General features: G+C 26.9%; 12 protein-coding genes, 1 long non-coding RNA gene and 1 other non-coding gene across 23 annotated transcripts; 7 read left to right on the top strand and 7 right to left on the bottom strand.

The window, feature by feature from the left end:
* The first annotated feature begins 1,915 nt into the window (after positions 1-1,915).
* LOC123270350 (chymotrypsin inhibitor-like) lies at positions 1,916-3,087 on the top strand. 2 transcript variants are annotated; one of them, XM_044736348.1, is made up of 3 exons: positions 1,916-2,199; positions 2,675-2,796; positions 2,864-3,087. In XM_044736348.1, the coding sequence occupies exons 1-3, from the start codon at positions 2,145-2,147 to the stop codon at positions 3,011-3,013; spliced, it is 327 nt and encodes a 108-aa protein (XP_044592283.1). In that variant the 5' UTR covers positions 1,916-2,144; the 3' UTR covers positions 3,014-3,087. The 2 variants fall into 2 exon arrangements, with proteins under 2 accessions (XP_044592283.1, XP_044592284.1); XM_044736349.1 differs by having other exon boundaries at positions 1,918-2,199; positions 2,678-2,796.
* Positions 3,088-7,001: 3,914 nt separating this feature from the next.
* Positions 7,002-9,572, bottom strand: LOC123270339. Its single transcript, XM_044736340.1, has 3 exons — positions 9,520-9,572; positions 7,570-8,328; positions 7,002-7,191 (listed from the first exon to the last, which is right to left on the bottom strand). The coding sequence occupies exons 2-3, from the start codon at positions 8,300-8,302 to the stop codon at positions 7,148-7,150; spliced, it is 777 nt and encodes a 258-aa protein (XP_044592275.1). The 5' UTR covers positions 8,303-8,328; positions 9,520-9,572; the 3' UTR covers positions 7,002-7,147.
* Positions 9,573-10,130: 558 nt separating this feature from the next.
* On the top strand, positions 10,131-59,213 carry LOC123270925 (ankyrin-3-like). 7 transcript variants are annotated; one of them, XM_044737108.1, is made up of 25 exons: positions 10,131-10,285; positions 14,713-14,814; positions 15,526-15,658; positions 15,895-16,058; positions 18,085-18,240; positions 18,315-18,443; positions 19,898-20,095; positions 20,166-20,462; positions 21,496-21,693; positions 25,862-26,008; positions 28,467-28,616; positions 30,098-30,691; positions 32,543-32,726; positions 32,801-33,008; positions 33,091-33,108; positions 33,196-33,420; positions 36,838-37,192; positions 38,375-38,579; positions 38,976-39,165; positions 40,116-40,254; positions 43,018-43,300; positions 43,409-43,552; positions 48,458-49,758; positions 50,398-56,948; positions 58,736-59,213. In XM_044737108.1, exons 1-24 carry the CDS (start codon positions 10,244-10,246, stop codon positions 56,932-56,934), a joined length of 12,099 nt encoding a protein of 4,032 aa, XP_044593043.1. In that variant the 5' UTR covers positions 10,131-10,243; the 3' UTR covers positions 56,935-56,948; positions 58,736-59,213. The 7 variants fall into 7 exon arrangements, with proteins under 7 accessions (XP_044593043.1, XP_044593038.1, XP_044593042.1 ...); XM_044737103.1 differs by having other exon boundaries at positions 48,458-56,948; XM_044737106.1 differs by lacking the exon at positions 10,131-10,285 and adding an exon at positions 12,984-13,427 and having other exon boundaries at positions 48,458-56,948.
* Positions 23,217-23,408, top strand: LOC123271100. The gene has a single exon (XR_006510781.1). It is a non-coding gene; the product is annotated as a U2 spliceosomal RNA (small nuclear RNA).
* On the top strand, positions 45,471-46,500 carry LOC123270926. Its single transcript, XM_044737111.1, has one exon. The coding sequence runs from the start codon at positions 45,527-45,529 to the stop codon at positions 46,457-46,459; it is 933 nt and encodes a 310-aa protein (XP_044593046.1). The 5' UTR covers positions 45,471-45,526; the 3' UTR covers positions 46,460-46,500.
* Positions 59,214-63,060: 3,847 nt separating the features above from the next.
* Positions 63,061-66,693, bottom strand: LOC123270927. The gene is made up of 3 exons (XR_006510727.1): positions 66,587-66,693; positions 63,384-63,506; positions 63,061-63,246 (listed from the first exon to the last, which is right to left on the bottom strand). It is a non-coding gene; the product is annotated as an uncharacterized LOC123270927 (long non-coding RNA).
* Positions 66,694-66,913: 220 nt separating this feature from the next.
* On the top strand, positions 66,914-71,039 carry LOC123270837 (UDP-N-acetylglucosamine transferase subunit ALG14 homolog). Its single transcript, XM_044736983.1, has 2 exons — positions 66,914-66,968; positions 70,415-71,039. The coding sequence occupies exons 1-2, from the start codon at positions 66,914-66,916 to the stop codon at positions 71,005-71,007; spliced, it is 648 nt and encodes a 215-aa protein (XP_044592918.1). The 3' UTR covers positions 71,008-71,039.
* On the top strand, positions 70,131-76,551 carry LOC123270540 (bifunctional peptidase and arginyl-hydroxylase JMJD5). The gene is made up of 8 exons (XM_044736645.1): positions 70,131-70,293; positions 71,273-71,435; positions 73,437-73,575; positions 73,634-73,787; positions 73,855-74,016; positions 74,229-74,446; positions 76,010-76,165; positions 76,259-76,551. The coding sequence occupies exons 2-8, from the start codon at positions 71,299-71,301 to the stop codon at positions 76,514-76,516; spliced, it is 1,224 nt and encodes a 407-aa protein (XP_044592580.1). The 5' UTR covers positions 70,131-70,293; positions 71,273-71,298; the 3' UTR covers positions 76,517-76,551.
* Positions 76,552-76,554: 3 nt separating this feature from the next.
* Positions 76,555-86,760, bottom strand: LOC123270839. The gene is made up of 6 exons (XM_044736984.1): positions 86,681-86,760; positions 83,343-84,467; positions 80,830-81,462; positions 79,080-80,352; positions 76,905-77,086; positions 76,555-76,786 (listed from the first exon to the last, which is right to left on the bottom strand). Exons 2-6 carry the CDS (start codon positions 84,459-84,461, stop codon positions 76,697-76,699), a joined length of 3,297 nt encoding a protein of 1,098 aa, XP_044592919.1. The 5' UTR covers positions 84,462-84,467; positions 86,681-86,760; the 3' UTR covers positions 76,555-76,696.
* A 2,354-nt stretch (positions 86,761-89,114) lies between these two features.
* On the bottom strand, positions 89,115-96,614 carry LOC123270719 (alkylglycerol monooxygenase-like). Its single transcript, XM_044736874.1, has 8 exons — positions 96,113-96,614; positions 93,700-93,827; positions 93,414-93,565; positions 91,939-92,042; positions 91,547-91,861; positions 89,623-89,757; positions 89,414-89,527; positions 89,115-89,334 (listed from the first exon to the last, which is right to left on the bottom strand). The coding sequence occupies exons 1-8, from the start codon at positions 96,236-96,238 to the stop codon at positions 89,122-89,124; spliced, it is 1,287 nt and encodes a 428-aa protein (XP_044592809.1). The 5' UTR covers positions 96,239-96,614; the 3' UTR covers positions 89,115-89,121.
* A 3,214-nt stretch (positions 96,615-99,828) lies between these two features.
* On the bottom strand, positions 99,829-103,534 carry LOC123270336 (mitochondrial 2-oxoglutarate/malate carrier protein-like). 3 transcript variants are annotated; one of them, XM_044736338.1, is made up of 6 exons: positions 103,379-103,534; positions 103,098-103,181; positions 102,258-102,473; positions 100,627-100,757; positions 100,370-100,540; positions 99,829-100,203 (listed from the first exon to the last, which is right to left on the bottom strand). In XM_044736338.1, the coding sequence occupies exons 2-6, from the start codon at positions 103,163-103,165 to the stop codon at positions 99,899-99,901; spliced, it is 891 nt and encodes a 296-aa protein (XP_044592273.1). In that variant the 5' UTR covers positions 103,166-103,181; positions 103,379-103,534; the 3' UTR covers positions 99,829-99,898. The 3 variants fall into 3 exon arrangements, with proteins under 3 accessions (XP_044592273.1, XP_044592271.1, XP_044592272.1); XM_044736336.1 differs by having other exon boundaries at positions 103,360-103,533; XM_044736337.1 differs by lacking the exon at positions 103,379-103,534 and adding an exon at positions 103,256-103,353.
* An 8,523-nt stretch (positions 103,535-112,057) lies between these two features.
* Positions 112,058-114,067, top strand: LOC123270338 (6-pyruvoyl tetrahydrobiopterin synthase). The gene is made up of 4 exons (XM_044736339.1): positions 112,058-112,266; positions 112,340-112,559; positions 113,183-113,262; positions 113,502-114,067. Exons 2-4 carry the CDS (start codon positions 112,495-112,497, stop codon positions 113,783-113,785), a joined length of 429 nt encoding a protein of 142 aa, XP_044592274.1. The 5' UTR covers positions 112,058-112,266; positions 112,340-112,494; the 3' UTR covers positions 113,786-114,067.
* Positions 114,068-119,161: 5,094 nt separating this feature from the next.
* Positions 119,162-120,223, bottom strand: LOC123270840. The gene is made up of 3 exons (XM_044736985.1): positions 120,045-120,223; positions 119,735-119,902; positions 119,162-119,281 (listed from the first exon to the last, which is right to left on the bottom strand). Exons 1-3 carry the CDS (start codon positions 120,198-120,200, stop codon positions 119,162-119,164), a joined length of 444 nt encoding a protein of 147 aa, XP_044592920.1. The 5' UTR covers positions 120,201-120,223.
* Positions 120,224-120,457: 234 nt separating this feature from the next.
* Positions 120,458-124,956, bottom strand: LOC123270841 (TNFAIP3-interacting protein 1-like). The gene is made up of 5 exons (XM_044736986.1): positions 124,924-124,956; positions 123,224-123,592; positions 122,949-123,133; positions 120,788-120,908; positions 120,458-120,670 (listed from the first exon to the last, which is right to left on the bottom strand). The coding sequence occupies exons 1-5, from the start codon at positions 124,954-124,956 to the stop codon at positions 120,458-120,460; spliced, it is 921 nt and encodes a 306-aa protein (XP_044592921.1).
* Between the last annotated feature and the right edge of the window lie 19,223 nt (positions 124,957-144,179).

The following is a 144,179-nucleotide window of genomic DNA, read 5'->3' on the forward strand; positions in this document are numbered from 1 at the left end:
TATATATATATATGAAAAATTGATGTGGGTACTCAAATGAAAGGTTTCGATGAGTGTAACATCAGGATGAGCGTATATCTTTAAAAATGTCAATAGTTCACCAGATACAAGGTAATTTCTTAATTATTGACATTTTTCAAGATATAAGCTCATCCTGATGTTACACTCATTAAGAGCTTACATTTGAATACCCACATGCATTTTGATATATTTTTCATATATACATATATATTTTATATATAAATATATGAAAAATTGATGTGGGTACTCAAATGAAAGATCTCGATGAGCGTAACATCAGGAAGAGCTTATATCTTTAAAAATGTCAATAGTCCACAAAATAAAAGGTAATTTCTTAATTATGTATCTGGAGGTAGAGCATTTTTTAATGCCGCCTAAATACTTATCATCATAAATTGACTATATGTGAAAATGATATGAAACCTTGAAAAGGCACAACTCCGGGTCAAGACTTTTCCAACGATACCAAATTTAAAGTCGATATAGAATAGATTTTTTTACGTCAAGTTAAGTAGAGGCAATGTCGAACTTTCAACATATTTCATATTATTGTTTATTACTAAGAGTAAAATTTCGGATTGAATTAAAGCCAGGGAAGTCTTCTCGAGGTAAAAGGAAAAGATAATTCGATTAAGCGGTCACATTGAGGGTGAAGATGTGCTAGGACGGATTGAATAATTAAATTAGTGTTTAGAAGGAAAACGGACGTGAAAACTTCTCTAAAAGTACGGTTTTAATTTTATATTTATGTTATTTATAAAGAAAATAATCAAATTAGTAGTTTTTATTAATATTCAATATTACAAATATTTTTAACTTGGTTTTAAATCATTATTTGGGTTATTTTAATCGATTGTTTATAAATTTTGCTAGTAGAAAAGTTAGTACTTGGTTTCACCGCTAGGCGGCTACCGCCTCTCACTTTTAGAAAAGTCTACCCAGAGTATATTACTTCCTATAATAATATTGAGATGAAATATATGTGGCATCAATTTATTCGTGATGTGATTGTTCAAATATATCATAAGCATGAGAATATATGCAAACTCTATAGTTAGACACGCGGATATTATGTTTTTTTTTATGAAAATAATCTTCTAGATATAAAAGATCGATATAATCTATCAAATTTATCTTAAACTTAATTTAATTACCTTCAATTTAAACTATTATTTGTCTAGTTTTGATGATTTTTTTTATTAATTCCGTGAATTTAAAAATTTTCAAAAATTTTTCAATTAACGTATTTCAGCCCTTTTTCTTTAACTATTAAATAATTTTTAAGCCGTAAAAGATAGCTTTAATTTAACAAATTTTATATTAAAATTAATATAATTTTCTTCAATTTGAGCTATTATTCGTCACCTTTTGATACTTTTTTCAATTTATTTCGGAGTTTGGAAAGTTAAAAAAAAAATCAAAAATAAATTAATTTTTAGCTTTTATCATCAAATGACTTTTATCTGTTACAAATCCTATTTTTTAGGTAGATGTCTTTGAATATCTATTTGCTGTAGCCGGTCTCATATTACTATTTGCAAAAATATATTAAAAAATAAAATTTAGGACATTATTGCCTTTTAATAATGTGTTTTTTTCAATATTCAAATAAGAAATCTACCTCTCCATGTCGGGCATGGCCGAACGGCGTTTTTTTTAAATCAAATAAAAGAAAAAAATTATTTTATTATTTCTTTTGCATAATTATGCGTTTAAATAAAAATTTCCTTATATAAATAATAAATTCAGTAATCTTTTTTATGTATAGCTTGTCATTAATTTTTCCTTATTGCAATTAACTGCAATAAATGTAAATAAACACCAAGTTTACCTTGAAAAAAAAAAAATAAATAAATTATCAACTATGGTAAATAAAAGAATGTACAAATATTTTAGATAGAATACATTTGCGAACTTACTATGTTGTAAAATTGAAATAAGAAAAACATTTTCTCATAAATTTACAAATATATATTGTTATATATTTGTAGAATATTGAAGCAATACATCATTAGCCGAGCTTGTCGCTATTATAAGTGAGCTAAAAGATAAGATACTGGATATAAAACGGTAAGCATTTTTTTCTGTACCGATTTATCAACCTGCAATTGTGCGAGTTAACTATGACTCGTTATTTACTGGCTTTCACTCTGATATTCATCGTCGCCAACGTCCACGGTAATTTATTTTTGCAATAACAATATTTCATAAATTGAAATTTTTTGTAAATATTTTTAGAGAAGAAATTTATTTTTTTTTAAATTAGCAAAGTTGTGACAAGAAATAAAATTTTATTTCTTAACTGAAAAAATGTAAATTTTTTTTTTCAATTTTGTAAAAAAAAAAAAATAATTTTATATTAAAAATTACATGCAAATTTTCATCAAAAAATTTTTTTTTCACAAATTTATAAAACTTTTTTATCAACAAGAAAATTATTGTCAGAAAAATTTTTATTTTTTTTCAGTTAAGAAATAAAATTTGAAGCTAAAATAATTATAAAATTTCTTTTTTAATTTTTTTAGAAAAAAAATTTCTACATTAAAAAATAAAAATGAATAATTTAAAGAATACTTAAATTCTTACAAATTAATTTACACTTTATAAATAAAAATTTTTTTTTTTTGTGAAATAAGTACTTGATTATTTATAGCAGTTTTGGCGGAAGATGCTAAAGATAAATGTGGTGCTAATGCAGAAATAGATTTATGCGGAGGAATGTGCGAGCCAACTTGTGGTTGTCGCAAACACAACCCCATGTTTTGTCCAAGAATCGTAAGAATTTATATTAGTCTTCTTATTTCACCTTGATAAGAAAATTTTTAATAATATTTATTCTTAGCAATGTGGCGGCATAACATCTGGCTGCCGATGTAAGGAAGGATTCGTTCGTAATGATTCTAAGGAGTGCGTTTCACCAGAAGACTGCCCGAAAAAAGACGACTCAGGACCTAAATTGACGGGATTGAAATTTTGTTTGGATGAAGATTAAATATGAATATAAAGTAGCAACCTTGCAGCCACTATGTGACTGTCGTGACTTGTTAACTATAAATAAATAAAATTTTGCTTTATAAAATAATGAATTTTGCAAAATTCCACTGTACTTTCTTAAATATTGACATTCTTAAAAATATAAGCTCATCCTGAGGTTACACATGTCAAGAGCTTTCATTTGAGTACCCACATGCATTTTCATATATTTTTCATATTTACATATATATGATATATATAAATATATGAAAAATTGATGTGGGTACTTAAATGAAAGGTCTTGATGAGTGTAATGTCAGGGTGAGTTTATATCTTAAAAAATGTCAATAATAAAGAAATGACGAAGTATTTTGGACACTAACGATATTCTTAACGATATAAGCTCATTCTGAGGTTACACATGTCAAGAGCTTTCATTTGAGTACCCACATGCATTTTCATATATTTTTCATATTTACATATATATGATATATATAAATATATGAAAAATTGATGTGGGTACTTAAATGAAAGGTCTTGATGAGTGTAATGTCAGGGTGAGTTTATATCTTAAAAAATGTCAATAATAAAGAAATGACGAAGTATTTTGGACACTAACGATATTCTTAACGATATAAGCTCATTCTGATGTTACGCTCATCGAGGCCTTTCATTTGAGTACCCACATCAATTTTTCATATATTAATATATATATATATATATATATATATATATATATATATATATATATATATATATATATATATATATATATATTAGGGTAGGTCAAAAAAATCGATTATTTTTTTTTTAACTTCTAATATTGAAAATTTGGTTCTCAGGCACCTCTAGAAAATGCTCACCAAATTTGAGCTCTTAATATTGATAGGAAGCTTATCCTCATCACAGTTTTATATGTTTTGTTAGTCTCTTATAAAAAAGATCATATCTCACTATTGATCAATTTTTTAATCAAATTTTTGTACATATTTTTGTAGAAAATTGAATGATCTACAAAAAAGATCTGATATGTGTAAGCGATTACATTAACCATTTCAAAGATATCCGAGATCAAAGTTTAAAAAATTTATCAAAAAAAATAAAAATTTTTTTGAAGTGAAACTTCTTTATCGACATATGAGAGAAATTTTATAGCAATGTAAAAAAAAATCGTCACGATTTTCGGTTACGCGCCATGTTATTTTTTTTTTTTATCAAAGTTCAGTATAGCGCCGTAAAGAAAAAATCTAAAAACAAAAAAAAAAAAGAAATTAATTGATAATTTAAAAATAAAAAAAAATACAATTATTAGTAAATAAAAATATGTATACGTACATCTTTTTTATATATTTTTTTCTAATGATTTATCTATTCATTTTTAATTCTATAAAATCATTGCATGTCTACAAGATTAATTGTCATTATATAATTGTATTACTTTGAATAGATAATTTCAATTATTTACTCATAACTTGTGTAATTGAGTTAGTTATTAAATATCTGTTTTGAATTATTTTTACTAAGTTATAGAAGAAAATATGAATATTAAAGTTCTTTACATAATTTTTGTAAACCGATTAAATAATGGCAGAGTTTAAAAAATGACAATAATTATAATGATTATAATAAAAGCAATGATAAAATGAATTACTCATATTATTGGTATGCATGTCTATAATACAAAAATAGCTTTAATTTAATCTTGAAAAATTATTTTTCGCGTGCCTCATCTAGCCAATTTCTGGGAAGTTGTAAATAGTAAAAAAATTATAAGTCAAAAAGAAGTTTCACTTCTTACTTGTGTACTCTGGTACACACACATATTTTTTTTTTTTAATTTCCTACCACATTACATTTTTTAAACTTTGATCTCGAATATCTTTGAAATGGTTAATGTAATCGCTTACACATATCAAATCTTTTTTGTAGATCATTCAATTTTCTACAAAAATATGTATAAAAATTTAATGATAAAATTGATCAATAGTAAGATATGATCTTTTTTATAAGAGACTAACAAAACATATAAAACTGTGATGAGGATAAGCTTCCTATCAATATTAAGAGCTCAAATTTGGTGAGCATTTTCTAGAGGTGCCTGAGAATCAACTTTTCAATATTAGAAGTTAAAAAAAAAATAATCGATTTTTTTTACCTACCCTAATAAATATATATTAGGGTGATTCAAAAAAACTTTTTAATTTTTTTTTTTAACTCTTACCCTCTCAAATGTTTCTATTTGATATAAAAAAAATCCTCACCATACACGAGCCCTATAGCTCAACTCTAAGGGGTCGCTTTTTTTATTTTAGTTTCCCATTTAATTAACATGGGAAAAATTCTTTTTTGTTTTAAATTGAATTTACACATAATTTACACAATTTTTTACAAAAAATGATCTTATATTCTTAAAGTAGAGTCTTTGAACTTTACAAAACTCTGAGACAAAGTATGATTATCTCTAAAAAAAGACTAGTCTTAGCTATTTAAAAATGACTAAATTTCGAAATTTAAAAAAATAGTTGGCAATTGGGTCATTCCATGTCAGATCGACAAATAGTTGGAATCGATCTCTTTCGATTTGGACAAATTTTTATCAGAAGTTTTCGTTTATCATAAAACGAAGTTCTGCCAAAGGAAAAACAATAAAAGAATATTTTTCAAAAGATATGCAGATTCAAAATTTCGCTATTTTTTCAGTTTTTCAATTTTGTTTTTGTAATATCTCGAACGCTATTGTAGATATAGGAATGACCTTTTGTTTGTTTAAAAGGGGACACTTAGGGTTATTGAAAAAAAAAATATTTTGGAAAAAAATTTTCAAAAATGCCAAATTTCTCAAATTTTGAATTATTGAAAATTATTAAAAATGACGATCGAAGTTAAAATTTTAGCTCAATTTTTTTTGTATGATACATGAATTAGGGGGGGGGGGGAGGGAATATTGTAGCCGACATTGAGCCAAGCACTCAGTCCTATTGGACCATTGTACTCAGCCCTTCTAGGTTGGTTACGTTATATAGCTTGGAGATTGGCCAGGCCTGTCTGCTTCAAGAAGTGAAGCAACTGTCCCACGCCAATCTCCTGTATATCAATAGACTCTCCATCGCAGAATCCTAGTATGTCCTTTCGGGCTGTTGCCAGTTTTCTGCAATGGAGGATTAGATGTAGAGGAGTTTCCTCCTCCGATAGGCATCTGGGGCACATCGAGTGATCTGAGATGCCTAGGCGTCTCAGATGCCTGCCGGTTAGCCAGTGTCCTGTGATATACCCGACAGTTAGCCTTAGCAGCTTCTTGTCGAGCCCTATCAAGGACAAGCCTAATGTCTTGGAGGGTCCTTTAAAAAGTGCCCTCGTATGCATCATGCCTTTTGCCTCTGCCCACACTTCCTGAAACTTGTCATTAGTCCATAGGGAAGCGTGTTGCTTTATGAGACTAAAAGGCACTTGTATGATACATAGTAATCATCTTAAAAAATTCTGAAATTTTTAGGAGGGTGTGCAAAATTTGACAAATATATATAATATATATAAATATATGAAAAATTGATGTGGGTACTCAAATGAAAGGTCTCGATGAGTGTAATGTCGGAATGAGCTTACATCTTTAAAAATATCAATAATTAAAAAATGACCTTGTATTTTGTCAACAACTTACATTTTTAAAGATATAAGCTCACCCCGACATTACACTCATCGAGACCTTTCATTTGAGTACCCACATCAATTTTTCATATATTTTATATATTATATATATGTATATATGAAAAATATATAAAAAATCCAACTGGGTACTCAAATGAAAGCTCTTGATGAGTGTAACGTCAGGATGAGCTTATATCTTTAAAAACTTCAATAGTTAAAAAAATACAGCTCAATTTAACAAAAATCATTATTTAATGAAGCAAAATTCAATTCATTTATAGTCCACGAATCACGGTAGTCACATAGTGACTGCAAGTTTGCTTATAAAGATTATTGTAATTTCTTTTTGAAAAAAAAATATATATATATATTTCTTGGTCCACTTTATTTGTTATTAAAAATTATTTCTCTGCATCAAAATAATCACTTAATATCAAAATAGAGATCCAGTTAATTAAAATTAGCTTCTTAATTTATTTTTTAGTAGTACAAAAAATAAATATTTCATCTATTTCTTCTTCAGTCTTTCAAACTGCTCTTCGTCGATTGAATCTAAATAAACAAAAAAAAATCATCAATTGTTTTTAAATTTATAAATACAAAATTAGACAAAGCTTAACATTTTTTTTTTAAATTAAATTACAAGTAAAAAAATACTTATAAAAAATTGTACTTATAATTTATGACACAATTTAGAATTTTATAGCAATTAAATTATTGTAAAAAAAATTTAATTAAAAAGTTCCACATATAAAAATGTTAAAAAAATTTTTTTAATTGCCAGCTGACGACTAATTTCAGTATTATAATTTTTTTAATTATTTACATGTAAATTTTTTTTTTTTTCATAATTTTTTTAATAAAAGATTAAAATTTCTAGATGGCTAATTTAATTTAATTGCTTTTAATATCATTAATAAAAAAACATACCATTAAACCAATCGATTTTTTTCTCCAATCCAATTCCAGAATCATCAAGCCCAGAATTATTCCCAGAATTTTTACCACGCTCAGCAAAAAGTACATCATAATAATCAAACTTCCTCTTACTGACGTTCTCAATTTTACTTTTATCTCCTCGCCAATTATAATTATAATTATAATCATCATCAAAATTTCCAGCACATTTTATTCCTTCCAACTCCAGTAAAGATTGTTCCAGCTCCTGCTGCTGTTTGGACAAAGGCAACCTGGCGTACTGCTTAATTTTAATCTGATGGCTCACACTCCCACCTAGCTTATCAAAAGCATCCTGAAGCAGCACAGCAAGATCATCTTCTGGAAAATCAATCCTAGACACAACATCACCCAACTGACAGTTATCTTCACTGACAGTAGCTAGTGATTTTACATACTCCTCATCCAGCTCCTCGGACAATTTTTCCAACCTCTCTAACATTGCCAACCACTCGTTGAGATTAACCGGCAATAATATTCCTTCGCAGGATAAAATACTCTGGAGTTTATTAACTATTTTAAATTTATTCTTCAACAAAATAACATTGTTGGCTATGATTGTTTTTTTTTTCAGGTAATCTGAGTAAAGATTATGTTTTAAAATTAAATTTTGCATACTTATTAAATCTTCTTTTTTTTTCTCTATTTCTTCTCTAGTTTTATTTATTTGTTCTGATAACTTCTTACGTGAACGTTTCTTCACCATTATTAATTTTTTTAATTTGTAAATATCTGAAAAATAAAAATAAATTACATTAAAATTATCGGCTGTTGAAAATTTTTTTTATATTTTATTTAATAAAAAAATTTGTTCCAAAAAATTATTTTTAAAAATTGCAATTTTTATTTTTTTTAATTTCTTGTCAATTTTTTTTTCATTTTTTTTGCCATAATTTATTTGTTAAAAAAATTATTAAATATCTGGCAAGTTCATTTTTATAAATTAAAATTATTAGCAGTTACTTGAAAATTTTTTTTATATTTTATTTAATAAAAAAATTTGTTCCAAAAAATTATTTTTAAAAATTGCAATTTTTATTTTTTTTAATTTCTTGTCAATTTTTTTTGCCATAATTTATTTGTTAAAAAAATTATTAAATATCTGGCAAGTTCATTTTTATAAATTAAAATTATTAGCAGTTACTTGAAAATTTTTTTTATATTTTATTTAATAAAAAAATTTGTTCCAAAAAATTATTTTTAAAAATTGCAATTTTTATTTTTTTTAATTTCTTGTCAATTTTTTTTTCATTTTTTTTGCCATAATTTATTTGTTAAAAAAATTATTAAATATCTGGCAAGTTCATTTTTATACATTAAAATTATTAGCAGTTACTTGAAAATTTTTTCAAATTTTATTTAATAAAAAAATTTATTCTAAGTAATTAAAAAAAAAAAAAATAAAATTTTTAATTTCTAAATGTCAATTTAATTTTTATGAAAATAAAGTTAGCTACTCAGAAATTATTATAATTTTTTTTGTTAAAAAATTTGATGCTAAAATCAGCTGACATTTGACAATTTTTTTTTATTTTTTGTTCAAAAAAATGAATGAAAAATTGCATTTTTTATTTTTTAAAATTTTTGCCATAATTTATTTAAAAAGAACAATTATTAAATATCTTCTAAATTTATTTTCTTTATTTTCTAGATGTGAAATTTTTCAAATTAAAATTTTTTTTATAGAAATTCAGTGGTTATAAAAATCCAAAAAATTGATAGACGTCAATTAACTTAATGATACTAAAAATTTACAAAAAAATTCCAGTTGCAAAAAATTTGAAAAATTATAATTGCAGTTTTTTTTATTTTTAATTTAATTAATAAAAAAAAAATTTTTTAATTTTTTAAATGTCAGCTGATTTTATATCATGACAATTTTATTGAAAATAATTGTCATTTTTAATTAAAAAGTCAATTCACCTTTTTTAAATTATTTCTTCTTTAATTTAATTTTTAATTATTTCTTTGCTGTAATAGTTTTCAATTACACTTTAATGTTTTTATGTTTACATGTCCATCTATTAATTTTATATATATATGACAAATTATGAAAACATAATATAAGCAAGTAACGCCATCTTGTATTTCTGGCGGTAAATTATCAGCTGTTAATTTTTGGCGGGAAATTTGAATTTAAAAAAATTAAATAAAATAGAAAAAAAATAAAAAATGATTAGAAAAATAAAAAAAAATAAAATGAAAAATATTAAAAAATTAAATAATATTTAAAGATTAAGTTTTATTTTAAGTATTTTAAATGAGTAAATTATAATAATAACAAACATTAAATTATCAGCTGGTAAATTATCAGCTGGAAACTTTTGGCGGGAAATTTGAATTTAAAAAATTATAAAAAAATTGAAGAAAAATAAAAATTGATTATTAAAAAAATTCAAATCAAAAAAAGAAGAAATAAAATGAAGACTTTTAAAAAATAAAATAAAATTTTGATAATAAAGTTTGATTTTAAATAAGTAAATTATAATAATAATAAACAGTAGGAGAAATCTCAGTCTATAAATAAATATAACTTACGTCTTTAGTCTAGAGCATACGTATGTCTGATCTGTATTTAACCGTCCATAAAATTAAGTAATTTTTGTTTTTTTATATAAAATTGTAGTTTAAAAAAATAATAAAAATAATGATAATGACAACGGAGTACCCACCGATAATAACGCTCGAGGTAAAAAATATAAATGAGTCACTTGTTTGAAATGTCTGAATCATCAATCGATTTGGCAGGTTTAATTTTTAAGTCACAAGCCCGTAAGAGATATTTTTTATTTACATGAGCTTCTATAGAGGTATTAATAAAATAATCGATTATTTGAAGTAATAGCGATGCATATATGAACGATTATTGAAAGTAAAGGTCCAACTTTTTATTATTATTGGCATTTTTCCCTCAGTGCTATTTTAAGCGAGCTAATTTGTTACACTCTAATGATAATCTTACTTTCAAATAATCTATTTATTGTCATATTTACTAATTATATAATAAATTTTCATGATAGACTGGAGTTAGCTGACTGCTGACATTTTTTTTTATTTATAACAATGAATAAAATATTTAAGAAATTTCTACTAATTATTTTTTAAATTTTATTTTGTGGAATTTTATTTAAATTTTTTCTTAATAGTTTAAATGGTAAAAATTCTTTAAAAAATTTCCACTAGTAAATTTTTATTAAAATTTATATTATTAAGAGAATAAAAAAAATTTTGATAGTTGATTTATGATGATACGTATTTATGTTGCATTCGAATATTTTCTATTTCTAAATACATAATTCATAAATGACCTTGTATCTTGAGAACTATTGACATTTTTAAAGATATAAGCTCATCCTGATGATACACTCATCGAAAGCTTTCATTTGAGTACCCACATCAATTTTTTATATATTTTATATATTTATATAAATGTATATATCAAAAATATATCAAAATGCATGTGGGTACTCAAATGAAAGCTCTTGATGAGCGTAACATTAGAGCTTATATCTTTAAAAAAATCAATAATTAAGAAAATACCTTGTATTTTGTTAACTATTGACATTTTTAAAGATATAAGCACATCCCGATGTTACACTCATCAAGACCTTTCATTTGAGTACTCACATCAATTTTTTATATATTTATATATATATATATATATATATATATATATATATATATATATATATATATATATATATATATATATATGAAAAATTATCAAAATGCATGTGGGTACTCAAATGAAAGGTATCGATGAGCTTAACATCAGGATGAGCTTATATCTTAAAAAATGTCAATAATCAATAAATGACCTTATATCTTTAGAAATATTGACAATTTTAAAGATATAAGCTCATTCCGACAATACACTTTTCGAGACCTTTCATTTGAGTACCCACATCAATTTTTCATATATTTATATATGTTATATATATGTATATATCAAAAATATATGAAAAATTGATGTGGGTACTCAAATGAAAGCTCTTGATGAGTGTAACATTGGAATGAGCTTATATCTTAAAAAATATCAATAATTAAGAAATGACCTTGTATCTTGAGAACTATTGACATTTGTAAAGATATAAGCTCATCCCATTACACTCATCGAGACCTTTAATTTGAGTAGCCACATCAATTTTTCACATATTTTATATATTTTTATATATTATATTTATAAATATATGAAAAATATATCAAAAATGCATGTGGGTACTCAAATGAAAGGTATCGATGAGCTTAAAATCAGGATGAGCTTACATATTTAAAAATATCAATAATTAAGAAATGACCTTGTATTTTATGCACGATTGACATTTTCAAAGATATAAGCTCACCCCGACTTTACACTTATCGAGACCTTTTATTTTAGTACCCACATCAATTTTTCATATATTTATATATGTTATATATATGTATATATCAAAAATATATCAAAAATTGATGTGGGTACTTAAATGAAAGCTCTTGATGAGTGTAACATTGGAATGAGCTTATATCTTAAAAAATATCAATAATTAAGAAATGACCTTGTATCTTGTGCACGATTAACATTTTTAAATATATAAACTCATTCCAATGTTACACTCATCAAGACCTTTCATTTGAGTACCCACATCAATTTTTCATATATTTTATATATTTTTATGTATTGTATTTATGAATATATGAAAAATTTATCAAAAATGCATGTGGGTACTCAAATGAAAGCTCTTGATGAGTATAACATCGGGATTAGCTTTTATCTTTAAAAATCTCAATAGTTAAGAAAGTACAGTGCAATTTAACAATAGTCATTATTTAATAAAGCAAAGATTTATTTACTGATAGTTCACAAATTACGGCAGTCACATAGTGACTGCAAGGTCGCTAGTTTTTTCTTAATAGTTTAATTGGTAAAAAATTCTCTAAAAAATGTCCACTGATCATTTTTTTACAACTTTTACATGTGGAATTTTTTTATTAAAATTTTCTTGTCAATACTTTAATTGCCATAAAATTATAAAAAAATTTCCACTATTAATTTTTTTTTATTTTTTCTTAATAATTTAATTGTTATAAAATTATAAAAAAATTTTAAATGTCAGTTAACTTCAGTGTCATAAAATTTTCTTCAAGGTTTCTAATGAAATAATTCAATAGTACCTTATAAATAATTAATTTTCAATAATATTAATTACAAAAATTATTTTTTCTTTGAAAAATTTTTCAAGCGCAAAATTTATGTGAAAAAAAAAAAAAAAATTACTAATTAAAGTACATTGAATATCTTAGACGTCGTGACGACGACGAGGACGTCGTCGTCGTCGCGGTAGCTTTAATAAACAGGCTGTTTTATTGATCGCTGAGTACAGTGTTGAAAAGTTGGTGGTCGCGTCGCCCTTCGCTTCAATCCACGTCCCAATAAACCGCAAGATTTATTTTTATTTAATAACTAATAATATTTCTTCAATTAATTTTATAATTGTTATTATTAAAGTTAATTATTTAAATTCTAAACAATTTTTATTTGTTGACTTTAAGTTTATAAAAAAAAAAATAAATAAAATTCCCTAAGCTTGCGCACTTGGTATCCAACGCAAACACGCAGGATTAAACTTTATCCCTGTCATCATAATTTATAATAAAAAGTCGGGAAAAAGCCGAGCACGGGGCGGCTCCTTGCTATGCCGGTACATAAATTTTACAAATAACTCAGTTATTTTTTTTTAATACTATTATTAAATTACATGCTATTAAAAGTTAACAATTTTAAAGTGAGTGATAACTCTGGATTTAATTAAATATTAAATCTTGTCACAATGGTGACAGATAATACTAACCAGGTATTTATAAATTAAATAAAATAAAAACTCACTTATTTCTTCTTTAGTCTTCTTTGTAATTTTAATAAAAATTTTTTTTAATTTATCAAAAAAAAATTTTTTTTGAAATTAACAAGCACAAGGGCGTGATTTTTATTTCAATGTACTTCATTCATTTTGGACAATGAACTTGAAGGGTATAGGGCGGATACTTTTGTAGACCTAAAAGAATAGAAATTATTCAAAGAATATACAGATTTAATGAATACTCGTGTACTTGCTTCGGGCGGTAGCTATTTTTAATTCCACCATGGTGACAAAAAAAAAAAAATTCTGTCAAATTTTGTAAACATTTCTTAATTTTTCATATATTTAATGATATTTAATAATTTAATTTAATTTATACAAATAAATTATTACAAAAAAATTTTTTTTAATTCCTCACAAAATTATTTATGCAATTTTTTTCTTTATAAATTCATTGCTATAAAATCATAAAAAAATTTCCTCTTATAATTTTTTTTATTAAAATTTTTTTTAATTATTTATTTGCTATAAAATTATACAAATATTTGCACTAATAATTTTTTTTTAATTATTACATCTGGAATTTTTTTATTAAAATTTTTTGTCAGTAAATTAATTACTGTAAAATTATTAAAAAATTTCCACTAATAATTTTTTTTATTAAAATTTTTTTGAATTATTTATTTGCTATAAAATTATGAAAATATTTGCACTAATAATTATTTTTTAATTTTTACATCTGGAATTTTTTTATTAAAATCTTTTGTTAATAAATATTAATTGCTGTAAAATTATTAAAAAATTTCCAATAATAATTTTTTTTATTAAAATTTTTTTAAACTGTTTATTTGTTAAAAAAATTCTTTAAAAATTTCGTGTACTTGCCTCGGGCGGTAGCTATTTTTAATTCCACTATGACATAAAAAAAATCTGTCAAATTTTGTAAACATTTCTTAATTTTTCATGCATTTAATAGTTTAATAGTTAATTTAATAAATAATAAATATAAATAAATAATAAATTAATTTGATAATTTTTTGAGTTTTTACAAATAAATTAATACAAAAAAAATTTTTTTTAATTCTTCAGAAATTATGTATGCAATTGAAAAATTTTTTTTTTTTTAATATTAAAAATTATTAAATATCTGAATTTAGAAGAATTTTAATTGAAGTAATTAGCATAGTATTGATTGATGCAGTAACAGCTTAAAAAATCGTCCAAGTGACTTGAATCAATTTTTATTTCAATGTGCGTAATATTTATTTTTATTTTGTAGACGGACGATACGACAGCATTTCTTCGAGCTGCGAGGTCGGGAAATTTGGAAAAAGTTATTGAGTATCTCGATTTGAACCTCGATATCAATACATCAAACTCGGTGAGTATAACTTAAAAAAAATTGGTAAATATTTACAAGTGCGGTCAACCATTTTAATTTTCATTTTTTTACATAAAAAATGAAAAATACATAAAAAAAGTTGATTATCATAATTTTAACAAATTTTCAAAAAAATTTATAAATTTTTTAGAAAATTGAGATATTCAACTTTTTTTTTTTTTTTTTAATTGTTCGTTTTTTTATGCACTTTTCAAAAAAAAAAAAAAATATATCAAAAAAAGATAAAATAGAAATTTTATTCAAAAACATGAGAGCCAAAATTTTTTCCAACTTTTGAAGGTAAAAAAGCTATCGAAATCTTTATTTTTTTCTTTCACGACATTTTTTATCATAAATGCGCTATAAAAACAAGCAGAATAAAAAAATGTTAATTTTTTACCTAGTTATGGCCCAAAATAGAGTTGCCCCACTTGTAAATAATTACCAAAAAATCATGATACTGAAGTTAGCTGACAGCTGTCAATTTTTTAAATTTTTATAACAAATCAATTACAATACTAAAAGTTCTTCTAAAAATTTTCATTGATAATTTTCTTTAATTTTTACAAGTGGAATTTTTTTATTAAATTTTTTTCACAACAATTTCATTGTTAAAAAATTCTAAAAAAATTTCTAATGTCTGTCAACTTCAGTATTATAAAAAATCAATAGTATAAATTTATTTTGTTTGTTTTTATTTTTGTTTTTTAGAATGGGTTGAATGCGTTACATTTGGCGTCGAAGGATGGACACGTTGAAATAGTGACAGAATTATTAAAAAGAGGAGCTAAGGTTGATTCTGCTACAAAAAAAGGCAACACTGCTTTACACATTGCTTCATTAGGTATACTGTTTATGTTTTTATTAATTTTTAAAATTAGTTTATTAATAATGGTACTGAATTTAGCAGACATTTAAAAATTTTTTAGATTTTTAAAACAATTATTGTAAAAATAAAAAAAAAATTTTGATTGGAAATTTAAAGAATTGTTAAATGTCTGCTAATTTCAGCACTATGATTATTAATGATTTATGATAATTGATAATTGATTATAATATGACAAAACTTACCAAATTTAGCTGGACAAGTTGAGGTTGTAAATATTTTATTACAATATGGAGCGGCGGTTAATACACAATCTCAAAATGGATTCACTCCTCTGTACATGGCAGCTCAAGAAAATCACGACCAAGTTGTTAAATTATTACTTACGAATGGTGCAAATCAAAGCTTAGCAACTGAAGTAATTATAGAATTTATATTTGTCTATTTTATCTAAAAATTAAATGATACTGAAGTATTAACTGACATCTGATAAATTTTTATTTTACTTCTGAAAATGAATTTAGCGGATATTTATTAAATTTTAATATTTTTTTATCAAATAAATTATGGCAAAAAAATAAAAAACAAAAAAATTGACATGTAGAAATTTTAAAAAATTAAAAATGCAATTTTTTTTTAATTATTTTTCGGAACAAATTTCATTATTAAAAAAAAAAATAAAAAATTATCAAGTAACTGATAACTTTAATGTTATATTTTATTTAAAAAATAAATTAATAATTATACTAAAATTAACACACTGTAAAAAGAGCGGTGTTAAAAATGGACTTATTTTAACACCGCGCGGTGTTAAAATAAAATAACACCGGCGTAACTTTTCCGGTGTTAAAATACCGGTGTTTAATCGGTGTAAAACGGAGTAATACCAGTGTAAGAGAGGAGTAACCATTCTATTTAAAATATCAAGATTATAAAATCTATAAAACATAATAAAATTTAGTTTTTAAATTAAAAAAATAAATAGAAAATATATTAAAGTAGTTTTCATTACACTGGCCCACAAAAAAAAAGCTAAATCCGAATCTGAAGTCAGTTTTGCCTGTACACCCTCAAAATTATGAGTAAAATGCAAAAAAAAAAACCCAAAAAATTGCGAAAAACTGCAGTCACAGCGATGAATAAATTTTTGTGAACCCAGATCAAGTATGATTTTCATGTACGTCAATTCACTGAATTTAAATCTAAACGTTAAGTAGCCCCTTGATCCGTCAAAATTTGAAAAAATTGCAGAAAACCGAAAAAAAGGCAAGAAATCATGAAAATTCGAAATTATCGAGATGAAAACAATTTTTTGGATTCAGATTGAGTATGATTTTTATGTACTTTGTTCCACTGAATTTGAATCTGAAGTTTCCTTGTCCTATTGACGTTTTAAAATTAAAAAAAAATCTCAAAAAATAAAAAAAATCGAGAAAATTGCCGTTTTAAATATGAGAAAAAATCTATTAATCACGATTGTTAATGACTCAGGTGCATTTCAATGGATGAAATATGATCTTAGAATTGAAATATTCACAAAATTTTAAAATCTATAAAAAATGAAGTATAAGTAGAATGAAGAGAACGATGGTTGCAGTTTTTCGCAATTTTTTGCCTTTTTTTGGGGGTTTTTTGCATTTTACTCATAATTTTGAGGGTGTGCGGGCAAAACTGACTTCAGATTCGGATTCAGTACGTCAAAATACATAAAGATAGGTAAGTCCGGTCAAAAGTACAGACCACTTTTTTTTTATGGGCCGGTGTAATTTTTATGATTTTTACTGAAATAAACAAAATTGTGCCTATAAAAGTTAAGAAAAAAATGTATGACATAAAAAAATATAAAAAGTCTATGAGTATCATCCAGAACAAATTTTAATTTCGGTTTGTAGTTATTTAAATTGTTACCTATGTAATACAGACTTTGTTTAAAAATTATACAATTTTACACTTACCATTTCAATAATTAATATTTTTATGAATTAATGAATATATTGCCCAATAGTAGTAATTTAGTGAATAAAAATATTCACAGAGTAAAATATCTTCAACATCAAAAAATATTTTAACACCGGAAAAAAATATTTACACCGGCAGCGGTGTTATTTTAACACCGCTTTCGGTGTTGGAATTTAACACCGCAAATTTTAACACCTACACCGCTTTGGACTTACCCCGGTTTTTTTTTACAGTGCAGACATTCAAAAATTTGTGAATTTTCTAATTAATGAAAATTATGTGAAAAAATATTTTTCAAAAATTGAATTCATATTTTTATATATAAAATTTCTATACTTGCTTACATTTTGAATTTTTTTTTTTGGAAATAAATTGTTTGGTAAAATTCTAAAAACTGATAGATGTCAGCTGTTATTTCAGTATCATTAACAATCAATCAATTAAAGAACAGAATACTTGAAAAAAGTTTTAATTAATTAATTTAGGATGGATTTACACCGCTTGCTGTCGCAATGCAGCAGGGACACGATAAAGTAGTAAGTGTCTTACTAGAAAACGATTCGAAAGGTAAAGTTAGATTACCGGCGTTGCATATTGCCGCTAAAAAAGACGACTGTAAAGCTGCCGATTTACTTCTTCAGGTAAAGTTATATTTAAGTATTCACTTATTAATTTATTTATTAGTGTAATTATTTAATGATAAAATAATTTTTAGAATGATCATAAACCTGATGTGACTTCTAAGAGTGGTTTCACACCACTTCACATTGCGGCTCACTATGGTAACGAAGAAATAGGACGTTTATTAATAAAACGAGGAGCTGATGTCAATTATTTAGCCAAGGTTAGTAGAAACAATAATAATAATAGCAATAAAAATAATAATAATAAATGACATTAAAGTTAGCAGACACTTGTTCATTTAAAAAAATTTTTTTAACAAAAAAATTTCTTCGGAAAAATTATTTTTAAAAAATTGCATTTTTAATTTTTAAAAATGATAAGTATTTAGGCAGCATTCGAAAATGCTCTATTCCTAGGTACATAATTAAGAAAAGACCTTGTATTTCGTGAAGTATTAACATTTTTAATGATATAAGCTCATCCTGATGTTATACTCATCAAGACCTTTCATTTGAGTACCCACATCAATTTTTCATATATTTTTATATATTATAAATATGAATATATGAAAAATATATCAAAAATGCATGTGGGTACTCAAATGAAAGCTCTTGATGAGTGTAACATCAGAGTAAGCTTATATCTTTAAAAATATCAATAATTAAGAAATGACCTTGTATCTTGTCAACTATTGACATTTTTAAAGATATAAACTCGTCCTGATGTTACACTCATCGAGACTTTTCATTTGAGTACCCACATCAATTTTTCATATATTTATATATATTATATATATGTATATATGAAAAATATATCAAACTGCATGTGGGTACTCAAATGAAAGCTCTTGATGAGTGTAACGTAAGGATGAGTTTATATCTTTAAAAATATCAATAATTAATAAATAACATTGTATCTCGTGAACTATTGACTTTTTTGAAGGTATAAGCTCATCCCAATGTTACACTCATCGAGACTTTTCATTAGAGTACCCACATCAATTTTTCATATTATTATATGTTATATATATGTGTGTATATATATGAAAAATATATAAAAATGCATGTGGGTACTCAAATGAAAGCTTTTTATGAGTGTAACATCGGGATGAGCTTATATCTTTAAAAATATCAATAATTAAGAAATGACCTTGTATCTTGTCAACTACTGACATTTTTAAAGATATAAGCTCATCCCGACATTACATCCATCAAGACCTTTCATTTGAGTACTCACATCAATTTTTCATATATTTTATATAGTTATATGTATTATATATATATATATATATGAAAAATATATCAAAATGCATGTGGGTACTCAAATGAAAGCTCTTGATGAGTGTAACATCGGGATGAGCTTATATCTTAAAAAAGGTCAATATTTAAGAAAGTACATTGCAATTTAACAAAAGTCATTATTTAACAAATCAAAATTTTATTTATTTATAATTCATGTCACGGCAGTCACGTAGTGACTGCAAGGTTACTAGTATTAATAATAAATAACAATAATAATAACTTAAAATCAAAATTAAAATCTCAAATTATAAATAAAAAAATTGATTAATTAGAAAAAAATATTATTATTATTATTATTTTTATAATATGTAATTAGCAGTAATTAAAAAATTAAACATAAATTTTCTATTTAAAAATAATTATAAAATTACAGCACAATATAAGCCCATTGCATGTAGCAGCAAAATGGGGGAAAAACAATATGGTAAAGTTATTATTAGAAAACTCAGCCATGATCGAAGCAAAAACACGGGACGGTTTGACTCCACTTCACTGTGCTGCTAGATCTGGTCATGAAGAAGTTGTTTCAACGCTTCTTGAACATTCTGCGCCGATTAGTGCGCGTACCAAGGTAAATAACAATAATAAAATATCACAGGTTAAAAATTAAACTAATTAATGATCTTATCAAATTAAATTAGAATGGACTGGCGCCACTTCACATGGCATCGCAAGGTGACCATGTCGACGCAGCACGTGTATTGCTTTATCACCGCGCTCCAGTTGATGAAGTTACCATTGATTACCTAACTTCACTTCATGTAGCAGCACACTGCGGTCATGTAAGAGTCGCTAAATTACTTCTTGACAGAAAAGCTGATCCAAATGCAAGAGCGCTGAATGGCTTCACTCCATTACACATTGCGTGTAAGAAAAATCGTATCAAGGTTGTGGAACTGTTATTGAAACACGGCGCGTCTATTGAATCAACTACAGAAGTAATTATACCCTAGATGATTAAATTATTGATTATTCATGCGATTAATAAATAATAAATAATCTATATTATTAAAAGAATAAGTTAAATTTTGTGGCTAGTGTATTTAGATGATAAAATGATGATAAGTATTTCGGCTGCATTCGAAAATGCCCTATCTCTAGATACATAATTAAAAATGACCTTGTATCTTGTGAACTATTGACATTTTTAAAGATATAAGCTCATCCCGACATTACATTCATCGAGACCTTTCATTTCAGTACCCACATCAACTTTTCATATATTTATATATATTATATATATGTATATATGAAAAATATATCAAAATGCATGTGGGTACTCAAATGAAAGCTCTTGATGCGTATAACATCAGAATGAGCTTATATCTTTAAAAATATCAATAATTAAGAAATGACCTTGTATATTGTGCACGATTGACATTTTTTAAAATGTAAGCTCATCCCGAGATTACACTCATCAAGAGCTTTCATTTGACTACCCACATGCATTTTGATATATTTTTCATATATACATATATATATTTATATAATATATATAAATATATGAAAAATTGATGTGGGTACTCAAATGAAAGGTCTCGATGAGTGTAACATCGGGATGAGCTTATATCTTTAAAAACTTCAATAGTTCACAAGAGATAATGTCATTTCTTAATTATTGATATTTTTAAAGATGTAAGCTCATCCTGATGTTACACTCATCAAGAGCTTTCATTTGAGTGCCCACATGCATTTTGATATATTTTTTATATATGCATACAATATATATATATAATGTATGAAAAGTTGATGTGGGTACTCAAATGAAAGGTCTCGATGAGTGTAACATCAGGATGAGCTTATATCTTTAAAAACGTCAATAGTTAAAAAAGTACAGTGCAATTTAACAAATGTCATTATTTAATAAATCAAAATTTTATTTATTTTTAGTTCATAAGTTACAGCAGTCACATAGTGACTGCAAGGTTGCTAGTAATAATAATAATAATAATCATTAAAATTATTCACCAGTCCGGATTAACACCTCTGCATGTGGCCAGCTTCATGGGATGCATGAACATCGTCATATTTCTTCTTCAACACGAAGCTAATCCTGACGTACCAACTGTCAGAGGAGAGACACCGCTTCATTTAGCAGCTCGAGCCAATCAAACTGATATTATAAGGATATTACTTCGGAATGGGGCTAAAGTTGATGCTCGCGCAAGGGTAAGCCGATATTTATTATTTTTTTACACAAAAACTATTATAGATATTAATATTAAATTTCTTCAGTTCAACAATTACACTCTTGAATAACACTAAAAATATCTAAATTTATTTTTTTTGATATTTTTTATATGAATAAACAACGGGTGAACGGAGCTCTGACAAAACGTGGGTATAAAGCTCTCGTACATGATGATAACGGCTCATCTAAAAAACTAAAACCAAAATTATTTACCTTCAATGTATAAGTAGCTATTGCACCAGCGAAGGAGATTAATATTTATTGATAAATAACAAAGTGGCGGACATTTAAAAAAAAAACTGAAAATTGAGGCTTTTTTTCACAGATTTTAGTCCTAAAAAAATAGTAAAAATAAAAATTTTGATTTGGTTGTAGCTGATGCAATAGCTACTACTATGTAGAATATGTCGTTTAAATTTCATTAAGATCGGGTCAGTGATTCCGGAGATATCATGTACCTAAACCAGAAAAACATACTTCTGAGATAAACAAGTTTAAAGTTTTTTTAATTAAAAAAAAAAAATCTTACCTCAAGTCAATCAGCGATGCCGGGATCATACAAAATCCCTCGAGCCTTTTCAAAAATTTTATTTTCTTCCACTCGAAAATTCACATAAACATCGTAAAATAATCTAGTTACAGTTCGATCACTTAAAAATTTCAACAATACTTTTATATATATGTATTTTCGAAAAATGGCACCAGAATAATCTCTTGATGCAATTTTTCATCAATAATTTTTTAAGCTTAGTTTATTTTTCAGGAAAAATAAAAAAAATTGTCAAGTATCTGTTAAATTCAGTGTCATTTTTTTCAAATTTTTTTCCATCTGATATTTATTACTGATAAAAATAATTGTTTGTAATTAAAAAAAAAAAATCAAATGAGTAATAATTTGAATGTTATAATTTTTTAAATTAAATAAATATAATTTTGATCAGTAAAAAAATCATTTCTTGTTCATTCGTATCACTAGCTGTCATTAAAATTATCGAACTTCTGAGATAAACGCGTTTAAAGTTTTTTTAATTAAAAATAAAAAAAGTGTTACTTAAAATCAATCAGCGATGCCGGAACCATACAAATAATAGATAACGGCTCATCTATTACACTAAAACCAAAATTATTTGTTAATTTTCTCAGTAAAATACTTTCATAAAAAAGAAAGATTATAATATGATTATTTGTATACAAGCCAGTACATAAAAAACAAAAATTTTATGCATGAAAAAAAAATGTTTTTTTTTTTCTTCCGAAAAAATGGCCCCTTTCGCTAGTTCCGAAAGTGGTCATATTTACACGAAAAAGAGAAAGCATTGCAATGAATGTTATTTTCTAATCTTTCATCAGGAGTGGGGAAAGTTGGAAGGGGTAGTCGAGTATGCTTGACAGTGAGCGGTACTTCGTAAGTTACCGTGAGGTGTCGCACATAACAACTTTTTGTCCGTTTGAAGACAGTTATTTCAGAATGGATAAATTCTATTTATTTTGACGAATTGGTATCGCTTCTCGGCCTGATGGCTAAGATCAAAAGTGTAGTATCTGTTCTTATCAGCTTAATATCTGGTACGGTTCTCATAGAGAATCCAGTATATTAATCTGATTTTTGAAACTTGACGGAACTATGGAGCTTGCTCCAAGTCTGTCATGAGTTGCCCGGCATTGCAGTGGCGCCGGAGTCAGCTATAATATTATCGAAAAATAAGTGATGGAGGAGGTTTTTGTCTGAGGATAGGAATGCTTAATATATAAGAATAGTATTTGACTCAAAACTAACAAGATTTGAAATTAATACATGCAAATTTTTTAAAATTCCTAATTTTTTTCTTGAGCGATAAATAGTATATTTCTTACCTAGGGCAGAAAAATAAGAAATGTCTCAGATCACATGTAATTGTCGGCCGAGGCGAAGCCGAGGTCGAAAAACATGTGATCTGAGGCTTTCTAATTTCCTGCCCGTGGTGAGAAAAAACTTTTTTTCCCCTCCGGCCGAAAAGCGTCAATTTTCCGCCCGCTGCGCTAATGAAAATGCCGCTTTCCGCCTCCGTCGAAGAGAAAAATAGTATTCTTACCACGGGCAGAAAATAAGAAAGCCTCAGATCACATGTTTGTCGACCTCGGCTTCGCCTCGGTCAACAATTACATGTAATCTGAGACACTTCTTATTTTCCTGCCCTAGCAAAGAAAAATACTATTTTGACAAGAAATTTCACTTATTCTAACAATAGTATATTACACATCTAGGGCAGTAAAATAAGAAATGTCTCAGATCACTTGTAATTGTTGTCCGAAGCGAAGCCGAGGTCAATAAACATGTGATCTGAGGCTTTCTTATTTACTGCCCGTGGTGTGTATACTATTTTTCTCCTCGACGGAGGCAGAAAGCGGCATTTTCGTTTAGCGCAGCGAGAGGAAAATTGACGCTTTCCGCCCGGAGGTGAGAAAAATTAATTCTCTTGCTTTAAGAAATACGTATCTTGATCCAAGAAAATTTATTTAAGTCAAGAAAATCTTGTTGTTTTGAGAAAATTCAGCCTCGAGCTCCAAAAAATTTAGTTCTTGATAGAAGTAAATTTTCTTGTCTTAAGAAAATTTCTCTCTTGCGCTAAAAAATTAAATATAAAGATAGAAGTAAATTTTTATTAATATTTTTATTGATTAACATGTCAAATGGAAAGATCAAATAATATTTCATCATTTTTTTTCATTCAATATGTATGGGTGATTCTCTGTAAGGACGTCTTAAATCTATACAAAATTGTCCGACCAAATTATTTTTGATTTTATTAGAAAAAAAATTAACAAGGGCTACAAAACCATCAGCTTAATCATAATAAATAAACAGCCGATTTAATTTTTGCTATTTCGATATTTGTGTATCTTTTGCCATATAACATGACAGGGGACTGTTTTTTTTTTTATCAAATTGAGAAAAATCAAGCAAACTATTTCAATGCATTCAACTTTTCAAGTTCTCAATGAATGTTTACATTAATTAGAATAATATCAAGACTTATGGATCCAATTTTATAAATAAATTATAAATAAAAATAGTTTCAGGGGACTGAGTTTAGAAGTAGCTCAGACACATATTTCCAGCACAAACGGTGCTTTGACACTAAATAAAATGCCGATAAAGCGCTAACAGCCCTATGGTTATTAACTTAAGGCTAGTTAGATCTTTATAAACCTTACAAAAGGTAAAATAACACGCTGGATTTTTTTTTTGGCTTTGAACTTCTGGCAGGGGACTGTTCTTAAAATGCCTGGGACAAACTTTGGTTTAATGAATTTAATGAAACAAATTAATTTTCGGTACTTTTTATTGAAGAAGATTGTTAGTTAACTAATTAAGTTTATAAACATTATGGACCAAATTATATATTACGGGCGAATAACTTAAAATTTAATCTTAAAGTTTTAATTTTGAGAATGGGACAGCCTAGGGGACTGTTATTTCGGTGGTTTACGAATTTATAGCAAAAAAACCAAAATTTATTTCATTTTAGTTTTCAATGCTCCAAATAGAAATGTTTTTTTACTTTCGTAATAAATTTTTTTTAGTAACAAAATAACAATTTTTCTAATAAAAAATGCCTGGGACAGCAAAAAACATCCTTACAGAGAATCACCCGTATAATTGCACGCTAAAATAATATAAAATAGGTATCAACTATTCAAGAGAAAAATTTTCTCAAGGTGAGAAAATTTTTTTCTTATCTTAAGTAGGTGCCGCTGCTTCCCTAAAGTATCTAAAAATCTTGATCAAATATAAAAATTTATTGTATCAAGTATTTATGATCTGAATTAAAAAAAAATGACTTCGACCAAGAATAGAATTTCAAGAAAAATTTTTACTTCGACCAACACAACTTCGGTCTTCCTTCAGGCACCCGACAAATTTTCTTAAGCCAAGAATTTTTTTCACCAGTCAAGAAATTTTTCTTTCTGTGTAATTATTTGATTAAATATCCCGGAAGCCTGTTTTTTAATTTTTTAATTAAGTATTAGGCTACGTAGATTGAATTTACAAATTTTCAGGAAGTTTTAAAAATTTGACTACTTCGCGTGGATCTCCTTAAAACAAAATTCAAAAAATCTTAGAGAAGATATAAAATATTATTAATGAAAATTATTTTGTTGCAGGAGGAGCAAACCCCCTTGCATATAGCTTCAAGATTAGGCAATGTTGACATCGTGATGCTTCTTCTTCAACATGGTGCTTCGGTCGATACTACGACAAAAGACATGTATACTGCTCTTCATATCGCGGCTAAGGAAGGTCAAGAAGAGGTAAATAATAAAGAAATAGCTCGTATTGCTGATTATATTAATACACAGAATAATTTATATCTGTTTTGGACTCGTCACAAAGAATATATGATATAATTTTATTTTGTTACATATTATTATTATTATTATTAATATTATTTTAGTTATTATTAATTATTATTTTTGCACATTCATTTGTTTACTGTATTTTGTTTATGTTTATGTACCGATTTTTATTTTCACTAGTTAATAAATAATTTTTAAAAATATTTTTATGTAAATGATTGTTACAGTTAGTTTTAAGCACGATTAAGTAATTTTTTGTTTTAGATTTTAAAAAGTAGATTTCTTTTTTTAAATTTTGTTTTCAGGTAAGTGCATGTTTATTATTTTTTATTCAATTATAATTTATAATACTTGTGGAATTTTTAACTTCCCGCTAAGAAAATCGAAGATTTTCAAAAATCGGGAAGTTATTGTTTTCACCCCGTTTTGCAAAAATCGAGTTTTCATCAGATCTCGACGTTTGAAGATCACAGGAAACTTCCCTGACTATCCCCGCGAGGTTGTCACGGCGTCTGTATGTATGTGTGTGTGTGTGTGTGTGTGTGTGTGTGTGTGTGTGTGTGTGTGTGTGTGTGTGTGTGTGAAAGTATGTGAACCGCTTATAACTTTTGAACGGCTTGACCGATTTCATCGCGGTTGGTGCCATTCGAAAGGGCTTGACCAAACTTAGATTTTGAAAACTATTTGGACCGATTCAGATCAATAGATTTTGAGAAATCTTCAAAAAACTGAAAAAAAAAATTTTCTCAAATGTGGTTTTTTTTGGAATAACTTTTAAACGGCTTAATAGTTCAATTCCAAAAACTAATCAGCTCTTAACTTCAAAAAACCACGTCGATCGCCACCAGTCCGGTCAAAATCGGTTGATTCATTCGAGAGATATCGTGAACGAAAGAAAACCGAAAAAAGTGTTTTTTCGGAATAACTCCAAAATTCCTAGCGCGATCAATTCAAAATTTAAAATTCTTTGTGAGGCTTGAAAAACTGCGTCGAATGCTTCTAACCGCGTAAAAATCGGTTTATTCATTCAAAAGTTATTGTGGTTTAAAAATTCAAAAAATAGTGTCTTATCAAATCTCTATCAGACTTTTGAGCTCGAAGAGCTTTAAAGGATAGGAAAGCAATCTCTTTGAGCTCGGAGAGCTCAAAATAACCCATAAATTTTATTTTTGAGCTCGAAGAGCTCAAAAACGTCATTGGTACAATTTTAAGCGCCTAAGTATGGAATTAGCGGGAAGTTGCAGGGATGGCCTTCAGGGTCAACCGTTTTCCTAATTTTTTTGAGTGAATTTATTTGGCTTGCAATGTCACATGATATCACGATTGCTTATAAACAAAAATCATCTTTATAAATTATTTGCATTAATTATATTACATTATAATAACGTTTATTGTAAAATAGCAAATTCTATCACAGCTTATAATTATCTTTTATATTTTTAAATATTAAAAACGTTAATTTATTTAGTGAATTTAATTATTATCATGTATTCCAGCTGTAGAGTTATAAAAAGTGTCAAAAAAAAATTACTATTTTTGCTTTTTATTTTAAATAAATATCTGTTAACAGTTAACAAATATTCATTAACCATTAATTTATTTATTATTTATTTATTTTAACAGTACATTGAACCCTACAGCAATGCCAATAATTGGGTTCCATAGAAAAGAAATGAATATAACAATTGTTTTATTATAGTAAAGCTTAAATATAAAATTAATAGTAGTAAGTCTATGCTTTATCTGATAAATTGATCATATATTATTTGATAGTAATTAGCAATTAGATAGGATGCACTAAGTCAGTGTCCAATTGAGGAACAAAGTTTTGCAAGAGAGCCAATTAATAAATATTTATTAACAGAATAAATTGTACTTAATAAATTAATTATTAATTGTTAATAAATATTAGTTAACTGTTAACAAATATTTATTAACATTTAATAAATCATATTTAATAAATAATATATTAACTGTTAATTTCGGAATAACTCCAAAATTCCTAGCGCGATCAATTCAAAATTTGAGATTCTTTGTGAGGCTTAAAAAACTGCGTCGAATGCTTCTAACCGCGTAAAAATCGGTTTATTCATTCAAAAGTTACTGTGGTTTAAAAATTCAAAAAATAGTGTCTTATCAAATCTCTATCAGACTTTTGAGCTCGAAGAGCTTTAAAGGATAGGAAAGCAATCTCTTTGAGCTCGGAAAGCTCAAAATAACCCATAAATTGTATTTTTGAGCTCGAAGAGCTCAAAAACGTCATTGGTGCAATTTTAAGCGCCTAAGTATGAAATTAGCGGGAAGTTGCAGGGATGGCCTTCAGGGTCAACTGTTTTCCTAATTTTTTTTTTTTTTATTTAATTAAGGATATTAATTTTATTAATTGATTATATTATTTTTTTATTTACTATAGGTCGCAGCAATTCTTGTTGAAAATCATGCGTCAGTAAAAGCTTTGACCAAAAATGGATTTACACCATTACATATTGCTGCTAAATATGGTAATGTGAATGTAGCTAAAATTTTATTACAAAAAGACAGTAAACTCGACTCACAAGGCAAGGTAATAATTAATAATGTTATTATTTATTTAATTATATTGCATTACTAATGATAAGAGGATGATGTATCTCTATTTATTTATTTATTTGATAATGCCAAGGCAGTTGCCAAAAAAAAATGGCAAAGTTAAAAAATAATTATTGCAATAGTGGATACAATAATAAAAAAATTTGAAATATAATGAAGATAACAATAAAGATACTTATGATTAATTATAATATGATTTAATAGGAATATTAGAATTGTAGAAATCTATTGAAAAAATGAAAAATTGAATTTTTTTGAGTCTTAAAAAAAAATTTAGATGTATAAAATAAAGAAATTTTCTACTTTATAATTGAAATTTTTAAATTTCTGACTATAAAAGTTGAATAATTTAAAAAGAAAGTTGATTTATAAAAATTTAATTATTTTTGAGTTTTTTTTTAATTTTCAATTTTTTAAGTAAAAATTCATAAAATATAAATATAAAATTTATTTTTACATCTTACGCCTTTTTAAATTTAATAATTTTTTTTTTCAAAATCAAAGGTATAGCAAAAAAAATTTTTTTTTATCTTATGAAACAAGTTTTCTTCTTTGATAAAAAATTGAAAATTTTAAAATACTCAAAAATGATTGAATTCAGCTAAATTTTTGTAAATCAACTTTTTTTTTTTTATTTCAATTCTTACAGCCAGAAGTTTAAGAAGTTAAATTTTTACAATAAAAAGTTAGAAAATAAACTAAAATTTTTTTCTTTTATTTAAAAATGTATTTGAAGTCAAAATGGTGGAACTAAAAAAAATTTTTTTTATTTTTTTTGAGATTCAAATATTATACCCGTTTTCAAATTCATTAAAAAAAATTTGTTTTTCTTATTTTTATGACTTTTTGCTTCAAAAATTAAAAATTTTGAAAAACTGAAAAATTATTGTATTAAATTAACTTTTTTTTTTGCTAATTTTCAATTCTTATAGCCGGAAGTTTAAGAAGTTAAATTTTGACAATAATAAATTAGAAAATAAACTAAAAATTTTTTTAGTCAAAATAATGTAACTAAATTAAAAAAAAATTTTTTTCTACAGATTTATATATTATACTCATTTTCACATTCATTAAAAAACATTTTTTTTAATCTTTATGACTGCTTCAAAAATTGAAAATTTTGAAAAAGTTAAAAATTATTGTATTCAATTAACTTTTTTTTTTTATTTTCAATTTTTATATATAAAAATTGACTATAGTCAAAAGTTTAAGAAGTTAAATTTTCAAAGAAGAAATTTGTAAAATAAAACAAATTATTTTTTTTATATGTAAATGTTATTTCTTAAAGTCAAAAAAGTGTAATTAAAAAAAAAAATTTTAATTTATTTTAAGGATTTATCAATTATATACATTTTCAATTTTATTGAAAAAAAATTTTTTTATACACTCTTTCTTTATTAGTAATGCGATATTTAAATTTAATACCAAATTAATTAATGAAAAATAAATTTTCAGAATGACATAACACCACTGCACCTCGCTTGTCACTACGATCATTCCAATGTAGCAAACATGATCCTAGAAAAAGGAGCATCACCAAACCTAGCGTCTCAAAACGGACATACGCCGTTGCATATCGCAGCTCGGAAGAATCAAATGGACATTGCATCAACATTACTGGAGCACGGAGCAGATCCCAATGCACAATCCAAAGCCGGATTTACACCACTTCAACTGAGTGCCCAAAAAGGGCATTATGATATGACCAATTTGTTAATTGAACATGGTGCTGACCCGAACCACAAATCCAAGAATGGTCTGACCGCATTACACCTCTGCGCTCAAGAAGATTCCATTCGTGTCGCATCTATTTTAGTGAAAAATGGTGCTAACGTCGAGAGCCAAACGGAGTCTGGTTACCGGCCGATTCACGTCGCCTCACACTTTGGAAACTTGTCGATGATTAGATTTCTTCTTAAGCACAATGCACAAATTGATGTACGGACTAGTCATAATTATACTCCGTTGCATCAAGCCGCTCAGCAAGGACATGCACACATTGTCACTGCGCTCTTAGAAGGAAATGCGTCTCACAATGCTAAAACAACTGTAAGTTCTTCTTTTCTTCTTTTATTTTAATCAGAATGAGCTTATATCTTAAAAAATTCCAATAATTAAGAAATCATATTGTATTTTGGCCACTGATGATATTTTTAACGATATAAGCTCATCCTGATGTTACGCTCATCGAGACCGTTCATTTGAGTACCCACATGCATTTTCATATATTTTTCATATTTACATATATATGATATAGATAAATATATGAAAAATTGATATGGGTACTTAAATGAAAGGTCTTGATGAGTGTAATGTCAGGGTGAGTTTATATCTTAAAAAATGTCAATAATAAAGAAATGACAAAGTATTTTGGACACTAACGATATTTTTAACGATATAAGCTCATTCTGATGTTACGCTCATCGAGACCGTTCATTTGAGTACCCACATGCATTTTCATATATTTTTCATATTTACATATATATAATATAGATAAATATATGAAAAATTGATATGGGTACTTAAATGAAAGGTCTTGATGAGTGTAATGTCAGGGTGAGTTTATATCTTAAAAAATGTCAATAATAAAGAAATGACAAAGTATTTTGGACACTAACGATATTTTTAACGATATAAGCTCATTCTGATGTTACGCTCATCGAGACCGTTCATTTGAGTACCCACATGCATTTTCATATATTTTTCATATTTACATATATATGATATATATAAATATATGAAAAATTGATGTGGGTACTTAAATGAAAGGTCTTGATGAGTGTAATGTCAGGGTGAGTTTATATCTTAAAAAATGTCAATAATAAAGAAATGACGAAGTATTTTGGACACTAACGATATTTTTAACGATATAAGCTCATTCTGATGTTACGCTCATCGAGACCGTTCATTTGAGTACCCACATGCATTTTCATATATTTTTCATATTTACATATATATAATATAGATAAATATATAAAAAATTGATGTGGGTACTTAAATGAAAGGTCTTGATGAGTGTAATGTCAGGGTGAGTTTATATCTTAAAAAATGTCAATAATAAAGAAATGACGAAGTATTTTGGACACTAACGATATTCTTAACGATATAAGCTCATTCTGATGTTACGCTCATCGAGACCTTTCATTTGAGTACCCACATCAATTTTTCATATATATATATATATATATATATATATATATATATATATATATATATATATATATATATATATATATTAGGGTGGGTCAAAAAAATCGATTATTTTTTTTTTAACTTCTAATATTGAAAAGTTGGTTCTCAGGCACCTCTAGAAGATGCTCACCAAATTAGAGCTCTTAATATTGATAGGAAGCTTATCCTCATCACAGTTTTATATGTTTTGTTAGTCTCTTATAAAAAAGATCATATCTCACTATTGATCAATTTTTTAGTCAAATCATTATACATATTTTTGTATAAAATTGAATGATCTACAAAAAAGATCTGAAATGTGTAAGCGATTACATTAATCATTTCAAAGATATCCGAGATCAAAGTTTAAAAAATGTAATGTGGAAAGAAATTAAAAAAAAAAATTTTTTTTTGATAAATTTTTTAAACTGAATAATAAAATAATAATTGTAATAAAAGTATAAGAATTTTTTTTTTTTCGGTGAAAATAATTTTAGTATCATATCTTTATTATAAAAAATTATGATATTACTTTTTAACAATTGATCTTCACGTTAAAAAATATTTTCTAACTGTTAATAAGTGTAATTATCTTAAAAAAAAATTTTTTTTATTTAAATTTAATAAATGAAGAAATAATTTCCAAAGAAAAAAATTTTATTAACAGTTAATATAATCTTCTTTCATTGTACTTATTAAATAGAATAAAATAATTTATTTAATTTTTAGGATGGATTAACTGCATTGAACATTGCACAAAAATTGGGGTACATTTCAGTGATGGAAGTTCTCAAAGGGTTAGATTACGACACGCAGACTCCCGACAACAAAACGTGGGAAGAAAAGTACAAAGTTATTGCTCCAGAGAGTCTGCAAGAAACTTGTTTTATGTCAGACTCCGATGACGAAGGAGGTAATTAATAAAAACTTGAAACTGTTCCAACAGTAATATTATAAACTAATTAATTATTAATAATTAATAATTAGTTTCAGATGGCTTAACTAACGAGCAGCCGTACAGATACTTAACAGCAGACATAATGAAGAGTTTACGCGACGATTCGTTGCCTATCGACGTAACGCGTGATGACCCAATTCATCGGCAATTATCTCACGAAGAAAAACAAGAATTTACTCAGAGTAATAATTATTGCCCGCCGGAAAATTTCGATTCGACTGATGCAATTAACGTTGGGTATGTTAATTTATGTATCTAAATATTTTAACGAGAAAATTAATTAAAGTTGCTAATTACTAATTACAATGAATTATTTCAGAAGACTGCATTTTAGATCGTAAGTTTAAATTATCTTACTTTTTATTAAATTTTAATAATTAAATTTTATGATTAATAATTATTGATTTTTATTTTTTTTTTCTAGATTTTTAGTAAGTTTTCTGGTAGACGCGCGTGGAGGAACTATGAAAGGTTGTCGTCACAGTGGAATACGAATTATAGTACCTCCAGGAAGAGCTACTATGCCAATTCGCGTAACTTGTAGGCTTTTGAAACCTAGTAAAGTTGCGAATCCTCCGGCGTTAATGGAAGGCGAAGCTCTGGCGACGCGTATCATTGAAATGGGTCCTGTTGGTGCTACATTTTTAGGGTAATTATCATTATTATTAATATTTAATTAATTATTTATGATTTATTAATTAGAAAAAATGTTAGGTAATAATATTTTTTTGCCCTCCGGGCGGAAAGTGGCAACTTTCGTCCCGCTGCGCTAAACTAAGTTGCCGCTTTCCGCCTTCGTCGGACAAAAAAATAGTATACACTCCTCGGGAAGTAAATAAGAAAGCCTCAGATCACATGTTTGTTGACCTCGGCTTCGCCTCGGCCAACAATTACATGTGATCTGAGACATTTCTTACTTTACTTCCCTAGGTGTGTAATATACTAATTCATAATAATTATAATAATATTACTATTTTTTCCGAAGATCGGTGTTTTTACTAAATAAAGAGTTCTATATTTCAAAGCCATTATCCCCGATCCAAATTGATGTTAGACTAATTTTTAAATTTTACATTAAATTTTTATTTATTGAATTCTTTAAATTTTAATTTTTACTTATTATTTATTTTCACCACATTATTGTCGGTATGAGCACTCATACCATTCGGTGGCCGAAAAAAGTCTCACTGAGTAAAGAATATAACATCTTTGCTTAATCTTAAATTAAAATAAAGATTTTTAATTGTTAGATATATTCACCCAAGGATGGTATGAGTGCTAATACACTGTAAAAAAAGCGGTGTTAAAATGGACTCATTTTAACACCGATATGTAACACCTGTGTCTTAACACCGGTGTAGGGGTGCTCTTTTGCGGTGTTAAACCGGTGTAATATGGGTGTAATACCGGTATAAGTAGAATAATTTTATACCGTATCGGAGTATGAATATTACATGATCCATAAAACACAATTAATATTCAATATTTATCGAAATGAGACAAGTAACATTTATTTAAGAATTTTCAATTTATAAAATTACGCAGAAATCGATTTAATTAATGTTATACAACAAGTTAAATAGTATTTACAATATTAAATGTTTAGGAACAATATAATAATTATTTTTTATTTTTTTTTTTTTTTTTCTATGAAATTCTGTTATTATTAGAGAATTCTATTGGTAATAGAAAATTTCTATTAGTTTATTAAAATTCATTATTAAGAAAAACGTTTTATTTGTCTATTAGAGTTCTATTGTTGATAAGAAATTTAAAAAATCTATTGAAATTTTATTTCTTAGGATAAAATTCCATTAATCTATTAAAATTCTATTGTTAATAGAAAATTTTATTATTCCATTAAAATTTTATTGTAAGCAATATAGTTCTATCAATTTAGCAGTAAAAACTTTCACTATTCCATTAAAATTCTATTATTGATAGAAAATTCCATTATTAATGGAAAGTTCTATTAATTCATCAAAATCTTTCTCATAAATAATGTTGTTCTATTAGTTTATCAGTTGAAAAATTTCACTAATCCATTACAATTCTATTATTAATAGAAGATTTGATTAGTCCATTAAAGTACCATTATTAATGGAAAATTCTATTAATTCATCAAAATTTTATTATAAACAATATAGTTCTATCAATTTATCAGTAAAAACTTTCACTAGTTCATTAAAATTCTATTGTTAATAGAAAATTCCATTATTAATGGAAAATTCTATTATTCCATTACAATTTGATTACAAATAATATAGTTCTATTTTTATGTCAGTGAAAAATTGCATTAATCTATTAAAATTTTATTATTAATAGAGAATTCCATTAGTCTATTAAAATTCCATTATTAATGGAAAATTCTATAAATTTATCAAAATTTTATTATAAATAATATAGTTTTATGAATTTATCAGTAAAAATTTTCACTAGTCCATTAAAATTCAATTGTTAATAGAAAATTCCACTATTAATGAAAAATTCTATTATTCCATTACAATTTGATTACAAATAATATAGTTCTATTTTTATGTCAGTGAAAAATTGCATTAATCTATTAAAATTCTATTATTAATAGAGAATTCCATTAGTCAATTAAAATTCCATTATTAATGGAAAATTCTATTAATTTATCAAAATTTTATTATAAATAATATAGTTTTATGAATTTATCAGTAAAAATTTTCACTAGTCCATTAAAATTCAATTGTTAATAGAAAATTCCACTATTAATGAAAAATTCTATTATTCCATTACAATTTGATTACAAATAATATAGTTCTATTTTTATGTCAGTGAAAAATTGCATTAATCTATTAAAATTCTATTATTAATAGAGAATTCCATTAGTCAATTAAAATTCCATTATTAATGGAAAATTCTATTAATTTATCAAAATTTTATTATAAATAATATAGTTTTATCAATGTATCAGTAAAAATTTTCACTAGTCCATTAAAATTCAATTGTTAATAGAAAATTCCATTATTAATGAAAAATTCTATTATTCCATTGAAATTTTATTACAAATAATATAGTTCTATTTATATATCATTAAAAAATTGCATTCATCTATTAAAATTCTATTATTAATAAAAAATTCCATTAGTCTATTAAAATTCTATTATTAATGGATAATTCTATTAGTCCATTAAAATTTTATTATAAACAATATAGTTCTATTTATATATCATTAAAAAATTGCATTCATCTATTAAAATTCTATTGTTAATAGAAAATTCTATTATTCCATTAAAATTTTATTGTAAGCAATATAGTTCTATCAATTTATCAGTAAAAACTTTCACTAGTTCATTAAAATTCTATTGTTAATAGAAAATTCCATTATTAATGGAAAATTCTATTATTCCATTACAATTTGATTACAAATAATATAGTTCTATTTTTATGTCATTGAAAAATTGCATTAATCTATTAAAATTCTATTATTAATAGAGAATTCCATTAGTCTATTAAAATTCCATTATTAATGGAAAATTCTATTAATTTATCAAAATTTTATTATAAATAATATAGTTTTATCAATTTATCAGTAAAAATTTTCACTAGTTCATTAAAATTCTATTGTTAATAGAAAATTCCATTATTAATGGAAAATTCTATTATTCCATTACAATTTGATTACAAATAATATAGTTCTATTTATATATCATTTAAAAATTGCATTCATCTATTAAAATTCTATTATAAATAAAAAATTCCATTAGTCTATTAAAATTCTATTATTAATGGATAATTCTATTAGTCCATTAAAATTTTATTATAAACAATATAGTTCTATCAATTTATCAGTAAAAATTTCCACTAGTCTATTAAAATTCTATTATTAGTGTAAAATTCCATTATTAATGGAAAATTCTATTAATTCATCAAAATGTTATAAATAATATTGTTCTATTAGTTGAATAGTAAAAAATTTCATTAATCCATTAAAATTCTATTATTAATAGAAAATTCCATTAGTCCATTAAAATTTCATTATAATTATTATTTTTTGTTTTTTACAAATTATAATTGTTATTTTTAATTTAATTTCCAGACCAGTTTTAATAGACATTCCGCATTTCGCATCAATAGAAGGCAAAGAACGTGAAATAATAATAATGCGAAGTGAAAACGGCGAAACATGGAAGGAACACGACAATTCACGGGACAATGACGATACACTTTTTAACACAGCTCACGACACGCAAATGAGCAGTTCGCACCCTGGACGAATAACTCGAATAATAACAACCGAGTTTCCTCAATATTTTGCAATTATAACCAGAATAAAGCAAGAAGTACATGTAATCGGTGCTGACGGTGGTATACTAATTTCAAGTGTCGCTAATCATGTTCAAGCCGTTTTTCCACCTGGTGCTCTCACTAAAAAAATCAAAGTCGGATTACAGGTAAATCAATATAATATTTTCAAGAAGTATTTTATTACAAAGAGAAAAAAAATTTATTTTTTAAAAAAATTTTGTGATAGCCCTCGCGGTTTTTGAAATACCGTAAATTTTCGGTATTAATGCGTTTACCATAAATTAACCGTTATAATTCTGAAACAATCCGGTATTTCTGTGGTTATTTTGGCCAGTTTTTTTTACTATAGTTATACAGCATTTCTACCGTACTTTTGCTGCAAAGTTCAGAAATAATACGATAAAATTACCGTAAAACTCTAGAACTTTTACCGTAAAAAATCTATCTATTAACTATAATATTACTATAATTTTACAATAAGAAAATCGTATTTCTACGGTAAAAATACCAAAGATATACAGCAATTTTACCGCGTTTATACTGATATAATTAAAGATATAATGCTTTTTACCGTAAGATGGGCGGGTGTGTTTATTACTCGGTGAGTCTTATTAGGTGACTGAGTAAATAGATGCGGATAGTGTCTCTGATAGCTCAACTGGTAGAGCCTTCAGCGTGTAACTAGACGATCCGGGTTCGAATCCCGGTCTGGACTAAAAAAAATGATAATAATAGTAATAACAGAGAAATTAATTTATCAGCCTCTTAAAAATTATTCATGATAATTTATAATATTATAAAAAAAAATTTTAAGCTATTGAAAAATAGTAGTAAAGCAGCATATTTTTGGTATTTTGCCGGTAATAGGAAGTAGGGATCTTCTTTTCCGGTTTTTTGCTGCAATAGTGCCGCAGATATACAGTAAATATGCGGTACATTTACGGTTTAAATGCTGTTAATATACCGTAATTTTTCTATTGTAATGCCGTAAATATTTTGAATTTATTTCGTAATTTTTTCGTAATAATTCGACAAAAAAACTGGCTAAAATAACTGAAGTATTACGGTAAAAATACAGCATTTATATCGTATAAATACCGAATCTTTACGGCATTTCCAAAACCGTGAAGGAGAAAATTAATTTTTTTTTCAATTTCAAACAATTTTATTTGTTATTACAATGCCCATTTTTAAGTCAATAGAAATTTTTTCTCAGTGTAATTAAAAAAAAATTATCAATAATTATTTATTAAAAATTTATTTTATTAAATTTATTTATCAATAATTATTTATTAAAAATTTACTAATAATTAATGTTAATGTTTCAGGCTCACGTGATACCAGCTGAATTGACTGCCAAATTACTTGGAAATTGTGTAGCAGTGTCACCAGTAATTACCATCGAGCCAAGAAGACGAAAATTCCATAAACCAATAACACTGACTATACCAGTGCCTCAAGCCGCTAATAAAGGGATGATTAATGAATACGGGGGTGAAACACCGACTTTACGTTTACTTTGTAGTATTGCTGGTAATTTAATTATTTATTTATTTATTAAAACTATTATTTTTGTAATTATTTTAAGCAAACATTAGAAAAAAAAATTCTGCATGTAAAAATAAAAAAAAAATTATTAGTTGGAATTTTTTTATAATTATATAGCATCTAAATTATTAAGAAAAAAATTATTAGTGGAAATATTTTAAAGAATTTTAAAGCAAGGAAATAACTAAGAAAAATTTTTAATAAAAAAAATTCCAGAAGGTAAAATTCCACAAGTAGAAATTTTTAAAAAATAATTTTTTTTCAAAAAATTTGTTTTTTAAAAAAAAATTAAAAAATAGACAAGTGTCTGCTAACTTTAATGTCATCGCAAATATTACTTTTATTACTTATCACATTAATTTATTTTTTACTTATTTAAAGGTGGAACTAGCGAAGCTCAATGGGAAGATGTGACAGGATCAACTCCTCTGACATTTTTAAACAATCGTGTGTCTTTTACTACAACTGTTTCTGCAAGATTCTGGCTGATGGATTGTAGGAACATCAGTGAAGTTCCTAAAATGGCCACGGATCTTTATAAAGAGTCACTTTTTGTACCATTTATTACCAAGTACGTCACAATATTATTTTTCTTCTTTTTTGATTAAAATAATTTTTTTAATTGTGAAAAAAAATTAAAATGAAAAATTAAATTTCTTCTCTAAAATGTTTCTTGTGACATGACTAAATCTCTTTTAATTGTTTACCAAATTTCAAAATTTTAATATAAAGTTAAAATTTATATTTTTGGCTATTGACAAAAAATTAAAAAAAAATTTTTTTAGAAAAATAAAGAAAACACTATTTATAAAATAATTTTAGCTTTAAAAATACATTTAAATAAAATCTAGGATGCAAATTAAAATTAAATTTAAAGTTGAAAAATTTTTTGAAATTATGAAAACCAATAATAATTCATTTTTTGAAATTTTTAAACAATTTGGTTGAAAAAAATTTTTTTTTATTTGGAAAAAAAAAATAATTTTAAATAGACTACTTAAGAATTTTCATCCAAATTTAGAAAACTTTTTTTCAACAAGAAATTTTTATTTCAGCTAAGAAATAAAATAGTTTAAAATTTTAAATAAATTAATTTCTTTTTACATTAATAATTTTTTGCAAAATAAATTTTTTTTCTCTTATTTTAAGCGAAAATAAATGCAAATATTTATTAAATGATTTCTTTTTTTTTTTTAATACTAATAATAAATATCAGTCTCATTTCTTCATTATAGATTAAACATTCGTTGTTTAATCGCAATATTATAAAAAATATTTGCACAAATCTGCTAGCATTATTTTATTTGATGATACTGAAATAAAAAATTAAATAATTATGAAAAAAATTCAGCATAAAGAAATAAAAAAAAATGATATGTGGGAATTTAAAAAAATATTTTTTTTATCATAATTGATTTGTTTAAAAAATTTCAAAAATTCTCAAATATCTTCAAACTTTAGTATAATTTTTTTTTTATTTTTTAAAATAAAATAAATAATTATATTTTTTTATTTTTACAGTTTCGTTATTTATTCAAAACGATTTGATGTCGTGGAAGCTACACTGCGTATATTATGCATGACTGACGGTAAAGATGGCTTACACACTCTGGAAAAACAAGAAGAATTTTTGGAAATAGTAAAAAGTCGCGATGTTGAAGTTTGTATTAATTTTATAAAAGAAAAATTAGGGTAGAAGTATCGTTTTTGGACAGTTAATATTCGAATTAATTTATAAAAAATTATAATATTATAACCAGACACAGTAAAACATTTTGCGTCAAAAAACTTAGTGTTAAAAATTTTTGTATTAAATATTTAACACTTTTGTGTGTAAATTTAACACTAATTCTGTTAAATTAAATCAACACAAAAAAGTTTAGTTTAGTTTAGTTTATTAACAAAATTATGTCAAGGCAGTTGCCGAATGACAAAGAGTAAGTATACATATAATTTTACATTATTGTGCAGTTTAACTTATAAATATTTAGAGTGTTTTACACAATAATATTTTTAGATAAGTGATAATATTATATACTACATTAAAAATTAATATAAAAATTTAATTTATAAAGAATTAACTAATAATTTTAAGAATCTTTGATGTTACTAAAGAGACAGGTAGGATATTAAAGCAATATTAAAGCAAATTTTTAAGGGAGTTGGGAAAGAACGGATAGGGGAAAGGGGGGGACCTACTCAGTGGGGATTTTTCCGTAATTGAAAAAATAATCAGACAGCCCAGACTGGGAATCGAACCCAGATCTCTCGGTTACGCGCCAAGGGCTCTACCAGTTAAGCTATCCGAGACAAGTACTGACTACTATATTCAGTCACGTATATAAGACCCACCGAGCAAACAACGCCACCGTCCATCTTACGGTAAAGAGCCATATTAAAGCAAATTTTTTTAAGGGAGTTGGGAAAGAACGGATAGGGGAAAGGGGGGGACCTACTCAGTGGGGATTTTTCCGTAATTGAAAAAATAATCAGACAGCCCAGACTGGGAATCGAACCCAGATCTCTCGGTTACGCGCCAAGGGCTCTACCAGTTAAGCTATCCGAAGGAAACTTTAAATTAAAAAGAAGCTATATAAAGAAGGTTAACGAAGTTTGAAGATTAATAAAATAATGATAGAAGCATTTACAACAGTTTATGATCAAACATCTAAATTAAATAAATAATCAAAAATTTTATTTTTGAAAACCTCCAAGCTTGATGAATTTATAATGTCCTCTGGTAGTTCTTCCCATAATCGTATAACTGTAATTACGAAAGAAGACTCATAATGAGTGGTACTGAAATTTGGGAATTTAAAGAGAATATTATTTTTCTTGGCTGCTAGTCTCTCAGAACGTCTTACAGTAAGGTTTTCTTGAAATAATTCGCGCAAATAGCTAGGTTTACCAATTTCTAATAATTTATAAAAGTAACAACAAGTAAAATAAATTCGACGACTCTTTATCGAGAGCCATCCCAGTTCACGTCTATAAGGCGAGACATGTTCATCTCGCTTTAAATTGAAGATGAAGCGAATTGCTGAATTTAAAGAACGCTGGAGTTTACAATCATTTTCATCAGTTGCATTTAATGATACTATAGAGCAATAATCAATTAACGGTAAAATAGTTGCCGATACAAGTAATTTTTTAATTGATGAAGTGTAAATATTTCTACGTAATTTCAGGCTATATAATGCCGAATTGATTTTACTTATAGTTTTTGATGTGTGTAAGTTCCACGATAAATTACACGTAAAATGAACTCCAAGGCACTTGATTGATTCAATATAAGGTAGAGGTACACCATCAATTTCTAGCTTTGGAATACCTTCTCGCATAAGAGCTTTTACTTTGTTATTTGATCCCATTACCATTGCTTTAGTTTTAAGTAGATTTACTTCTAACCCATTATCTCTGGCCCAATCAACTACTGCTTGAGCATCTAGGTTCAACTGTCTAGTAGCTTCATGGATTTGATGACTATAACAATGTAAATAAATAGGGGACGGACGGGCAAGACGGAGAGGGCGGGTAAAATGAATAATCGTTTTAAATCGCTGGTCGGTCGATAGAAACATTTTAGACAGCAATCTATCAATCTATTATGTAACTACACTTACCGTTATCGATAAAGCATTGGTTTTGCATACTTGTGGGAATTTTTTTTATAAATATTGAAATTTAGAAAAAAAAAAAAATTTTTAATCTTAAGTATACAGTACTTAGTTTAATGTTGTTAAGGACGATGCAGATTTGATTTTTTTTCTTCATATTCAGGACGCGGTTGATATTTTTGCGACGATTGTTTTGATTGAAATGTATTTTCCAATCAGTATTCGTTTTACGCGACCTGAGTATTCATTTTGCCCGCCCTGGTAGGGCAAAACGGATAATGTTGACTTTTTTTTTTTTTTTTTAATTTCGAAGAAGAATTTCTTTGTTATTATTTTTATTTTACTTTAATTATAAACTTCAATTACCCAAAAAATTATTAGCCAAAGTTAAGAATGGATATCATTGTAATATATATTTGTTATTTCATTTTCAAATTAACATATCCGTTTTGCCCGTCCTTCCCCTATATTTATCATCAGCAAATAAACCATGATTTGTATAAGTAAGTCGTTTAGCCGCAGAGTTCATAACTAATAGAAATAATATGGGTCCTAGAACAGACCCTTGAGGAAAGTGTTAAATATTTAACATAAAAATTTTTAACACAAAATTTTTTGACGCAAAATTTTTTACTGTGTATTTTTGTTGAGTTTTAAAAAAATTTATATTAAAATAAATCGAGTTTGTAATGATTTATTAAAATAAATTCATATCTATCGTTTATTTGAACAATAAACGGTACTTCTACCTTATTTTAAAATTTTGTAATTATAAATATTATTTTTAAAAAAAAATTATTTTTCAGGCCTTGGATGGTAAAGATTTGTACTTAGAATTTAGCGGTAATCTTGTACCTGTTACAAAATCCGGCCAACAGCTCAAATTTACATTCAAAGCATTCCGTCAAAACAGGCTGTCATTTCACGTTAAAGTTAAGGATCAACTTTTGGATCCTGTTGCGCGCATGATGTTTATGCGAGAGCCAAAAGTTGCCAAGGGTGAAATCGCACAACAACCTATTTGCATTTTAAATATTGTTTTACCTGAACCAACAGTACCAAAAACGCCATCGAATTCTAAATTAAAAGGTATGATTATTTTATTTTATTATATTGTATTTTTCTAATTTATTTAAAATATTTTTTAATTTTATTTATAATTTATTTGTATTATTTTGTTGCGTTGGTTCTTTGTAGAGTTAGAATACGATTTCATTAGTAAAATGGATATTTATAAAACAACATACATGAGAGACTATGGAGAAAAACGTGATTTACCAAAGCCAACATCACCCACACAACAAAAATTAATTAGTGACATTTTAGATAAAAAACAATCAGGTATGTAAATATCCAGACACTTTTTTTTTATCCTTTAGTTTGTTTGTATTTAATTTTTTTTTTTTTTTTTTTTTTTTTTTGCATAAAGAAAGTTGCTTTATTTTATAATAAATATTCTGTGATAATAAATTCTGGGAAAAAAAATTTTTTATTAAGTTTCATGCAATTTTATTGTAATTAATAGTTTAAGCGCAGTTTTTTTAAAATAGTTTTTTAATAAATCAGAACAGATACATAATATGTCATACAAAAATCCTTTTTTTAAATTGATACATTAACAACTGACTTATTAATTAATAAACAATTTTTTTTTAAATAATAAAAAAAAATTAATATTTTTAAATAAATTGAGAACGGGTGTCTTGAATTATTTTAACAAATTTTATTTAATTTTATGCGAAAAAATGTCTGATAAAATTTTATATTTTATGAAATTTGAGTCCTGGTAATTCACGTAATTTTACAAAATTTTCCTCTGTTCTTTTGAACAAATTTAATGTAATTTTATAAAATTTAATGAAAATTGTCCTTTGGTCTTAAAAAAAATTTTTATCAAATTTTACGTGAAAAATGGCCTTACATAATTTCATAAAATTTGAGTTCTATTGTTTCATGTAATTTTAGAAAATTTTATGAAAATTTTCTTCTGTTCTTTTTAAAAAATTTTATTAAATTTGAGTTATGATGTGCCATGTTATTTTATAAAATTTTTTAAAAATTGTCTTCTGGCCTTAAAAAAAATTTTTATAAAATTTGAGTTGGTATTCCATGTAATTTTACAAAATTATTATAAATTTTATTAAATTTTACAATAATGCTAAAGTGAGTCATTTAAAATGTTATGAAATTTTATAAATTCTTATAAAAGTTTGTGAAAAATGGCTTTATATAATTTCATAAAATTTGAGATCTAATATTTCATATAATTATACAAAATTCTTATACAATTTTAATAATTTTATTTTTATAATTTTTTATAATTTTGTCCCCTGGTCTTACAAAAAAAATTTTATAAAATGTGAGTCTTGGTATTTCGTGTTATTTTATGAAAATTTTCTTCTGTTCTTTTCAAAAAATTTGACGAAATTTGAGTTCTGATGTGTCATGTAATTTAAAAAAAAATTAATGAAAATTGTCTTCTGGCCTTAAAAAAAATTTTTTTGAAATTTTATAAACTCTTATAAAATTTTATGTAAAAAATGGCTTTACATAATTTCATAAAATTCAAGTTCTGGTATTTCATATAATTTTACAAAATTCTTATTAATTTTCTTCAATTATACAATAATACTAAAGTCAGCAGTAATTAAAAATTTTATTTTTATTGTCATTAAAAATAAATTATAGAAAAAATATTTTTAAAAAGTTTGCACTTGTAATTTTTTTTTAATTTCATTAAAAAATTTAATTATAAAAATCTAATATGTGAAAATAATTTTACAATAAATTCTTTTAAAATTTTTTTAAATAAAATGAAATTTTATAAAAAAAAATCTTTCAGGTCATAATAATAATTTTCAAAAAATAAACTTAATATTAAAATTTTTTTCCAAAATTATATAATAATAATAATAACAATTATTATTATTATAATTATCTATTATACAACAAATCTTATTGATAACTTAAGAGTAACTAATAACAATAACAAAAAAAAAACCTACGCAACTAAATCCAATTACATAATATAGATCCGGGTAGGCTTCATAAATTCAATTTATAAAACTTAAAAAAATCCTGGTAGTAAACTGCCATTATCTTTAACATCAGTATCGCCGTAAGAGAACTACTATCAACACCTCTCTAAAAAAAAAAAAAAAAAAAAAAAACCATAAAAAAAAATCTTCCGTGAGTAAAAAAATTCTCTTAAAAAAAAATTCTTTCTTTCCATAATTATAATTTATTATTTTAATTTCAGGTTTTATTTTATATTTTTCTCTCACTCTCTTTCTTTCAAAAACTTTCTAATAAAAAATGTGTGAAAACGAAGAGCCAGATAATTTGCAACTAAGCAGCAAGATTCCCGAAGAAAGATTAACAAAGCAAGATTCGTCGTCAGAGTCTCCATCTCGCGGAGCAAAACCAAAGAAGAAACCAAAATCAAGACGTAGATTGAACGCTTTGATGTCTAATGTCTCAATCCACTTCTCAGACACTGATTCCGAGGGTGAGTTAACAATAATGAGCTCGCAAATCCGCAGCTTGAGTCCTTTAAAGCAGCGTCGGCTGCCAAACGGTCCAGTTACGCCTATAATATCAGTGACGCTGGAAAATGCGGACTCTGAGCCGCAAGATTTGCAGTGGGACGGTCTAGGAGAGTTTCCTAACGTGGACCGACGCAATAGCTTCGCGGAAAACCTGACGGATGTCGATGAAATTTATATGGGAAGCGATCAAGAGTCAAGCTGCAAAAAAGTAGAAAAAAAAGGACTCGCTGTGATGGAAAATGCTTGTCAAGGTGAAACTGACCTTGAAGATGTTTCTAATGATGAAGATGACCCTGTTGAGCCTCCGATCTTGCTACCCAAGGCTTTGGATATTCTCCGAGAGTTTGGGGGAGGAACAATTACTACCAAAGAAGGCGATGGTCCTTTTTCTATTGAGGTCAGAAAGCAAATGTCTATTGATGAAGAATACTTTGAAGATGATAATGGAGGTCATAGAAAAATTGATGACTTGTCGCTGCTGCACGGAGGCACTGACACTGAAGATATTGATGCGTCGGATGAAGAAGAAGAAATAGATGGCGCTTGTGGGCAGAAAGATGATATAGAGGACTTTGATTTGCTAGCCGGCTCGCAAGTTATTGTGAAAAATGTTAACAAGATGGAGGATTTGTTGAGTGTTAGAGATCCCGGTGATGATGGCGCTTCTGATGGGCTTACTGATGTTGAAGATTTTGAATAGATTTTTATGATTTATTTTTTTGGATTTTTTTTAACGATGCATTGATAGAAGGATTAATTTAAGTTTAATAAATCTACATTTTTAAGAGAATAAGCAGAATTTTGTGGGGTATTTATATGATAAAAGGGGTTTTTATGGTTAAATTTGGTATCGGAAAAGTTGGAGTTGTGCCTTTTCAAGGTTTTGATCATTCTCACCAATAGTCAATTTATGATGATTGAAGCTGCATTCGAGTATGTATCTCTAGATACATAATTAAGAAATTACCTTGTATCTTGTAAACTATTAATGTTTTTAAAGATATAAGCTCACTCCGATGTTAGATTTTTTGAGACCTTTCATTTGAGTACCCACATCAATTTTTTATATATTTATATACACATCAATTTTTTATATATTTATATACATTGTATATATGTATATATGAAAAATATATGAAAATGCATGTGGGTACTCAAATGAAAGGTCTTGATGAGTGTAACATCAGAATGGGCTTATATCTTTAAAAATATCAATTATTAAGAAATTACCTTGAATCTTGTGAACTATTGATATTTTTAAAGATATGAGCTCATCCTGGAGTTACATTCATTGAGACCTTTCATTTGAATACCCACATCAATTTTTCATATATTTATATAAATTATATATATATATATATATATATATATATAAATGCATGTGGGTACTTAAATGAAAGCTCTTGATAAGTATAACATCCGGATGACCCTAAATTTTTAAAAATATCAATAATTAAGAAATGAACTTGTATTTTGTGTACGATTGACGTTTTTCAAAGATATAAGGACATCCCGATGTTACACTCGTCAAGACCTTTCATTTGAGTATCCACTTCAATTTGTCATATATTTCATATATTTATATATTTCACAAATACCATATATATAAAATATATAAAAAATTTCATGCTGGTACTCAAATGAAAGGTCTCGATGAGTGTGACATCAAAATAAACTTATATCTTTAAAAATATCAATAATTAACAAATTACCTTGTATCTTGTGCACGATTGACAATTTTAAATATATAAGCTTATTCTGATGTTACACTTATCAAGACCTTTCATTTGAGTACCCACATCAATTTTTCATATATTTGTATATATTACATATATGTATATATGAAAAATTTTTAAAAATGCATGTGGGTACTCAAATGAAAGGTCTTGATGAGTGTAACATCAGAATGAGCTTAAATTTTTAAAAATATCAATAATTAAGAAATGTCCTTGCATTTTATGTACGATTGATATTTTTAAAAATTTAAGCTCATTCTGATGTTACACTCACCAAGACCTTTCATTTGAGTACCCACATGCATTTTCATATTTTTTCATATATATATATATATATATATATATATATATATATATATATATATATATATATAATATATATAAATATATGAAAAATTGATGTGGGTACTCAAATAAAAGCTCTTGATGAGTGTAACATCGGAATGAGCTTATATCTTTAAAAACGCCAATAGTTAAAAAAAGGACATTGCAATTCAACAAAAGTCATTATTCAATAAAGCAAAATTTTATTTATTTATAGTTCACTAGTTACCGCAGTCACATAGTGACTGCAAGGTTGCTAGTATTACAAATCCTTCTATCAGTGTATTAATTTTTTATTTATTTTGTTAAATGTTCCTTTTTTTTCAATCGATGTAAATTATAACTAGGCACATTGATTATAATAAAAAAAAAAAACAAAATTTTATTTCATCCTGAATGATTTTTTTTATTTGCAGAATCTATTTCTTCACCCTTGTAGTTAATTAAAAAGATCTAAAAAAAAAAAAAATTTTAAATGTATTAAATTATTACTTAATAAAAATTAAGTAAACCTAACACATGTATTTGTAAAATAATAGTCGCTAATTACCTTATGTAGTTGATGCAACTTTAAATAAATTAAAGTAAATAAAAAAAAAAAAAAAAAAATTAATAAAAAAAATTCTTGGTTGTTCTAGATGCCGAAATAAATGAATCCTTAGCACAAAAAGTGGCTTGTCCCTTAGAATCCGTAGACGGTAGTTATCCTAACAATATTAATGATAGTAATATTAACGATAAAGAAGAATTACTATCCCCGAATTTAGAGAAGCAAACCTACTCGGAAAAACGTAAATTCTGGGAAGATATTACAAGAAAGCGCGACAGTTATCAGCGATCTGAATCTGAAATTTCGAGAGCTTCTCAAATTACTATTAATGAGAGCGATAGTGATTATCTTCAGAACCCTATTTCAGAAGAAGAAATGGACAATATGTTTGACAGTGCAATGCGGTCGGAAACTATGGAAGATTTGAATATTCCGGATATGTCCGAGTGTTCAGTTGCGGAAAAAGCTCATTATTTTGAGGAACAAATTCAAAAGGAAATTACTGCCACTAGTGTTTCAAGGCCGCTTTCGAAATTAATGTCTCAGGAATCTTTGCCAAGGGATAAAAGATTTTCTACGGATAGTTCTGTTTGTGAACAGTTTAAAGATAAAGATTTGAGTCCTGAAGTTAAGAAAGTTGAGCAAGATGATGGGAAAAATTTGGTTGGTAAAGTAGATCAAGAGAAGAGTGAAGATAAGTTACCGATCGACGGTACTGGTAAAGAAGAAATGATAAAGGAACAAAGTGATTTAAAGGTAGGTAGATTGGAAGCTGAAGAAAGTAATGAAAGAGATTTGAAAGAAGAAAAAGGGGTTAAGGGTGAAGAAAAGTTACCGACTGAAGGTATCGGTAAGAAAGAAGCGATAAAGAAACAAGGTGATTTGAAGTTAGGTACTTTAGAAGCTATAGAAAGTTATGACAGAGGTTTGCAAGAAGAAAAAGAGGTTAGGAGGGAAGATAAGTTACCGACTGATAAAGAAGGAATGAAGCATGAAGATAATTTGAGGTTAGAAACAATTAAAACTGTAGAAATTCATGAAAAAGTGGTGGAAGAAGAACAAGAGGTTAAGGTTATTGATAATTTGGTTGGTAAACATGTCAAAGAAGAAAAGAGTGAAGATAAATTAGCGACTGATAAAGAAGAAATAAAGAAACAAGATAATCTGAGGTTAGAAACAATAAAAACTGTAGAAATTCATGAAAAGGTATTGAAAGAAGAAAAAGAAGTTAAGGTTACTCATAAAGATGATAAAGAAAAAATTGAGAAGGAAGATAAGTTACCGACTGAGGTTACTGGTAAGAAAGAAGAAGAAAAGGAACAGGACTTGAGGTTAGAAACATTGAAAAATGTCGAAAGTACTGATAGAGTTTTGAGAGAAGAAAAAGAGGTTAAAATTGCTGATAATTTGGTTGGTAAATATGGTCAAGAAGATATTAAGTTACCGACTGATAAAGAAGAAATTAAGGATCAAGGTCCTTTGAGGTTAGAAACAATAAAAACTGAAGAAAGTTATGGCAAAGTAGTAAAAGAAGAACAAGTGGTTAAAATTACTGACAATTTGGTGGGTAAACATGATCAGGAAGAAAAGAGTGAAGATAAATTAGCGACCGATACAGAAGAAATGAAGAAACAAGGTACTTTGAGGTTAGAAACAATAAAAACTGAAGAAAGTTATGACAAAATTGTAAAAGAAGAACAAGAGGTTAAAATTACTGATAATTTGGTGGATAAACATGATCAGGAAGAAAAGAGAAAAGATAAATTACCGACTGATAAAGAAGAAATGAAGCAACAGGATAATTTGAGGTTAGAAACAATAAAAACTGTAGAAATTCATGAAAAAGTATTAAAAGAAGAAAAAGAAGTTAAGGTTACTCATAAAGATGATAAAGAAAAAATTGAGAAGGAAGATAAGTTACCGACTGAGGTTACTGGTAAGAAAGAAGAAGAAAAGGAACAGGACTTGAGGTTAGAAACATTGAAAAATGTCGAAAGTACTGATAGAGTTTTGAGAGAAGAAAAAGAGGTTAAAACTGCTCATAAAGATGATCAAGAAAAAATTAAAAGTGAAGATAAGGTACCGATTGAGGTTACTGGTAAGAAAGAAGAAGAAACAGCACAAGATCATTTGAGGTTAGAAACAGTTAAAATTGTAGAAAGTCATGAAAAAGTATTAATGAAAGAACAAGAGGTTAAAATTACTGATAATTTGGTTGGTAAGCATGATCAAGAACAAAAGAGTGAAGATAAATTAATGACTGATAAAGAAGAAATAATTCAACAAGATAATTTGAGGTTAGAAACGATTAAAACTGTAGAAAGTCATAAAAAAGTGTTAATAGAAGAAAAAGAAGTTAAGATTGCTCATAAAGGTGATGAAGAAAAAGTTGAAAGTGAAGATAAGTTACCGACTGAATTTAGCAGTAACAAGGAAAAAATAGAAGAAGATATTGAAACTGTAGAAAGTACTGACATATTAAAAGAAAAAGAGGTTAAGATTGCGGATCAATTAATTGGCCATAAAGAAGAAATGAAGAGTGAAGATAAGTTGGTTGGTGATAAAGAAGAATTGAAAGAACAAGATGATTTCAAGTTAAAAACAACGAAAACTGAAGAAAGTATTGAAAGATTGTTAACAGAAAAAGAGGTTAAGAAGATTACAGAAACAAGTAAAGAGGATGAAAGTTTAAGCATAAAAACAGAAGAAAGTAAAGAAAGTGATGTAGAGAGCAAAAAAGAAACCAAGGTGACGATAGACGATCTAGTAGAACAACATGTAAAGCCTGAAGTCCTACAAGTGTCTGACGCTAAACCGTCTTTAATTCCAAGGAAAATAAAATCCGAGGTAACTACTACAACATCGATTGAACCCGATAAGGTCAAGACCGTGGAAAAAAAGGTAGTATCGATTGAAGAAACTCGAGTTATTGCTGATGATTCTATTAACACTAAGCAGATTTGTCGGGAGTTTATTGATTCTGAGGTTAAGTTAACTTATCAAGGTTCTGATGCAACTAAAGTGAGTCCCGAGGAGAAAGTTTCTAAAATTCCGACTAAAATAAAGGTTGATAGTTTTGTAGACGTCGATAAGGACAAAGAAAATGGGAAGAAAGAGTCCAAGATTCCAGTGTTTGGTTCCAAGGAAGCGAACAAAGGTAAGGTGAAAGAAGAAGACCTGAAGGATACTGAGGACAAGAAGAAGAAGTCTGGAATTCCAAAGCGTATAGAGACGAGCAAATTTGAAAAATTCCCGCTCAAAGATGATGTGGTTATGATGGAGACAAAGGTAACGGAAAAAGTGTCCCAGCGAATAGAAACTCACACTTCAGAGCGTGAAATTCATTCCCAGACCATCACAAAGACGTTTACGGACCCTGAGGAAGCACTAAGAGCCTTTGAAGGTGCTGAAGCGCTCCACGAACCGGATACTCTGGTGACTACCTCAAAAGTAGACCACGAAAAACTGGTTACAGTTGAGAAGAAAGAGGTTAAGTCTTCGGAGCTAGTCTTTGGGGATGAAAAGACGGTAAAACACGAGGAGAAAGAAAGAGAATTGAAGGAGAAGTCTTCTGAGTCAACAGTTACCACTGAAACGCAAGAAGAAACCGTGGAAGATAAGACGCTGAAGCACGAGACTGCTGACAAGAGCACAATTCAGGATATCGAAGTGAATCTTGCGGGTGGAAAGCAAATTGTTGATGCTAGAGCTTCGCAGGAATTGAAATCGCTGAAGGATCAGATGAATATTCACAAAATTGAAGATGATGATGGAGTTGTGATCCAAGAGGCTGGAATTAAGACTCTAAAGGAGCATGCAATTGATACTGCAGTTAGAATTGAGAAGGATAGGTCCAATGATATGGAGGATATGTCCAGTTTAGGAAGAAGCTTGGAGGATGAGCTGAAAGCTGCTGTAATTCATGAACAGACTCATGAGGAGTCGTCTAGACATTCTGATACTAAAGTATTCCCTTCTAGAGAAACTACTGAAGATATCTCCCGGGATGAAGCTTTTGGTGAAGAGTTCAATGATGATTCTGAAGGGGATGAAGCTTCGGAGATAGAAGCTAGGGATATTGCGGAAAATTTGGTCCAGTCGATAGAAGATGAATTGGTAAAGAGATCTGAGAGTTCTAGTGGTTTAAAAATGAGTTATGAGTTTGATAATGTGACTGAGACTGACGAAGACTTTGATGAACATCTAGCTGATGATTTGACGAAGAAGTTTGAGAATATTATGGGAAAGAGGAAGGAGAGCCAGGTTCAGGTGATTGAAAGCTTAGATCAGATTAGAGCGACTTTTATAGGGCACAATGAAAGGTTGGATAAAGATTCTACCCGCGGAAGCTTGAGTATTGAGGAAGACTTGACCAAGGATGAAGATTCGACGCCTCATGATAGGGAAGAAAGCTTCTTGTTTTCGTCCTCGCAGAAGATTATGGAGCGGGATATTACGATGAGTCCCAGTAGTATTTCTGAGCAGATTGATCTAGAGTCTTTGAGTTCGGGAAAACAAGCTGGGCAGAGTCCTATGCCAGTTGTGGAGTATCCGGAGGAGCTTAAGGTTGTCGAAGAGTACTTTGAGCAGCCTGATGAGTATGTTTCTCCGATAAAGTTTGGGTATGAAAGCACTGGTGCTAGAGTTTTGGAGATCATAGAGCCTAGTGGTGATCTAAGGAGGGGGTCTAGGCAAGACTCGGTGGATGTTTCTTCTTTGGAGATTGACGAGCTTAGATTTGAGGATGATGAGGAAGAACACTCGTTAGATGAGAAGTATATGAAGAATCTGGAGTTTGCTAAGTTACACGAGAGCCCTGGGATGGAAGCTTTGGATAAAATCGGCCAGGAAAGAGATCTGACGTTTAGTCCCAGTTCTATGTCGGATTCTTCTCTGGTTCCTGAACGCAGTTTGAGCCCTAAGGCTAAGAGTGGGATTGAAAGCGAAGATGGAGGGTTTTCTTCAATGGAGCCTGAACGGACGGAAGTGGAAAAGGTCTCTAGGTTGGATACTAAGAGCATTGATCGGGATTTGAAACCTGCGGTCGTTTCTCCGAGGACTAAGTTGAAGGAATTGGATATCAAACCGGTGAATTGGTCGATTGGCGATGAGAAGATTGAGATCCAAGAGACTTTGGAGCCTTCTCAGGCTTTTGATAAGGAATTGGAGGAGTATCAGTCTAGTATGGTGAAGCAGCAGAGCTTGACTTCGCTTAATGATGTGTCTGCTGAGCAAGAATCTACGACCAGATCTTCGGAAGATGTTAGCACTATTGAGTCCGTTAGGGAAGCTAGTAAGATTGTTGTGGAGTCGGTTAGTGAGATGGAAGATGAGGAATTGGTTGAGGATAAGTTGGACATCAGTTGCCAAGAATTGGTGGCTAGTCTTCATAGGCAGTATGAAGAACGGACGCCTACTGATGAAATTGGAGTTTCTGAAAGCGAAAAGGATGTTGTTGATGAAAAGAAGGTTGAAATTGAAGATAAAGTAGAGGTTGCGGAAAAAGTTAAGACAAAAGTGGAAAAAAGCGAACAGGATGAAAAGGATATTGATACTTTGGAAGAATCTGAGAAGGAAGGGAAGGAAAGTCAAGCTAAGGCTTTGAAAGAGTCGTTTTCTAGCAAAACAAAGTCTTTGGACGAGCCTCAGAAGCATTTGGAAAGAACTTTGGATAAGTTTGCGGGGATGTCTATGGACTCCAGTCCGTTTAGACTGAAGAAAGAAGCCAATGTGGACTTGAGTGCAAGGTATGCAATCACTGTTCTAGACCAGGTGGTTAAACGAGAAATAGAAGAGGTTAAAGAGTCTTTAGAAGCTGCTAAGCAGGATCTCATTGAAGAATTGAGCGAAAACAGCGAGACTATTGTACAAATCAAAGAATCTCCTTCGGAATTCCAGTTTAAACTTGAACCCGAATCTATTCCTAATGATCTTCCATTTTTATACAAAGCCCCCTCGTTTGAGCAAACTGCTGAGGATCTGAGTGGCTCTCCGGTCGCTAAACCAAGGAAGCAGGAGGACACTCTAGATGATGAAAGCGTTTCTGAGAAACCTTTGAGTGACAATGACACTTTGAGCGAACTGCCAAGTGACAAGACTATGGAGGTGAAAATTCTTGAAGACGACTCCGAGAAGCTACCTGTTGCAGCAAGCAGATCTGGCTCTGACGCTGAGTACTTCGACGGTTCCAGTTCTTTATCAGTTCCTCCGCAACCAATTCCTCGGAAGCGGCAAAAGCCAGCGCGAATCTCCAGGAAAATTCAGTCGGAAAGCGAAGGAGGCTCCAGTTCAGGAGAGAGCAGCAATTATCAGTCGTGCGATTATGAAACAAGCAGCAGACCCAGTTCTTCTGACATAGAAGTGCTCCACACAGCCTCGGGATTCTTATCGGCAACTGCGTCGGAGTATGAGACAGCAATGATGTCCCTTGAATCTTCCAAGCAGACTTCACAAGACTACCAAAGCGCAGTTTCGACTCTCAGCTCCAGAGAATCTATGAAGTCACTAAATTCGCTCAGTTCCGGGCATCTAGGGAGCATTGACAGCACCAGCGAGCTTACGGAGACTCTAGTAGCTTCCGAACCAGAAATGGACAAGGATGAAATCGACGAGAACCTGGAATTAGCTTTGGATGAAGACAAATCTTCTGGGTCGTCGGAAAGCGACATGCCTCTTGATGATACCTTGGACAATATCACCGGAGACATTCCCAGTAAGATGAAGCGTTCTTCTGAGATGATTTTCCAGCAGATTTCTGAAGATGCGGATACAATTCCTGAAGGAGAAGGCTCCACTGCTGAAGAAGGCCAGTCTACAAAGGTTACTTCTTCAATTATGATCAGCGAAGATGATGATTTGAAGACTTCAACAATTGACGCGATTTCCGAGCAGATAAGTGGGAAGGCTGACGAAGACACTTCTTCTCCGGAGGTCAAGTTGAAGTCAATAGAAGCCCAGTCTACTGGAGACGACATTGATTCCTTGGAGCTTAAAATGAGCTCGCTCAGCACAATTGACGAAGTGGAGAACCTTTTGTTGACTAAGAGATCAGTTCTTCAGCAAGCAAGCATGTCTACTTCTTCAACTTCTGGAGTGTCTATTGAAACAGTCGTAGAACGTGATCGTCATTCTCCAGACAGTGATTCTTTTGAATTAGTAGACAAGCCTGATATCATCGACGACTTTGTTGTGGTAGAAGAAGTCGGCCGTGAAGCAGAAGAATTTGATTCTGAAGGAAAGAGCATTTTGATAAAACCAATTCCTGCTGGAAGTATCAAGAAGTTCGACAGAGATCTGGAGAATTTGATAACGGAGACGAAGCAAGAGGCTCCGGTGAGTCAGGCTTTGTTGAAGAATGAATTATTTGACTTTGAATCGGAAGAAAGTCCTCCTCAAGCTTCGAATGAAGATCAGTCTTCTCAACAATCATTTTCTGATGATGAGCAGGAAGCGAAAAAGTGGATGGAGATGCAGTTTACTGGTGATCCTAGGGGATATGATCTGGATTATGATCGAGGACCTCTGGAGGATATCAAGGAGGAGGAGATCACGGATTTTGAAGCTGGAAGCAGCAGATTTGGAAGCTTGGGGAGTCATAAAGGGTCTATTGGGAGCAGCGGGAGTATGAAAGGGAGTCTAGGGACTGAGTATGATATCCTAGCGGGGAAAAAGATGTTCTCCAAGTCGATTGAGCACGACAATATTTCGATGAACTCGCTTCAGGAATTTGAGTCGCTGGAGAATACGGTGATTGGGGAAAATGGGAAGAGGATCTATTGTGGCTCTCAGGATTCTGTTAACAATGGAAGTCTACCCAGAAGATACGTCGCAAGCCGTTCGGGACATGGTGATGATGTTTCCGTGTCTTCGCTGACTGATTTTGAAGGGTTGGAGAAAGCTTGTCGGGAAGCTCATATTATTGAGCTGAAGGCTAAAGAAGAGGAAGATCTTCTTGATCATGAAAGCCCTGAGAATAGATATAGGTTGGAGAATTTGCCCAAACCCAAACCAGCGGATTTAAGTGCGGCTGGATCTTTTAATCCTAGCACTTCTGGGTCGGATGATTATGAAAAAAGGATTATGGAAATTGATGAGATTATTAGAATTGCTCAGGCTAATGTTGAGAAGTTTGATAGGCAAGATGATACCACTGAAGATATTTCGCAAATTGATATTACTGATGCGGAGAAAATTGAACCTATTACGGTTCAAGGTCAAGTTTCGGAGGTTAAAGATATTAATGTTATGGAAACTAGCACAGATTCGTTGGAAATTGAAGATGATAAACACAATAATTTGATGTGCAGAAGCTCTGATTCGTTGGAATTGAAAACTACTGTTGATTATCCTTCCCTTAGTTACTCGGATTCGCTGAATAATGTTAGGGATTCTCAGGATCCTTATGCGGGAGATCAGTTCAATAGTTCTAGAAGGATTTCGTCAGATTCATTGGAGGTTCAGATTTTGGAACAGCCTGAAGAGAGGAATACAGAGGGCAGCGTGTGTCAATCTGAGAATAAGATTACTAATAATGGAAAGACTTATCCGGCTACTACGCATGCGTAAAATGAATTTAAGGGGTAGGTTTTGATAATCTATGTTATTAAGAGAATAAGAAAAATTTTGAGTCTAGGATAGTCATATAAAATCGGTTTTTTTAGTGAAATTTAGTATCATTGCAAAGATTGTGCCTTTTCAAGGTTTCATATTTTTATTAGCGATGGTTAATTTATGATAATAAATACTGAGGCTGCATTCGGAAATGCTCTATCTCTAGATATATAATTGAGAAATGACCTTGTATCTTGGGAACAATTGACATTTTTAAAGATATAAGCTCATCCAGATGTTACACTCATCGAGACCTTTTATTTGAGTACCCACATCAATTTTTCATATATTTTATATATTTATACATATGTATATATGAAAAATATATAAAAATGCATGTGGGTACTCAAATAAAAGCTCTTGATGAGCATAACATCAGGATGAGCTTATATCTTTAAAAATATCAATAGTTAAGAAATGATCTTGTATCGTGAGAACTATTGACATTTTCAAAGATATAAGCTCATTCCGACATTACACTCATCGAGACCTTTCATTTGAGTATCCACATCAATTTTTCATATATTTTATATATTTCTAAGTACCATATTTAGAAAATATATAAAAAATGTCATGTGGGTACTCAAATGAAAGGTCTCGATAAGTCTAACATCAAAATGAGTTTATATCTTTAAAAATATCAATAATTAAGAAATGACCTTGTATCTTGTCAATTACTGACATTTTTAAAGATATAAGCTCATCCCGACATTACACTCATCGAGCTCTTTCATTTGAGTACCCACATCAAATTTTCATATATTTATATATTTCTAAGTACCATATTTATAAATATATAAAAAATGTCATGTGGGTACTCAAATGAAAGGTCTCGATAAGTCTAACATCAAAATGAGTTTATACCTTTAAAAATATCAATGATTAAGAAATAACCTTGTATCTTGTCAACTATTGACATTGTTTCAAATATAAGCTCATCCCGACATTACACTCATCGAGACCTTTCATTTGAGTACCCACATCAAATTTTCATATATTTATATATATTATATATATGTATATGTGAAAAATATATCAAAATGCATGTAGGCACTTAAATAAAAGCTCTTGATGAGTGTAACATCAGGATGAACTTATATCTTCAAAAATATCAATAATTAAAGGATGACCTTGTATCTCGTGAAATATTGACATTTTTAAAGATATAAGATCATCCCAATATTACACTCATCGAGACCTTTCATTTGAGTACCCACATCAATTTTTCATATTTTTATATATATTATATATATATGTATATATGAAAAATATATCAAAATGTATGTGGGTACTCAAACGAAAGCTCTTGATGAGTGTAACTTCAGAATGAGCTTATATCTTCAAAAATATCAATAATTAAGAAATGACCTTGTATCTTGTCAACTACTGACATTTTCGAAGATATGAGCTCACTCTGATGTTACACTCATCGAGACCTTTCATTTGAATACCCACATCAATTTTTCATATATTTATATATATTATATATATGTTAATATGAAAAATATATCAAAATGTATGTGGGTACTCAAACGAAAGCTCTTGATGAGTGTAACATCGGGATGAGCTTATATCTTCAAAAACATCAATATTTAAGAAAGTACAGTGCAATTTAACAAAATTCATTATTTAATTAAGCAAAATTTTATTTATTTATATTCCATAATTCTTGGCAGTCACATAGTGACTGCAGGTTGCTACTTAATAATTAATTAATTATTAAGTAATACTTAATCATAAAATTTCTTTTTTGCAGGTAACGGAAACAAATATATGCAATAAGTAATCGAAGTTCATGAACTATAAACTTGGGAAGCTTTACATGTGTGGTGAATGCTAGCTAAAAAAAAAAAAGAATATGTTAAGTATCTGGTATTTGTTGGGCTTGTGCATTTATCAACAAATAGGATTTTATAAATATATATATAAATAAATGAATAAATATATATAAATATATATACACATAGATATTTATATTCGTTTATCGCGATGTTTTATGACTACGTACGTAATTTAATAAACAAATCATCTTCATTGAAGTAAACAGTAACTAGTAAGAAGAAAAAAATTCCAAAAAATAATTTTAATTGTAGTAAATCACACAGTAAACCAGCAGCCATTTAAAGTCATATAAACAACAGTAGTTTTTTTAATATATCAAATTTTAAATAAATTTACTCAATTTTTATGCAAAAATTACGCAAGGGTATCCTTGATTTTTTTAAGCGCTTGATTGTTTAAAATTTTTACACTTACGTTGCATTTGTATGTTAAAATGATAATTATTAATTATAACTCAAAATTTAATAATTATTAATAAATAAAAAATATAATTAAATTGTTGTCATATTTTTTTTTTCAAGTCCTTAAAAAAATTCTTAGATATTTTTCACACTTTATAATTCTATACGTAATTTTTTTTTATTTTTATCATAATTTACTTAATTATTATGAAAAAATTAAGGTAGTTTCAAGTTAAACCGGTGTAATACCGGTGTAACAGTAGAATAATTTTACACCGTATCGGAGTATGAATATTACATGATCCATAAAACAGAATAATATTCAATATTTATCAAAATGAGACAAGTAACATTTATTTAAGAATTTTCAATTTATAAAATTACGCAGAAATCGATTTAATTAATGTTATACAACAAGTTAAATAGTATTTACAATATTAAATGTTTAGGAACAATACAATAATTATTTTTATCGTAACCATGATGTTTCTCATAATATAATGGATGTTTTAAACATGAAAAATCTACAGCTGTGCAAAAATAAATTATCTATATGAAAATCATTTAAAAAACGTTCAAAATTGTCGAAAAATTGTTCTAAAAATGTTTCAAATTTGTTGTAAAAACACTCTAAAACTGTCCAATAAATGTTCCAAAATTGTCTCAAAAATATCCGAAAAATGTCTCAAAAGTATTCAAAATTTGTTCTCAAATAGTTAAAAAAATGTTTTGATTATTCAAAAAAGGTTCCACATAAGATTTAAGGACAAAATTTTAACTAAATTGCTTCAAATAAATTGCATTGATTCTAAAATTATCTTAGAAGTATTCCGAAAATCTTAAAAAAAATACTTAAAAGTTATGAAATAATTACTAAAATCCATTATTTTACCCGTGTAAAAAAAAAGTTTCCTGAAAAGTTCCGGAATAGTTCCTGGTCCGGAACGTTCCTATGATAAGACAATCCGGAACATCCCCGGAATACTTTTGCAATGTTCTCGAAATAGTTCTGGATCATTCATGGAACACTTCCGGAACATTTTCGGAAAATCTCCGACAGACTTATAAAACATCGCTGGAATACTTCGAGAATAAATTAGGAATACTTCCGGAACATAATCCAAACGTTTACCGGAAATGTTTCAGAAGTATTCGAGGATTTTTCCAGGAATATTTTAAACATATCCCCGATGTATTCCCGATATATTTTGTAACTATTCCCGATTTGTTCCAGAAGTATTTCGGGAATATTCCAGGAGTGTACCGGAGATGTTCCGGAAGTATTCCTAATTTATTCTGGAAGTATTCCAGCGATGTTCTATAAATCTGCCGGAGATTTTCCGGAAATGTTCCGGAAGTGTTCCACGGTTGTTCCAGAACTATTTCGAGAACATTGCAGAAGTATTCCGGGGATGTTCCGGATTGTCTTATCATAGGAACGTTCCGGACCAGGAACTATTCCGGAACTTTTCAGGAAATTTTTTTTTCACTTTATAAAGTTTATGATTATCTATATGATGTCCTAAAATTGTCCTTTAATAATGGTGTTAAAGTAACACGGATCGAAAATTTACACCGAGAGAATCACACCATTATTTCACACTACACGGCCATGTAAAGTGCTCTGGGTCCATTTTTACATCGAAATTTTTTACAGTGTATTTATTTTAATCAAAAACTTTTATCTACTTTACATTTTATTATTTTAAACTTTCTAAATTAAATATTAACTTTTTTTTTATTATTTATCTTTAATTATTAACCCGAGAAAAAATGTTTCTATATAATCATATAAAATTGTATATAATCATATATGATTATATATGGAATCACATATATAATTATATACAATTATATATAATCATATATAATTATATATAATCATACATGATTATATATGGAATTGTATATAAGATTATATATAATTATATATGGCAATGGAGCAATATACAGCCATGCAGGATTATATATAGTTCCATATACAATTATGTATAAGTATATATAATTATATATAATCATACATGATTATATACCGAATTGTATATGAGGTTATATATAATCATATATAATTATGTATGACTATATATGGAGCAATATAAAACCAAGCAAGATTATATAATTCCATATATAATTATATATAACCATACATGATTATATATGGAATTGTATATGAGGTCATATATAATCATATATAATTATATATTACTATATCTGGAGCAATATACAGCCAAGCAAGATTATATATAGTTCCATATATAATTATATATAGTTATATAAAATCATACATGATTATATATGGAATTGTATATGAGGTCATATATAATCATATATAATTATAAATGACTATATATGGAGCAATATACAGCCATCGAAGATTATATATAATCCCATATATAATTATATATAAGTATATATAATTATATATGCTTATATATAATTAACATATATAAAAATTTTTTCTTCGAAAAAAAATTTTTTTTTTGGTAATCACGAAAAGTGTAAAATGATGTTTATAATTACGTTTAAATAATTCTGAAATACAAAATTTGTTACATTTCCTATGAGATGTTTTGGTTTGTTCTGCTACTACCTAATAGTAAAATCATTATTTATTTTATTATTTAAATAAGTGTTATATTATAATGAGATTCGGTCAAATAAATAAATTATGAATTATGACTATCCAAATATATTATAAAATCAATTCTTATATTATATTTATGATAAACTCATATGATACATTATGTAGATCATATAATCATTGTCATCTAAGACAGCAGCACAGCAGACAGAAACTTCAAGACGCACGGAGATCACTAAAATTAAGCAGCATTGAGCAGGGTAAATAGTTGGATGGGTGACCGCTGGTGTTATAGCCGTAAAATTATAGCTAGATATTTTTTTTTGCATTATAATTGGTTACAGAGAATTGCGTAGGACCATATTAAATACTATATCCATAAAATTAACCCAATAATTAATTAGATGTAATAAATATATAATTAAATATTGTTATATATAATTATATATGATTATATTTGGCCATTTTTCATATATAATCATATATAACCAATTTATATATAAATATATATAATTATATATAAATATTTTTTCTCGGGAAACATAAAAAGTTTAATTATAAAAATTGTGTTACTTAAAATATTATCAACACCGGAAAATTTATAACACCGATTTAACACCGAAAAAAAATATTTACACCGCGACCGGTGTTACTGCTACACCGATTTCGGTGTTGAATTTAACATCGGAATTTTTAACACCGTACACCACATGGACTCACACCGGTTTTTTTTTACAGTGTATCAAGCCATATCAGGACATATCAAAAATTAAATATGGACTTATCAGACCATATCAGGCCAGATATGAACATATCAAAAATTTTTATATGGCCTTATCAGCTCATATCAAGCCTGATCAGAATATTTTTTTACGGGATGGGTATAAAATATTCAAGAGAAAAATTTTCTCAAGGTGAGAAAATTTTTTTCTCAGCTGAAGTAGGTGCAACTGCTTCCCTAAAGTATCTAAAAATATTGATCAAATATAAAAATTTATTGTATTAAGTATTTATGATAATTTGAATTAAGAAAAAATGACTTCCACCAATAATAGAATTAAAAAAAAAAATTTTTACTTCGGCCAATACAACTTCGGTCTTCCTTCAGGCACCTGAAAATTTTCTTGAGCCAAGAATTTTTTTCTCCAGTCAAGAAATTTTTCTTTCTGTGCAGTATCACTTATGGATTTTAACGATTGTGATACATGGATTTATGTATATCAATTAGAAGAATATTAAAATATATTGTTCCTGATATAGTTTGTTCACATATTTTTTTATTTATTATTGTTATTGTTACAGGAAGATATTTAGTAAAATATGCAGTGACTAATTATATTAATAATATTAATATGTGATAAGGAATTCCTAATAGTCGCAATACCTCCCAAACTGCGCTGATATGCATTTCATCTTTCCGCAGCAGTGACTGTTTTCCTCACACTAAATAAAACATATAAATTAATAAATTATAGTTTCTAATTAATGATCAATTAAATACTTCTACGAAATTGGATAATCGATACAAATAAGACAGAAAAATAATAGCGACAATATAAGTAGCATTGAATAATACGTACAAATTCCCTTCTCCCTGAACAACCCATGACAGATGAAGAAATCAATATATTTGCCAGAACAGCAATCAAAACAATCAACACAAAAAGCTTTGACATTTTTAGATTTTTAATAAATTGATTGCTCTATAAAAACAATTTGATAGACAAATATAAATACTTTCATTCGATAAAACTCCAATATAGGTAATTCTCTGTAAGGACGTCTTAAATCTGTACAAAATTGTGCGACCAAATTATTTTTGATTTTATTAAAAAAAAAAATTAACAAGGGCTACAAAACCATCAGCTTATACATAATAAATAAACAGCCGATTTAATTTTTGCTTATTCGATATTTGTGTATCTTTTGCCATATAACATGATAGGGGACTGTTTGCCAGAGGACTGTTTTTTTTTTTATCAAATTGAGAAAAATCAAGCAAACTATTTCAATGCATTCAACTTTTCAAGTTCTCAATGAATGTTTACATTAATTAGAATAATATTAAGACTTATGGATCCAATTTTATAAATAAATTATAAATAAAAATAGTTGCCAGGGGACTGAGTTTTCAAGTGGCCCAGACACATATTTCCAGCACAAACGGTGCTTTGACACTAAATAAAATGCCGATAAAGCGCTAACAGCCCTATGGTTATTAACTCAAGGCTAGTAAGATCTTTATAAACCTTCCAAAAGGTAAAATAACACGCTGGATTTTTAGTAGATTTCATAGAAATCTAACTATTGCATTGGTCCTCATGACGGAACTTTTGAAAAATTTTGCTATATTTCGACTCAGCTCGTCAAGCGGATTCAGAAAATGCATATGGTTTAAAAGTTTATATATGTATGTATTTATATATATATATATATATATATATATATATATATATATATATATATATGCTATATATATATATATACCTCGGTGTAAAAAAAAATTCGTCTTAAAATTGTCGTTCGTTTAAGATCTTAAACGTGACACAAACCAAGACTATTTTAAGACTCTTTTAAGACGCCAAAAAAAAAAAATCCGAGAGCAGATTTTTGAAAATTTGCTTTTCGAATTTTTTGTGAAAATTAATTTTTAGACGATTTTACCACTTTCTAACCGCAATATTTTTGAGTAAGATGTTTTTAAATTGAATTTAAAATTGTTAAAAAATTATTATCTGACAATTTTAAGACTTTTTTAAGACGTTCTGTTTTAATGTTCCAGGGCTCTGTCGCTGTTTGCTCATTTCAAAATAGTCTCTAAATCTTTTTTTAAGATTTTTTTAAGACTAATTTAAAAATTATTTTAAGACTTAAATCTTAAAATAGTCTTAAAATCGTCTTGAAAAATCTTAAAATAGTCTTAAAAAAATTATTAAAAAATTTTTAGGCTATTTTGAGATGATATCACAGTGACAGCTCCAGAAAATTATTATGGAACGTCTTTAAATTGTCTTAAAATTATCTTAAATTAGTCTTAAAAAAATCTTAAAAAAAAATTTAGACTATTTTAAGATGGGCTAACAGCGACAGAGCCCCGGAACATTAAAACGGAACGTCTTAAAAAAGTCTTAAAATTGTCAGATAATAATTTTAAATTCAATTTAAAAACATCTTACTCAAAAATATTGCGGTTAGAAAGTCGTAAAATCGTCTAAAAATTAATTTTCACAACAAATTCGAAAACCAAATTTTCAAAATCTGCTCTCGGAATTTTTTTGGCGTCTTAAAATAGTCTTGGTTTGTGTCACGTTTAAGATCTTAAACGAACGACAATTTTAAGACAATTTTAAGACGATTTTTTTACACGGGTATATATATATATATATATATATATATATATATATATATATATATATATATATATATATATATATATATACGATATAATCGGCATTGTCTCTTCTCTAACTCTCGTAATTCTATACGGATCTCAATAAAACGTAACATACTTATTCTTAGGACGATTTCCGAGGTTAAGTTCTAAGATGAGCCAAATCTGTCGATTAGTTTAGAAATGAGAGCAATTAGAAATTTTTAAAAATCGAAAAAAATTTTCACTTTTAACGTATTTCCGTGCAATAACAATGGAACGCGACATCCTATCGGATTTCTGTAAATTGCATTTGAAAGCTTATTTAATAAGCTTCAATTTGTCTACTTATTTATTTCTCCAAATTAAATAGTTTAGGAATAATAGCAATTCAAAAATTTTCAAAAATCGCAAAAATTTTCACTTTTACCGTATTTTCGTGCAATTACAATTGAACGCGATATCTTATAAAAATTCTATAAATGGTATCTGAAAGCTTATTAAATAAGCTTTAATTTGTGTACCTCATTATCAGTCTAAGCCAAAAATCACCTACTTTCTCAGACAGATATAATGAAATTTTACTTTTGCATTCGTTTTGACGTCATTGTTGTTTAATCAGACAGAAATTTATTATTTTTTTTTTTTCGTATGTAACCCTAGTAGTATTTTTATTATTCATCATGAAATCTACTTCCATTTCGGCTGCCGAATGGCCTTTTTTTTTTTTTGGCTTTGAACTTCTGGCAGGGGACTGTTCTTAAAATGCCTGGGACAAACTTTGGCTTAATGAATTTAATGAAACATAGTATATTACATACCTAGGCCAGTAAAGTAAGAAAAGTCTCAGATCACATGTAATTGTTGGCCGAGGCGAAGCCGAGGTTGACAAACATGTGATCTGAGGCTTTCTTATTTACTGGCCACGGTGTGTATACTATTTTTCTGCTCGACGTAGCCGGAATGTGGCAACTTTGTTTAGCGCAGCGGCCAGAAAGTTGCCACTTTCCGGTCGGAGGGCAGAAAAATTAATTTTCGGTACTTTTTATTGAAGAAGATTGTTAGTTAACTAATTAAGTTTATAAACATTATGGACCAAATTATATATTATGGACGAATAACTTAAATTTTAATCTTAAAGTTTTAATTTTGGGAATGGAACAGCCCAGGGGACTGTTATTTCGGTGGTTTACGAATTTATAGCAAAAAAACCAAAATTTATTTCATTTTAGTTTTCAATGCTCCAAATAGAAATGTTGTTTTACTTTCGTAATAAATTTTTTTTAGTAACAAAATAACAATTTTTCTAATAAAAAAATGCCCGGGACAGCAAAAACATCCTTACATCCCTAGAGAATCACCCATATACACTTTTATTTCATTTATGAAAATAATTAATTAAAATTTGCTCACCGTTTCGAAGCATAGAAAGCAATAGTTGGTGTTTTAGATAAACATTCGAAACTAGACAACTTTCAATAACTTTGGTGTCAATTTCTATATAGTGCTTATCAGTACAATATTATTATTATTATTATTATTATTATTATTATTATTATTATTATTATTATTATTATTATTATTATTATTATTATTATTATTATTATTATTATTATTATTATGTAACTTATTGGTAAACATCGCATGTTTTGTAATCAATAATTGCACTAATGCATATGCCTAATCATCGATACATATTTTCCGTTTGAATTTATCAAATAATTGCTGCCGATCTAGAAAATGATAAGTAGCCATACATACACAGTAGATAATGGGCTTGGATACCATTATTTGTGTAGTTTATGTATTTTAATAACAAACTTGCACTTAATAGGATGCAGGAAAATGAATTTTTTTTTTTTTTATAGTTTTAAAAGTGTTTTTTTTTTCGTAGAACTTTTTTGCTGTGTATCTGGGTGATTCTTTGTAAGGATGTTTTTTGCTGTCCCAGGCATTTTTTTATTAGAAAAATTGTTATTTTATTACTAAAAAAAATTTATTACGAAAGTAAAACAACATTTCTATTTGGAGCATTGAAAACTAAAATGAAATAAATTTTGGTTTTTTTGCTATAAATTCGTAAACCACCGAAATAACAGTCCCCTGGGCTGTCCCATTCCCAAAATTAAAACTTTAAGATTAAATTTTAAATTATTCGTCAATAATATATAATTTGGTCCATAATGTTTATAAACTTAATTAGTTAACTAACAATCTTTTTGAATAAAAAATACCGAAAATTAATTTGTTTCATTAAATTCATTAAACCAAAGTTTGTCCCAGGCATTTTAAGAACAGTCCCCTGCCAGAAGTTCAAAGCCAAAAAAAAATCCAGCGTGTTATTTTACCTTTTGGACGGTTTATAAGGATCTATTTGTGCTGGAAATATGTGCCTGGGCCACTTGAAAACTCAGTCCCCTGGCAACTATTTTTATTTATAATTTATTTATAAAATTGGATCCATAAGTCTTAATATTATTCTAATTAATGTAAACATTCATTGAGAACTTGAGAATTTGAATGCATTGAAATAGTTTGCTTGATTTTTCTCAATTTAATAAAAAAAAATTAGTCTCCTGGCAAACAGTCATCTGTCATGTTTTATGGCAAAAGACACACAAATATCGAAAAAACAAAAATTAAATCGGCTGTTTATTTATTATGATTAAGCTAATAGTTTTGTAGCCCTAGTTAATTTTTTTTTCTAATTAAATCAAAAATAATTTGATCGGACAATTTTGTACAGATTTAAGACGTCCTTTCAGAGAATCACCCATATAAACTTTGGGGGCATTCCATAGTGACTCGTGGAACATTTGACTCTGGAGTGCCATCAATTATAAGTTATAATTATGTGACTGGAACTTATTCTATAGTCAAATTTATCTTATAGTATGGAAGGATAATTAATTTACAATATCCCTCTGTCAAAAACCTCTATTACTTTTTAAGTTTCTCGTAATTATCATTTGATTGAGTGCGACTAGTGGGACTAAGAAAAATCCTTCTCTCTTACCAAAGGTATACTTAAAGTCCAATTTCAATTCGACCACTAAACTTTTAAAAAATACTTCCCTCTCAATACTAAATTTATCCTATAAACATTGAATATTATGAAGAATTAGACTGATTACCTACGTAGAAACAATTAAAAAAATTTGTTTTTATTGTGACTGGTGGGACAGGCATTTGCGACTGGTGAGACAAGCACAAAATGTCTACATCAAGTTGTTTATTGAAAAGACTTTTATATTATTTCAACCTTAGAAACATTATTGTTTATATATTTAACTATAAATTATTTTGGATATTTAAAAAAAACTAATTCAAAAACACAAATAAAGGATTTAGCATGTTGACAATACGATTTTGATAAACTTAGGTGTTAATTAATAGCGAATATAAACAAAATTTGTTCTTAAAACTATAATAATAAATATGTTAGTTAATAACAAACATAAAATGAATTTGTTCTTAAAACTATTAAAACAACATTTGATCCGAATACAAATTAGTACGGCTGAAAAGTTACTAGGAGAGAAAAATCGATTTTCTTATTGATTAAAAATAGTATTTTTCTTACCTAGGGCAGGAAAATAAGAAATGTCTCAGATTACATGTAATTGTTGACCGAGGCGAAGCCGAGGTCGACAAACATGTGATCTGAGGCTTTCTTATTTCCTGCCCGTGGTGAGAAATAGTATATTACACACCTAGGGAAGTAAAGTAAGAAATGTCTCAGATCACATGTAATTGTCGGCCGAGGCGAAGCCGAGGTTGACAAACATGTGATCTGAGGCTTTCTTATTTACTTCCCGTGGAGTGTAATATACTATTCTCCTCGACGGAGGCGGAAAGCGGCATTTTCATTTAGCGCAGCGGGCGGAAAATTGACGCTTTCCGCCCGGAGGGGAGAAAAAAATTTTCCGTCCGCTGCGCTAAATGAAAATGCCGCTTTCCGCCTCCGTCGAGGAAAAATAGTATATTACACACCTAGGGAAGTAAAGTAAGAAATGTCTCAGATCACATGTAATTGTTGGCCGAGGCGAAGCCGAGGTCAACAAACATGTGATCTGAGGCTTTCTTATTTACTTCCCGTGGAGTGTATACTATTTTTTTGTCCGACGAAGGCGGAAAGCGGCAACTTAGTTTAGCGCAGCGGGACGAAAGTTGTCACTTTCCGCCCGGAGGGCAAAAAAATAGTATTCTCACCACGGGCAGGAAAATAAGAAATGTCTCAGATTACATGTAATTGTTGACCGAGGCGAAGTCGATTGTAAATTTTTATTATAATTACAAAAAATACTAAAATCCGAACAAAAACAGTTTCACTGTAAAAAATCGCGCCAAGTCCACGTTCATAAGACTATTAAGAAAAAAAAATTTGTTTTTTTCTTTACAAAAATATATAAAATAAAAAAATTAAAAAATCCAAGTAACCGATATGATTGTTTATGATTTTCGGAAATTAAAAAAAATTGTGTTATAAATTTAAAAATTAAGAAAAAAATTTTGGAACGTACTTGGTGTGCGTCATTGTGTATTTCAATTTTTTTTAAGTCCTAGTAAATAGATTTTACGAATTTCATTAAAAGTAAAATATTTTGCAACCACGCACACTAAATACGTTCCAAATTTTTTTTTTAATTTTTAAATTTGTAACAAAATTGTTTTTAATTTCCGAAAATCATAAATAATCATATTGGTTACTTGGATTTTTTAGTTTTTTTATTTTATATATTTTTGTAAAGAAAAAAACAAATATTTTTTTCTTAATAGTCTTATGAACGTGGACTTGGCGCGATTTTTTACAGTGAAACTGTTCTTTTTCGGATATAATATACATAAACGACACATAAATATATCATGACAATAAATATGAAGCGCGCTTGCGCGCGCAAATTAAATTCTAGTAATCATAAAAAAACTGGTTTAAAATTTACGTTAAAAGTGACAACTACCGCCACCTAGGTAAAAAAAAAGTATCACCCATTATTTCTCCACTTTGCCACCTGTCAGTTTGACAATAAAAGTAAACAATAATATTAATAAAATTTGTACACGTAAAAACATGAAATAAAAAATTTAATTTAAAAAACAAATCAGCTGGACACCTTCAGGTAAATAAATAAATAACATAATAATAATTATTAATATTAATAATAAACATATATTAATTAAAAAAATTAATTTTTTCAGGTAAATGTTTAACGATGACAATAATAAAAATTATTTATTACATTTTAATTCCTCTGTTAATTTTTCTTACGGCAAGATTTATTTATTTAATATTTAACCGTGGAAAATTAAAAAATAACCTCTCGTCAGTCAAGACCATGATTATCCTCGGCTCTGGTGGTCACACTACAGAAATGTTCAAGGTGTTAAATTTCCTAGACTTAGATAAATATTCCCCGCGAGTTTACGTCCACGGGCACAGTGATCTAATGAGCGAATTAAAACTTAAAAGTTTTGAAGTAGACAATGATTGCAAAGTGATTAAAATTTTCCGCAGCCGAGAAGTCGGCCAGTCTTATTACACGAGTGTCATCACCACTTTGATAGCGTTTATTAATGCTGGAGTAATTATGTTTAGAGAAAAGCCGGATTTGATTCTGGCTAATGGTCCTGGCACATGTGTTCCTTTGTGTTTAGTTGCTTTTATTTTTCAATTGTTTTTTTTTAATGACACTACTGTCATTTTTATTGAAAGCTTTTGCAGAGTTAAAACTCTTTCGCTTACTGGAAAAATTTTGTACTTTTTTGCTGATCATATTATTTTACAGTGGCCTTATATTTGTCGGGAAAAATATAATGTACATGTTATTAAATAAATAAATAAATAAATTTTATGACAATTAAGTTAGTAGTCACTTAATAATTTTTTTATTTTATTTAATAAATAAATCTTTTCTGAAAAATTATTTTTAAAAAATTGTAGTTATAATTTTTTAAAATTTCTTAATGTCAATTTTATTTTCTCTTTTTTTTTTGCCATAATTTATTGGTTAAAAAAATTCTAAAAATTATTAAATATCTGCTAAATTAATTTTTATAGTTTATTTTAAATAATTACTTTTTTTGTTTTTATTATTACAGGTTTAATATTAATTATTTTTGTAAAAATGTTTCCTGCTCCATTGACTGGTCAAAATATTCCATGGGATTTGTTAATTAATTATTGTGAAAAAATATCAATGGAAATTAAAGTCAGGTTGATTAGTTTTATACAAGATATCAAGTCGTCTCTGGAGTTAAATAAGTAATTTTTTTTAATATAATAATTTATTTTATTTTATTAAAAATATGATAGAAATATTAGCAGACATTTGAAAATTTTTTGGTTTGTTGAATCAATTAAAATTATAAGTTAAAAAATTGCACTTAGAATTTATTAAATTTTTTTCAATAAAAAAAATCTGAAAATTTTCAAATGTTGACTAATTTAATTTTTATAGAAATAAATTGCACGTATAATTTATAATACTAAAATAAGCAGACATTTAAGAAATTTTTGATTTTTTTAATCAAGAAAAATTACTAGCAACTTTGCAGTCACTAGATGACTGCAGTGAATTGTAGATTATAAATAAATCAAATTTTGCATTATTATATAATGACTTTTGTTAAATTGCATTGTAATTTCTTAACTATTGAGATTTTTGAAGATATAAGCTCATACTGATGTTACGCTCATCAAGAGCTTTAATTTGAGTACCCACATGCATATTCATATATTTTTTATAGATACATATATATAATATATATAAATATATGGAAAATTGATGTGGGTACTCAAATGAAAGGTCTTGATGAGTGTAATGTCGGGGTGAGCTTATATCTTTAAAAATATCAATCGTGCACAAAATACAAGGTCATTTCTTAATTATTGATATTTGTAAAGATATAAGCTCATCCCGACATTACACTCATCAAGAGCTTTCATTTGAGTACCCACATGCATTTTGATATATTTTTCATATATACATATATCTAATATATATATATATATATATATATATATATATATATATATATATATATACATATGAAAAATGCATGTGGGTACTCAAATGAAAGGGCTCGATGAGTGTAACAACAAGATGAGCTTATATATTCAAAAATGTCAGTAATTGACAAGATACAAGGTCATTTCTTCATTATTGATATTTTTAAGGATATAAGCTCATCCCGATGTTACACTTATCAAGAGCTTTCATTTGAGTACCCACAGGCATTTTTAATATATTTTTCATATATATAAATATATAAAATATATGAAAAATTGATGTGGGTACTCAAATGAAAGGGCTCGATGAATGTAACAACAGGATGAGCTTATATCTTTAAAAATGTCAATAATTGACAAAATACAAGGTAATTTCTTAACTATTGAGATTTTTAAAGATGTAAACTCATCCTGATGTTACGCTCCTCAAAAGCTTTTATTTGAGTACCCACATGCATTTTGATATATTTTTCATATATACATGTATGTAATATATATAAATATATGAAAAATTGATGTGGGTACTCAAATGAAAGGTTTTGATGAGTGTAATGTCGGGGTGAGCTTATATCATTAAAAATATCAATCGTGCACAAAATACAAGGTCATTTCTTAATTATTGATATTTGTAAAGATATAAGCTCACCCTGACATTACACTCATCAAGAGCTTTCATTTGAGTACCCACATGCATTTTGATATATTTTTCATATATACATATATCTAATATATATAAATATATGAAAAATTCATGTGGGTACTCAAATGAAAGGGCTCGATGAGTGTAACAACGAGATGAGCTTATCTATTCAAAAATGTCAGTAATTGACAAGATACAAGGTCATTTCTTCATTATTGATATTTTTAAGGATATAAGCTCATCCCGATGTTACACTTATCAAGAGCTTTCATTTGAGTACCCACAAGCATTTTTGATATATTTTTCATTTATACATATATAATATATATATAAATATATGAAAAATTGATGTGGGTACTCAAATGAAAGGTCTTGATGAGTTTAATGTCGGGGTGAGCTTACATCTTTAAAAATGTCAATATTTCAAGATACAAGGTCATTTCTTAACTATGTATGTAGAGATAGAGCATTTTTCTTATTCTCTTAATATTATAATAAATAAAAAAATATTTTTAAAAATTGCACTTAGAATTTATTATAAATTTTCGACATTTTAGCTAATTTAATTTTTGAATTATAAATGTGATATTAATTTTTTTGATATATATTATAAGAATACCAGAGAAGATTGATTGCAAGCTAATAGAAATAGAGGCATGCTTGGATCGAACATGGGAAAATTTAAATACTGGATATTGGAAAGACGTGTCTATTGGTCACAGATATTGCTACACAATTTGTAGCTTACTCAAGGTATTTTTTTTTTGTTTTATCAAATTTTATAATATTTATTAATTTAATTGAGGTTTAGTGCATTCTTTTAGAAATTGATTCTAGAGAGGAAAAAAATAATACTAAGGAAATAGCAAAGCAAATTGACAAGGGACTTTTGCTGGGTGCTCCAATTGTTGAAGCGCCTGAATTATTGACTAATATTGCTTCTAAAATAAACAATTACTTAGCAGGTATTTATTTTTATTTTTAAATCAAAAATTAAATTTTAATAAAATAACTTTTTTTTTTTTTTTAAAGAAACTACTTCATATAAAGAATCATTAGAATTTGAGATTGATGATAAAAATATATCAAGTAATTTATTAGAAGGATGTGAGTGGATAAAAAAGTACAAATCACCTTCAATGGAGACTTTTTATCGTGATATATTTAAATGTAAAGTACCTGCTGTTTTAGAAGGTAATTTAAATTAAAGTATGTTAATGATTTATAATACAAAAAATTAGTTGAAAATTTTTGAAATTTTTTATAACAAATCAATTATGATCAAAATATTTTTTTAAAATTTGCACTTATAATTTTTTTTATTATAAAAATTTGAAAAAGTAAAAAATTTTTGTTGATTTAAATAAATTTTACTCATTTAATAATTTTTATAAATATATTTCTAGAGTGTATTAGCCACTGGAAAGCATTGACTGCATGGAAAGATCCTAATTATTTAATTAAAATCGGTGGAATGAGGACTGTACCCATAGAAATAGGCTCAAGTTATACTGAAGACGATTGGTCTCAACAGCTTGTTACTCTTTCGGAATTTATCAAGTCGCATGTGGCGAAAAAAAATGACACTATTGGATACTTGGCTCAGCATCAGTTATTCGAACAGGTGGCTGATTTTGAGTAATAATAATCACCACAGATACTCAATTTATTATGATAAGTATTTAGGCTGCATTCGAAAATGCTCTATCTCTAGTTACATACTTAAGAAATGACCTAGCATCGTGAACTATTGACATTTTTAAAGATATAAGCTTATCCCAATGTTGCACTCATTGAGACCTTTAATTTATATATATATATATGAAAAAAATTTTAAAATGCATGTGGGTACTCAAATGAAAGCTCTTGATAAGTGTAACATCGGGATGAGCTTACATTTTTAAAAATATCAATAATTAAGAAATGATCTTGTATCTTGTCAACTATTGACATTTTTAAAGATATAAGCTCACTCCGACATTATACTTATCGAGACCTTTCATTTGAGCACCCACATCAATTTTTCATATATATATATGAATATATATATATGAATATATATATATAAATATATATATGAATATATATATGTATATATATATAGGAATATATATATTATGAATATATATATTCATATATATATATATATATATATATATATATGTATATATATGTATATATGAAAAATATGTTGAAAATGCATGTGGGTACTCAAATGAAAGATCTTAATAAATGTAACATCAGGATGAGCTTACATTTTTAAAAATATTGTTAATTACGAAATGACCTTGTATCTTGTGAACTATCGACATTTTTAAATATATAAGCTCACCCCGACATTACACTCATCAAGACCTTTCATTTGAGTACCCACATCAATTTTTCATATATTTTATATATTATATATATATGTATATATGAAAAATATATCAAAAATGAATGTGGGTACTCAAATGAAAGCTCTTGATGAGTGTAACACCAGGATAAGCTTATATCTTTAAAAATATCAATAATTAAGAAATTACCTTCTATCTTGTGAAATATTCACAATTTTTAAGATATAAGCTCATCTCGATGTTACATTCATCGAGACCTTTCATTTGAGTACCCACATCAATTTTTCATATATTTATATATATCATATATTTATATATTTGAAAAATATATAAAAATGCATGTGGGTACTCAAACAAAAGCTCTTAATGAGTGTAACATCGAAATGAGCTTATATCTTTAAAAATGTCAATATTTAAGAAATGCCCTTAAATCTTATCAACTAGACATTTTTAAAGATATAAGCTCACCCCGAAATTACACTCATCAAGACCTTTTATTTGAGTACCCACATCAATTTTTCATATATTTATATATATTATATATATGTTTATATGAAAAATATATCAAAATGCGTGTGGATACTCAAACGAAAGCTCTTGATGAGTGTAACATCGGAATGAGCTTATATCTTTAAAAACATCAATAGTTAAGAAAGTACAGTTCAATCTAACAAGAGTTATTACTTTATAAAGCAAAAGTTTATTTATTTATAGTTTTCAAGTCCCGGCAGTCACATAGTGACTGCAAGGTTGCTAGTTATTATTATTATCATTACTATTACCCAATAAATTTTGATTTGTTACTTATAATAATAATAACAAGTTGTAGATAATTAATAAATTAATTTCAGATCCCCGAGCTAAAAAATGATTTTTCAATACCAGACTACTGTAATTTTGTTGATGAAGACAAAGAAAACACTGAAGTAGACATCAACGCCTGGTTTGGACCAAAAGGAACCGTATCGCCTTTACACTACGACCCCAGGGATAATTTATTATGTCAAGTAAAAAAATTTATTGATAAAATTCTTTTTTATTCAACACTTGGTACAAAAATAGCAATAGAATATTATTTAAACTGTACTTTTTTTTTTAAGGTCTTTGGACACAAACAAATAATTCTCTATCATCCAGAAGACAGTAAATATTTGTATACATATGACACGAGATTATTGAGCAATACAGCGCAAGTAAATCCTTTAAACCCTGACTACAATAAATTTCCAGAATTTAAAAATGCTAAAGGATTTATGTGCTACCTAAAACCCGGTCAGGCTTTGTATATTCCACCAAAATGGTGGCACCACGTCGTCAGTCTTTCACCTAGTTTTTCTATAAGTTTTTGGTGGAATTAACAGAGTTTTAATAAACGTTATTATAATAAAAATATTAATGTAAATATTATACTTAATCATACCTCAAATATATAAAAATAATTTTTTTTTTAAGTAAAAAAAAAAAATAATACTTAAACATAATGAAAGAGAAGTTTTTAATATTAAAATAAAATAAATTTTTTTAAGAAGAAATAGTGATTAAGACAAAGGTGGGAACTCGTCGTCGATTATACAGTGGATACGACAAATAGGGCATGACTGATTTTGGTTAAACCAATTTTTGATGCACTAAAAAAAAAAAAAAATAAAAATAGTTAATAAAAAAAAATAAAAATAAAAATAGTTAATATATATAAAAAAAAAAAAAAAAATGAATAATTTTATTATAGGAAGAAATGATATTTACTTTTTTATGGAAGGTGTGTTTGCATCTCAGAGTATAAGAAGGGACTTTACCAAATTTAATGATAGCTTCCGTGCAGATAATACATTCATTTTCTCCAAAATCTTCGTTAGTCCACTGATAGCCGTCAAGTGTAGCCCAAGGATTGCTCTTGCTAGTTGATTTCTTCTCAACTTTTTGCGAATCTAAAGAGGAAATTACTTTTATTAAATTTTGATTTTTTTATACATCTATATTATTAAGAGAATAAGACTAATTTTGTGGCCAGTATATTAATATGGTAAAATGGATTTTTATGGTTAAATTTGGTATCATTAAAAAGATCTTGACTTTAATTTGTATCTTTTTAAGGTTTCATATCATTCTCACCAATAGTCAATTTATGATGATAAGTATTTAAGCTGGATTCGAAAATGTTCTATATCTAGATACATAATTGGACTCTGTTATGCAATAATGTGTTCAGTACATAGGATTTCCATAGCACTTAACCCATCAATGCATAACAGTGTCCAATTAAGAAATGACACTTTATCTTGTGAAATATTGACATTTTTAAAAATATAAGCTCATTCCGATGTTACACTCATTGAGACCTGTCATTTAAGTACCCACATCAATTTTTGTATATATTTCATATATTTGATATATATGATATTCATGAAATATATAAAAAATTCATGTGGGTATTCAAATGAAAGATCTCGATGAGTACAACGTTAGGATGAGCTTATATCGTTAGAAATTTCATCAGAGGACAAAATAAAATGTAATTTCTTAATTATTGACATTTTTAAAGATATAAGCTCATCCCGATGTTACACTCATCGAGACCTTTCATTTGAATACCCACATCAATTTTTCATATATTTACATATATATATATATATGTAAATATATGAAAAATTGATGTGGGTACTCAAATGAAAGGTCTCGATGAGTGTAACATCGGGATGAGCTTATATCTTTAAAAATGTCAATAGTTGACAAAATACAAGGTCATTTCTTAATTATTGACATTTTTAAAGATATAAGCTCATCCTGATGTTACGCTCATCAAGAGCTTTCATTTGAGTACCCACATGGATTTTCATATATTTTTCATATATACATATACATAAAATATATAAAATATATGAAAAATTGATGTGGGTACTCAAATAAAAGCTCTTGATGAGTGTAACATCAAGATGAGCTTATATCTTTAAAAATATCAATAATTAAGAAATGACCTTGTATCTTGTGAAATATTGACATTTTTAAAGATATAAGCTCATCCCGATGTTATACTCGTCGAGACCTTTCATTTGAGTACCCACATCAATTTTTCATATATTTATATTTATGATATATATGTATTTATGAAAAATATACCAAAAACGCATATGGGTACTCAAATGAAAGCCCTTGATGAGCGTAACATAAGGATGAGCTTATATCTTCAAAAATGTCAGTAGTTAAAAAAGTACAGTGTAATTTAACAAAAGTATTCATTTAATAAAGCAAAATTTCATTTATTTATAGTTCACAAGTCACGGCAGTCACATAGTGACTGCAAGGTTGCTAGTTGTAATCATAAATGACTATCGTTGAAAAAATATCAAACCCAATTTACGATAAAGATGTATCCGTTAAAGAATTTTCGTAGTCTATTAATTATATAAATAAATTTTTGACATATAATCACATTGACACGTACAAAACAAAATAAATAAATAAATTTTATTTATTAAATTTTTATTTCATGTATATATAAAAAAAAAAAATTGTTCATCACGAAATTCTAATTTGTTTATACCTACTTCGAAAACTTATTATAATAAATTGATTGTTTTAAAAAAAACATATAAAACACCAAAAAGGCAAAAGTTCAGGTCCGAACTTTGATACTAAATTTAATTTTATAATATAAATACCCAAAATTTTGTATCCTCTCAATTTTATAAATATAATTTATAATTACTTAATTTACAATTTATTAACTGTTATTTTCTTGGATTTAAATTTCTAACTCATCAATACTTAATTCATTTACCAAGTCAACTATTAAATTACTGTACAATTTATAACTCATCTGATTATAAATTAAAAATTTTTCATATACTAACTTAACTAACCCTGTCAATGGCTCAAGCTGTTAGATTTATTTTCTTAAACAAATAAATAAAAAAAACTTACTTGCCGACTTAGTCCCCTCAACCTTCTCCAACTTCTTCACCTGCTTCTTACTAAAAATCCTCCTATCATAATTCCTCAGCTGCAATCTCTCCCTTCCCGGCAGTAGCTTCTCAACTTCCCCAATAATCTCCGCAAAAGTCAACCCAGACAACGAACCATTATACTTCTTTCTAACCGCTTCAACACAGTACAGTAAATCATACTCCAAAACTCCTCTATGCTTCGCTCTTAATTCTCTCAGTAATTTATCCATCGAATGCGACTTCTTATTCCCTATTTCTTCCTTCAACTCACCTCCCATTTCTTCTTCCACCTCTTTTTTATCTCCACCCATTTCTTCTTTATAAACTTTAAATTCACTGTATTCACTCTCTTTAAAATCAATCTTATCTTCCCAAATAGATTTCCAATCCTCCAAAACTTTTGCAAGATCCTCCTCACAATTATAATTTAATACTTGGTGGACTTTATCATTATTTAGCGACTCTGGAAGCTCAGTATAATTAAAAGCATGAGTTTTTTCCTTCATATCACTCAAACTACCTTTAGAATTAATTTCATCATAATTAATAAATTCCTTTTTCGAATTAATATCAATTAAATCAATTTTATTATCAGTTGCTTTAAGACTCCACTGACCATTAATATTATTTTGGTCATTAATATTATTATTACTAATATTATTATTATTATTATTATTATTATTAATATTACCACCAAACAATTTAGAATTCCATGCAGGATAAACTGGATTATTTCTCGGAAGAAATTGTTGATAATTAGAATTAAAATTAGCTGGAGAAGAAATTTGATTCCAAAATTGAGGTCTCTGCTGATAAATCAAAGGATTTTCATACAAGCTTGTTTGGTTAAACCCCGGAGGATAACCCGGAGCTTGATTAAAGCTCGGATCAACCCGACGCAAATTATCGCGATACAAGTTAAAAGCAATTTGTATCAGCAACGTCAAATCTCTTTTAGGCAAATGCGGTAAGACATTACCAATACAACTAATACTCTCAATAGCCTTGCAATACTCCTCGTCATTTAATAACTCTAACTTTTTTGAGTAATCATTGTCTAAGTCAAAACATAATTTTTCCATTTTCTCAATAGGCATCATCCATTCAGCGTTACTCAATGGTAACATTGTTCCAGTTGAGTATATCAATACTGTTTGTAATTTATCTATTATTAAATATTCATTTCTTGCTAAGCGGATGTTAAATAGTAAGACATTTTTTTTACTGGCGTAATCTGAGGATAACATATTTTTTAAAAAGGTTTTTTTTAAGTTAGAAAAATTTTTTTGGAGATCTTGTAATTCTTCTTTTGATTTTTGTAATTTTTCGGATAATTTTTTACAAGTTTTTGTACAAACTTTTGTTTTAGATTTTTCATTTAAATTATCTTCTATTAATTCATCATTTTCATTTCCAATTATTATTTTTTCTTCAATTTTTTCAAAATTTGAATTTTTTTCGAAATTTGAATTTTCTTCAAAATTTAAATTTTCTTCAATTTTTTCAAAATTTGAATTTTTATCAAAATTTGAATTTTCTTCAATTTTTTCAAAATTTGAATTTTTTTCAAATTTTTCAAAATTTGAATTTTCTTTAATTTTTTCAAAATTTGAATTTTCATCAAAATTTGAATTTTTTTCAAAATTTAAATTTTTTTCTTGACAATTAATTTCATCAAATTTTTGATTTTTATTTTTATTAATATTTTTTAAATTATCTTCTTGATAATTAATCTCATTAATTTTCTGATTTTTAAAATCATCAATTTTTTGGCTTTTAAAACCATTAGCTGTAGAATCATCAGTATGATCAACCCCAACAGAAGAATCAAAAGAATTTAAACTCTTCAAAAATTCCTCATTGACTAAATCATCATCAGAATCACTATCCCCGCCTTTTTTCATCAAACACTTTAAAATCCCGCAAACATTATCACTGACTCGCTTATAAGCATCCGGAAGAGTCGCCGGCGTGCAAATATACTCTCCTACCATAGCGAACTTCATGGACTTTAACAGAAACTCTACAACAGTAGGACACTTTAATTCGTACAAAATAAACTCGCAGTTAGAGATCAGAGTCTTGGCTTCTACCCATTTCTTCATTAAAGTGTCCTTTTTTACTGGAGCGTTGCAGGATACGTACTCGTAAAAATAGGAATATAGAAAATCCTTCTTCTGCTTCAGGCCTTCGTCTTCTATGTCGATAATTTCGGGGTACATATCTTCGCTGACTATCATTGAAGAATCTCCGTAGTAGGATAGATCAGGTCGCCAATCTTTTCCCTGCTCAATTCCATAGTTGGAATTTCGCACCTGTATTAATTTAATTAAATGTGATATTAATATTTCATGATTATTTTTTATTAAAGTGTATTTTTTTTCAGTAAATTTTTTTAAAATATTACTGAAACTCACATCTGATTATTTTTTAATTAATAAATATAAAGAAAAATATAAAAATAAAATTAGTAATTTGAAAAAATTTTTTTTATTAAAAAAAAATAAATAGTAAAATTTGAAATGTAAGTGTAAAAAATTTTTTTTTGTTCTAATCTATATTATTAAAAGAATAAAAAAATTTTGTCTCCAGGATAATTATATGATAAAATCGGTTTTTTAAATGAAATTTAGTGTCATTGCAAAGGTCTTGACTTGAATTTCTGCCTTTTCAACGTTTCATGTCATTCTCACCGATAGTCAATTTATTATGGTAAGTACTTAGGCTGCATTCGAAAATGCTTTATCTCTGGATACATAATTAAAGAATGACCTTGTATCTTGTGAACTATTGGAATTTTCAAAGGTATAAGCTCATTCTGATGTTACACTCATCGAGACCTTTCATTTAAGTACCCACATCAATTTTTCATATATTTATATATATTATATATATGTATATATGAAAAATATATCAAAAATGCATGTGGGTACTTAAATGAAAGCTCTTGATGAGTGTAACATCAGGATGAGCTTATATCTTTAAAAATATCAATAATTAAGAAATGACCTTTTTTCTTGTGAAATATTGACATTTTTAAAGATATAAGCTCATCCCGACATTACACTCATCGAGACCTTTCATTTGAGTACCCACATCAATTTTTCATATATCTTATATATTTCATATATTTATATATATGAATACACGAAAAATATATCAATATGCATGTGGGTACTCAAATGAAAGATCTTGATGAGGATAACATCAGGATGAGCTGACATCTTTAGAAATAACAATAATTAAGAAATTACCTTATATCTTGTTAACTATTGACATTTTTAAAGATATAAGCTCACCCCGACATTACACTCATCGAGACCTTTCATTTGAGTACCCACATCAATTTTTCATATATTTATATATATTATATACATGTATACATGAAAAATATATCAAAATGCATGTGGGTACTCAAATGAAAGCTCTTGATATACGTAACATCAAGATGAACTTATATTTTTAAGAATATCAATAATTAAGAAATGACCTTGTATCTTATGAAATATCAACATTTTTAAAAATATAAGCTCACCCCGACATTACACTCATCGAGACCTTTCATTTGAGTACCAACATTAATTTTTCATATATATATATATTATATATGAAACATACATAAAAAATGCATGTGGGTACTCAAATAAAATCTCTTGATGAGTGTAACATCCGGATGAGCTTATATCCTTAAAAACATCAACAGTTAAGAAAGTACAGTGCAATTTAACAAAAGTTAACATTTAATAAAGAAAAATTTTATTTTTTTATTACATTTTTAGTTGCTAGTTTAATTATTAAAAAAAATCTATGAAAATAAAGTTAGCAGACATTTAACAATTTTTAGAGTTTTTCTTATTGAAAAATATCTAACAAAAAGTTTTTTTTTCAATTTTACTTGAAGAAAATTTTAAGAACAATGGATGTATTTTTTTTAAATATTTTTTTTAATTATAATTTACATAATGAACCAAAAAATTCGATAATTTTAATAATTTTTTTCAATAAATTATTGCAAAAAAAAAATTGACAAAGAAATAAAAAATGTAATTTTTAAAAAATAATTTTTCATTAAAAATTCATTTATTAAACAAAATAAAAAAAAAAATCAAATTACTGCTAACTTTATAAAAATTCGACTTAAAAAATTTTTTTCTTAACTTCGCAAATTTAAAGAAATATTTTCTTTAAAAAAAAATCAGATGTAAGTGAACTAAAAAATTCCGTATTAAAAATTTCTCACCTGTATTAATTTAATCAAATGCGATATCAACACCATCTCTTCATTATTCCTAATTTTCTTATACTTATTTTTAACATTTGTACTTAGATTATCACTTTTGCTTATAATATTACTAATATTCCTCGGCCGTGTAACTTTAGGTGTAATTTTATGATTATTAATTTTCTGCTTCCGAACAGCGCCTTTAGGCGTCTGCTGCTGCTTGACAATTTTTTCCGGCAAAGCAACATGAGATTTAATAGTATTATCACTATTATAAATATCAATTTTTCTTATAATACTAGACTGGTCAAAATTATCGCAATTAGGAGTGAAACATTTCCAGTTTAAAAAATCCTTATCAGATAATTTAATATTAGGGGACAATTCTTCTTTTTTAAGCTTCCAGCAATTGATATGAAAATTAAAAACACACGGGTTAATATTATTGTTGCAAGTAACAACAACGAGTCCATTAAAAGCAGGCGACTTGAAATAAATATCGCGATCTAGAAGATTGCTCAAAGAAGTAGAGTTACAATTTTTCATGAAGCAAATTGCGTCGGGTCGATGCCAGCCGGAGCACTCGTCCTTTAACTGGACAAGTAACCTGGACAACTCTTCAAAAGTAGACTCAGGAATTACTTCGTTGGTAGTCGGGATGTTGAAGCTCGTGATACTTGTGGAGCTGTTTAAAATTGACAAGCAATAATTTATTAACTTATCAGCTTCTTTATAGCAGAAGGTCTTGATGTAAAGACTACTCAGCAGGTAGTAAAGCATCGGAAGTCTATCAGTAGTTTCTATTAAATTTATCAACGTGTCCTTGGCTTCGATCAACGAAGCCAACTGCGATGTCTTGATCAAACACTTGCAGATCAAGTACTGGATCACGGAAATCAAAGGAGATCCCTCGTAGTCTGAAGTACTCTTTAATAACACTATTGCGGATTTGTAGTGCGTTACTGCTAGTTGATATAAGGAAGAATTGTAAGCCTCAGCTGCCTTCTGTAACGTCATCACTGCCTCGGAATTCTCCAGGCATTTGTGAGCTTGGTAACACGTCTCCGGCATTTTTATTATCGTCACGATATGTTTGTTTACTTTTTCTATCAGCTCCGGTTGCAAGTGAATCAGCATATCTAGCTGGAAATAATTTGTCATCAATAAGTTGGAATTATCATTATTAAAATTTTGTTAGCTCATCTAAAAATTTTTAGAATTTTTTTTTTTTTGAAAAATTGTTATAACAAATTAAATTGTAAAAAACTTAAAGTGCAATTTTTAAAAAATATTTTTTTTTGTTTAATTTAATTATTGAAAAAAAATTAAAAATGTTGGATAACTTTAGTATTATATGAAAATTAAATTAGCCGAGATCTAAAAATTTTTAGATTTTTTTTATTGAAAAAACTATTAAAAAAAAATTTTTAGAATTTTTTTTTTTTTTTTTTATTGAAAAAACTATTAAAAAAAAAATTTCATTTGAAAAAAATTTGAAAAACTCTATAAGTGCAATTTTGAAAAAATATTTTTTTGTTTTAATTTAATTAGGTAACTGACTTCTAATTTTTAGAATTTTTTTTATTGAAAAATTGTTATAAAAAAATAAAAAAAAATTAATTTGTAAAAAATTTGAAAAACTGTAAGTGCAATTTTTAAAATATTCTGTCATTAATGAAATTAGAACAAAAAAATATTTTTTTAAAATTACACTTGCAAATTTTCAAGTTTTTTACAAATGAAATTTTTTTTTTTTTCTAATAATTTTTTCAATAAAAAAAATTCTAAAAAATTTCAGATGTCGACTAACTATGATACTAAAAGTTAGCCGAAGTTTTTAATTTTGTAATTGTTTTTTAATAACTAAATTAGAACAAAAAAATATTTTTTAAAAATTGTACTTAGAGTTTTTCAAGTTTTTAACAAATGACAATTTTTTTTTCTTTTTTTTGTAGTAATTTTTTCAATAAAAAAAATTTTTTTAATTTTTAAATGTCGGCTAACTTAATTTTCATGGCTAACTTTAGTATTATATAAATATTAAGTTAGCCGATATTTAAAAATATTTATAATTTTTTTTTTCTATTGAAAAAACTGGATATTAAAAAAAAATTTCATTTGTAAAAAACTTAAAAAACTGTCTAATTTAAAAAAAATTTTATTTTGTTTTAATTTAATTATTGAAAAAAAAAATCAAAAAATTAAAAACTATTGAAAGTTATTTTTAAATTATTGATATTGATAAAGCATTTAATAGAATGTTTTTTTTTTTTTTTTTTTAATGCCGACAGATCAAGTTACGACTAAACAAAAATGGTACTTAAGCCAGCCGGCATTTATAATAACTTTTATTCAAAATTTTTAAATAAGAATATTTAAAAAAAATTTATGATATTGAAGTTAGCTGACAAATTTCAATTTTTTTAATTTTTATAACAAATCAATTAGAAAAAAAAATTTTTTTTCAATCTTCACATATGGAATTAATATAGAGTATGTATATTGTTAAATTAATGTAATTATTTATGGCATAATAAATAAATATCTATCTAATTTTTAGTCATTCAAGTCACTTGATAATTTTTTTAATTTATTTAATAAAGAAATTTATTCCAAAAAATTATTTTTAAGATTGAATTTTTTTAAATTTCTACATCTTAATTGTTTTTCTTCATTTTTTTGGTCATAATTTATTTGTTAAAAAAATTCTTAAAATTATCACAGATGTTCTAAATTAATTCTCATAATTTTTAAAATTATTTAATATTATACTGAAGTTAGCTGACAGCTGTCAATTTTTTTAAATTTTTAAAACAAATCAACAACAATAAAAAAAATTCTTTAAAAAATTTTCACTAATATTATTTTATGAAAAATTAATTAAACAGATATTTCATAGTTAATGAATTTTTAACACTTAGAAATTTTAACAAATTAAAAATTCAATTTTTTAACAAATTTGTTTGTTAAAAAAAAATTAAAAAATGGTCAAGTGACTGCTAACCTTAATGATATTAATTTGTTTATAATTTTCACATTAAAAATTTTCTTCATAATAATTTAATAGCTATAAAATCATAAAAAAATTTCTAATGTCAGCTATCTTAAAAATTCCACATGTAGGAATTTAAAAAAATTGACAAATAAAATTTTAACACATTTTCTTAGAACTGATAAATTAGTTAAGAACAACTAAAAATGTCTGCTGATTTCTCTTTTGACGTTCTTTGTTCTTTCATAATAAATATTTAACACGGCATTCCAAATTTGTCTATTAAATACATCAAACATACTCACTTAAAAAAAATTAATTATTAAAATATTAATTAATTAAATATTAATTTATCAATTATTACCTTGGATATTTTTGATGATATTTTTTTCCTCAGAAGACACCAGAAAACTTTTTTTTATTAATGTAAATAATTATTCATTATAATCTTACTATTTTAGGTGGACAGATAATTAATTTTATTAATTTCTGTTGAAAAAATCACATGCCTTGGTATAACCAGTAAAAATATAATAACTCAAGCCGGGAAAAAGATGAAAGATGAAACTAAAACTAATACAACGCAACAACGAACAAAGAGCTTTGTGTTTCGTGAGTGCTTGCTGCTTGTCTCAACTCGTTAAGAAACGATCGGGAATCTTCGGGTTAACTCGCGACTGCCGGCTCCGCCATATTTGTTTTGTTATTTTTTCCCGCGTTGGTAGTTAGAAATTTTTTTAATTAAGGAGGTCCTTTCGCCGCCAATGTGAAATAAAAAATATTAGATTATGAGTAAATTTAATTTTTTTCTAATAGTCAAGGTCCTTATTTATCTTATAGTGAGGTTTAAATTATACTTTATCGGACAAATTTTTGAAAAAATAAAATTTTTAAATGTTAGTATTTGTTGAGAGTCTTACGAGAAAATCAGACGTTTGCAGTATTTCTCGAATTATACTATCAGTCATGGATTAGATGAAGTAAAAAAAAACTAAAAATCAGATTTTCGAAATATTCAGGTTTCTTTTTTTGCAGTAAAATATATTATCAGTTACCGAGATATTTATTGAGAAATCCACTCTTATAATTTAGATGAAAAATATGAAAATATACACAATTAGACAAACTATTCGTAACGTGATTGGTCAAATATATCATAAGTATGAAAATATAGATAATTCCATACTAAATTCACACGCGCGCTTGCGCGCGCAACGTATACTAGTTAATATTTAAAAATCACAAAAAATTCTCAAGTTACCTACAATAAAATGGAGTCAAAAGATTTGGCAACGTTGCGTAGCGCGCGAGCTTCAGACCATTCAATAAATTCAAACTAAACTTTAACGCGCTTATGTTTTTCATGCATACTTTTTAGTTAATTTATTGTTAACAAATTTTCATAATTCATAATTGAAAAATAAAACAATGATTAAAAAATACTAGCATTCCTGCCATGAGACATTAGAATGTTATGGTTTTGTGGCTAAACATTTTTAATTAATTTATTTATTTACACTGACTGCAAAAAGTTAAACACGGTTAAGGTTATATTGTGCAAATAAAAATGTAAACAACTGAAATAAAGCGTTGCCAAATCACGGACAGGTTACTAACAGCTGATTTACTACAGTCAAATTAATTTTTGTATTTAACTATTTTTTTTTTTAATTTTCAAAATTTCAACGATTAATGCCTCATATACTATTTATTTTTGAATTTTAGGAATTTTTATGGGTTTTGTATTTTAATTTATTGAAAATTTACTACTACAGTTGTTATGACTCAACTGGAGCGAAAGGACTTCCTTAAAGGTACTTAAAAAAATAAAAAAAATTTATTTTTTTATTAATTTATTAAAATGCATTTTTTTTTCAGTCAACTTTTTTAAAATACTAAAATACATCTGATTATTTTTATGAATTTTTTTAATTAATAAAATATAAAGAAGAAAAATGTAAAAATAAAATTAGTTATTAAAAAAAATTTTTTTATTAAAAAAAAATAAATAAAAAGAAAAATTTCACGTGTAAAAAATTTAAGTGCAATTAAAAAAAATTTTTTGTTCTAATTTAATTATTAAAAAAAATATAAAAATAAAGTTAGCAAACATTTAACAATTTTTAAAGTTTTTCTTATTGAATAATTTGTGACAAAAAAATTTTTAAATTAATGAATGCAATTTTAAAAAAATATTTTTTTAGTTCTAATTTAGATAATGAAGAAAGTAAAAAAAATTTTATAATTTTAATAATTTTTGTTACTTATAAATTATTGCAAAAAATTTAAATGAAGAAATAAAAAATGTAATTTTTTAAAAATTAATTTTTCAGAATAAATTTGTTTAAATTATTAAAAAAAATCTATGAAAATAAAGTTAGAAGACATTTAACAATTTTTAGAGTTTTTCTTATTGAAAAATATCTAACAAAAAGTTTTTTTTTTCAATCTTACTTGAAGAAAATTTTAAGAACAATGGATGTATTTTTTTAAAAATATTTTTTTAAATTCTAATTTACATAATGAACCAAAAAATTCGATAATTTTAATAATTTTTGTCGATAATTTATTGCAAAAAATTTAAATGAAGAAATAAAAAATGTAATTTTTAAAAAATTAATTTTTCAGAATAAATTTGTTTATTAAATAAAATTAAATATCATAAAAATTCTATTTAAAAAAATTTTTAAAAATTATCGATGCAAATTTTTAAAAAATATCGATGCAAATTTAAAAAAAATATTTTGTTAGAAAAAATTAAAATAATAAAAATAATCAGATTTAAATTAATTTCAAAATAATAATTTACAATAAATGTTTTTTACAATTGATTAAATAAATAATCCAAAAGCAAGAAGATAAAGCATAAATACAATAAAAGTAATAAATGTGATTAAAGAAGACTAGGTTTGAAATGCATCGCATTAATTCAATAATTATTGCGTATTTATGTCGGTCAAACAATAAACCAATTGATGTTAATGCAAATGCATTTTTTATCATTACTAATTGCCAGTCCTGAAATAAAAAATTCAAATAAATAATTAAATAATCAATTAATTTAAAAGAAGAGATAGTTTTATTTTTATTTACTTACTTGTTCTTGACTATAAAGATAGAAATGCATGTAAAATGCAATTGAAAAATGAATTGTTATATAAAACTTCATCCAGGTTGCTAATGATGGATTGTATTTCTTCCTGGAAGTCACCTGTCAAAATATTTGTAAGTATTTAAAGTAAATAAATTAAAAAAAAAAAAAAATTTTATTTTTAATTCTAAAATTATTAAAGTAATATTATTTACATTTATTTTGTACTCATCCAGTCCAAGCCTTGGAGATCCTGGGAACCAACTGGGTCCTTTCCAATACACTGACAATTTATCACCAAATGTCTCCATCTTCAGGCTTTTGTCAATCATCGCTTTGGTATAGAAAGTCTAAGGGTAAGTAATGTTAATTAGTGCTTAATCTCAGCAATAAATTATGGAAATTAATTTAGCAGATCTTTGATAATTTTTAACTTCCGGCTAAGAAAATTGAAAATTTTCAAAAATCGGGAAGTTATTGGTTTTACCCCGTTTTTCGAAAATCGAGTTTTCATCAGATCTCGACGTTTTAAGGTCCTAGGAAGCTTTCCTGACTATTCCCGCGAGGGTGTCACTATGTCTGTATGTATGTGTGTGTGTGTGTGGGTGTGTGTAAGTATGTAAACCTCTTATAACTTTTGAACGGTTGAACCGATTTCATCACGGTTGGTGCCATTCGAAAGGGCTTCGCCAAAGTTAGATTTCCTGTTAATTTGAACCGATTCGGACCGATAGATTTTGAGAAATTTGGAGAAATCTAAAGAAAAGTAGGAAAAAAATTTTTTTCTGAAGTGGTTTTTTTGGGATAACTTTTAAACGGCTCAACCGATCGATTCCAAAAACTAATCAGCTCTCAACCTTGAAAAACCACGTCGATCGCCGCCAATCCGGTCAAAATCGGTTGATTCGTTCGAGAGATATCGTGAACGAAAGAAAACCGAAAAAAGTGTTTTTTCAGAGTTACTCCGAAATTTCTAGTTTGACCAATTGAAACTTAGAAATTATTTATAAGGCTTAAAAAACTACATAGAATGCCGCCAACCGCGTAAAAATCGGTTCATTCATTCAAAAGTTATTGCGGTATGAACATTCAAAAAATAGTGTTCCATGAAACTACTATCAGACCTTTGAGCTCAAAGAGCTCAAAAGCATAGAAAAGGTATCTTTTTGAGCTCGGAGAGCTTAAAACAACACACAGGTTGTACTTTTGAGCTCGAAGAGCTCAAAAAAGCGGCCAGGCATTAACGGAATTAGCGGGAAGTTGCAGGGATGGCCTTTAGGGTCAACCGTTTTCCTAATTTTTTTAAAAAAATTATTTTAAAAATTTCATCTTTAGAAGCTTTAAAAAATTATAGATGCAATTTTTTAAAAATAATTTATATTTAAGGAAAAATAAAAAAATTGTCATGTCTGCTAATTTTAGTATCAAAAAAATAAGAAAAAAAAATTTTTTTTAATTACAATTGCAATTTTTCGAACAAAGGTTTTTTTTTTTAAATAAAATTAAAATTAAAAAATTGTCAAATGACTGCTGTAATAACTTTAATGTCATAAATAAGTATTGTAATTAGAATTTTTCAACAAAAAAATTGTAACAAAAAAAATTGCAGGTTTAGAAATTTTAAAAAACAATAATTGCAATTTTTTTAAAACTAATTTTCTTGAATTAATTTATTTAACAACTAAAATCCAAACATGTTAAAATTTTTGCTTATTTAAATGATACAAAAATTAGCAGGCGTTAAAATTTTTTTTTGACTTTTTTCATTAATTAAATTAAAACGAAAAAGATATTTAAAAATTGCTTTTATTGTTTTTCAAAATTTCTGCAAATGGACTATCTAAAAAAATTTTTCTTACAAATTTTTCAATAAGAGAAATTGTAATTAAATTAGCCACATAAAATTGAAAAATTTTTAGAATTTATTTATTAAATAAATTATTACAAGAAAATTAATTTGTAAAAAAGTTGAAAAAATCAATTACAAAAAAAAACTAATTTTTAAAAATTTTGCACCTTAAATTTTTTATTTTCTAGAAGTAGAATTTTTTTATATAAATTTATTTGTTAAGAAGATAAAAAAAAATGAACGATCTCTGTCAACTTCAGAATTACAATCATAATAATAATAATATTTACCTGCAAATATAAAGGATTAAAAGTTCTTGGACTAACAACAAGGCCATAAATAATTTCGGTATCCTTCAATTCATTGATAAAAGTACCAAATAATCTGTCCCAGATAATCAAGACTCCTCCGTAGTTTTTGTCTAAGCAATATAAATTGCAGCCGTGGTGTACTCGGTGGTGCTTTGGGGTGTTGAAAATAAACTCGAGGACTCCCAGGTCCTCGATTACTGTCGTGTGAATCCATAGTTGGTAAATCAAGTTGAACTGATGGTGAGCTATGAAATTCGCTGGGGGGATAAATAATGCCAGCGGCAAGTAAAATATCTGTAGAATAAAGTCCATGGTTTTTTTTTTTTTTTTTTTTTTGCTTAATAAGTAAGTGTAACTCAATATTTACGTACGAAACTACACCACTGATGCAGTATTGACTGCCGGAGGCCAACCACAAGATTAAATTCCTCGCTGCTATGGTGGACTTGGTGTTGCGACCACAAAAAATGCACCTCTGTTTATTGAATAAATTTAATAATAATTATCAATTTTTTTTAATAATAATTATCAAATTTTTTTTTTATTTGATAAAATCTATATTATTAAGAGAATAAGAAAAATTTTGTCTCCAGGATAGTCATATGATAAAATCGGTTTTTTTAGTGAAATTTAGAGTCATTGCAAAGGTCCTGATTTTAATTTGTGCCTTTTCATATCATTCTCACCGATAGTCAATTTATTATGATAAGTATACTTAGGCTGCATTCGAAAAAACTATCTCTAAATACATAATTAAGAAATGACCTTTTATCTTGTGAAATATTGACATTTTTAAAGATAGAAGCTCATCCCGATGTTACACTCATCAAGACCTTTCATTTGAGTACCCACATCAATTTTTCATATATTTTATATATTTATATATATGTATATATGAAAAATATATCAAAATGCATGTGGGTACTCAAATGAAACCTCTTGATGAGCGTAACATCAAGATAAGCTTATATCTTTAAAAATATCAATAATTAAGGAATTACCTTGTATCTTGTGAATTATTGACATTTTTTAAAATATAAACTCACCCTGACATTGCACTCTTCGAGATCTTTCATTTGAGTACCCACATCAATTTTTCATATATTTTATATATTTATATATATGTATATATGAAAAATATATAAAAATGCATGTGGGTACTCAAATGAAAGCTTTTGATGAGTGTAACAACAGGATGAGCTTATATCTTCAAAAATATCAATAATTAAGAAATTATCTTGTATCTTGTAAACTATTGACATTTTTAAAGATATAAGCTCACCCCGACATTACACTCTTCGTGACCTTTCATTTGAGTACCCACATCAATTTTTCATATATTTTATATATTTATATATATTATATATATGTATGTATAAAAAATATATAAAAATGCATGTGGGTACTTAAATGAAAACTCTTGACGAGTGTAACATCGGGATGAGCTTATATCTTTAAAAACGTCAATAGTTAAGAAAGTACAGTGCAATTTAACAAAAATCATTATTTAATAAAGCAAAATTTTATTTATTTATAGTTTACAATTCACTGCAGTCATGTAGTGACTGCAAGGTTGTAAGTAATATATTATTTTAATGATAAAAAAATCAAATATTATAATAATGATATTTTTAAAAATTCTCACTTGCAATTTTTTTTAAATTTCTATATGTAGGATTCTTTTGCTACTATTTTTTTACTATTTAATTAGTCTTAAAAGCTACAAAACTGAATGAATAGTTATAATATTGATTGCCTTTTTTTACGGCACTTTAAAAATGACTTTAAATTCAAGCTTGTAAACCAAAATACCCCCTTAAATTAAGCCTTCCAAATAAAATCTTACCATGGTTAGCACGATGGACCCAATAGTAACAAAAATCAACGCCTATAAGAGTGATGTACCATGACCATAATGAATTCCAAGGTAGATTTATCAACCGGTAGTTGTTGTTTATGTAAATGTAAAGATAATATTCGGCACCTCGAAAGAATATTCTATTTTTGAATTAGTTATTGATAATTATTTAAAAAAAAAATTTTTTTCTTAGTCTAATTATTTTAAATTATAAATTACTGATTAAATTATAAATTATTATAAATACATATAATAAAATGTTACCTAAGCTTACCGTCCAGACTCTTGGAGCATCCAGTGGGAAAGAGAAGTAATATGATCGTTGAAGCGGAAGCTACTTTTTTTCTTCCAGAGCAATATCAATTGCTCTAAAATTATAAGAAGAAAAAATGGAAACCATGACTGCAAATAAAAAAATTTTTTTTAGTACACTTTTGGTAAAATTAATCGACACTTTTTCAATTCTATCTTAAAGTTAATTTATCTGACACAAAGAGTTATCGTAAATATTAAATATCATAATCTTATAAAAGAAGATAAGATAATATACTTTACTTGTTTCAGATGGAATTTAGTTTAAAAAATTAACAATTACCTTTAAATAAATAAAAGATATGTTTTATTTTATTACTTAGAATTTTTGCTCTAATTTTAAAACAATGACAAATTATCATTGAAATTTTTTATATTACGGCGAAATTATTGGTCCTATAAAAAAATTTTTTAAACAAAAGTTCAAAATTTGATTTTACAAAAAAAATGTTTATGATTTAAAAAAAAAATCAATATTTTCGCTGAAATTATAATTTCAAAATTAAGATTAATCTGAATGAATTAATTTGAAAAGTTCAAATTTTTTGATAATTATGATTATGACTCTTAGTTAAAATTACAGCAAAAATACACAGAAAAAAAGGTTCACTTAAGCCGAGAAAATATTTTTCTTCCTAATTATTTTCTTGAGCGAAAAAAAATTTTTTTTTGACACAAGAAATTTCCCTTATTCCAACAAAATTAATTCTCTTGCTTTAAGAAATAGATATCTTGATCCAAGAAAATTTATTTAAGTCAAGAAAATCTTGTTGTTTTGAGGAAATTCAGCCTCTTGCTCCAAAAAATTTAGTTCTTGATAGAAGTTAATTTTCTTGTCTTGAGAAAATTTCTCTCTTGCTCCAAAAAATTAAATACAAAGATAGAAGTAAATTTTCATTAATATTTTTATTGATAAACATGTCAAATGGGAAGATCAAATAATATTTCATCATTTTTAACTTCCCGCTAAGAAAATTGAAAATTTTCAAAAATCGGGAAGTTATTGGTTTTACCCCGTTTTCCGAAAATCGAGTTTTCATCAGATCTCGACGTTTTGAGGTCCTAGGAAGCTTTCCTGACTATTCCCGCGAGGATGTCACTATGTCTGTATGTATGTGTGTGTGTGTGTGTGTGTAAGTATGTAAACCTCTTATAACTTTTGAACGGTTGAACCGATTTCATCGCGGTTGGTGCCATTCGAAAGGGCTTCGACAAACTTAGATTTCCTGTTAATTTGAACCGATTCGGACCGATAGATTTTGAGAAATTTGAAGAAATCTAAAAAAAAGTAGGAAAAAAAATTTTTTCTGAAGTGGTTTTTTTGGGATAACTTTTAAACGGCTCAACCGATCGATTCCAAAAACTAATCAGCTCTCAACCTTGAAAAACCACGTCGATCGCCGCCAATCCGGTCAAAATCGGTTGATTCGTTCGAGAGATATCGTGAACGAAAGAAAACCGAAAAAAGTGTTTTTTCAGAGTTACTCCGAAATTTCTAGTTTGACCAATTGAAACTTAGAAATTATTTATAAGGCTTAAAAAACTACATAGAATGCCGCCAACCGCGTAAAAATCGGTTCATTCATTCAAAAGTTATTGCGGTATGAACATTCAAAAAATAGTGTTCTATAAAACTTCTATCAGCCTTTTGAGCTCAAAGAGCTCAAAAGCATAGAAAAGGTACCTTTTTGAGCTCGGAGAGCTTAAAACAACACACAGATTGTACTTTTGAGCTCGAAGAGCTCAAAAAAGCGGCCAGGTATTAACGGAATTAGCGGGAAGTTGCAGGGATAGCCTTTAGGGTCAACCGTTTTCCTAATTTTTTTTTTATTCAATATGTATAATTGCACGCTAAAATAATATAAAATAGGTATCAAATATTCTCGAGAAAAATTTTCTCAAGGTGAGAAAATTTTTTTCTCAGCTGAAGTAAGTAGCGCTGCTTCCCTAAAGTATCTAAAAATCTTGATCAAATATAAAAATTTATTTTATCAGGTATTTATGATAACTTGAATTAAGAAAAAATGATTTCATCCAAGAATAGAATTTAAAGAAAAATTTTTAATTCGGCCAACACAAATTCGGTCTTTCTTCAGGTATTAGAAAATTTTCTTGAGCCAAGAATTTTGTTCTTCAGTCAAGAAATTTATCTTTCTGTGTATTTTTAAAATTACAGAAATTTTTTTTTTAGGAACAATATTTTCGCCGTAATATCAAAAATTTGGACCAATGATTATGAATTGTTAAATTTGCGTTACTAATTGTATATTCTTCATTAAATTAACTTTTATATTTTATTTTTTATAATTTCAATGAGCAGGTGTAATAACAAAATATCTTCAGAAGTAAATAAATAAATATAAAAAAAAATTTACCTTATATTGATAATCGGGTACTTCCTTAACCGATTCAAATGCAGATTCATAGGGATTAACAATGTACCAAAGTATCCCAACATTTTTAAAGTAATTAAAACAATTACCTTGATAACTTTCATTCATTATTACTGAATAAATATAAATAAAGAGTTAACAATTACTCAAACAATTGTACATTTTATTACAATTAGTTAACACTTTAAAGAAGACTACACGCGCACTTAACTGAGTAATTCAATAATTAAATACTGAAGAAACTGAGTGATAATTAAATCTCCATGTATGAATAAATAAAAATTAAAATCTGTTATATAAGATGAATAAAATTGAAAAGTCTAAGTACTGGTACACTTGCGTATGCACTTAATGCCTTACAATCTGCCGTGTGTCGCGTATCGTCGCCAAACAACGTGTGAATATCTTCAAGTGAAACTCTGTATAAATAGTTTCATTATGCGTCTGACAATTATTTTATTTATTCACACGAGCATTATTATTCTAGTTTATATCAATTCTTTTTTTTTATTATTTTTTATAAATATCTTTTGGTGTTGTTTATTTTTATTTTGTTATTTTTTTTTATTAAAGATTATTATTTAATAATTTTTTTTTATCATCTTCATTTAATATTTAAGTTATTTTTATTTTTTATTATTTGTACTTTTGATTTGAGCGTAAACTCAACTTTTGTTAGATAATTATTATTTTATATAATAAATATCAGTATCACGTATTTAGATGATTTATTTATATCATGTGCGTTTATCGGGATTTTATCAAGGTCATTTGAGAAAGACGCGCGAGACTTTGTCGGTAATAAATCTTTTGATACTTTTTAATATATTCAAAAATTTCTACTCTCTTTACACTGATAGAAGGATATGTTTATATTTAATAAGCTTTATTAACTGCTAATAAATGATTTTTTAACATAGGATTTACTATGTGACTGCAGTAAATTGTGAACTATAAATAAAATGTTGCTTTATTGAATAATGACTTTTATTAAATTGCATTGTATTTTCTTAATTATTGATGTTTTTGAAGATATAAGCTCATCCTGATGTTACACTCATCAAGAGCTTTTATTTGAGTACGAACATGCATTTTTATATATTTTTCATATATACATATATATATAATATATATAAATATATAAAATATATGAAAAATTGATGTGGGTACTCAAATGAAAGGTCTCAATGAGTGTAACATCGGGATGAGCTTATATCTTTAAAAATGTTAATGGTTCACATGATAAAAGGTCATTTCTTAATTATTGATATTTTTAAAGATTTAAGCTCATCCTGATGTTACACTCATCAAGAGCTTTCATTTGAGTACCCACATGGCATTTTTTATATATTTGGTATTTGTGAAGTATATAAATATATGAAAAATTGATGTGGGTATTCAAATGAAAGCTCTTGATGAGTGTAACATCCGGATGAGCTTATATCTTTAAAAATGTTAATGGTTTACATGATAAAAGGTCATTTCATAATTATTGATATTTTTAAAGATTTAAGCTCATCCTGATGTTACACTCATCAAGAGCTTTCATTTGAGTACCCACATAGCATTTTTTATATATTTTATATATTTGGTATTTGTGAAGTATATAAATATATGAGATATATATGAAAAATTGATGTGAGTATTCAAATGAAAGGTCTTGATGAGTGTAACATCGGGATGAGCTTATATTTTCAAAAATGTGAATATTTCACAAGATAGAAGGTAATTTCTTAATAATTGATATTTTTAAAGATGTAAGCTCATCCCGATGTTACACTCATCAAGAGCTTTCATTTAAATACCCACATGCATTTTTTATATATTTTTCATATATACATATATATAATATATATAAATATATGAAAAATTGATGTGGGTACTCAAATGAAAGGTCTTGATGAGTGTACTGTCGGGGTGAGCTTATATCTTTAAAAATGTCAATAGATCACAAAATACAAGGTGATTTCTTAATTATTGAAGTTTTTAAAGATTTAAGCTCAGCCTGATGTTACACTCATTAAGAGCTTTTATTTGAGTACCCACATGAATTTTTTTATATATTTTTCATATATTCATATATATATATATAATATATATAAATATATAAAATATATAAAAAATTGATGTGGGTACTTAAATGAAAGGGCTTGATGAGTGTAACATTGGGATGAGCTTATATCTTTAAAAATGTCAAGATTTCACAAGATACAAGGTCATTTCTTAATTATGTATCTAGAGATAGAGCATTTTCGAATGCAGCCTACATACTTATCATCATAAATTGACGATTGGTGAGAATGATATGAAATCTTGAAAACGCACAAATTCAAGTCAAGACCTTTCTAATGTCACCAAATTCAACCATAAAAACCCATTTTATCATTTAAATACACTGACTAAAAAATTTTTCTTATTCCCTTAATAATATAGATTTATTAATAGTTAATAAGCAATTTATCAAGCACAATTTAATTAATTTTTCTTAATATAAAATAAATTACGAAAATTTTTTGCATTTAAGGAAACTAATCTGCAATTAATAAACACAACAATAGTTTATAAATCCACAGGATTTATTACTATATACAGAAATTAACAAACTATATTTAACCTTTTACAATTACAAGATTTAAATAATTAAGATACGTACCAGACGATCTTAAAAATTTATTTAGAATGTTTGGAAAGAATGTTTCGTTATAGTAAGTAAATTTTCTGTTTCTTATAAAAATTCACTGATGGCATTGATCATATTGATTATGAGTAGTGTTAAATTTTTTTTATGAATTAAAATAAAAATAAAATCCTTTAATTAATACAAACCACTCAATAATTTTTTAGAATTGCTAGTACTAAAATTGGAATATTAATTTATAAATTATATATTAATTAATGAGTCTCAGCACAACTGATTAACACTTTAACTGACTAAATTTTTGTATAACAATATTTTTAAAAGATTAATTGTCTATGTTTGCAATTATTGTAAGCAATGTTTCGTTCGATTACCAAATTAATTTAAAAGATTAAAAATATTAAAAATTAATTTTTAATATAAAACTATTGAACACATATTTGACTATTTTTCACGTAAGTTAATTATGCTTTGTTAATATTTGCATTATTTTTTCAGAATTTATGTTTTAATATATTACACACTAAAAAAAAAATTCATTAAAAAAAAAATAGAAATTTTGTAATAAATAATTAATTTGTTTAAAATTTTTAATAAATTTATTTCTTAACTAAAGAAATAAAAAATTTTTCGAAAATTTACAAGATATTCATTCAAAATTTTTTTTATAACAAATTATTGTAAGAAAAATTTTTCTTCAGCTAAGAAATAAAATTGTTTAAAATTAATTTTTTATTACAATATTAATTTTTTTTTTAAATAAAAAAAAAATTTTTTTTTTTAAGTAAAAAAAAATCATTTTTTTTTAAATAAAAAAAATCATTTTTTTTGTACAAAAAAAATATTATTTTTTTTTTAGTAAAAAATATTATTTTTTTTAACCTGGAATTGAATTTTTAAATTTTAAAGTATAAAAGCAAAAAAATTAATGCACATAAATATGAATTATTATATATGATAATAAATTTGAAATTAAATTGTATATTTTTTTGATTATGAGCTTTGAAATGTGATTTTTTTTTTAATAATAAAATTATGCGTTTTAAAAAAATGAAGATTTAAATTTAAAATGAAAGTACCAATTAATATAAGAAAATTACACGTTTATGTTTGAATGTGCTGATGAGAATTTAATTAGAAGAAAATTTTTTGTAAGAAGCTGTCATTTGTTCGAGGAAGATAAATGTAAGAACAGTATGAGGCCCTAATCGAGCATAATATGGTACGAATCCTTTCCACAAAGCAAAAATTCCTTCGCTACGGACGACTTTTCCCAGTACATCGAAAGCTCCTTTATATTCAGGCTTGCCATCAATCATTTTCATATTTTGAATACGTGTTTTAGCAATGTCAACTGGCATTGATGCGGCTGTTGTTATTAATCCGGAAATCATTGAGCTAGTGAAATGGAGCATAATGTTTTCTTCGAAGTATCCTGTAATAATATAACAATTTGTAATAATAATAATAATAATAATAATAATAATAATAATAATAATAATAATAATAATAATAATAATAATAATAATTTTTATAATTAATTGCTGATATTAAATATTATTTTATTATAATTTAAATAAATTTTATTTAAAAAAAATTACCAGAATCAAGTAAAGCTTGTTTAGCTTGAGAATATGATGCTAATTGAGCAGCATTTACAACCATAGCACGACCCATTGTTGGTATCGCGCCTCTCCAGAGTGTCAAAATTCCTTCTTCTCTAATTATTCGGAATAAAGCATCGAAAACATTTTTATACATTCGTCGCTCGGCTGTAATTTATATAAAAAAATTTTAATATTTTTATCTTTTATGTTGAGTAAAAAATAAATTTTTATTTATAAAAAAAAATAATTACATATTGGAAGTCGTCCGTCAGCAGTCATTCGAATTAAAGCAACCTCAGCTGGAGTACCTACAAAAGCTCCAACACAACCGGCAGCCATTCCCAGACCAGCTTTAACGAAAAAGTTAGGCTGTGAGTCTTTCCTAATTAACAGAAAAACATTAAAAATTATAAAATAAATAAATTAAATTAAAATAATTAAACTAATATTCTATATTATTAAGAGAATAAGAAAAATTTTGTTTCCAAGATTCATATGATAAAATCGGATTTTTTAGCTATGATAAGTATTGAGGCTGCACTCAAAAATGCTCTATCTCTAGATACATTATTAAGAAATGAACCTGTATGTCGTGAACGATTGGCATTTTTAAAGATATAAGCTCATCCCGATGTTACACTCATCGAGACCTTTCATTTGAATACCCACATCGATTTTTCATATATTTTATATATTTATATATATATGAATATATGAAAAATATATAAAAATGCATGTGGGTGCTCAAATGAAAGCTCTTGATGAGTGTAACATCAGGATGAGCTTACATCTTAAAAAATATCAATATTTAAGAAATGACTTAATTTTGTGAACTATTGACATTTTTGAAGATATAAGCTCATCCCGATGTTACACTCGTCGAGACGTTTCATTTGAGTACCCACATCAATTTTTCATATATTTTATATATTTATATGTATGAATATATGAAAAATATATAAAAATGCATGTGGGTGCTCAAATGAAAGCTCTTGATGAGTGTAACATCAGGATGAGCTTACATCTTAAAAAATATCAATATTTAAGAAATTACTTTATTTTGTGAACTATTGACATTTTTGAAGATATAAGCTCATCCCGATGTTACACTCGTCGATACTTTTCATTTGAGTACCCACATCAATTTTTAATATATTTTATGTATATATATATATATATATATATATATATATATAGCATATATATATATATATATATATATATATATATATATATGTATTAATTTTATTAAATCAAAGATGGTTAATATTATAAGCCAGACTACCCGATTCAAATTGTTGGATAATGACTAATTTTTCATTATTATTTCTTTACCATAATATTTTATCGGTATGAAGTCTCTATACCATCTGAGAAAATTTATGTGAAAATAACAATTAAAATTTGTTTTGACAGTTATGATTAGAGAAAGATGTAATTTTTTACTCAGTGTAACTTTTTTCAGTGACTGAAAATATAATATAATTTAATATATATATATATATATATATATTAAAAATTGATGTGGGTACTCAAATGAAAGGTATCGACGAGTGTAACATTGGGATGAGCTTATATCTTTAAAAACGTCAATATTTAAGAAAGCTCAGTGCAATTTAACAAAAGTCATCATTTAATAATGCAAAATTTTAATTTTTCATAGTTCACAAGTCACGACAGTTACATAGCGATTGCAAGGTTGCTAATTTTTTTTATTTTATTTATAAGATAAATTGTTACTAAAAAACTATTTTAAAAAAATTTCTTCAAATTGTTACAAGTATAATTTTTTTTTTCTCTATTTTTTTTTCAGTGAAAAAAAATTCAATAAATTATCAGACGTCCATAAATCAAAAGATTAAAAATAAATGCAATATCTTACGAAGCAATTTCAAAAAGCCATGTATAAACTCCTAATCTTGTTGTTGTATACGTCGCTTGTCGTAATAATCCAGCGCTTAGGCCAGAATACATAGCAAAAAAACCTTCATTTTTAACAATTGAAGAGACTACGCTTAAGGTCGATGTCTTCTGTCCACTCAATTGCATACGATTCTTGATCAAGTCCAAAGGTTGAACAAAGCATGTTGCAGCCATTCTGTATATTCAATTATTATTCATTAGTTATTTTTTATTTTAATTAAGGTTAACATTCTTTAATTAAATAGTTTATATTACAAATAAATCACGGATTGAATTTAAATTTAATTAAATTAACAAAAAATTTATTTTTAAAAATACAAGATTAATATTAGAATAATAATAATGAATAATATTTCTAATATTAATTAAAAAATGTTAAATTTAAAAATAAATTTATTTTATATAATGACGTAATAATATTTTCAATAAAAAAAATTATTACAAAAAAATTTCAAGTGTAATTTTTAAAAAATATTTTTTAATTTTAATTTTAATTTAATAAATGAAGTAAAATAAAAAAATAAAGAAATTTAAACTCATTTTACAATTATAAATTATAATAATTATGAAAATTAAATTAACCGAAATGAAAATTTTTATAATTTTTTTTAATGAAAAAATTATTATAAAAAAATTTCACATGTAGAAGTTTTGAAAAATTATCCGTGCAATTTTTTTTTACTTGTAATTTAATTAATAAAAAATTCTTGAACTTCGGCTAATTTTAGTATCATTAATAATTTCAGTTTTTTAATTAATATATTGACATTAATTATAAAAAAAAAAATATAAAATTTACCCTGATGTTCCTCCAATAAGAAATTTGATGCTATTTGGCACAGTAGCTTCAGGTTTTTTGGTCGACATTGCAATAAATAACTGCCTGTAAATAATAAAATGTGTACTTAAAAAAACTAAACTGAAAATTATTGAAAACTGTAAACTGAAAAACTGAACTGTCAGAGCGGTGAGGCAGTGCAAACGCAAATGAGTAAAAACTGAATGCCGACTATCAACCACTTGACGACAAACGACAATAAGAAAATAAAAATAAACCTTACTTTCAGAAAATAAATTAACCTTGAATGACGTAGTTGCAGCTTTTCAAGTTTTTCAACTTTTATTAACACTTAACACTTCGTCACGCGGTGTGGTCATATGTCTCAACTCTCAACGTTCAGACTTAACTGTAGACTGTAGACTGTAGACTGTCAGCTGACTGTAGACATCATACATCGCTGTAGGTAAATATAGACTACTTGTTATGACATTAAGGTAGTACCCTCGCGACTTCCGTCGTCAAAAGTTTGTGCTAGAGTGTATGGTACATATACTTTAGAGTCATTATTGACAAGCCTAAAACTTTTTGCTGTTTATGTACTTATTTTAGCCAATCACAAACGAGAAACTGATCGTTTGAAAAGTCTGGCAACACTGCGTGAGCGTTAAGATATTTGGGTTGCAGTCAACTAGTCAGACTAACAACATTCCGAATTAATAAATTACTAGAACTTAGAAAGTAAATATTAAATGTAATTTAAAATAATTAATTTTACAAATTTTAAAATTCCGAAAAATATAATCTTAAATAAAGAAAAATCTAAAGCTATATTAATAGAATCTTTCAAAGTTACAAAGTCTCAATAAATTAAAAAAGTTCGGAAAATCCAAAAGTGCACGCCTCATAACGCTCATTCATTTTTTAAGAAAACAATTAATTGTGTAATTGATTAAAAAAAAAAAAAAAAATTATAATTAAGTAATTTCTTACAGAGTATTTTTTATTTTTTTTTTAAACATCGGCGCCCTTTTTTCTTGTCATATGCGCACGCAGTCTAAAAAAATCTAGCTTGATCAAGTGGCGCCATAGTTTTCACGTGACAAATAAGAAAAGTTCGTTTGGCTTTGTACGGTTGTATCCGTGAATTTTAATAAAAATTCAATTTAAAAAAAAATACATAAGCTAGGCCACTGATATGAAATACGGACCCAGTTCATCGAATTCTTAAACTAATAAAAAAGGTCCGGTCTTGAAATATCAATTTGTTCGGGAGTAATCGTTGGTACATCCAAAATGGGGTGACATCCGGACGTCCACGTAAAATTTTTTTCATAACGTTTTTTTTTTCAAAATAGCAACTTAAAATGATTATAGAAATTAAAAGATGGTTTAATTCAAGTGTTTTTTCGGTGTACATCTACTTATATCATTGTATAAGTGTAGTATGCTTGTGATAGAGGCATTTAAATATCACAAAATTGCTTGAACTTGACGAGTCGAGTATAAAGCACAACCTCACGCGCTTCGCGCTATGAGGCGTGCAAAACATAACAACGAAAATTTATACGCCAAAATGAATGAACAGACGAACACTCATTTAGCCGAAAAATGTAAATAATTTTATAATTAGATTAGAAATTTTTTTTAATTAATTTTAAATTAATTAATTTTTGAAAATTAATTTTATTTTAATTTACAAGCATGTATGGAAAACACTCAAATTTCATGATTGTAAAGGTGGACCATCTAAGAAAAACTTCCAATTTTTTGGATGAGTAATTTTCGGCCGAATCATTATTCGGATAGATGAGTATTCGGATGAATATACGTCGGAACAACCCTTTTTCGAAATCAAATTAATTTTAACTCTTGAGGAATATAAGATTTATATTTACTTTTATTCGATAACCCGGTGTTTTATAATTTACAAAATTGTTTTTCGGCTGTTATTCTATTTAAGCTAATGTATCCTAATATAAAATTGAGATGAAATGTATGTGGCATCAAACTATTCGTAACGTGATTGGTCGAATATATCATAAGCATGAAAATATATGCAAATGCTACAGTCAGGCGCGCGCTTGCGCGCGCAAATTCAAATTCTAGTTTTATAAACTTTGAATGTAGCGGAATTTTAAATTTTCTAGAGTTTTAATAATTTGGAATGTTGTCGATCTGACTAGTTGACCGCAACCCAGATATTTATAGCGAATATCGCTATGAGTGTGACTGCAGCGCCAGTCAAAATATGAACTACGGGAGGCTGTCAGAGTATGTTTTTATACGTATGTCAATAGCAAGAAACATAAAAATAAATAAATTTTATAAATAATTGTAAAAAAAAAAGTTATAAAAAATATGTGACAATTTTATACACCGATAGAAGGATTTGTTTGTTAATGAATATTTTTTAACTGTTAGCAAATATTTATTCAAAATCAAAAGCAAAAATAGCATTTTCTTTTGACACTTTTTATAATCCTATAGCTGGAATACATGATAATAATTCAATTCACTAAATAAATTAACCTTTTTAATATTTATAAATACAAAAGATAATTATGAGCTATGATAGAATTCGGTATTTTACAATAAACGTTATTATAATGTAATATAATTAATACAAATAATTTATAAAAATGATTTTTGTTTATAAGAAATCTTCATATCATATGATATTACAAGCAAAACAAATTCACTCAACAAAATATTTATTAACTGTTAATAAATATTCGTTAACTATTAATAAATAGTTATTAACTATTAATAAATGTACTTTCCTACCAAATAAATATTTATTGAATGTTAAAAAATATTTATTAAAGTTTAATAAATTAAATAATTGTCTTCAAATAAATTAAATTATTAATAGTTAATAAATCCTTTTATCAGTGTAATAATTGCAGTTTTGTTTTTTAGTTAAACGAATCAACAACAAGTACGTATAATGATAAAAAATAAAAAAGATTGCAGTAAATATTTCTGCTGGTATTTTTTAAGACACAACAACTCTGGTGTCTCATTTTTTTTTAATTTATTAAAATTAAAACAAAATAAATACTTCCACGTGTACTTACTTACAATTTTAGGAATAATAGCCTCCCGTAACTCCGAAAGTAACCACTGCGAACGCTTCAGTCGATTTCATTTTCCCTACCATGGCTTCACTGTATTAAAACCATATTTAAAAAATGGTGTCAAATTAAATAACGCTTGGACTGGGATTCGAACCCAGAACCTCCCGGGGACATGTCGGCTACTCTACCATTTGAGTCACCCGGTCTGTACCATATTGTTTTTTTACTTATTCTATATACATTAAGCCACACCGTCCATCTTACGATAAGCATATTTAAAATTAAATAATATAATTATATATGTGAAACAATATAACTTTTCGATTTTTAGAAAATTTGCAACTTTCTAAGTGAGAAATTAAAATTGAAATTAAGAATTAGAATATATTTACTTAACATATGTATTATTTTATATTAATTATCGCTAAATACCGAATTCAAAAATAATATTCCACATATTTTTTATTCAAAAACAGTATTTGTTTTTGCAAAGTAGCGATGGAGAATAAAAAGCAAAATTTGAAATTTTTCATTTTATTCATTTCTAACATAGAAGTGAACTAAAAATAAAACTAAATCTTTAATAATTGTCCATTATGTCAGAAAATATTCGGCAAAATTACTGTATTATTACAGTAATTATTTGGAATTTTTTGGGTAAAATTTGGGCATTAATGCGGTAATTGTATAGTATATTTTTGGTAACTGTACAGCATAAGTGCAGTATATATACTGTATAACTACAGTATAAAAACTGGCCAAAACAACTATAGTTTAACCGCATTATTACCGAATTATAACGGTAAATATACGGCATGAGCATAAATGCCGAAAAATTACGGTATTTTTACGGCATTATCAAAACCGCGAGGGTCAGAGCGAATCCTAATATAAAATTGAGATGAAATGTATGTGGCATCAAACTATTCGTAACGTGATTGGTCGAATATATCATAAGCATGAAAATATATGCAAATGCTATAGTCAGGCGCGCGCTTGCGCGCGCAAATTCAAATTCTAGTAGTGGTTATACTGTAGTGTTTTGGACTAACTGTAGATTAACCTCTGTTTTGACACATGCGTTTATTTATTTATTTACATACATTTATTCGGAAATATAATTACAATGTCTGAAAAATTGACTTATAAAGGACGATTCATAAAAAAAAGTCCTTGAAAAACGACAGAAATCACTAGCAAATATGCAAATAACAAATAGAAAAAAAATAATTGACAATATTGTTTTGTTTTTTCAGAAAAATCAGTAATTGAATTTTTTATGTTGATGTATTTACGGATTTTAAATTTTAGTATTTTTTTTATTATTTCATCTGACTATTATTTTTATAACTTATGAAAGATTAATATATATTATTATATTCAACTTATTAACTTTTTGAATTTTTATAAATATAGAAAAATACTTATTTTCATAAAATAATCATTGTTACTTTTTTTTTTTAAATAAATAAAATTAATAACTATAATGTTACACTTAAAGTAAATTAAACTTTTCAAATTTTTCAGCGCATGCGCGTCTCATATTTTTTTCGCGGCTCACAAAACTTGCGTTGTTGCCACAGTTTTATTAACGTATCCCCTCCTCGGCTAAAGTCTGGTAAATTTTTCATTACTTATTAATAAATATCTCTGAAACTGTGTGGTAATTATCAATGAAATTATTTTTAAAAAATTGTTTAGTTGTTAGTTAACGTTACTCTAGTTTTTTAAAAGAATCCTAAGAAAAGTTTCTGAGATATAAAAATGTTTGTAGGTAAACTTTTCGATATCCCGTATACCGCAATGTAAAAGAGCGTTCAAAACTCAAACTTTGAAATTAAATATCTCTGAAACTAAATGGTCAAAAATTTTCAAATTGCGCCAATCGACGCAGAATTATATGAATATTAATCTGCCGAAGTTAAAAAAAAATCCTAAGAAAACGACTCTGGCGAGGATACTACCTTAAAAAAAGTTCTGAAAATTATTAAATATCTGCTAAATTAATTTTCATCTACTTGTTCCGGTATTTTTTTGTTATTAAGTAAATAAATTATGAAATTGAATTTGCTGACATCTTCAAATTTTTATAAATTTTTTTTATTGAAAAAAATTATTACAAAAAAATTTGAAAAATTGTAAGTGCAATTTAAAAAGAAATCTTTTTTAGTTTCAATTTATAATCATATCTGTAATGTATTTTTGTCTTTAAGTAATGCCGGTTTAATTTTTACCTTATAATGAAAATTTAATTAATTATAACCAAAATACTTAAAAATTATAAAGATAAGTAAATATCCATCATTAATATGACTTCTAATTCATTAATGTATTATATATTATCGCATGAGAGATAAGATATAAAATAGTTTGTTTAAAGAAGTTTTTTTTCCGTTTGAGTACTTTAACTATTAAGAGATTAAAATTTTCAGTCATTTGATAATTTTTCAATTTTATTTAACAAAAAAATTGGATTCTTATTTTATAAAATTTTCACGTTAATTTTTTTTGCATTAAAATTAATTTAGCAGATATTTAATAATTTTCAGAATTTTCTTAATAAATAAATAGTCAAAAAAAAATGAGTAAAAAAATTTACATGTAGAATTTTTAATAAATAAAAAATGCAATTTTTTTTAAATAATTTTTCGGAACAAATTTTTTTTGTTAAATAAAATTAAAAAATCGTTAAGTGACAGCTAAATTTAATATCATTTTTTTGGAGTAATTTATTTTTTTTTTAAATTAAAAAAATTATTAAAGATCAGCGACTTTAATTTTCATGAAATTTTATCTAACTTAAAAAAATTCAGGGTAAAAAATGATCAGTTTTGCGTCTAATAAACTTTCTAATACTATTATTAAATATTTTCTTTAATCTTTAAACTTAAACAATTCTTTTTTAATAGCATCCCAGTCAGCATCCAAGTCAGAAAGATTTCAGTATGGTCTTTTAAAAAACTTCTTATAGAAGTCCTAATGTGACGTCTTAAGGAGCTCTTTTTTACGAGGTCAGAACTAAGAGCTCTTAATGAACTCATAAGTTTGGAGTCAATTTTCTGACATCTAACTGAGTCCCTTTTTTGGAATTCTTTTTGAGTTGCGTATAATGAGCTTATAGACATTATAAACAAAAATACAAATTTCTTTTTAATATAAAGCTGTCAAAATCTTATTCATTTTTCATTTATTACTTTCCTGATTGAGAAATTAAATTGAAAATGATTAAAAATAATTCGAATTAAATGATTTAAAACAATTTGAATAGATTAATATATAGATATACACTTGGCATAGGTTAATTCATTTTTCTTAATCCAGGTTAATTAAATTTTTCAAAAATTTTAAATTATATTATGAAGTAATAGGCAATAATGTTAAAATCTGGTTCGTATATTCAAACTAATTTAGATAAAATAATAAAATTGGATTATAATCTGAAAAAATTATGTGAACTTTCTACATTTAAGGAGTACTTTGCATGTATCAATTTTAAACATTTTATTCGAATTTAACGATATCTTATAACTTTATACTTATTAATTATTGTTGAATTTTTAATATTCATTAATTTATCTATTAGATTTTATATTGTGAAAAGTAAACAAAATTTATATAGACTATTTAAAAAAATATTACAGGTAGACTTTTGAATATTTTTTAGTATATAAATATTCGTAAAAGTTACTTTTTCTCTATCGATACACAGTATCAAATAGAATAAATAATATAGACAATAATCGCAACATTTCATCACTATATAAACTTAGCTTATAAGAATAATGAGATATGTAACGACATATCGTTTGAACAGCGTAGGGGGTTAGGTATCGATCTAGCACGCGCACGACTCGGGTTCAAATCTTAGTTACGGCAATTGCGATTTTCACTTTCTCTCTTTAAACCGACAATATATTAGGTCTAACTAAAATAATAAACATTCGAAATCAGCATCGGTGCTTCATGAAACTCTGAATTATTTTTTTCATAATTTACTTTTATTATTATTATTATTGTTATTATTAATATTATTTTTGTTGTGTTCTTATTATTGTTATCATTATAATAGCGTATAGAGATAAAAAATCATTCATTTGTGCGAGTTCAGAAAAAAGAGCTCTTTAAGAGCTCGTTTTGATGAGTTCTTAAAGTCTACAATAAGCGGCGCATTCGACCTCTTCAGAAGGTCTTAAAGACGTTTTTTAGACGTAGACTCTGACGTCCAAATCAGAAATCTGAGCTCATTCGGAATAACTTAATACGTCATTTTGCTATCTGGGATGACACAAATTTGTCAATCTTGTGTTTTTAATTTCCAAAAAAATTTTAAGAAAAATAATTAAAAATTTACACTTGTAAAAAATAAAAATAAGATAAAAGCAAATTTTTAAAACTACTTTTTTAATATTAAGGTAAAAGCCCCAATTATTGACGGGGGTCTAAATATTGACACCCTAAATTATCTTTAAATATATTAAATTATCTGTAATAAGAATAACGATCAAATAAATTTTTATTAAATTCTAATTAATTAAAAAATTGAAAAAAAAATCACTTTCAGTTCAAAATATTAAATATTAATTATTAAAAAAAAATAAAGTTACCACCAGTTCATCAAATCAGCTTACGAGCGTCTATTTTCTTAACAACTTTGGTTAGAAAAGCATTTTTTTTAACTGCCGAGTTTAAATTAATTTTTTCATGTAATTATATGAACTATTTTTTTTTTAATTAACAGTACATGAAATATTTATAAAATTGAATAATCGAAATTAATTGTATGCTTTATAATATTTAAATAATGGGAGTCAATAACTAGTTCATAATTTTTATGGTGAATCCCTTATTGACAGCCAGTCAACAGCGCTATGACGCCTTTTTTTTTAAGTATAATAGTATTTTACACACCTAGGGAAGTAAAGTAAGAAATGTCTCAGATCACATGTAATTGTTGTCCGAGGCGAAGCCGAGGTCAATAAACATGTGATCTGAGGCTTTCTTATTTACTGCCCATGGTGTGTATACTATTTTTCTGCCCTCCAGGCGGAAAGTGGCAACTTTCGGCCCGCTGCGCTAAACGAAATTGCCGCTTTCCGCCTCTGTCGGACAGAAAAATAGTATACAAACCTATGGCAGGAAAATAATAAATATCTCAGATCACATATATGTCGACCTCGGCTTCGCCTCGGGCAACATATATGTGTTCTGAGACATTTCTCATTTTCTTGCCACAGGTGTGTAATATACTATTTCTCCTCGACGGAGGCGGAAAGCGGCATTTTCGTTTAGCGCAGCGGGAGGAAAATTGACGCTTTCCGCCCGGAGGGCAAAAAAATACGTTACGCGATTATATACAAGGCTTTTAACTGTCAAATAACTCGGCGTGTTTTGGTGTTAAATAAGTTTTTGAATAAATTGTTATATTTTTAATAATAATTAATCATTCATAGAAATTATTATTAATTAACTTTAATAATATTGATTACTTTATATCAAGTTTTGATAAATAAAAATCTAACCAAATGATTCGACGCATGCGCACTAGGGGCGTCAATAATTGGGGTTACGGTACGTCAATATTTAGATCAATCAGTTTTTTAACCCGTCAATAATTGGTGTATCCAGATTATCTATTTAATTATTTAAAATTAATTAGTAAATATCACTGATTATCATTTTAAAAAAAGAAATTGATTAGTTAAAACATTACTTAAGACATTACCACAAACAAAATTCAACGATATTTATATTTGATTGCTTAAAAAAAATCAAATCATAACTTTGTCTCTTATAGCGTCAATAATTGGGGCTTTTACCTTAGCTTATTTTTTTTTTCAATAAAATATTTTAATCACAAATGTAAATTTAAATAATTAAAGTTTTACCGCGTCAAGCGTTTTGTAGTTATAACGATACGCGGCGCTGGGGAAGACCTCCTGTCACTCCTGTCGCCTGTTGCTGTGAAAATCAAGCGACAGTAAATAAAAATACAAAAATAGTATATATGACTGTACATGCAACATGCAACATGCATACTACACAACTGTCAGAAATTAACATAGCTAATCTCCTATCAGCATAAATATTAAGTAATAACTGAGAGATTACTAGTAAGTAATTTTTTTTTCTTTTTTAATTAAACTTATGCAACAATTAATTATTTTTTTTTTTCCAAACTTTTAGATATTCTTCAATGAGTACTTGATGGAGTAAGTACCAAAGTTTACAACAAGAAAATAAATGTCCAGTTTACAATTACAAGCAACGTAGAAACATATGTTATTAAAATAACAATTTTATATTATAAATCTTGAAGATTTTATTAATTTTTATAAATTATGGGTTATCCAATTGCATGTTTGACTAGACGAGAAACAATTTCAACCTGTCATCGACTCCACAGGTAAATTAAAAATAAATCTATCTTAACAATAGGTATAAAAAAATGGAAATTAAATCAGCTGATATCTGAAAATTTTTGGAATTTTTTTTGTTGAAAAAAATTATTAAAAAAAAAATTTGACATGTAGAAAATTTTAAAAAATTTAAGTGCAATTTGTAAAAAACATTTTTTAATTTTTGTGCACAGAAAAAACAAACTTCTTGCGCCAAGAAAATTTTAAGGAAGACAAAAGATGAAAATTAAGTTAACCGACATCTAAAAAATTTTTATAAATTGTTTTATTACAAAAATGATTACAAAAAAATAAGAAAAAAAAATTTCATCTGTAAAAAATTTGAGAAACGATACGTGTAATTTTTAAAAAATGTTTTGTAGTACTAATTAAATGATTTTAAAAAAATCAAAATATTAAAAACGTCGACTAACTTCTGTATTATAGACAAAAGTTATTTTGGAGCAAGAAGAAATTTTCAATCTTCCTTAATATTTTCTTGAGCCAAGAAAATTTACACTTCTGTCAAGAATTTTTTTTTCAGTGAAATATTTCGACTAATTTTTTTTTATGACAATTTAATGGTTGAATAAAATAATAAATAATTAAATTAAATAATTAAATTTTTTAGTCCTCACTTGAGTGATGAAGAAAACGCAGAAATTTACGGTAAATGCAATAATTATTGGGGACATGGCCACAATTACACTGGTAAATATATCTAAACTAATAATATTGACATCAGCAGACATATGATGATTTATTGATAATTTTTAATACCAAGAAAAAAAATTGCATTCATAATTATGAATTTTTTTTTTTAATTTCTAGAAGTGAAATTATTTTTATTTTGCTTATAGTAATAAATTTATTTAAATATGTCTATTAATTTAATTTTCATAGTATGAGCTAAGTATTAAACAAAATTTAAATTCTCTTATATATTTCAGTTGAAGTAACTGTGCGTGGTTCAATAGATCCTAAAACTGGAATGGTTATGAATATTTCCGAATTAAAAGAGCACATGCATAAAGTGTTAATGGATCGATTAGATCACAAAAATTTAGACAAAGATGTTCCATACTTTAAGAATGTTGTGTCGACAACAGAAAATTTGGCTGTTTATATTTTTGATGAAATAAAAAAATTAATGCGTGACCCATCATTGCTTCACAAGGTTAAAATATGGGAAACTGAGAAGAATATAGTGACTTATTCTGGAGATTTATTATAGACCAGATAAATAATACCAATTGTTTATACATAGATAGATAGATAGATAGATAGATAGATAATAATTTTATTGGATTCTGGAGCCTAGGCTCCCTCAGAACCATCATCAAATATACATTTACAATTAGTGTATGAAGTACAGAGTTTTAGATACATAAAAATAAAATCAAAATAAATATAGTAATTAACAGTAATAACATGTTAATCATGCTTATAAATAATACTTGTGTTATACAAAGCTCAACAACCTTCAATAGCAGTAATAAACGTTCAATATAGCAGATCAATAATCTTGGAAATAATAATCATAGCACAGTCTACGGAATATTTCGAAACTTTCGGCTTTTGCACGCCTCATAGCGCGAAGCGCGTGAGGTTGTGCTTTATACTCGACTCGTTAAGATCAAGCAATTTTGTGATCTTTAAATGCCTCTATCACAACCATATTACACTTATTCAATAATATAAGTAGATGTACACCGAAAAACACTTAAATTAAACCATATTTTACTTTCTAAAATCATTTCATGTTGCTATTTTGAAAAAAAAAACGTTTTGAAAAAAATTTTACGTGGACGTCCGGATGTCACCCCATTTTGGATGTACCAACGATTACTCCCGAACAAATTGATATTTCAAGACCGGGCTTTTTTTATTAGTTTAAGAATTCGATGAACTGGGTCCGTATTTCATATCAGTGGCCTAGCTTATGTATTTTTTTTTAAATTGAATTTTTATTAAAATTCACGGATACAACCGTACAAAGCCAAACGAACTTTTCTTATTTGTCACGTGAAAACTATGGCGCCACTTGATCAAGCTAGATTTTTTTAGACTGCGTGCGCATATAACAAGAAAAAAGGGCGCCGATATTTGAAAAAAAAATAAAAAATACTCTAAGAAATTACTTAATTATAATTTGTTTTTTTAATCAATTACACAATTAATTTTTTTCTTAAAAAATGATTGAGCGTTATTAGGCGTGCATTTTTGGATTTTCCAAATTTTTGTAATTTCAGCTGGCAGCGCATTCCAGATGCGTATACCACGAACAAGAAACGAGTTATCATACATACAACAATTAGATCTAGGTAGCCGCAGATAATCTTCCCTTACATCGCCTCTACGCAACGCAACCGGCAAAAATTCTAAGTGACATTTAAATAGCTGACGATAATTTAAATATATTTAAATTATCGTCAGCTATTATCACCTCTTCAACGTGTCATTAACTACAGGAGTCTTTCCGGAGAATTGGAAGGTATCACATGTGATTCCTATTCCAAAAAAGGCTTATCCAGTAAACTGTGAAGATTATAGGCCTATATCGCTGTTGCCAAACTTGTCAAAAGCCTTGGAACGGTGTGCTCATGACCAAATTGTTAAATATATCAATGACAATAATTACTTCGATGAATATCAGACAGCATTTCGTGGAGGTTTGAGTACGCAGACTGCCATTGTAAAGTTCTGTGACGATATAAGACAAGCGGTGAATGAGTCAAAGGTTTTAATTGCGATCTCGTTTGACCTTAGCAAGGCCTTTGATTCTGTTAATCACAAAAGATTATTATGTAAATTGTCATCTATGAACATGTCGAATTCAGCCGTTGATTGGATTGGATCTTATTTAGCAAACAGAAAGCAGTCCGTACGCTCTAGCGAAGGTAACTCGTCGTGGGAAGAAATTGTAAGTGGTGTACCTCAGGGAAGTGTGCTTGGTCCGTTATTATTCTCACTATACATCACAGATTTAGCTAAACGTTTAGATTGCCAATACTTATTCTATGCTGATGACTTACTGATATACCTTTCTTGCCATCTTTCTCAACTCAGTGTTTGTGTGAATAAGCTTAACGGTGAAATAATAAAAATCACAGATTGGTGCAGAACTAATAATTTAAAAATGAATCCTTTGAAGACAAAAGCAATTATTTGTGGAAGTAGAGCAAAAATTAGTAGTGATGAGTGCAGACTAGCCGACACAATCTTTGTGGAGGGGTGTGCTATTCCTTATAGTAGCACTGTAAAATACCTTGGGGTGACTATAGATAGTACTCTCTCATGGGAGAATCAAGTAACAAATTTGTGCAATCGCGCTATGAATATTCTACAGTCAACGCTCTTTGCACAGTAAAAAAATTTTCGTAAAATTTAACATAAAACTTTGTGTAGATGATTTTTTTACACAAAATTTATGTTAATTCTACACATACTGTTTGTATTGATAAAATCAACATAATTCTGTGTTAAAAGTAACACAAAAATATGTTAAAACTTTCATCGGCTGATTCTCGGATTTCTACACACTTAAATGTTATCCGTAACACAAATAAGGCGTTGATTTTAACATTTTATTTGTGTTACTCAGATCAGCTGTCAAATATGTGAGTTTTATTAATAATTTAAATATATATTTAAATAGATTTTAATTTCTGAATAAAAAATAAATTGTTTTCCATAAATACAAAGTTAAAGAACTTAATAAATAATTCAAACTTTTAAATAGTGATTAATTAATTTTAATCAATAGTTGCTACTTTATTACAAGTCAGTGGCAATAGATGATTAGAATTAATGATGTATTAATTTCTAATTATTAATTATTAATAAACTCGTTAATTATATATTAATGGAAAATAATTTTTTTTTACGCTGCATTTAAGTAATTCACGTAAATGACACAAATCAAAATTCACCAAATTAAAATGACGTTGAGGCTAGCACATTCAAATGTCTAAATATCTTGTGTGGCATACGTGACTGAGCTCGTACTGGGTTGCAGTCAACTAGTCAGACTAACAACATTCCGAATTAATAAATTACTAGAACTTAGAAAGTAAATATTAAATGTAATTTAAAACAATTAATTTTACAAATTTTAAAATTCCGAAAAATATAATCTTAAATAAAGAAAAATCTAAAGCTATATTAATAGAATCTTTCAAAGTCACAAAGTCTCAATAAATTAAAAAACATAACAACGAAAATTTATACGCCAAAATGAATGAACAGACGAACACTCATTTAGCCGAAAAATGTAAATAATTTTATAATTAGATTAGAAATTTTTTTTAATTAATTTTAAATTAATTAATTTTTGAAAATTAATTTTATTTTAATTTACAAGCATGTATGGAAAACACTCAAATTTCATGATTGTAAAGGTGGACCATCTAAGAAAAACTTCCAATTTTTTGGATGAGTAATTTTCGGCCGAATCATTATTCGGATAGATGAGTATTCGGATGAATATACGTCGGAACAACCCTTTTTCGAAATCAAATTAATTTTAACTCTTGAGGAATATAAGATTTATATTTACTTTTATTCGATAACCCGGTGTTTTATAATTTACAAAATTGTTTTTCGGCTGTTATTCTATTTAAGCTAATGTATTTTATAAACTTTGAATGTAGCGGAATTTTAAATTTTCTAGAGTTTTAATAATTTGTAATGTTGTCGATCTGACTAGTTGACCGCAACCCCTCGTACTCCCGAGATCCCGCGCAAAATAAAGCGGAACGGCATCATAATTTGTGTAAATTCAACATATTATTTATGTTACTATAGAAGACATCAACACAGCCTTTATGTTGAATTGACATTTAAAAAGTGTTATTTATACTACTAACCGAATGGGAGTATTCTTTAACATAAATTTTGTGTTGGTTGGCCAGTAACATTAAAAAAGTGTAGTTTTACTTTGAATTAACACTTGAGTGTGTTAAAAAATGGATGGATTGATCAATACAAACAGTTTGTGTAGAATTAACATAAATTTTATGTAAAAAAATCATTTACACAAAATTTTATGTTAAATTTTACGAAAATTTTTTTACTGTGTGTATTTGACTCGCCCGTACAGGACCATTCTCTGTATTTGACTCGTCCTTGTCCATAAGAGCTGTGTAAAATCGTCAAATACAGAGGAAGAATGCACAGTAAAAAATTTTGCGTCATTGCGTCAAAAAATTTTGTGTTAAAAATTTTTGTGTTAAATATTTAACACTTTTATATGTAAATTTAACATTTATTGTGTTAAATTAACACAAAAAAGTGTTAAATTGACACAAAAAAGTGTTAAATATTTAACACAAAAATTTTCAACACAAAATTTTTTGACGCATTGACGCAAAATTTTTTACTGTGTGTGGTCAAATACAGAGAGCGGTCAAATACAGAGAGGTCCAATACAGAGAGCGTCGACTGTAGCACAACTAAAAATAAACAATGAAATATTTAGTGAAAGTTTACGTATTAAGCTAGTATCTACTTTAATAATTATTCTCTTTGATTATTGTTGTGCGGCGTATACGAATATGTCAAACAAATTATAATTAAAGATGCAGCGTAAATTGAATTCATGTGTTAGATTTATCTATAAAGTACCAAAATATGAACATGTTACTCCATATTTCAAAGAGTTAAGTTGGCTAAAGCTTGCAGCGAGAAGAGACTATTTCATTGCTTGTCTGTTTTATAAGGAAATTCGACTAAATTATCGGCAGCTATTCGGCTCAAAACTATACTTTTTGCCTGTAGCACTGCGTAGAGGTGATGTCCGACAAGACTATCTTCGTATACCGCAGGCTAATTGTGTCATGTATGATAATTAATTCTTAATTCATGGCATACGTATCTGGAATGCACTGCCAGCTGAGACTGTGGCTGTAGATAATTTGGTTGAATTTAAAAATGCTTGCTTCAATCACTTTTTTGAACATGACAATTAACAATTGCAATCTTTATTTTGGATCTTATTTAAATATTTTTTCTTGTAGAATTATTATGACTTTAAATTAAGTTATTTGTTTGTATTAAATAATCTATTTGGATTTTATAACATTTGAAATTAAATCTAATTGTAAACCTTTAATTAGTTAAGTAATCTTGTAACCTATGTAAACCAATGTAATTTTAATATTGATGGCTTTGAGGGTGCTTAGGTTCCAGAGCCAAATAAATTTTTTTTATCTATCTATCTATCTATGTTTTCTGTATTTTATTTTGTAACTGATGACAATAAAAGAAAAATATGCTTTGTTATTATATACGATGAAGTGATTCTTGGTTTACTTTTGAATATTTGTTCAAAAAACATTTTTTTAAATTACTCTTGATTGACAAAAAAATTTGATTTTTTTAAAAAAAGATATATTGGTAATAAAAATATTAAGAAATAAAAATTAGGTAATGTATTAAAAGTAATAAAAAATGTAACAATACCGAAAAAAAAAATAAGATATAAAAATTTTGCAGATTCAAAGAAGAAATTTATATTTTTTATACTTTATATTATTCATTTATTTATTTATTTCAATATAAAAAGACTCAAAAGCTTAATAACAATTTAATTATTAGTTAAATTGTAATTTTAATTTTGGCTGGTAATCTTCAACTCTACGTTGTTCGTCAAACAATTGCAATTTTTTAATGAATTTTCATTTCTGTAATATTTTTTTGCTGGTACAAGTCGATTTTCTTTTTTGAATTGCTAAAAAAAGAAGTATTAAATTATTTATGGATATATATTTATTCATATCGACGTTCTAATTAGCAAATTGTCCAACTCCATTTTAGAAAGTCTTCCATTTGTACGAAAAAAACAATTAGTTCAAAAATAATTATCACTTTAAAAAACCATTTAATATCATTAATATCTAATAAAGGTATAATATTTTGGTTTGAATCATTCAAATAATTTATAATTGGACTATTGCTACATCAAAATGTTAAAAAATCACCCTCTAAAAATAAGGAGAGACAAATTGCTAATTAGACCGTCGATATGTAAAAAAAAGTCTTGATAAATCCACTCTACGTGAATATAAGGGCTCTTAAATTTACGCTGCGTGAATTTATCAGGATTTTTTTACGTATGAATAGACACTTCTATAATCTATATATGCAAATTAATTTTTAAATATCATCAAAATATATTATTTACCTCAATAACTTTAATAATAGGAAATACAGGTCGAATTCCTGTTGATTCTTCTAAAACTTGTTTTCCATAAGCTAAAATTATTTCATTACTCTTTTTGAGAGCTTCTGTGGTGTAAATTGAATCATCATTTTCGATCATTTCTTTTTTACGTAAATCTTCATTTTCTTTCTGCAAAATATAAAAATAAACGTCAAAAAAAATAATGCTTAAATATTTTTTATTCTTTCTAATTTTTATTTTGTGATTTAAGATTCATTAGAGGAAAAAAATTTATTTAAAAAATAAAATTAAAATTAAAATTATAACTTACCATTTGTCTTTTCAATTCATCAGCTATTTTCTTCTTTCTAATCCGTTCATTTTGTAATTTTTTATCATCCATTACTTTATTGTATTCATCTCTTTTGTTTCTTTGATAAATTTCCCATTTTTTTTCATTTTCTTCTTCTTGTTTGCGTTTCTTCATAATTTCTTCATTTTCAATTAAATATTTTTTAATACCCGCTTTTAATTTAGCTTCCTTATTTTTTTTAGCATTCATTTTTTCAATCTCAATTTTTTCTTTTTCTTCAATTGCCTTTTTTAATTTATCATCATTTTCTTCATCGCAAGTTTTCCAAATAATAGCGCATTTTTTTGCTAATAAGTGACAAAATTTAAATAAATTTTACAAGCAATTATTTAAAATATATTTTTAATCTATAATAATATAAGAATGTATTACTAACCCATTAATTCCGAACGACGTATTTTTTCAGCTTGAATTTCTTTTAATTTCGCTTTAGTTGTCTCATTTAAATGATCCTTTGCTTTAGCATAAGCATCGGCCAAGTTATTCATTAACAATTCCTGTTTTTTAAGTCTGTCTTGTTCGAGTTTATTGTTTTTTATTTGCTCTAAAAACATTTCTTGTAACTTTCTTTTTTTGTTTCTCATCTAAAATAAAAAATTAATTTCTTATTACAACATTAAAAATTTTTTTCTCAATATAAAATCAGCTTCTTGGATTAAGTATAATTTTTTATCATGAAATAGTATATTAGTAATTTTTACTTGTTCAGCTTCACATTGTTCAATAAGTTTAAACTCTTCTATAACCTTTTCTAGATCTTTTTTGTCTGCTTTGGAATCTAATAATTCCTGTTTCTTCAAATATGACTCTGTATTTTCAATCCTATAGTAAAAATTTGCTTTTTAATTATTAATTATCACTGATAAAAAAACCATTAACTTGAAATTTATTTCTACATTGAAAATAAACTTATTATTCGTAGAAACATAGATGAATATAAAAATACTTTCAATTTTTTAAAAATATTTCTATAAACTTCTTTTTTTTCCACCATTTTTGAACTTCAATTTGCTTTTCAAGATATAAGCTCATCTCGATATTACACTCGTCGAGACCTTTCATTTGAGTACCCACACGAATTTTTCATATATTTTATATATATCACAAATACTATATATACAAAATATATGAAATATATACAAAATTGCATGTGGGTATTCAAATGAAAGGTCTTGACGCGTAAAACATCAGAATAAGCTTATATCTTTAAAAATCTCATTAATTAAGAAATTACACTCTATCTTGTCAATCAATGATATTTATATTGATATAAGCTCATCTCGAAATTACACTCGTCGAGACCTTTCATTTGAGTACCCACATCAATTTTTCATATATTTTATATATATCACAAATACTACATATATTAAATATATGAAATATATACCAACTTGCATGTGGGTACTCAAACGAAAGGTCTTGATGAGTATAATATCAAGATGAGTTTATATCTTAAACAATGTCAATAATTAAGAAATTACACTGTATCTTGTCAAGTAATGATATTTGTAAAAATATAAACTCATCTCGATGTTACACTCGTCGAAACTTTTCATTTAAGTACCCACATGTATTTTTCATATATTTTATATATTTCACAAATATCATATATATAAAATATATGAAATATATACAAAATTGCATGTGGGTACTCAAATGAAAGGTCTTGATGAGTAAAACATCGAGATGATCTTATATCTTTAAAAATGTCAATAATAAAGAAATTACACTGTATCTTGTCAAGTAATGATATTTTTCAAGAAATTAGCTCATCTCGATGTTACACTCGTCGAAACTTTTCATTTGAGTACCCACATGCAATTTTGTATATATTTCATATATTTTATATATTAGAGATTTGTGATATATATAAAATATATGAAAAAATCATGTGGGTACTCAAATGAAAAGTGTCAGATGACTGAGCTATCTTGAAAAATATTATTTAACCGGATAGAGTGTAATTTCTTTATTATTGACATTTTTAAAGATATAAGCTCATCTCGATGTTTTACTCATCAAGACCTTTCGTTTGAGTACCCACATACAATTTTGTATATATTTCATATATTTTATATATATGATATTTGTGGAATATATAAAATATATGAAAAATACATGTTACACTCGTCGAAACTTTTCATTTGAGTACTCACATGATTTTTTCATATATTTTATATATATCACACATATCTAATACATGAAATATATACAAAATTGCATGTGGGTACTCAAATGAAAGGTCTTGATGAGTAAAACATCGAGATGAGCTTATATCTTTAAAAATGTCAATAATAAAGAAATTACGCTCTATCCGGTTAAACAATGATATTTTTCAAGAAATTAGCTCATCTCGATGTTACACTCGTCGAAACTTTTCATTTGAGTACCCACATGTATTTTTCATATATTTTATATATTCCACAAATATCATATATATAAAATATATGAAATATATACAAAATTGTATGTGGGTACTCAAACGAAAGGTCTTGATGAGTAAAACATCGAGATGAGCTTATATCTTTAAAAATGTCAATAATAAAGAAATTACACTCTATCCGGTTAAATAATGATATTTTTCAAGAAATTAGCTCATCTCGATGTTACACTCGTCGAAACTTTTCATTTGAGTACCCACATGATTTTTTCATATATTTTATATATATCACAAATCTCTAATATATAAAATATATGAAATATATACAAAATTGCATGTGGGTACTCAAATGAAAGGTCTCGATGAGTATAATCTCGAGATGAGCTTATATCTTAAAAAATGTGAATCATTAAGAATTTACCTTGTATTTAGTCACCTAATAAGGTTATTGATAAAACAAAGATAAATATAAAACTACTTACTGTTTTTTTAATTCATTTCTATAAGCTTCCTTTTTCTTCCACGATTTTTGAACTTCAATTCGCTTCTCGAGACAATAGTCTTCAGCATCTTTCTTCAATTTTACAATATACTCTTTATTGTACTCATCTTCAATACCTTTCAGCATTTTTTTGAACTCTAATTGAGCTTGCAGTTCTCTGAAACACTGTTAATAATATCATTAAACTACAAACTTAAAAATACTTTTTTTTTTTTTCTTATCGCAGCTATTATTATTGAATTATTTAATTCTTACCTCGGAAGTAAAAAGAGCAGCATTGATGAGTCTACATTGTGGTTTTTTATACAATATTAATTTTTGCGCTTCTTTAACAATAGCCGCACGTTCTTCGCGTTTTTGTTCAGCCAATTTTTGGATTAACTTCACTTTTTCTTCATTGACTTTTCGTCTTCTTGATAAAAGTTCTTCTCGGTGATTTTTTGTAACATTAACAATGGCATTATTCCAATTTTTACTCAATTCTATTGAAGCCGCTTTGAGCTCCGCTAGCTGCTTAATCTTTTTTTCAGCGATTGCATTTATATTTTCAAGGTCATTTGTATAATCATGCAGGCGATTGAATGTATTTTGAGAAATACAGAGCGTTAAGGCTGCTACTGAAGGCTTAAAAAAATATTTCAGGTTTTTGAATTTATTAAAAATTCTATAAAATATTTAAGAAACTCATAATTAGTTTTAACTTCCTGCTACGAAAATCGAAGATTTTCAAAAATCGGGAAGTTATTGTTTTCACCCCGTTTTGCAAAAACCGAGTTTTCATCAGATCTCGACGTTTGAAGGTCACAGGAAGCTTCCCTGACTATCCCCTTGTGTGTGTGTGTGTGTGAAAGTATGTGAACCGCTTATAACTTTTGAACGGCTTGACCGATTTCATCGCGGTTGGTGCCATTCGAAAGGGCTTGACTAAACTTAGATTTTGAAAACTATTTGGACCGATTCAAATCAATAGATTTTGAGAAATCTTCAAAAAACTGAAAAAAAAATTTTTTTCAAATGTGGTTTTTTTGGAATAACTTTTAAACGGCTTGATGGTTCAATTCCAAAAACTAATCAGCTCTTAATCTCAAAAAACCACGTCGATCGCCACCAGTCCGGTCAAAATCGGTTGATTCGTTCGAGAGATATCGTGAACGAAAGAAAACCGAAAAAAGTGTTTTTTCGGAATAACTCCGAAATTTTTAGCGCGATCAATTCAAAATTTGAGATTCTTTGTGAGGCTTGAAAAACTGCGTCGAATGCTGCCAACCGCGTGAAAATCGGTTTATTCATTCAAAAGTTATTGCGGTTTAAAAATTCAAAAAATAGTGTCATCAAATCCCTATCAGACTTTTGAGCTCGAAGAGCTCAAAAGCATAGGAAAACAATCTCTTTGAGCTTGGAGAGCTCAAAATAACCCATAAATTATATACGTGACTGAATAAAGTAGTCAGTACTTGTCTCGGATAGCTTAACTGGTAGAGCCCTTGGCGCGTAACCGAGAGATCTGGGTTCGATTCCCAGTCTGGGCTGTCTGATTATTTTTTCAATTACGGAAAAATTCCCACTGAGTAGGTCCCCCCTTTCCCCTATCCGTTATTTCCCAACTCCCTTAAAAAATTTGCTTTAATATGTCTCGAAGAGCTCAAAAACGTCATTGGTGCAATTTTAAGTGCCTAAGTATGGAATTAGCAGGAAGTTGCAGGGATGGCCTTCAGGGTCAACTGTTTTCCTAATTTTTTAGTGCTGAAACATCGAATGTAACATCGGAATGAGCTTATTTTTTTAAAAATGTAAATTATCCTCAATAAAGCGGTTTAATACTAGCTAGTTATATTAATAAATAATATCACTACCTTTTTTTACTACTAAAAATCCATTTAGATTAATGAATATTTAATAAAAAATAAAATTTTTTATCTAAACTATTTTTGTATAACTTTCTTAGAAAAACTTACCTTATTAGTAGTTTTTTTATATTCAGACTTCATTATTTAGTAACAAATATTTATTGTAATACAACTATTAAAATCAACAGCAAGTTTATTAATAAACAAATTCATGCATTTTCAATCATATCAAACAGTAAAACTTCTTTGTGTTGTTTCCATAGTGATACAATCGATCATCTTCTTTTGAAGTATTACCGTCGTCTATATTCACTCTTTATGGTATAAAAAATTTCCAAGCAATTTTATGGTGTGAATACTGCAAAATAATATTAAACTTTTCATTTTATTTTACTGAAACTAGAATATACACAAAAATCTCTAAAGAAATTTGTACTTATTATATAGTGTTTGAATTTTTTGTAAGATTAACTCCAGAGCAAAAAAGACAACATACATTTCAAAAGTAAAAAATTTAATTTCTTACCATAATATTTCTACTGTGCCAACATATGCTCAGTAAAAAACTTGATGTAATAATCGCAAGATGGCTTCGTGAAGAAATCCATAGGTCAGTTATAAGTTCAAACTTGAATACTGTCGGAAAATCCTACCTTCAATCATTAGTTATTAAAAAAAATTGTTAGATTCCTTCAAGTTTGTTCAAAACCTTACATAATTATTCTAAGTTCAATTATGTAATTAGAACAATATTTTTCTTGTATATTTCGTTGATTAATGATTTCACTTTTTGCTCAGACTTATTACATAAAATTTCTAGAGATACTTAGTATTTTAAAATTCATCATAAGTAGCTTTTATGTACAATGAGGGAAAAATTTAAACTAAGAAAATGTAGTTAAATAGCATCACCCCTATTTAATTGAAGTTCTTATACCTAAAATAATTTATTATATTGAACCTCAATAAGGTAAAAGCCCCAATTATTGACGCTATAAGAGACAAAGTTATGATTTCATTTTTTTTAAGCAATCAAATATAAATATCGATGAATTTTGTTTGTGGTAATGTCTTCAGTAATGTTTTAACTAATCAATTTCTTTTTTTTAAATGATAATCAGTGATATTTACTAATTAATTTTAAATAATTTGTATTTTTTAATAATCTATTTAAAAAGATAATTTTTGTTTGTTTTACGTAAAAATTTTTTTCTATTAAGAACTATGCAGAGAATTTTTTTCAAATTTTAATTTGCACTGATGGAAGGATTTAGTTCTATTCAATAAGATTAAGCAATAGTTACCAAATGATTGAGTAATAAACCTTTAATTACCAAATACTTAGTAATAGTTACTCAAAAATTTATCAAAGCCACTTAATAAATTGTTTATGGGTATTGAAGAAATTCATTTATTAACGAATTTTTTTAATAAGTACCATTAATAGGTCATTTTAGCGTATAATCTAACTTTTTTTCTCAAAATGAATCAAAATAATTAATAAAAATAATTTTAAGTAAAAATATAAGGTATTATAAAGAAAATAATCTCATCAAATTATAATTTTTCATTTGAGACATTCATAAAATTTAAAATAAAACAAGTTTTTAACATATCAATAATAGACAAATTTGAAAATTTCCACTTAACTCCACTGAAAAATAACATAAGCTAAATGGGAGTAAGGTAAAAGCCCCAATTATTGACGCTATAAGAGACAAAGTTATGATTTGATTTTTTTTAAGCAATCAAATATAAATATCGTTGAATTTTGTTTGTGGTAATGTCTTTAGTAATGTTTTAACTAATCAATTTCTTTTTTTAAAATGATAATCAGTGATATTTACTAATTAATTTTAAATAATTAAATATATGATCTGGATACACCAATTATTGACGGGTTAAAAAACTGATTGATCTAATTATTGACGTACCGTAATCCCAATTATTGACGCACCTACTGCACATTCGTCGAATCATTTGGTTATATTGTTATTTATCAAAAACTTGGTATAAAGTAATCAATATTATTAAAGTTAATTAATAATAATTTCTATGAATGAATAATTATTATGAAAAATATAACAATTTATTTAAAAACTTATTTAACACTAAAACACGCCGAGTTATTTGACAGTTAAAAGCCTTGAATATAATCGCGTATATAACGTATTTTATACTTAAAAAAAAAAGGCGCCATAGCGCTGTCGACTGGCTGTCAATATGGGATTCACCATAAAAATTATGAACTAGTTATTGACTCCCATTATTTAAATATCATAAAGCATACAATTAATTTCGATTATTTAATTTTATAAATATTTCATATATTGTTAATTAAAAAAAAAGTAGATCAGATAATTACATGAAAAATTAATTTAAACTCGGCAGTTAAAAAATGCTTTTCTAACCAAAGTTGTTAAGAAAATAGACGCTCGTAAGCTGATTTGATGAACTGGTGCTAACTTTATTTTTTTTAATAATTAATATTTAATATTTTGAACTGAATGTGATTTTTTTCAATTTTTTAATTAATTAGAATTTAATAAAAATTTATTTGATCGTTATTCTTATTACAGATAATTTAATATATTTAAAAATAATTTAGGGTGTCAATATTTAGACCCCCGTCAATAATTGGGGCTTTTATCTTAATTACTTAAAATATTTTTAGTTAAATGTCGGCTTGATAGTCATCTTGATTAACTTTAGCTCAGAAATCAGAAAAATAATTCGGACAGCCCGGACCGGGAATCGAACCCGGATCTTTTGGTTACGCAATAAGGGCTCTTCCAGTTAAGCTATCTGAGACATCGCCCGCAACAATCTTTCAGTCGCCTAATAATTTTTTGTTTAACACGATAACAGAAAAATATTTATTAAAATATAGTCGATATAACTATTTATCAATAGTTACTTAAACTAATGCATAGTTCGAGTAACTATAAAAAAATTAGAAAACTATATTTTTATACTTGTAACGCTATAATTCAGCTAACTATGCACTTTTATTTCAGTAAGACGTCTTTGATACTGCCTTTCTGTACACCTTTCGATTCAACAAACTACCGATAAAGACACTTACGAATAATTGTTCAATTAATTAAAATAAAAATAAGTAACCAAAAATTTACATGTTACTGTCTTATATTTTTGTCCAAAAGATGAATATTTTAGTGATTAATTGGCGAGGCAGTCTTTAGAAGCATGCTCCCTTTAGATTAGTTAATAAATCGCTACTTATTCATGAATTTTAAGCGCACATAATCGGTCAAAAATATATCTGGATTGCATTTTAATTTTACCATTTGCTTTCTTGATAACAAAATATTAAAATTCAATGAAAACTATTCAAATATAACAATATAAAAAATTCTAATACCAGAAAAATATTTATTAAAATATAGTCGATATAACTATTTATCAATAGTTACTTAAACTAATGCATAGTTCGAGTAACTATAGAAAAAAATCAGAAAACTATATTTTTATAATTGTGGCCTTATAATTAAGCTAACTATACATTTTTCTCTTAGTGGAATAAAATAGTATTTTTCATTAAAAATACTATCAATTTATTTTGTAAGTATGAAGAGAGATAAAATGTATATGCGTAGTTAGTGGGTGGTGTGACAGTTCTTTTATCTTTAAAACCAACGGGGCTTGTACCCCATGCTATGGTGAACTCGGGTTTTAGAAGTGATGTATATCCATGGAGGGAGAGTTATCTACTGGAGGGGGTGTCTGGGTCAATCCCTGCCAGTCTAAAGTTCCCATTTGCAAACGCATTTCCTGGGGTTCGCAAATATCACCTTTTATACGTTTCACTGAATAGATTTTTTCGTCGTTTTTTTTTTTATTATTTATTTACAACTCAATTATATTGATACAAAAAAAAATTATCTATATCTATTTTCTAGAAATTTTTTAAATCATTCAAATTTTTTTTTTTTTTTTTTTTAATTTAAATAAATTTTTTTATTAATATACTAGCGCTTAAATTTACTCGCTTTGCTAAGTGTAAATTTATTTTGAATGATTGATTTTTTAATAATTAAAATTTTTGATATAAAATATATTTTTACTGAAAAAAAAAATTTTTTTCACCAAGAATTGAAACTTAAATTTTTTTTTTATTTGATTATAATTAATAAATTAATGAATATTAATTTATTAATTAAAATTAAAAAAGTCTTGGGTGAAAAAAAATTTTTTTTTAAGTGTGCTTGAATTGAATAGCAGTGAAAGTGTTTGACGAGACTTCACGACGCCTTACTACGTGCATCTCCGTAACTAGTCGGCTTTTTTCGGCTGAGCGCAAAGTTTTTTTTAAACTCTGCATTAATATTTTTTAAATTTATTTTTTAATCATGAAAAAACTTCGTATTATTTTGACTTTTATTGTAATAAATAAGAATTACAATATTTCAATACAATTGATAAAAAAATCATTGTGTTTCATATCATTCTCACCAATAGTCAATTTATGATAATAAGTATTTAGGCTGCATTCGAAAATTCTCTATCTCTAGATACATAATTAAGAAATGACTTTGTATCTTGAGAACTATTGACATTTTTAAAGATATAAGCTCATCATGATGTTACACTAATCGAGATCTTTCATTTGAGTACCCACATTAATTTTTCATATATTTATATATATTATATTTATGTATATATGAAAAATATATCAAAATGCATGTGGATACTCAAATGAAAGCTCTTGATGAGTGTAACATCAGGATGAGCTTATATCTTTAAAAATATCAATAATTAAGAAATGACCTTGTATCTTGTGAACTAATGACATTTTTAAAGATATAAGCTCACCCCGATGTTACACACATCGAGACCTTTCATTTGAATACCCACATCAATTTTTCATATATTTCATATATTTATATACTTCACAAATACCAAATATATAAAATATATAAAAATGCCATGTGGGTACTCAAATAAAAGCTCTTGATGAGTGTAATATCGGGATGAGCTTACATCTTTAAAAATATCAATAATTAAGAAATGACCTTGTATCTTGTGAACTATTGACAATTTTAAAGATATAAACTCATCCCGATGATACACTCATCAAGAGCTTTCATTTGAGTACCCACATCAATTTTTCATATATTTATATATATTATATATGTTTATATGAAAAATATATCAAAAATGCATGTGGGTACTCAAATGAAAGCTCTTGATAAGTGTAACATCGAGATGAGCTTACATCTTTAAAAATATCAATAATTAAGAAATGACCTTGTATCTTGTGAACTATTGACAATTTTAAAGATATAAACTCATCCCGATGATACACTCATCAAGAGCTTTCATTTGAGTACCCACATCAATTTTTCATATATTTATATATATTATATATATGGATATATGAAAAATATATCAAAAATGCATGTGGGTACTCAAATGAAAGCTCTTGATAAGTGTAACATCGAGATGAGCTTACATCTTTAAAAATATCAATAATTAAGAAATGACCTTGTATCTTGTGAACTATTGACAATTTTAAAGATATAAACTCATCCCGATGATACACTCATCAAGAGCTTTCATTTGAGTACCCACATCAATTTTTCATATATTTATATATATTATATATGTTTATATGAAAAATATATCAAAAATGCATGTGGGTACTCAAATGAAAGCTATTGATAAGTGTAACATCGAGATGAGCTAACATCTTTAAAAATATCAATAATTAAGAAATGACCTTGTATCTTGTGAACTATTGACAATTTTAAAGATATAAACTCATCCCGATGATACACTCATCTAGAGCTTTCATTTGAGTACCCACATCAATTTTTTATATATTTATATATATTATATATATGTATACATGAAAAATATATAAAAATGCATGTGGGTACTCAAATGAAAGCTCTCGACGAGCGTAACATCAGGATGAGCTTATATCTTTAAAAATGTCAATCGTTAAAAAATTACAGTACAATTTAACAAAATTCATTATTTAACAAACCAAAATTTAATTTATTATAGTTCACAAGTTACAGCAGTCACATAGTGGCTGCAAGATTGCTAGTTATTATTAATTACATGAATAAGATTTTTAAAAATATAAATAATGCTTTTATATTTTTAAAATTAAATTTTACGGATAAATAAGTATAAAAAACATTTCTTTACTAGCGTACATAATATAAATAGCAATTTTAATTATAAAATAACAATTATATACATTGGCAAGTCAAGGCAAGAAGAGTAAATCAAAACCTCAAACGCTTTTGCGTTATGAGGCGTGTAAAAAAATTTTAATTAGTTATTAAATCGTAAGACAAACAAAAATAGTACAAGTGGTTCAGTGGGGCGGTGGCCTTGCAGCCTTGGAAGGGGCAGTGCTCTTTACGGGTGTTTGTAGATGCACATGGTGCTCTCTGTACATTCGATTGCATTGGCATTGTGCTATTATATATATACTCTTATATATACTCTTATGTATATGTTGGAACTACCCGCTATATTATAAATATCCAGTATTTTAGTTAGTGCAAGTAACGACTTACACATTGAACTACTATACACTGAGCATGTAATAGCTGTTACTCCGTCAACATGTATATTTTATACCCGTACTATTCGTTCTTTGCGTACCCATGTCACCGTGTACGTACTTGTAATCATACTCTTCGTGTTGTGTTGCAACTTGCAAAACGATGCTAAGTGCGTTCACCCTGCTCAGTGCGACGGCCCTTCAGGGGAGCTCAAACTCTTTCTCTACTCTTACTACTTAGACCCTTTGTATCATAATACTACTGTTTGAGCGCCATCGTATTATATAAATACCAAGACTAATGGCAAGCGAAATTTCAAGAACTCTATTACTTTTTTTTTTTTTTTCAAATAATAATTAGAAAATATTATGTATTGCTTTTTATTTTAAATAATCATTAGAAATTTTACCTTTATTTAGAAGGTATTAAATTTTAAAATTCAAAAAGCACAGGACTTATATAAGATATATTAGATATATATTATTTATAATTATTATGCCAAGGTAATATTACCGAATACCAGAAGAAATATACGGTAATAAGTTTATTTTTTTTGCAAATAAAAAAAACTATTTTTTCAAAAAGTTACTGTGAGAAAAATTTTTATTTTTTCAGCTACGAAGAAAGAAAAATTTCTTGACTGGAAAACAAAATTCTTGACTCAAGAAAATTTGTCGGGTGCCTGAAGGAAGACCGAAGTTGTGTTGGCCGAAGTAAAAATTTTTCGAGAAATTCTATTCTTGGTGAAAGTCATTTTTTCTTAATTCAGATCATAAATACTTGATACATTAAATTTTTATATTTGATCAAGATTTTTAGATACTTTAGGGAAGCAGCGCCACCTACTTCAGCTGAGAAAAAAATTTTCCCACCTTGAGAAAATTTTTCTCGAGAATATTTGATACCCATTTTATATTATTTCAGCGTGCAATTATACATATTGAATGAAAAAAAATGATGAAATATTATTTGATCTTCCCATTTGACATGTTAATCAATAAAAATATTCATGAAAATTTACTTCTATCTTTATAATTAATTTTTTGGAGCAAGAGAGAAATTTTCTCAAGACAAGAAAATTAACTTCTATCAAGAACTAAATTTTTTGGAGCAAGAGGCTGAATTTTCTGAAAACAACAAGATTTTCTTGACTTAAATAAATTTTTTTGGATCAAGATACGTATTTTTTAAAGAAAGAGAATTAATTTTGTTGGAATAAGTGAAATTTCTTGAGGAAAAAAAAAAATTTTTTTTCCCTCAAAAAAATAATTAGGAAGAAACATTATTTATTTGTAAAAAAAAATAAAATTCACTGATAGGATTTAGTTCTATTTAACAAAATTTAATAATAGTTATTAAATGTTTTAGTAACAAACCTTTAATTACCAAATATTTAGTAATAGTTACTAAATAATTTATTAAAGCCCATTTATTTCCACCAAATAAATATCTAGTAGTATTTAACAAATGATTTATTGCTACGCAATAAATCGTTAATTAGTATTAAAAAAATTCATTTTTTAACTAATTTTAGCGTAAAACCTAACTTTTTTACTCAAAATGAATCAAAATAATTAAAATAAATAATTTTAAGTAAAAATATAAGGTATTATAAAGAAAATAATCTCATTAGATTATAATTTTTTATTTGAGACATTTATAAAATTAAAAATTAAACAAGTTTTTAAGATATCAATAATAGACTAATTGAAAAATTGAAATTAAACTCCACTGAGAAATGACATATTAGCCATTAGGGAGTATGTGTGTTTTCAAAGGGAAGATAAATCTCCAAAAATCGAGCTGAATAAAATAATCTGAGTCAGTGAATAGATTATGTATCACATTGGAATTAAAGCACAGCCATCTACCGACAATACTTACCAAAGAAATATTTAGTGCCTACTACTAAATATTATTTGGTGAAAACAAATATTTATTTTCATTTAATAGAGCTTTGTTTATATTGATATAATTTATTTAGAGTAAAAAAATGATTTATTAAACTGTAAAAAATAATATTGATGGGTAAAAAATATTTTTTTTTCCCAAATAAATGATTAAAAATTTTGCTACTAAATCAGTTTAGTACTCCATACTATACTAAATCCTTCTATCAGTCTATTTTTTTCCAAACCAAAAACACTATATTTAAAAAAGTTACTGTGAGAAAAATTTTTGTTTTTTCAGTTAATAAATAAAATTTAAAACAAATTAATTTTTTACTAGCAATCATGCAGTCACTATGTGACTGTCGTGACTTATAAGCTACAAATAAATAAAATTTTGCTTTATTAAATAATGACCTTTGTTAAATTGCACTGTATTTTTTTAACTATTTACATTTTTAAAGATGTAAGTTCATCCTGATGTTACACTCATCAAGAGCTTTCATTTGAGTACCCACATGCATTTTGATATATTTTTCATATATACATATATATAATATATATAAATATATGAAAAATTGATGTGGGTACTCAAATGAAAGGTCTTGATGAGTGTATCATCGGGATGAGCTTATATCTTTAAAAATGTCAATAGTTGACAAGATATAAGGTCATTTCTTAATTATTGATATTTTCAAAGATGTAAGCTCATCTCGATGTTACACTCATGAAGAGCTTTCATTTGAGTACCCACATGCATTTTTGATATATTTTTCATATATAAATATATATAATATATATAAATATATGAAAAATTGATGTGGGTACTCAAATGAAAGGTCTCGACGAGTGTAATGTCAGAATGAGCTTATATCTTTAAAAATGTCAATCGTGCACAAGATACAAGGTCATTATTCAAATATCGTTAGTTGACAAAACACAATGTCATTCCTTAATTATTGATATTTTTAAGGATATAAGCTCATTCTGACGATACACTCATTGAGACCTTTCGTTTGAGTACCCACATGCATTTTTGATATATTTTTCATATATAAATATATATAATATATATAAATATATGAAAAATTGATGTGGGTACTCAAATGAAAGGTCTCGACGAGTGTAATGTCAGAATGAGCTTATATCTTTAAAAATGTCAATCGTGCACAAGATACAAGGTCATTATTCAACTATCGTTAGTTGACAAAACACAATGTCATTCCTTAATTATTGATATTTTTAAGGATATAAGCTCATTCCGACGATACACTCATTGAGACCTTTCGTTTGAGTACCCACATGAATTTTTTTATATATTTTCTATATTTGATATATATGATATTTGTGAAATATATCAAATATATGAAAAATTGATGTGGGTACTCAAATGAAAGGTCTTGATGAGTATATCATCGGGATGAGCTTATATCTTAAAAAATGTCCATAGTTCACAAGATACAGAGTAATTTCTTAACTATGTACCTAGAGATGTTTTCGAATTCACCTTAAATACATCATAATAAATTGACTATGGGTGAGAATGATATAAAACCTTAAAAAGACACAAATTCAAGTCAAGACCTTTGCAATGACACTAAATTTGATTAAAAAACCAATTTTGTCATATAAATACACTGGCCACAAATTTTTGCTGATTCTCTCAATAATATAGATTATTACATTGCTCATTTATTTTAAAAATAAATTTTTACTCTTAGTGTAATCAAAAACCTTAAAAAATATAAAAACTATTTTTATTGTTTTTTTTTGTCTAAGAAAAATAAATTTTTTTGTATTTTTTTTTTTTTTGAATTTTACAAATTTTTCAAAATTATTTATTTGAAAAAAAAAAATTAAATTGAGCATAAATTATTGAATAAATCAATAAATAAGTAAATATCTATATAGTATAGAATAATTGAGACAAATCAGTTTGTAAAGGAGATTATTGTTAGAGCAGACTCGCTCCGTGAAGTTCAAGTTGGAGTAGGTTAGCTTGGCAGATCTTGTACTCTATACCAGGTCACTGACTGTCGTATAATTACTCAAAAGTCTCGAGAAGTTAGACGGTCTTTGAGCATAGTTCTCGATGCACTTCTCGAGGGCGGTCTTTGGGGTTGATGCACTCGGAATGCAACCGAAGTTTCACGAAGCTTAACGAGACTGTCCGAGTTGATTGAGCGGAAAAATAAATTAAAAAAAGAGAGAGAGAGAAAGAAAGAAAGAATAATCAGTATGAAAAGTGAGAAGCGAGCTTTCGCACAACTAAGCAGAGTTTGCGATGTGGTGACGCGCCTACTTGCAACTGCAACGGTCATTGGGTTCGATGCACTCGTGACTCCTGGGATAATGTGATATTGCTTTTGCTCTTACTCTTACTGGCTGCACCACTCGTGAGTCAGTACACTCGGCTATGGCCTTGACCTGACATACTCGTCTACTCTACCTTTCTCGTAAACATATTTTCATTGAATAAGATAGCGAACAAATTTTTTTTTTATTTTATTCAACAGTATCACTTGTTTCTTATTCATTCATTCGGTTAAATTTCCATTAAATTATTTAACAAAGCCGTTGTTAATAATAAAGTAATCATTAATCATTAAATACAATTTATTATTTATAACTCTAGCATTAATAATTAGTAGTATACTTATTAATATAATCTAACAATTATTTTATATTTTTTTTTTAGAATGTGTAGGACGGAATATTTAAATTTTGAACAAGATACTGAGACGCTTTTTGACCAATTATTGAATGAAAAATTATTAAACTTGGCAGGGGTAAATAATCCTTCGTAAATTGATTCTATTTTTTAATTTAATCATTGAAAAAATATAACTAAATGATAAATAAATAGGTAGTGTACGCGCATAAAACTGACTTATCTCAGGACTCATCACATATTCAACTAAATAAATTTTACTATAAAGAAATTACTAATAAACGTACAGCCAATACAATCGGAGAGATTGATTTAATTTTTTGGTTATTCTTTATTTTAGTTTAGATAACTTATAAGACAGAATTATTAAAATGCAGCTAGGTTAGGGTAGAAAACTAATTATCAACAAAAAATTTCATTTGCTATACTTTGATGTAGACCGCAAGAGAGTGCCAAAAGTTAATTATCTAGTTTAATTTTTTTAACCAGTGTTTAGAGTATTTTCAGTCAGTCTGATAACCTCCTTCAGTGCATTTTACATGTGTTTCAAATAAACAAACCGATGTATTAAATTGGCATTTGTTGTCATTGGTCCAGACTGAATTACCGACATAAGACTGTACTACATGTTCTTAAGTCAAGATGATAAAATTCAAGGCAAAAAATTGTTGAAACAAAACAACTAGCTGTCTTTAAAATAATTTTCTTGGATCCAGATTATCTCTTTAAAATACAAGAAAATTTCTTAATTATCTTGACAAAGTACAATAAAAATAAGCTTTTTGCAGGGTCTGTGCAATTTAATTATTAGACCAAGTTCAAATACTTTATACATATTGTTTTAAGCCATGAAAATCCTTATTCTACACAGGACATGTGTTATGTAAATAAACAATAAGATAATTTTTTTAAACAGTGTTTGGAGTATTTTCAGTCACTCTGATAACCTCCTTCAGTGGATTTTACATGCGTTTCAAATAAACAAACCGATATATTAAATTGGCATTTGTTGTCACTGGTCCAGACTGAATTACCGACATCAGACTGTACTACATGTTCTTGAGTCAAGATGATAAAATTCAAGGCAAAAAATTGTTGAAACAAAACAACTAGCTGTCTTTAAAATAATTTTCTTCGATCCAGATTATCTCTTTAAAATACAAGAAAATTTCTTAATTATCTTGATAAAGTACAATAAAAATAAGCTTTTTGCAGGGCCAGTACAATTTAATTATTAGACCAAGTTCATATACTTTATATATATTGTTTTAAGCCATGAAAATCCTTATTCTACACAGGACATGTGTTATGTGAATAAACAATAAGATAATTTTTTTAAACAGTGTTTGGAGTATTTTCAGTCAGTCTGATAACCTCCTTCAGTGGATTTTACATGTGTTTCAAATAAACAAACCGATATATTAAATTGGCATTTGTTGTCATTGGTCCAGACTGAATTACCGACATCAGACTGTACTACATGTTCTTGAGTCAAGATAATAAAATTCAAGGCAAAAAATCGTTGAAACAAAACAACTAGCTGTCTTTAAAATAATTTTCTTGGATCCAGATTATCTCTATAAAATACAAGAAAATTTCTTAATTATCTTGATAAAGTACAATAAAAATAAGCTTTTTGCAGGGCCAGTGCAATTTAATTATTAGACCAAGTTCATATACTTTATATATATTGTTTTAAACCATAAAAATCCTTATTCCACACAGGACATGTGTTATGTAAATAAACAATAAGATAATTTTTTTAAACAGTGTTTGGAGTATTTTCAGTCAGTCTGATAACCTCCTTCAGTGGATTTTACATGTGTTTCAAATAAACAAACCGATATATTAAATTGGCATTTGTTGTCACTGGTCCAGACTGAATTACCGACATCAGACTGTACTACATGTTCTTGAGTCAAGATGATAAAATTCAAGGCAAAAAATTGTTGAAACAAAACAACTAGCTGTCTTTAAAATAATTTTCTTGGATCCAGATTATCTCTTTAAAATACAAGAAAATTTCTTAATTATCTTGACAAAGTACAATAAAAATAAGCTTTTTGCAGGGCCAGTATAATTTAATTATTAGACCAAGTTCATATACTTTATATATATTGTTTTAAGCCATAAAAATCCTTGTTCTACACAGGACTTATGTGTTATGTAAATACACAATAAGATAACTTTTTTAAACAAGCTGTGCTACATGTTATTAAGTCATAAGCAAGTTAAGCAAGGGTATAATAATAAAAATAAGTACTAAAATTACACGAAAAAAATTTTTTGATTTTAAAGCAATGTTACGTATTATGAGTCGTGCAAAAAGGGTCCACAAAACTAAAATATCATGATTAGTTTTTAAATAAAATATTTCCTCAACGATTCAATTTGTATCTCATCTAATCCCAGTGAACACATGACTTCAATATGACGTCATTTATAAGTCATAGGAATGTCACAATATTTTACGTAAATATGACGTAAAATTGACCTGTCTTGTAATCCAATTATGATGTAAAAATATATGATATATTTTTGACATCATACTGATGTAAGTTTATTACTTCTCTATGATGTAACGGAAATGACTTAGATATTACGTACAACTGACATAATATATAAACTACAATATTACGTAACATTAATGCCATCATTGTATGTCATAACGACGTAAGTTTAACATCATGCGTTTACATCAGTGACAAGTCACGGCTGTACGTAATCTTGACGTAAGTTTAACATCATGCGTTTACATCAGTGACAAGTCACGGTCTTACGTAATACCGATACCATCTGTGAGTCATTATTTAACATCAATAATTTGTCACAATTGTACATAATACTGACGTAATTTGAAAGTCATTTTCTAAATCAGTGACAAACGATTATTTTCCATAATATTGATAAAATTTGGGGATGTATTTTTTAATATTATCGATTGATCAAAATTTATCAAATATAAAACTTCTTCAATAAGATGTCTAATTTACAATTAATCGCTAAATATTAGTGAAAATTGGTTTAAAATTTAGTAAGAATCAGAAAGAGGTAAACAGCTGATTTAAGCTGGTACCTTGCAAATTTAAGTCCGCTCTTAATAACAAAAATTTATAATTTATAATATTAATGAATATATCTAACATATTAGCAAATAACATACAAAATATTTTTCATTTACGTTTTTAAGAAAAAAACATACAAATTAAATACATGTGGGATATAAACTTTTTATATCTTTGATTGTATGTTTCCATACACTGCAGAAAAAAAATCTTGACTCAAAGGTAAATTTCTTTGGACTAAGAATATATTAGAGATGACTGAAAATTTCGTGAATGAAGTCAAAATATCTTGACACTAAAACACTTCTTGCTCCAATATAACTTCAGCCTCCGTCAAAATTTTCTTGGTGCAAGAAATACTTTTTTTTCGTTGCATATGTTTCTCACTTATATTTTTTCCATGAATTTAGGTACTTTTATCCATTGTAAAAATATTTTCGACTTCATTCAGTATAAAAGATTTGGTGTGAAACTGATAACAAAATACCGAGTTCAATTTATGTGGCATGAACTCTAAATTTTTAAACCGTCAAGCGAGTAAACATATAATTTCTTATGATTTCGCGTCAAGAAATTAAATGTCAGTCATTTAAATATTGCACTATTACTTGAAAAATAATTTTCTGACATTAGTGCTGCTACTTATGAAACATTGTATTTGAAATAATTCAAACAGTTCCATGATTGTTATTGACGAGACTAATAGTATTTTACACAGTAAAAAATTTTGCGTCATTGCGTCAAAAACTTTAGTGTTAAAAATTTTTGTGTTAAATATTTAACTTTTTTAAGTGTAAATTTAATATTTATTAAAATTAAAAATTTTTTTACTGTGTACATCAAGTTTCATAATGTTGTTAGTATGTTAAATTAAAAAAATTCAAATTTCGAAAAAAATTGAAATTAAAAAGAAATATAGATTAAAAAAATGGTATACTTAAAAGAGTTGAAATTAAAAAAAATCTAAATTTTGTAAATTGAAATTTTGAAGAAGAAAAATCCAAATGAAAAATACTAAATTTTCGGAAAAATTAAATAAAAATATTCGAGTCTTGAGAAATCAATAAGTATTAAAAAATATTCAAATGACACGGATACATCGTTTACTCTGAAAAAATTTCACTTTGTGAAAGTTCTCTGTGTCCGCAGAGAGTCTAAAGTTCTCTGCGTCCGCTTTTAGACGAAAATTTTTGAAAGTGTAAGATTCAATCAATTCTTATGAAAATTTATAAATTGCCTATTCATTACCACAAGTTTCACTAGAGAGCCTTTTATAAGAGTTTTTACAAAGTTTTATAGAACTTTATAAAATTTCATGAGTTTAATGAAATTTTATAAAATTGTATAAATTATTAGACTTGAATTTTATACAATTCCAGCTCTTAAAATACATTTAATCTCAGAAAAAATTATGAAATAAGCATTTTTCGTCATGTAAGGCTTATCACATAAGTTATTTACTTCGTAACATGAACCGTTACTTGGACAAGTGAGCAGCGTTCCAGACTTCGATACGTGAGGACCCAAGTTCGAGCCCAGCATATTTCAGGATTTTTTCATCAAGTATCAACATATAACTAGTGTTTCAAACTTTGTAATAAGTCCACAACACTATAATTAATTTCAAAATTGCCATCTTTTTATTTTTGAGAAATTTTTTTTTAAATATTTTTTCTGAGGTACAATTCTTACATCACTTACATCACTTTTACGTCATAATGACATCATTATCATGATATAGACATCACAGGTATGTCATATTGACGTCATAAATGTCATTGAGACATAATACTGACGTCATGACTACGTCATATTTTTACGTCAGAATCTTACGTCAAGAAGTGTGAAATAATGAGTCATATATGACTCATTCGTGACTTGTATCTTACGTAAATCCTGACATAGCCCAATGTCATTTTGACGTCACATTGACGTAAACGTGTTTACTGGGATATGTATGAGCAATATTTCAACTCATGATCTACATAGTCATGATAAGGGAATATTTTCTAGAGATGTTGCAAATATTGAAATTGAAATGAGTTTTCAAGTTTGATTCTTCACCTTCACTTCGTCGTTCGTTTGAGACGACAGACAAAGGGAGTAAGGGAGTTGGCATCTTAAGATCAAGGACACCGAACAATGCTTGGGATGAAAAGAACAGTATGATAAAAATGATAAAATACTTTGTACGGAATTACTTAATTATTTTTCTTTCTTTTAAAAATTGATTATAGTTTATTTTATTATTAAAATTTTGCAGAGTACGCTCTGCAAAATTATTGTAAACAAATAATCATAACAAAAAAAAAAATAAAACGGTGAACAGAAAGAAAAATTTCTTGACTGAAGAACAAAATTCTTGGCTCAAGAAAATTTTCGGGTGCCTGAAGGAAGACCGAAGTTGTGTTGGCCGAAGTAAAAATTTTTCTTTAAATTCTATTCTTGGTGGAAGTCATTTTTTCTTAATTCAAATTATCATAAATACTTGATACAATAAATTTTTATATTTGATCAAAATTTTAAGATACTTTAGCGAAGCATCGCCACCTACGTCAGCTGAGTAAAAAATTTCTCACCTTGAGAAAATTTTTCTCGAGAATATTTGATACCCATTTTATATTATTTTAGCGTGCAATTATACATATTGAATGAAAAAAAATGATGAAATATTATTTGATCTTCCCATTTGACATGTTAATCAATAAAAATATTAATGAAAATTTACTTCTATCTTTATATTTAATTTTTTGGAGCAAGAGAGAAATTTTCTCAAGACAAGAAAATTAACTTCTATCAAGAACTAAATTTTTTGGAGCAAGAAGCTGAATTTTTTCAAAACAACAAGATTTTCTTGACTTAAGGGGCATTCCATAGTGACTGGTGGGACATTTAACTCTGGAATTCCATCAATTATAAGCTATAATTATGTGACTTAAACTTATACTATAGTAAAATTTATCTTATAATATAGAAGAATAACTAATTAACAACATCCCTTTGTCAAAAACCTCCATTACTTTTTAAGTTTCTTGTAATTATCATTTGACTGAGTGTGACTGGTGGGACTAAGAAAAATCCTTCTCTCTTACCAAAGGTATACTTAAAGTCCAATTTCAGTTCGATCACCAAACTTTTAAAAAATACTTCCCTCTCAATACTAAATTTATCCTACAAACATTGAATATTATGAAGAATTAGACTGATTACCTACGTAGAAACAACCCGTGCAAAAAAAAGTTCTGATTCAAAATGATTTTAAGATTGAAATTCATATTTTGACACAAATATGAATTAGTTTTGAGATCAATCCAAATTTTAAATTTATTTGTAGATGCTTGTAGATGCTTCAGAATTTTAATAAAGACTTAAGAATAATTTATAAATAAAATTAATCCTAAATATTTTTAAGTCTTTAAATATTTTTAAGTCTGTGATCTCAAAACTAATTCATATTTGTGTCAAAATATGAATTTCAATCTTAAATTCATTTTGAATCAGAATTTTTTTTGCCCGGGAATTAAATAAATTTGTTTTTATTGTGACTGGTGGGACAAGTACAAAATGTCTACATCAAGTTGTTTATTAAATAGTATATTACACACCTAGGGAAGTAAAGTAAGAAATGTCTCAGATCACATGTTTGTTGACCTCGGCTTCGCCTCGGCCATGTGATCTGAGACATTTCTTACTTTACTTCCCTAGGTGTGTAATATACTATTATATTATTTCAACCTTAGAAACATTATTGTTTATATATTTAACTATAAATTATTTAGGATAATTAAAAAAAAACTAGTTAAAAAACACAAATAAAGGATTTAGCATACTGACAACACGATCTTGATAAACTTAGGTGTTAATTAATAACGAACATAAACAAAATTTGTTCTCAAAACTATAATAATAAATATGTTAGTTAATAACAAACATAAAATGAATTTGTTGTTAAAACTATTAAAACAAAACTATTAAAACAAAATTTGACCCGGATACAAGTTATTAAGAGAGAAAAATCGATTTTCTTATTGATTAAAAAAAATTTTCTTTACAAATTAGTAAAATATAGACTTTTAATAATAAATTAGGATTAAATTAGAATTAATTAGAGAAATTTTAGAATTTTAGTCATTTTCCTATTTCGAAGCAAGAGAAATTAATTTTGGAATAAGTGAAAATTCTTGTGTCAAAAAAAAAAATTTTTTTTACTCAAGAAAATAATTAAGAAGAAAAATATTTTCTTGGCTCAAGTGAATCTTTTTTTCTGTGTGCTACTTTGTCCAAATTTCTTTAAATAGTCTTTAAACCGTTGTTGGGTATGGACTGCAATTTTCAGTTCAAGGTTATATGCGCGAAGTGTATATAGTGCTTACAGCGCCTAAAATACACCCCCCCTCTCTTTGTAATTAAATAAAAATACTCCGAGAAAATTCTAAAAATTAAAAAAAGTAATTTTCTTCAGTTTCTTCCTAAGATTGAAGAAAAATAAGGCAAATTGAACACTTTTACATGCTTTTGCAAATTAAAAGCTCCCTTGTAAGAAATATTTATTTTAATAACATAAATATTCAGTAGATATTTTAAAATATATACTAAATAGATAATAATTATTTTAATAACATGAATATATGTATGTCATAATTTATTAAATGGTATATTATTACTTTAAGGTGTAAATAAAATGTTGACACGGGACAAGGTGATAAGGTTATTCAACAATAGATTCGTTGACCTTTACAATGTATACACCCTTGACGCACTAGCAATGTCATCGACATTCTCTCGCTAGCTTCATAAAGATATCCCGGGGAGAGGTGCAGTGAGATTCTTAGTCTTTGTCGCGCGTGTTCAACAAGCCATTGAACTCAACACTGAGGACAATACACTTTAGACTTAATGCACTGTCGTAATATTCAAGTAATACATTATATTATCTCTGATATTATCAATTGTGAAATTGTAAACGTACAAGATCTAATTTTTCAGATTGTCTTTACAAAAACACTATCATTTTATTTTTACTCGTTACATAAGACACACATAGAAGAATGTAGTACGGAGTACTAAACGGATTTAGTAATAAAATTTTTAGTCATTTATTTGGGAGGGAAAAAATATTTTTTACCCATCAATATTATTTGTAACAGTTTAATAAATCATATTGTTATTCTAAATAAACTAACAACCTTGCAGTCAC

Source organism: Cotesia glomerata, linkage group LG8 (assembly GCF_020080835.1).
Source record: "Cotesia glomerata isolate CgM1 linkage group LG8, MPM_Cglom_v2.3, whole genome shotgun sequence".
Taxonomy (NCBI): Eukaryota; Metazoa; Arthropoda; class Insecta; order Hymenoptera; family Braconidae; genus Cotesia; species Cotesia glomerata.

Bases quoted from the DNA above. Each gene is read 5' to 3' on its own strand.
- LOC123270350 (XM_044736348.1), top strand. From the start codon at position 2,145: ATGACTCGTTATTTACTGGCTTTCACTCTGATATTCATCGTCGCCAAC. The intron at 2,200-2,674 runs GTAATTTATTTT...GATTATTTATAG, and splicing joins CATCGTCGCCAACGTCCACG to CAGTTTTGGCGGAAGATGCT. The intron at 2,797-2,863 runs GTAAGAATTTAT...ATTTATTCTTAG, and splicing joins CCATGTTTTGTCCAAGAATC to CAATGTGGCGGCATAACATC.
- LOC123270339 (XM_044736340.1), bottom strand. From the start codon at position 8,302: ATGGTGAAGAAACGTTCACGTAAGAAGTTATCAGAACAAATAAATAAA. The intron at 7,192-7,569 runs GTATGTTTTTTT...TTGTTTATTTAG, and splicing joins AAAAATCGATTGGTTTAATG to ATTCAATCGACGAAGAGCAG.
- LOC123270925 (XM_044737103.1), top strand. From the start codon at position 10,244: ATGATAATGACAACGGAGTACCCACCGATAATAACGCTCGAG. The intron at 16,059-18,084 runs GTAATTATAGAA...TAATTAATTTAG, and splicing joins ATCAAAGCTTAGCAACTGAA to GATGGATTTACACCGCTTGC. The intron at 38,580-38,975 runs GTAATTTAATTA...ACTTATTTAAAG, and splicing joins TTTACTTTGTAGTATTGCTG to GTGGAACTAGCGAAGCTCAA.
- LOC123270926 (XM_044737111.1), top strand. From the start codon at position 45,527: ATGTGTGAAAACGAAGAGCCAGATAATTTGCAACTAAGCAGCAAGATT.
- LOC123270837 (XM_044736983.1), top strand. From the start codon at position 66,914: ATGATAAGTAGCCATACATACACAGTAGATAATGGGCTTGGATACCAT. The intron at 66,969-70,414 runs GTAGTTTATGTA...TTATTTATTACA, and splicing joins GCTTGGATACCATTATTTGT to TTTTAATTCCTCTGTTAATT.
- LOC123270540 (XM_044736645.1), top strand. From the start codon at position 71,299: ATGTTTCCTGCTCCATTGACTGGTCAAAATATTCCATGGGATTTGTTA. The intron at 73,576-73,633 runs GTATTTTTTTTT...ATTGAGGTTTAG, and splicing joins CAATTTGTAGCTTACTCAAG to TGCATTCTTTTAGAAATTGA. The intron at 73,788-73,854 runs GTATTTATTTTT...TTTTTTTTAAAG, and splicing joins AATAAACAATTACTTAGCAG to AAACTACTTCATATAAAGAA.
- LOC123270839 (XM_044736984.1), bottom strand. From the start codon at position 84,461: ATGCTGATTCACTTGCAACCGGAGCTGATAGAAAAAGTAAACAAACAT. The intron at 81,463-83,342 runs GTGAGAAATTTT...ACTTTAATAAAA, and splicing joins ATTTGATTAAATTAATACAG to AATAATCATGAAATATTAAT. The intron at 77,087-79,079 runs GTAAGTTTTTTT...TTTCCTCTTTAG, and splicing joins TGAGGGGACTAAGTCGGCAA to ATTCGCAAAAAGTTGAGAAG.
- LOC123270719 (XM_044736874.1), bottom strand. From the start codon at position 96,238: ATGAATGAAAGTTATCAAGGTAATTGTTTTAATTACTTTAAAAATGTT. The intron at 93,828-96,112 runs GTAAATTTTTTT...TTTTATTTGCAG, and splicing joins TACCCGATTATCAATATAAG to TCATGGTTTCCATTTTTTCT. The intron at 89,335-89,413 runs GTAAGTAAATAA...TTTTTATTTCAG, and splicing joins ATCTTTATAGTCAAGAACAA to GACTGGCAATTAGTAATGAT.
- LOC123270336 (XM_044736338.1), bottom strand. From the start codon at position 103,165: ATGTCGACCAAAAAACCTGAAGCTACTGTGCCAAATAGCATCAAATTT. The intron at 100,758-102,257 runs GTAAGATATTGC...TCTGTTAATTAG, and splicing joins TGGCTTTTTGAAATTGCTTC to GAAAGACTCACAGCCTAACT. The intron at 100,204-100,369 runs GTAATTTTTTTT...ATATTATTACAG, and splicing joins ACAAGCTTTACTTGATTCTG to GATACTTCGAAGAAAACATT.
- LOC123270338 (XM_044736339.1), top strand. From the start codon at position 112,495: ATGGGTTATCCAATTGCATGTTTGACTAGACGAGAAACAATTTCAACC. The intron at 112,560-113,182 runs GTAAATTAAAAA...TAAATTTTTTAG, and splicing joins ACCTGTCATCGACTCCACAG to TCCTCACTTGAGTGATGAAG. The intron at 113,263-113,501 runs GTAAATATATCT...TATATATTTCAG, and splicing joins ACATGGCCACAATTACACTG to TTGAAGTAACTGTGCGTGGT.
- LOC123270840 (XM_044736985.1), bottom strand. From the start codon at position 120,200: ATGAAGAAACGCAAACAAGAAGAAGAAAATGAAAAAAAATGGGAAATT. The intron at 119,903-120,044 runs GTAAGTTATAAT...TATATTTTGCAG, and splicing joins ATGAATTGAAAAGACAAATG to AAAGAAAATGAAGATTTACG. The intron at 119,282-119,734 runs GTAAATAATATA...TTCTTTTTTTAG, and splicing joins CTATTATTAAAGTTATTGAG to CAATTCAAAAAAGAAAATCG.
- LOC123270841 (XM_044736986.1), bottom strand. From the start codon at position 124,956: ATGAAGTCTGAATATAAAAAAACTACTAATAAG. The intron at 123,134-123,223 runs GTAAGAATTAAA...TATTATTAACAG, and splicing joins CTGCTCTTTTTACTTCCGAG to TGTTTCAGAGAACTGCAAGC. The intron at 120,909-122,948 runs GTAAGTAGTTTT...TTTTTACTATAG, and splicing joins AGAAATGAATTAAAAAAACA to GATTGAAAATACAGAGTCAT.